Consider the following 124,596-nt stretch of genomic DNA (forward strand, 5'->3'; position numbering starts at 1 on the left):
TTCATTGAAATATCGAAAAAATGTCGATGTCGATGGATATTTCTACAAAAGTTATAGAAGTTAAAAAATGGTAAAAAAAATATTTAAATTAACAAATAAACATTTTCATATTTCTAAATAAGTTAAAAATAATAATTAATATTATATATATCGTGATATTTTGTTTATATTTTTCATAATTTGTTGATTTTTTTATACTATGATGAAAATGCTGATTTATCCCCATGTCGATGTCGAACCAATGAAAACATGGACGTGTCGACGGATAATTGGACTCAACTTGTTCCATCGTTTCAGAAGTTCCTCTCATTCTATAATAGCAAAAATAATCCTAGAAATGATGAACAAAAGAACCAAAATCATCAAGATTTCGAAGACCGTGTTAGACTTTTGAGACAGATATTCTCATGCCTTCAGGCAAAGAGAGTGGAAACGGGGCTTTGGAATTGGCAAGCAAAATTGAATGTTATTTAAACTCATTCATATGGTTTTAAAATTTCATTATAGTCTTTATGGTTTGATTAAATATTCTAAAATGATGTTATAGTTTTTTCCTTTTTTAGTACACGTGTGGGGCGGATGGGGAATCGAACTCACAATCTATTGGTTAAAGATATATGTCAATTATCGTTGAGCTATGCTCGCATTGACAAAATGACCTAACGAGATGTTAGCAATTTTCTTATCTGACAACTTATTTATGTTAATAGAGAAAAACGTAAGAAGAGTGATTTCCTCTTGATTGCTCTCCAATAGGAATTACAATTTCAGGTTGATTTTAAAAAAAAAAAAAAAGAAAAAAACTTTTATTTTCTCTCTCTCTCTTTTTCCCTCCTTTCAATATTAGATCAAATAAAGGGACCGTAGCACTAACCTCTTTTTTAATTGATTCAATACAATTAGAAGAAAAGATTGCGAAATTTCCTATCGAGACAAGAGAAAGTCTCAAAACGAACCTTCTTCGTAGTGGCATACTTCTTCTGTTTGTCTTTCTCATAGTGGGAACAGAACAATAAGGACCCATCCCTAGCTATTAAAAGTCAAGAGCAATATTTATTCAAGAGAGAATGGAAAATGAATCAAATTCGTTTTCTTCTTGATTTGGTTTGAGCTCCACCCCTGGTCGAAAGCTTTCAATTTTATTTAGATTTAATATAATTAGCAATGTAATTTAAACGCAAAATTTAACATGCACACCTCAAGAGAACCATATTTGAAAATTAATCTAAATAACAGAAGTAATCTGTTTTCTAAAAAACCTGACGTTTCCATCCATCCAATCAGCTAATTCATATATATATACATATATATATATATATATATAAACAATAGGTTTTCAAACATCTACCATCCTTACAACCGACGATCAATACCTAAGAATTACTTTTTTTTCAACAAAAATATTATTCTTTAAAATTTACAAAATCAAATTTATTCTAGTTGCAAAAGGATTAGACTAAATTTGTAGGATTTCTCATTAAAGAGAAAACCCTCCAAAAATGGGCGTATGCCGGTGAATGCAGAGAGCACACGGTATTCTTTAGTAAAAGGCGAAAGAATAGTTCGCTCTGTGCCCAATGCCCGGCTCCGTGATTTCGAAGTTACAAGAAAACGGGATTTTATACTCCAATTTGTGTCCCAATTTTGCTTCCTTCTCCGATGTGGGAACTTCAAGAATCTAATTTTGGCTTATGACCTCTCACTCTCACTTCCATTTATTTATTCATATTTTTTCCTTTTCTCCATTCTAATTCTCTCTCCCTTATCGTTTTGTCTCTAATTTCTATTCCTTCGACTCTCCCATTATTATTTCTTTCTTCTTATTTCTCTTCGTCTCTTCTATCTTCTTCTTTTCACTTATTTATTGAATAGCGGTATTTTTAGCCACGGATATCTATAAAACAAATCAACGGATCGAATTGGAAGACAATCAATCGATTTATACAAAAATAAAAAGAATATGTTTTTGGCTTATTGAAACCAAATGGCCGATGATTGGTGTCGGTTTTGTGCTAAAACTAACGTCAACCGACCGATGGGCACCCTAGCTCTCGTATATGGTTTATTTATAGTAAATATGAATGATTTCAATCTATTTTTTGGTCCTAGTTTATTTCAATTGGGATATTTTCTTTAATATTTTGCTACCAAACTTGATTTAAATTTTTTCTGCATTACAAATATAAAATCTAAGACAAAAGAGATGGTAGAACATAAAATAGTTGTTGAACATAGATTATTAAAGTATCTACTATCTACTTCTTTCCTTCAAGTTGCAGGTTCAACTCGTCACCCCACTTTTGTCCTAATTAAAAAAATCAAGAACGAGATTTGAACTAAATTAAGTCATTGAAATTAAAACGGTAATTTAAACATTTTTTACCCAAAATAATCAAGTTTTTAAAAGCTCATGAAAGGAGGGCAAGGAATCCTCATGCATCTTAACCAATAAAATAATCTACAACCTCTTTAAAATCATACAATAAAAAAGAAAAGGTGAAAGAACTTTTTTTTAGTAGTCTTTTGTTGTAACTTTCAATCTTAGGGTCACATGTCCCTTCCCTCTTTCCAAAGGGTGGCCTCTCAACTCTATCTATGGCCTTTCTTCCCTTTGTTCTTTTTCATTAGCTCTAATGGGTGGAACTACAACCTTTTTAGGGGACAGATTTTATGAATGTCAATCTATACTATTAATTTAAAAATATGATTAAAAACAACTCTATGTTTCTTTATGCCCATTTGTTTTTATTGTATATGTTTATCATGTCTTTAGATTTCAAGGTATCTACTTGTCGGATGATTCATTCTATAAACGAAATGTTACAAATCCCTGGTGGAGGTTGGCGCAGCAGCAAAGAGGATGAGAGATGAAAAAAAGAAAAAAAAAATTGTGTCGTGCAATGTGCTTGTTCAGGATTATTTCTTAAGAAAAAAATTAAATAAATATGCATGACTTCCATGTGGCCACTATGCTGCGAAGTAGTTATTTATCACCATCATAATAGTGTAAGAAACCTGTCATTTACAAGACATTTCATGCGATTTAAGCCAAAATCACTCTGTGATCCGCTAAAATTCGTCAATTTAATTTTGTAGTTTCAAAATGAGGCAGGGTGATATATGAAAATCAATTATCTATCTTCCAAAGTAGCTTCCATTTTTGGTAATGATTATACTCGAGATAAAATTTTGGAATTTGATTTATTTCATTTATTGAACAACCCACAAATGGCCAGATTTTTTCTTTTATTTTTATTTTTATATTTTTTCTAGAGCCAAGAAGTAACTTTTTGCCTTTATTTGATCTAAGATGTGTGAAGTTGTTTGCTGGGAATTCCATATTATCGTGAGTTTTAATAATAAATTTTACCAAATAATTCAAAAACTTCTTTATCTCACAGAGCATATATAATAATGTTTTTTCATAATTTTCTAATAGACAATAATACTTAGGCAGTGACAATTCTTACTCTGCTATCAAACTGTATCCTTCCCTATTATCCTTTTAAAAAATTAAACAATTAGACTAATTAATTTAGTAGGGGTGTAATGGGTTCAGCTTGGATTAGGTTTCAGGGAAAACCAACCCGAACTGAATTTGTTCCGGTCAAAATCGAACCGATCCGACTTGAATTCGGTTTTTTTTAAATCATCTTTCTTATCCTTCTAATCCTAGGATTTTCCCCTCTTTTTCATGAAACCAAAATCCATAAAAAGAGGGATGGTCGAATTGTTTTTCATTTTTCAAAAGAAACCGAAACAAAAAAAACCCCAATACCTCAAATTTTTTCTGGTCAAATAGTTTTTTTCCTCCTTGATTTTTGTTGGCCGAATTGTTTCTTATTTTTTCAAAGAGCTGAAATCGATTTTTTTGTTGAGAAATTTTATATGGGTATTGCTCAAAAACAAAGAGCTGAAATCGATTTTTTTGTTGAGAAATTTTATATGGATATTGCTCAAAAACCCCAAATCATGCGGTAGAGAAGGCGATAGAAAGGGTTGTCGCTGGACTGGAGGCGACACCTAGGTTAAAATTCATTCCCATTTAGTTTATAAACCAAATCCAACTCAATTCAATTTTTTTCAACCCTAGGATGAAGCTCGAACTTAATGAATTTTAAAAGAAGTGTACAAAAAGAAAGAGAGAAACAAAGAAAAAAATATTAAACTTAATTTGTAGGATTTCTCTTTAGAGAGAAACCCTTCCAAAAATGGGCGTATGCCGGTGAATGCAGAGAGTACACGGTATTCTTTAGTAAAAGGCGAAAGAATAGTTCGCTCTGCGCTCAATGCCCGGCTCCGTGCCTTCACCGTTGCAAGAAGTTATGCTTTTATACTTCCGATTGGTGTCCCACTTTCACGACTTGGCCGATGTGGGAACTTTGAATAATCTAATTTCGGGTTATGCTTTAATGGGCTATGGCCCAAAACCAATTCCACCTGTCTTTTTTCCCCCACCTTTTTACATCTAATTTCCACATGTCCATTCATTACCTAAGTATCTTTAAAAAATTTAGAGAGCACAAATGAAGACAACAAATCGATATTGCTTATTAAAAACTGGTCGACTTAAGTGTTGAACGAGTTGGCGTGTGCAAAATTGACTGGTCGATCGGTCGGTGGATCTAATATCGATTGACGTATCACTTAAAAAAAAAAAAAAAAAAAAAGTTAGATTGACACCCCCACGTGAATGCTCTCAATTTTTTAAAAAAAAATTACTTAATCTCTCTCCATCTCTCATTTAATTTCCATCTACTTCATAACTCTCTCTTTTGTTTTTCGACTCCTTTTGTTGGACAGCACAACCTTTCGCGTGATAAAAGAAAAGAGGTTATTGAGAGTCGAGGTATTTATATCTCTAGGCAGATGAATAATACTTCAAAACCTAGCTTAGTATGGAACCTTAATAAGTTGAGCTCACGTAAACCACGAAACCGCTCCTAACCACTCGTCCATCAATGCAGAATTACTGTTGGGAATATCGTGTTGAGTCATGGGTGAGTGGTGGGTTCACCGATTAACTCCTATGAATACAGAGATAGCCTTCATACGTAGATACGTGAATTTCGGGGTGGGCATCGGATTAGCAGGTATATAATTGTCGGGATGCCCCAAAACATTAGGAGCATAAAAAATCCAAATGGAAAAAAAGATAGCAAAAGCTACCCTAGGTTGAGCCCTTTCGAGATTCTTAGTCAAGCCTCAACGCCCTGCAATCTTTCTAACCCCCAGAAAACCCTCGATCTCCAAGCCCCTTGTATAGGTTGGGCAAGCTTGGATGCCCCTACTCCCAACTCAGACAAATACCTCAACCTATTACTAACTTGAGCATCATAGTATTTTTCTTGTTATGCATGTTCTTCTACATTCATCCTACCTCGTTCGTACTCTTGAGTGATCAAAATTCAGCATCAACACCCTCCCTCCATCTTTTCCTTCAACTCTCCGTCTCCCTTTTTTCTCATATTTCTTTTTTGCCCTCCTTACTTGTAATTTCTTTTGTTTCTCTTTCCTTCGATGCTTGTCACTATTATTTTTCTTCCTACCCTCCCCTTTTTGTTTTTTAGAAATGGGTATCAATCCGTGTTGACTTTACGAGATTCAATCAAATCATATATTTTAAAGGTTACATACACATGTGACGTGGATGGGTGAAGTGGACTAGTGATTTAGACATGTGCCATGGACGGGGTGACATGGACAATTGACCTAGACAAGTGACATGGATTAGTGACATGTACAATCACGTGGCAGGTGGAGTGTTCGACTACGACAAGGTGTCCTGCGACGTGTCAAGTGCCCTAAAGTTCGTAAAACCATTATTGACGTGGCAGTCAATATTAACCATACATTATTGATTTCGTTAAAAAAGGGGAAAAAACAAACTGTAAAATATATGAGTTTAATAATATTTGTATTGCGACTAGACTTCTAATCTCCTTTCCTCTTCTCCTCCCATTCTCCTTCTCCGGCATACCTCGCCACCACCGTTCAAGAGGGGCTCTGTGTTCCGATATAATTCTTAATTTTGTACTAGGTAATTATTGGAACACAAAAATAACATAGGAAAAAAGTAAGAATGAATCTGTGCTTAAAAAAACATGAAGGATGATAGCGAACCTCATTACTTAAAAAAGAACAGAAATACAAAAAGTTTGATGCATTTGTTTTCCAAGGAACGCAGAAATCCTAGTCTATATCATCGTTGGACAATGTCTCTTTCACTAGAAAAAAAGAACACACACACACACACACACACACAACGGACCGAAAACTCGACCTTTTTTATTGCAACATAAGAGACCATGTCATTTTGGAAGAGGCAGACCTCTTGGGAATGGTCTCTACAGCAATTCCCGCTCAAATTAAAACAATGAGAGATATTGGATTCGTTGGAATTACTACTAACCTGTTCTAACTAACTTGTTTAGCAGCCGCGATAACAGCCTCGACTGTGAGACCGAACTCTTTGTAGATTTTTCCTGCTGGAGCGCTTGCTCCAAATCGGTCAATGCCGATTGCCTTCCCTTTGCTTCCGACGATCTTCTCCCACCCGAATGTGGTTCCAGCCTCGATGCTTACTCGGGCTGAAACGGCAGCAGGCAAAACGCTTTCCTTGTAAGCATCTGATTGATCGTCGAAAAGCTCCCAGGAGACGAAGGAAACGAGGCGAACAGCCTTCCCTTCCTTTCTCAGTTCCTCTGCAGCTTTGGCTGCAATTTCGAGTTCAGAACCAGTTCCAATCAAGATAACGTCGGGCTTGTTGCCTGAGGAATTGTCTGAGACGATGTATCCACCCTTTTCGACTCTTTCAATGGAAGTTCCAGGAAGATTGGGCAACTTTTGGCGAGAAAGGGCCAGAATTGAAGGTCTCTTTCGGTTGAGTATTGCAACTTTGTATGCCCCAGCAGTCTCGTTACCGTCGGCTGGTCGGAGCATCAATATGTTCGGCATAGCCCTGAAGCTTGCCAGATGTTCAATGGGCTGATGGGTCGGTCCATCTTCACCAAGACCGATCGAATCGTGAGTCATGACATAGATCACACCAGCTTCACTCAGGGCAGAAATCCTTATGGCAGCTCTCATGTAATCTGTGAAAACGAAGAATGTAGCACAATAAGGAATGAGTCCAGGACTGTGAAGGACAATTCCGTTGCAGATGGCGCCCATTCCGTGCTCTCTAACACCAAACCGAAGGTTACGTTCTTCAGGAGTGTCCTTTTGGAAGTTTCCAAACGATTTAAGCAGGGTCATGTTTGATGAAGCAAGGTCAGCACTTCCACCGAGGAAACCAGGGAGAACTTTTGCAAGGGCATTAAGGTTTTGCTGAGAAAGATTTCTTGTGGCATCAGCTGGGCTCTCTGGGGTGTATGTCTGCATAATGCATCGACAATGCTCAGTCCATCGGTAAAATATAGTTTTTCATGAAAAATGTGAACTATAATCACATGTCGTAATATGTCGGTTTGACAAATTTCCAAATTAACATATTTGAATAGGCTTCCAAGCAAGAACAAGAAACAGTAATGTCTAGAATGGACCACTCACTGGTAATGCCTTTTCCCAACCAGCAGGTAGTTCACCACTAATAATAGACTTCAGTTCAGCAGCTTCCTCTGCATACTTCTTCTCGTATTCGGCAAACTTGGTGTTCCATTCAGCTTCAAGAGCAGCTCCTTCGGGGGTGTGGCGACTCCAGTGCCTACAGGATAACACAAAAGTTGATCAATAATGAATCACCCTTTAAACTTGGAAAAACTGAAAGTTTCTTTATCATCTGTATCCATACTTCTTAACATCCTCAGGCACATGGAAAGGCTCGTGCGGCCAGCCGAGGTTCTGTCTCGTGGCGTCAACTTCCTTTGCACCCAATGCACTACCATGTACACTGTACGAATTTGCCTTGTTTGGAGAACCATAACCAATGGTTGTGGTCACCTACAACATTTTAAGGTAAAATCAGCATAACCAACTTCATAGGAAACCATCTCGATACAAATAGATCATTTATTTGCATCCATTTACAAAACTGAAGACGCATTGAAAACGACTAAAAAAAACTCATTCTGACTCACTGTATCAAATCAAGCTTTCCTGGTAAGTACCATTGTGTTAGATTATGATTAAACAGCTTAAACTTTACTTTCACATAATTTGAAAGTGAAACTAAGAGAAATATTAGACAATGGAAACTACTATAAGCCTTTTTCCCCTCAAATTATGCAGGAAAACAAGAGCTATCTAGATCGAAAGTTCTGAAGAGATTCCATACCTTGATCAAAGTGGGTTTGTCTTTTACGGCTTTCGCTTCCCTAATGGCAGCGCGAATCTCATCATAGCCAGTGTTTCCATTTTTCACCCAGATAACATGCCACCCTAGACCCTCGAAACGTCTCTCAACACTCTCGGTGAATGCAATCTCCGTATCACCATCAATTGAGATGTGGTTATCATCATAGAAAGCAATCAGCTTCCCTAGTCCCCAGTGCCCGGCAAGCGAACAAGCTTCATTGGCAATCCCCTCCATTTGGCAACCATCTCCCACTATAGCATATCTAAAGATCAAATGAAACGAGTCAAAAAGGATACGTAGCACTACAAAATGTTCCTTCACTGAATCAAAGATAAGGTTCACTAATTTGGATCAGATATCATACGTGTAATGGTCGACAATTTCGTTATCTGGCTTGTTGAAACGAGCAGCTAAATGCTTCTCAGCAAGTGCCAAGCCAACAGCATTCGCAATACCCTGACCAAGAGGTCCTTCACAATACAAAAAAATTAACAAACAAACAAAATAAATAATATTGTCAAAATATATATATATATTATTCGAAACCTCTACTATAGTCATTCAAATTCTAGAGAGGAATCTAACCAGTCGTGACTTCAACTCCGGGTGTCTCGAAGTTCTCAGGGTGTCCAGGAGTTTTGCTTTCCCATTGACGGAAACTCTTCAAGTCCTCTTCCTAATTATTAACCAAACTTGAAGTCATCAATCACTAAGAACATAAGCAAACTTACAGGGGAAAATGGATTTGTTCATAGTTCACATCAAATGTGAAGAGGATAAAATTGTCAAGATATAGATAATCTTTTATATATATTCTTTAACATCCTATTACACGGGCTTGGATCTTGGTTTGATTCAAGAAGTCCAATACCTAAACACTGAACTATTAAAATGTCAATATGAGAGGAAATGATGTTATAAGATTCAAACAGGGAGGCCCTCATACTCTTATATCAAGTTACCCAAGAGGTGGAAGGTTCGAAGAATTCTCACTCCCACGTGTTGTTGAACTAAAAAACCGATGTTAGACGATATTAAACTACCACTGGACCCAAAAAGTTTGACCCAGGTTATGGTATATTCTTGGCAAAAAGTAGTCACAAAAGAGAAATATTAGTTGATATATTTGGCCATATAACTTCCATAGTTAACAAACTTCTAAAAAGAAGTTTAAAAGGTCCAAAGAGGCAAAAAAAAAAAAAAAAAAAAAAAAAGACAAGACAAGACGGACATTCCAAGACCATGATCAAAAGGGAAGCAAGTGATGAGTAATAAAAATCAGAACAGAGCTTAGAGACCCAATAGCAATTGAAAGTCAGATCAAACCCAAAACGAATCAGAAGAACGAAGGCAAAGCCCACCTTAACACTATCATAGCCAGCAAGGTGAAGCAAAGCATACTGCAGCATACAGCCATGGCCAGCCGACAAGACGAATCGATCCCTATTGAACCAGTAAGGGTTCTTGGGATTGTACCTCATCACCTCATCGTACAGAACATGCCCCATCGGAGCGCACCCCATCGGCAAGCCCGGGTGGCCGGAATTCGCCTTCTCCACAGCATCGATTGCGAGGAAACGGATCGTATTCACGGACTTCTCAATCAGCGACGTCTCCGTGGTCTTATCGACCGTCTCGGCGACCGAAGCTCGAACCACTCCCCGGCGGGCCCGCAACGGCCTGCTCCGGCGAGAAGGAGCGGCGATGGAGGCGGAGTTGGTGGATTTGAGGCCGGAGAAATCGAGGAGAGAGCGAGAGGAGACCGAAACGCGGTTGGCGGATGGATTTGAAGCTTGGCGAGAGACGGCACGAGGCAGTAAAGCTTGAGAAATGGCCATAGAAGAAGTGGAAGCCATGGCTGAAGAAGCTTGAAGATCGAGAGGTTTGGTAGCGGTTCTCAGAGATGGCTTATGGGTTTTGTAATTTCAATGGAGAATTTGAAGCTTTGAGCTTCTCGTCTACTTACCAGATGACGACAGGTGAACGAAGGTTGGATCTTAACCGTTGGATCGTTACGGAAAAAAACAATCACAACCGTTGGTTGTGGGTAGGAAATTCACTGCCTTCCAATTATAAATGGAAAGAAAAATGAAATATAATATGTAAGTTTCTTTGAATTAATTAAACCGATGTTTGATGTATCTGTTCGCTTCATTTTATAATAATACTTTATAAACAAAAGTATCTTTATTGTTTATAATTTTCCTCCAGTAAGATAAAACCAAATTTTGTTGTTTTTTTTATATATATATCCTGACTAATTATATTTGGTTGTAAAAAAATTATAAAATATTAAATCTTGAAAAGATGGCAATTTGGAGGAAGATTAAAATAATTATAAAAGATATGTTTATAAATAATGTAATTTTTATAAACAATTTTTTATCTCTTCAAACCACATAATTTTTTTTTAAGTACAAACCACAAAATTTCTTAGTTTTCTTGTATCTACTTTTTTTTAATTATTACAAAATGGGGCTTGCCTATATACAATATTAAAATCATACAAATTTTTAACAAATAAATGTTATGAGCCAAAATGTAAAAAGAATTAAAAAAATTGTTATGATCCAAATAATTAATTATCTTATAAAATTAGTTGAATTGGGTGTTAGCTCCCTAAATCCTCACCCAAATTAAAAATATGTTTACAAAAATGATGCAATGCACATGCAAATCTTATTTTATTTGTTGATTATCGTCTAATTAGCTAATTTTTTAAACTTATATTTAATTAGAGAATAATTACTTTAGCAGCCACTTAAATTTTTTATTTTTTTTCATTCAGTTAATATTTTTTGAAATTAAAATAAAGCATTTTATTTTTACTTTTTGGCTGCAATCATTGATTTCTCCGTTCGACATTTCAATTATAAAATATAAATTCGAATAAGGATAAAAGCTTATGCACATGACGATGGTGACACATTGCTGTGACACTGATTAATTTTTTCTTGTTTATTTATATCAATATATGCAATTAAACTTTTTAAATGGTTCTATTTTAGTGGTCGAATTTTAAAATATATATGTTTGAATTATTAAGATTATTTTATTTTCACCTTTAAACTTTTAAGATGTTTTCCAAAATAATATTTTTTTTAAATACATCATTAAAATAATTATGAAATTAAAAATAAGACAGCTAAATCACATATTGGGATGTGATTCTATAGAAATCATATGTACCATAAGTGATATTTAGTATAAATCTCGGATAATGCAAGCGATTTTAAGGAGAGTGACTCCAGTTGATTGATATTATTATATATAGCAATAACAACGTTAACAAAATGTTGGTTATTTTTTAAACTTAAAAAATTATATACTTGGAAAAAGAAAGAAGGAAAAAAACTTTAAAAACTCTAATATATATTATGTAAGATGGTCAGTCAATTTGGTTTTTGAAAGTCCATTACTAAATATACATTTTAAAAACTTGGAAACTCAAATATAATAAACCTAAAATATTTTGGGATAAAATAAGATTGAAACTTTTTGAAAAATTTTAATGTATTGTTTGTAATATTCATGTGTTTTTATTCGTTCGTGTGTATATATAAAATTTAAAAAATGACTTAAAAAAAGACACAGAATATAGCCATCTGTTGTTAGAAAATTAATTATTTTTGAAAAACACAACCTGTTTTCCTTTTTCAAGATAAGAGTCAAGCTGTCTAAAAAAGAGTCAAGCTTCCTTATTTGAATTGTACAGTAAACATATTAAAATTTTCATGTAGGAAACAATTCGACATTTACAGGAAGTAAAAACATTTTATTCACGACTTTATGTACTTTCAAAATATTTATTTTAATTATAGTATTTTTTTATTTTAGTTCATGATAGCTCAAATTCACTTATATTTAATCAAAAAGTTGTGAGTTCGAATCCCCACTCCCACGTGATGTACTTGAAAAAAAATTAAAAATTTGGTACATTCAAACCACTATTTTAATTTGATCCAAAACTTTGGTTTCTAATGGTCTCTATGGATAAAATTTCAACACAAATTTTATACACAGTTGAAATCTTTTAATACAAATTTAAAGTTATATTTTAAGAATGTTTGTGAGTAAAATGTGTCATTCTAGGTTTGAAATGGTTACTTTTTCAAAAATATAGAGATAAAAAACAAACTAAAAACAAATATTAATAGTACAGTAACAAAGATATAGATTTGAAAATACAAAAAATAGACTGAAGTAAAGCTATAAAAATTTAAGGACCAAAATAGTATTTATATCCTTAAATTTAATATATATTTTTAAAAATATCATAACTTTATTTTTTTTTTAAATATAGCATAAATTTGGGTTTGATTTGAATTATAATGTTTTTTTTTTCATCTGGCAAAATTCTAAAATTTATGCTATATTTAAAAATACTTATTTATTTTATATTATCTTCGTAAATTTTTCTATTTTATTATAATGTCCATAAAATTATTTAAAATATTGACATTAAGAATATAAGACTAATATTTATGATTAAGGGTTTAATTTATGATATTAATATTGTGATTTTTAAAAATATTCATGATATTTTTATCTACATTTTTCTAATATGGTGTTCTTCAATATTTAATAATTTAATGGGCAAGAGAGAGAATGAGCCAACTAATTTGACTCACCTACAAATTGCATAAATTTGAATATATATATATTTTATAATATGTTTTTGATTAAAATAAAGTCTCATGGTGGGTTGTTGGCAACAAATGTGACAAGTTTGGTGGGGGAATCACATATCAAATATGCTTTTTATAATATATTTTTTTTTCCTCTCTCTCCACCCCTCTCTCTCTAGATTTGCTTTAGGTTGAAGTTGAAGGTTTGATTTGAGAAATGTAAAATAATTGGAGGGAGGAGTTGGTAATGAAAAGGAAAAGAAAAAAAAGGAGGGAGCTGCCTTTTGACTATTTAAATCAAAATCCTTAGTCTTTTAACAGTTGGAACTTTCATTTCTCGAGCTAAATATATGTTTTAGACTCGTTTAATATTGGGTTTATTAAAATATCAAAATTAAATTAACTGACGAGACTTATCTCGAACTAAAATGACTTCTTCTTAATCTCATTCGTGGACCCTATACGCTTCTTTTCAATAATTACTTTACAACTTTTACTCTTTGTTTCATGAATCTCGTTATTTGTTAATGAACTGTTTTATAATTTTATGATTTATTTGTTTGTTTATATCACTAATACTTTGTTTTAATAAAAAGGTACAAAATTTATATTAGTGAATGTAATTTTATTATAAAAATATTATTAATTCGATTTTATTGGGTAATTGTTTAATTTACTTTATTATTATTATTTTATGTCGATAAAATTGTTAAAATATAATTTATTATTACTAGATATTATAATAATACAAATTTATTAATTTTCTACCGTAATGGTAATGGTTCTAACGAAAATTATATCAATCGTTTTTAGTTCTAGATGTTTTGATTGTTTTTTTTTTTTAATTCGGTCCCTGATTTTTTAAGTCTTATTTGATTTTGATGTTGACTTTTTGTTTTAAAAAATAAGTTAATAAACATCATTTTTATCGGATGTTTCTTTATTTTATTGCCCACTCCTCGAAAACAATTTCAAAATCTAAGCTAAATTTTAAAAACAAATACATTAGTTTTAAAAACTTGTTTTTGTTTTGTTTGTTAGTACAACAAAATGTTTGAATAGGTGATTGAATATCTGACCTGGAGGATGAGAAAAATGTTTGAACGGTTCAACTATACTCTTGTTAGCATTTATTTAAAATATAATTTAGATAATAATTCAAATATGTTTTTAAGAAATATAAAAAACATATAAAAATAGATTGTAAGGAAGAGAATATAATTGTTTGAGATAGAAAATTGAAAACAAAATCGTTATCAAACAGGATTTTAATCGTTTCAATTTTATCCTTAATGTTTTCTTTTTCGATTAAGTCTTTATCACAGACATTAAAATCAGCTGACAAAATGTTAATGTAATGTCAAAATATACTTCAATAAATGAATTTAAAGTACTTTATATTTTAAATGGATGAAATAAACATAGTACTACCTCATAAAATTAAAAAGTATTGCTATATAAAATTGACACTTAAAATGTTTGGTATATTAATGATGTTCAAAATTATAAAAATTATAATTTTTAAATTTACATAATCATCATTCTTTTAATATATTATAAATTGATAGACCACAATAGATAAATTAAAACATTTAAAATATCAATGACCAAATTAAAAAAATACTAAAATATTAAGGACTAAAACATAATTTAGCCTATATATATTATTGTTTTAAAATCGGTTATTATTTTTAAAAAGATGCCATATGAAATCTTTGTATTATTAAAAGTTTAAATGAGAAAATACGAAGAAAAAAAAGTAATTGTAAATGTAACTAGTAGATAAGATAACTATTACCATCTTAAAAGTCCACGATGTGATACCCTCCTAATAATGACAGCAGAAAAAATAAAAAATAAAAAGACCAAGAAAGTAAAATAATATATTAATAATATTTTGTTTTTGACATGGTACATTGCGTCAACTGTCATTTTATTTTTCATCTATTGTCGGTTGGAACGATGTGATATTGTTAGTTGTATGTCAATTTTTTTTGTACATTAAGTGAAGAAAATATTTTGATTGGTATAAGATAGTTAGGGTAGAAATCTGAAAGAAAAATCTAATAACTAAATGGGAATTTTATAAAATAAAATTTACAATTTAATGTTCATACTCTAGTTTATCATTATTATTATTGCCTCGGATGCTTTTGGATAGCAAATTAATTTGTCCTAATTCAAATTTAGTTTATCATTAATATCAATTTGAACGATGTGATATTGTTAGTTGTATATCAATTTGAATTAATTTGCATTTTTGTATAGCAAGTTGGGTTTGACAAAAGGAACAATATATACGCTCAATTCTTTTAATCACAGTACTCAATAATTCAGCGATAATTGATATATGTCTTTAATCAAGAGGTTGTAAGTTCATTTGTATTTAATTAACAGGTTGTAAGTTCGAATTTGTATTAGATGACACTTAGCAGACATTTCAGGTGAAGATTTGAAGTACGCCATTTTGATTTAAGATAGGCGTCTTGCCAATTGAGCTATGCTCAGTTTGGCAGATTCGATACTTGTTAACGTTTAGGTTTCTTGTTTTTCCGTTTCCAAATTTTATTAGAAACTTAAGCATTTCGTGACTAATTATGTTTATTGTTTCTCATTTGTTGGAAATATAGAAAAAATATATAGAAATGTTGGAAATAATCAAAACAAGTTTCTTGTTCCTGGTTTCCGTTTCCAATTTGTTACCATACATAAATATAAATATTGTTTCATCATCATTGAATTCATGGGTACTAGACTATACAATTCTATTTTTTTATTAAAAAAAAAAGAAACAGAAACAACAAACAAGAACGTTATCAAAAGAGCCTTAACGTTCTCGTTTCGTGTTTCTTGTTTTTGTTTTTTATTTTTTGAGAAACAAATATGTTTGGTAACCAATATCTTTTCTCGTTTCTAAATTTTGAGAAACGTTAAAAAAAGGTAAATTTTTGGAAACTACTAATAAATTATATTATTTGAGTATATGTTCTATATTTTTATATTATATCCACTAAATTTTATTTGAACTAAAAATAAAAATAAATCAACCTGAGTTTACGTATGTATTATCGATTAAGAAGTAAATGGTCGAATTCCACACCCACAAATTTTTTAACTAAAAATAGAAAAAAAACCAAAAAATAATTATCAAACATCTTTTTATTTTTATTTATTGTTTTTCAATAAATAATAAGAAACAGAAATTGTAATTAAATATATCATTATTTCTATTTCTAAAAAAAATAAAAACAAGAAACAAGAAATGGAAAATGAGAAATAGAAACCCATAATAACTAAATTAAAAAAATACTCATATTCTTCCCAACTTACTCTTATGCATCATTTATTCACGTGACAAAGACCCTTAAACATGATTTTCTTGATGCCCCTCCCTCTCTCCTATTTTCAATAAATTACTTTTTGTTTAACGGGTGCATTTACATTATTTCATTATAATTTAATTAATTAAAAATAGTCAATAAAACTACAATAAAATGTTGCTAATAATATGTTAAACTAAATTTTATATTTTAATATATTCATATATACACATTTTTTCTATATAAATATGTAATAAATTGACGCAATTAAATTTATGAACTATATTAGTTTTGATAAATATAGTTCACAAATTTTTTTTTTGATAAATATATTTATATTATGATAATGGTTAAGATTGATTTATAAATAAAATAAACCAATTAAATTTAGATATTTTATTTATAATAGATTCACTAATGAGTGAAGATTAAATTAAAATCAAATTGCTTAAAATTATTTTAATAATTTAACTTAATAAAAAAATATTTTGTACGATAAATTAGAGTGTCGATTTGAACTCATAAACTTTTGGTTGGAAATTGAGGTCATAACCAATTGAACTATGATAAATTAACAACTTAAAGAGATAAATTAACTAACAACAATTAATTATTTAAAATTAATTAAAGTAAATTAATTGTTGGAAATAATTTTTTATTAAATATAATTTATTTATTTATAAATATTTTGGTTAGGATAAAGATTCTATTGAATGTACAATATTATAGTATTAAACTCGTTTTATTTTTTATAAAATTAAATAACAATATTACAAATTATAAGATGTTATTATACTATAAGTTGTATACTATTATTAATTATTTAGTTAAATAAAATTTCACAATTTGAACAAAATTCTTAAATTTAGAATTTGTTTTGGAATTCATTTTTTCACCCTTAATTTTCCATTATTGCCGCTTGATATGAACAGCGAACAAGCCCCAAGCGGTGACCGTCTTCTTTGCAGCGTGGTCTTAAAAAAACTGGTGGCATTTCTTCGCGCGTATGGCGAAGTACGCTCTAGGCTCCGAACCAGTGGTGGGTTCGTTAACTCCATTGAAGAAGAGGGAATACAAGGTCACCAACCGGCTCCAAGAGGGCAAAAGGCCTCTTTATGCTGTGGTTTTCAACTTCATCGACTCCCGTTACTTCAACGTCTTTGCCACTGTGGGCGGCAATCGGGTGAGTTGTTTGTATCTACCAAATCCCTCGACAATCTCACGCCGGTGTTCTATCTTTCAAGCATTTGGGTTTCAATTTCCTTATTGGTGTTTTCAGTTTGTGGGTTTTAGGGATATGTTTGAATGCTGCGTCAATTTTGTTTGTGTTTTGATTTCTCGGATTTTCATTTTCAATTGCGATGCTTGCGACATCTGCAGCTTCTGTGCTTTGGTTTGGCCAACTCAACGGTCATGGGTTTAGGTTAAGGATTCCGATGTATGTAAATTGAGGCTTACTGGACGAGAAATGGTGCTTGTTACTTTTCCTAATTTCTAATTTTCTGTTATCCTTTCTCATGTTGGTTCCTTTGCGTGCTAATTTCTATGACTTAATCTCCTCCATCCAATTGATGAATTTCAGACTTTGGCGTTGTTTTAACGATGCTTAATATTTTTGCAGGTTACAGTTTACCAATGTCTGGAAGGAGGCGTAATAGCTGTGTTGCAGTCTTACGTTGATGAAGATGTGAGTGACTGTGTTTTAGTTGAACCCCGGATGTATTTATATTCTCAAGTTACATTGAATCCCCCGTGTACTTTGTAGATCAGAAGGATGAGTCTTTTTACACTGTAAGCTGGGCATACAATGTTGATGGCTCTCCATTTGTCGTTGCTGGTGGAATCAACGGTATAATCCGTGTTATTGATGCTGGCAGTGAAAAGATATATAAGGTATTGTCTTGATCAGACCTTGATAATTTCCTTTTGCAATGAAGAGTAGGAAAATAGTTTTGTTTACATTTCAATAATGTGTATGCATAAGCATATAATTGGATTGGATAGTGTTTTTGCAATCCTGTTGCCTGATGGTGCAGTTGTGGGAGATTTCTTATTTCGCCCTCCATTTTTTCATATTGCTAATAAATCTCTTATTCAAAAAGAAAGAAAGGAAAAGTTGCTCGAGTTTCAATGAGTCCAAAAAGAAAGAAAGAAAAAATTGAAGATGTGAGGGGATGGACAAGCAATCCTGAATCCACTCAGTGAGCATTGAGCAGCTAAAACCAACATATGCAGAAGGAAAATAATTGAGATGGACGAACTATCCACTCAATGAGCAGCAAACTGCCAGCCTATACAGATGGGAAAGGGATAATCCATCAAATTTCAGGCACCCTCCAATTGGTAGATAAGGGAAAGGGAGGAAGGCTCATAAACATAATATTTGCATATTGTAGTCAGCTACTTGAACTTGCCTTAGAGTTTAGCTTGCACTGCTTACTAGTATTATTAGAATTATTCTTTGTGGTATGGAAACTTTTTTAATCATATGATTTATTTTCAGATATTTAACTTATTTCGAATACTTTGATCTGCTCATTCTTTGCAGAGTTTTGTTGGTCATGGCGATTCAATAAATGAGATCAGGACTCAGGCACTGAAACCATCACTTGTGGTCTCTGCAAGCAAAGTATAGCGCAAAACTATATCCTTATGAATTTTTTTGGATAAAATATAACCTTAGATTTTCTCTTCAAATTGCCTTGATTGATGGTTAAAAGTATCCAGGACGAATCTGTTCGTTTATGGAATGTTCATACAGGTATATGCATTTTGGTATTTGCTGGTGCAGGTGGTCACCGCAATGAAGTCTTAAGTGTGGTAAGGATAGACTGTATTCGTTTCTTTCCTCAACTTTTTTTCAGGTTGGGTTTGTAACGAAGGATCTTATGTATAAATTGTACTGACGTTATATTTTCTCTAGGATTTCCATCCATCAGATATTTATCGCATTGCGAGTTGTGGTATGGACAACACTGTAAAAATTTGGTCAATGAAAGGTATGGCATTCTGTTTTAGTTTTATGTATGATTAATAATTCAATGTCCTGGACAAGTAACTACATGTTTATGAAATCTTTGTTGAATTTTGATTTTACCAAAAAAAAAAATTGAAATATTTTGGAATGGTAATCGGATCTTCTTGGGATATCTCTCCTCATGCCCCGTGGCTTCGTTCCATCTGAATTCAAGCTTCTTGGTCATGAAATCGTTCAATATTGTCCAAGTTCAGTTTCTGTTGACCTAGCACTTGGTGGTAATCTTTTGTTTTGCTCGTTAATGCTTGCTTCAGAGTTCTGGACATACGTGGAGAAATCTTTTACCTGGACAGATCTTCCATCAAAATTTCCCACAAAGTATGTCCAATTTCCAGTAAGTATCATAATTTTTTATGTTGCAGATTGACATTTATCCTTCGAATCTACATTTACTTTGTTAATTCAGGTGTTCATAGCGTCAGTCCATTCGAACTATGTCGACTGCAATAGGTGGCTTGGTGATTTTATTCTTTCAAAGGTCAACAATCTTCCCTTTCACTGATAGTACTGTGTTTACCAGTTGTTTTAAATATGATTTGCATTTTTTTAAAATTTATTTTTATTTATGCATTCCAGAGTGTCGACAACGAAATAGTGTTGTGGGAACCTAAAATGAAGGAACAGTCACCTGGAGAGGTCTTATCCTGAACCTTATTTTATTTTTGGAATATCATTTTGTTGTATATTGTTATTGTCTATTCATGCCGAATATATCAAATTCTAAAAGTCTGAAAATTTACCGATGTTTCTTGTTTAGGGTACTGTGGATATTCTTCAAAAGTACCCTGTTCCTGAATGTGATATTTGGTTCATCAAGTTTTCCTGTGATTTCCATTATAACGCAGCTGCTATTGGTAATTCCATGCCATGTTTCCAAATGTTATAAGCAAACTACTCATACCAATTGCCAGGGGATTGCATCATAATTCTTATAATTTTTTTGACGGCTCTCTCTGGTTATTCTTTTTGTCCATCAGGAAATAGGGAAGGAAAAATTTTTGTGTGGGAACTACAGTCGAGCCCCCCAGCTCTCATTGCAAGGTTTGTTAGACTTTGTTTGTATTTTGATGGCGTTGGTGTGTTACTTGACGACTCAAAGTTTTCGCATTCGTTTTCTTGTCTAGGCTGTCTCATGCCCAGTCCAAGTCTCCCATCAGACAAACAGCCATGTCCTTTGATGGAAGGTAATTTTCATGCCCCTTAATTTCAGTCGATATCGAAACATGGCTAAAAATAAAACTCCTCATCTCTTTGCATCAGTATAATTCTGAGTTGCTGTGAAGACGGGACAATTTGGCGCTGGGACGTTATGACAACCACTTCCACTTGAGCCATCTAGAACATGTACAGGGAACTTCACCAAAGCTCATTTTGCATCCAATTAGTAACTAGTTGATTATCTGTTCTGTTAGGATTATTTGGTGATTTCTGGAAGAAGGAAAACCAACTTACCTGCTTATGAACTGGAAATTTTCTATTAATACATTACATGTTGCTGAATTAGACTGTCATGACCTTTTTTTCTACCATATTACATGTTGATTTGTTTTCTAGATTTAGATATATTTGACATTATTCCCCTAATGCAACTTGTAGTTTATGCAATCATGTAGCTTTTGCAAGTCGAGGCACTTTCGAAATCAAAATAGAATAATTTTGAAGATTCAAGGACCAAAAAAAATGAGATTATAATATAAGAATGCTCCCAAATAACTGCTGGATGTAAATTTCTAAATTTGCATGTCCTCTAATAACAATTGATACAGATTCGAATTACTTTTATAGCTTCTCTATAAACATCCAATGGTATAAAACTATTGGTCACATTGACACATTAATATACATACTTGAGATCGTGGTTTTTTTTGTATAATATATAGGAGTGAAGATTTGAACTCACAATCTCTTGGCCGGAGATAAGTGCTTTAAAAAAGTTCTGTCTATGGAGCCTAAAGCTTCAACCATGGCATGACAGCAGTAAGTGGGCTTAGGTAGTCTTTGCCCAGTCTTCGCCTTCTTCAGTGGCCAAGTTGAAGAGTTCAACATTGGCCTACCACCTTTCTTTTTTACGGTTGAGCTTCTTTAGTTCAAAAAGGTAGTGTCTTTTCCTGGTTGACCATACTTGAAGGCATGTTATTAATTTGTTAAAATCAAAATAAGAGTAAAAGATCGAAATGATTATTTTTTTTAAAATTTAGAGGTTAAAATAGACATTTTGAAAGTTTAGAGATCAAAATGAAACAAATCTAAAAGTTCAATGACCTAAGTAAAATAATTTTCAAGATTTAAGGACCAAAGTCATAACAATATTCCTTGATAAGCATTGGATGCATATTTGAAAATCAACATGACCTCTAATAATCGCACCACACACCTCGATACCTAAGTTAAATAAATGGCTCGATTGAGGTAGGATGTACTCGACGCTTGTTTAAAGGGAATTTTCCAAAGTTGGTTCGAATGGACCTATTTGATTAGGTCTAATCCAGTCTAGTCGATCGACTTGATCCACGTCGCTTCCTTGGTTCGGAGAAAAAGTTTCTGTTGTCTCTACTCCATAGCCCCTCCCATTCTCTGGTTACTCTATAGGCTGTAGCCTCAATACAAACAGACATCCGCAGGCGCTGGGTCCATACGAGTCCCACATTCGCAATGTCCCCACGACACTTGTCCTTCCTCAACTCCCATGGAAGCTCGATTGCTTCCATTCAAAGCTTCTGCCATGCATGGCGGACCTTCAATTTCACTTTTTCTTTTTCCTTTCTATCCCTGTTCCGCCATAGACGAGCATTGGGACGGGTTTTATTGCGATGGAGTCGGAACCAGAGATCGATGGGGCCATTTCTTCGGGCGACGACGAGCTTCTTCAGGTAATCATATGCCCCTCGCTTTAATCATGCTCTTTGCTTTGGCTTTACTTCATATTTGCTTTTTCATGATTTTTTCATCCAGTGTCGCACTTAGGTCAATTCAGGCTATGATTGTCCTTTCCTTCTCTCTCTAAAAGTTGGTTTTTATCGCTGGCTCTCGACTGTTCGAGGAGGTGAATTAATAAGTAATGCCAATGGACTGGACTGTCTTTCGTTCTATTATAAGATACAGGTGAAATCATTTTTGGTCAACTTGTCCTTTTTTAAGTTCTTTTTTGGTCCAAAAAAGTTGCAGAGAGTTGGTCCATAGACGCATCGATATCGATTTAGTTACTATAGTTTAAAATTTGTAACAATTTAGTTCATGCTCGAAAAATTCCATTGAGATCACTGAGGGACCAAAAATTTTTTTTAATCTATAGGGACTAAATTATTGCATATTAAAGATTTTTACTTCATTTTCACGAGTAAATCCCACTAAGATGCAACAGAGGTTTCTTACCTATGCACATCGATAAATCACTTAGGATCAATTGTGTTTTTAAACAATAGGGGACTTCATGATTGCAGATCCTTACTCCGTATTGATGAGTAAATCCTATTAAGATGTAACCGAGGTTTCTGAACTTTGTAGATTGATAGATAACTATAAAGACTAAATGGTTGTATATTAAAGATTATTACATCTAACTATATGGACCAAACTATTACGTACTAAAATTTAAAGACTAAAATATTATAAATATTGATGACCACCTACCTTAGGAATTACTATGTGTTTCCTGAGATTAGTAAAGATGCGCGCAAGCTGACCTGGACACTCACGGATATATAAAAAAATGTTATAAACCTTAAACCGTAGAGACTAAATTGTTAACTACTTCAATGAAATAAAAGTACAAGTAGCATATGTGTTTTTAAACTTTGTTGTTTTCTTGGTTTCTTCTAATGTAGGTGGTCTGTTTTTTTAACACAATTTGTGAAGAATTATTTGAAATGTCTTTATAAACTCACCTGATCACAACTTTGTAGAACAGTTCCTAAAAAGCCATTTTGATAAAATCTCTTTCAAACAATACAAAACCAAGGTCATTTGTTTTTTCCCTTTTATTTTCTACCAAACCTGAAGGAAATGGGGAAGAAATAAGACCTAAAAATAAAAGAAAAAGAGAAAATATACATGTTCTAAGGTCATTGACTGTCATTATTAACCATCCTCATCTAAACTCAAGATTTTATCTTCATCAAAAGTCAAATTTGCTACAGGGACTTTTATCCATATATTTTAATCTATAATGCTACATCTTTGGTGGCTTTTGATATGTAATTTATTTAGCTTAACTTTGATATTGGGATGGGCTTTTTATAAAGCTAATAGTGCCTAAAATGTTGCAAAAGGTAGCAGATCTACATCAGTTGGAGAATGGCCAAGAAAGGTTTCAGAGTTCATATACAGAAGAAGCTGCCTTGGCTGATCAAAATGATAAAACAACACCAAAAGGAAGAAGAATTGGTGGGTGGAATTGTGGGATGCTGCTTCTAGGTAAACAAAACTCTTTTTTGGTGATCATATTATAAACTGAGAATCCCAACCAATTTTTGCATCTCAAGTCCACATTTTCATTCTCTAAGATATCGGTGGATAAGATTACCGTTTCCAGATTGTTTCTAACTTATGAGTAACATATGTTGATGATCTTATAACTTGAGAGAATTAAGCCAACATTTTGATTCTCCCAAGTGTTGTTTAGTAATGTTCCTATTTTTCATTTTCAAGTTTTGAGAAACACAAGTGTCAGACACTAACTTTACACGTTAACCAAACATGCTCTGAATTTCCGTTATACGTGCATGTGTGTGTGTATTTTGCAGTGAATCAAGGATTGGTGACACTGGCATATGCTGGAGTTGAAGTGAATTTGGTTCTGTTTTCAAAGTCAGTGCTGAGGCAAACCAATGCTGAGGCAGCAAATACATTCAGCAGATGGATGGGAACCACTTATTGCTTCTCTCTATTGGGCGCATTTCTCAGTGACTCGTACTTGGGAAGATATCTCACTTGTATCATTTTTCAGCTTATTTTCATTGTTGTAAGTGAGCTTCTTCTCCTGTTCTCAAAATTTTCCCGTCATCTTGGACGGTATCTCCAAACATCCCAAGTCCTTACCATCAAAACGCCTCGTTGGATAACTTGAAATTTTGAACTTTTTTCTCGAATGTAGGTTATGAACCAAAGAAATAGTTAACAAATTAGCTTAGAAAACTAATAACAAAATCTTTGTCAAATCAGATTAAGGTTACAAGATTTTTTAGCAAATGGTAGCGTTTGCTATATATACTAAATTTGTGCTCTCTTTCTGCAGGGTCTGATAGCACTTTCCTTATTAACTCACATATCTCTGCTCAAACCCAATGGTTGTGGCAAAATAGGCCAATTATGCGACCCTCATGGCTTAACCGAACTCTCGATATTTTACATATCGATCTATCTAATCGCCCTAGGAAACGGAGCCCCCGAGCCGGCACTAGCTACATTCGGTGCAGAGCAGTTCGACGACAAAGATCCCAAGGAAAACCGAGCCAAGGCCTCGTTCTACAGCTACTTCTATGTGTCTATAAACATGGGTTGTTTGTTTTCAGAGACAGTTTTGGTTTATATGGAGAACTTGGGGCATTGGAAGGTGGGGTTTTGGATATGTGGTGGGTCTGCATTGCTTGGATATATTTTGTTATTGAGTGGAAGTTCAAGGTATAGACAGTCAAAACCTTGTGGAAATCCTATATCAAGATTCTCTCAGGTTGTAATGGCTTCTATGAAGAAGATGAATCTTCCAATGCCTTCAAATGGAGAAGGCCTTTATGAAGGACTTGGGAAAGAGGCTACAAGAAGAATGCTACACACTGAAGGCTTCAAGTAAGTAGGATTTTTTTAATTTCACTTTTCATGTCATTAAAGTGTCGGTAATGTTCATGTTTCTGTTTCTTATTTTTTATTTTTGTCTCTGAGTCATTTCTTAAAATAAGAAATGTATTCGAAATTTGAATTTTGGAAATGACAAATTAAGAGGATAATCCTTCCGTTTTTAATTTTTAAAAATTAAGCTTAGAAGCATTATTTTTGTTTCTACTCCTGAAAACGTTTTTAAAATATAAGTCAAATTTTGAAAGCTAAAAAAAAAGTTTTTTTTATAACTTATTTTTGTTTTTGAAATTTGGCTAAAGAGTTCAATTTGAGTGATAAGCACAATTAAAAAAATGGAAAACAAATAAATATAATATAAAAATTTTAAATGTTTAATTTGGAATTAATTTTCATATAAAACTTTTATTTTTATTTTTTTATTAAAAATTTTAGAGAACCAATGTTTACGCTTCTTTTTTCATAATTAAAAAACAAAAAAACAAAAACAGCTGCCTAATGTTCTTCTATTTTTCTTATTTATAAAATGAAACAATAAACAAAGAAATGAAAAAGTAGAGATGTGAAAGTTATCAAAGACTTAAATTACAAGTTTGGTCGTTAGAGTTGTAGCTCCAATAATTTAAAAAGTTTCTAGTAACCCCAAAATTAAATAGGAAAAATTTCCTAAAAAAAAAAAAAAACTAAATAGGAAAATTTTTTTTGCACTTATTAATGATTACTTCTTCGAATTCTTCCTATGAGTGAAGACATAAGAGTCAAGTGCTAACTTGAAAATTTTTGATAGATGAACTTTTATTTTAGTTTTTGAAATAATGCAGATTTTTGGACAGAGCAGCCATTCTTACAGCAGAGGAGATGAACTTGATATGGAACCAAGGTCAAACTCCAAATCCCTGGCAAATTTGCTGTGTCTCTCAGGTTGAGGAAGTCAAATGCATTTTGAGGCTTCTTCCAGTCTGGTTCTGCACTATTTTCTCCTCTGTTGTGTTCATTCAAATGCTTTCCCTTTTTGTTGAACAAGGAGCTTCCATGGACACTGTCGTCTCGAACTTCCACATCCCTCCGGCCAGCATGACCGCATTTGACATCGTAAGCACGACGCTCTTCATCATGCTCTATGACAGACTCCTTGTTCCTATATACATCAGAATCGCGAAACGAAGGCCGAAACCACCAAATGAGCTGCAAAGGATTGGGATTGGCCTAGCCATTGCGATAGTAGCGCTTGTAATTGCAGGCTTCGTCGAGCAAAAACGGTTGAGGCATGCAAGCATCAGTGGCGAAGAAACAAGTTCTTTAAGTATCTTTTGGCAAACGCCACAATACGTACTCGTGGGGGTCTCCGAAGCATTTGTCTACGTAGCTCAGATGGATTTTTTTGCATCGCAAACACCGGATGGGTTGAAAAGCTTGGGAATGGGACTGTCAATGTCTTCAACAGCAATGGGGAGTTACCTTGCAAGCATGATTCTAACAATAGTAATGGCTGTCACAGAAACTAATGGCAAGCCGGGTTGGGTTCCTCCGAACCTGAACGACGGTCATTTGGACAGATTTTTCTTCCTATCGGCTGCTCTGACTGCTCTTAACTTGGCCTTTTACGTCATCTGTGCCAAACGGTACAAGGGTTCGACAACGGAGAAGCAAGACGGAGACCGGGAAGAGGAGCTTGATAGAGAGTTCAAGTGAGACGAACCCCTTTCTTGATAGTAGGAAACTTGCAGGGAACAATAGTGTTGAGAGACAGCATAAAATCTTATCAAAGATTTCTTTGCTTGCAGACAGGGAGTGGACAAACAGGTTTGACGAGAATATAAGCTGCAAGATCTTATTTGAAATATTACAAGTTCAAAAGACTTGAAAAAAAATGTCTACGAAGTTAACTTCTAATTTTCTACCTAATAAGCTTTTGAATTTTAAGGACCTACTGGTTTTTTGTCTTTTCGGAGTAGAGAAACCTTGCTCGTAGCTCCCTATTGATATAGAAAGGGATGAAGAATGAAATAAAAAATAATAAACAAGTCTCGAGGGAGTAAAGAACCATCGTTAAGTGGTTATGTGTCTAATTGTGACCGATGGTTCTTCTTCTATAGATTTGTCTACCATTCCATACTTAGTGGAGTTACCGTACAAACTTGAATATTTATAAAAACGAAGGGGGAAGAGTTTTGACTGAAGCCAAAAGGTATCTTAAAGGAATGGTAGCACCACAATCTACCTCGACGCGGCTATCATAAATGGTTCCGACAACAGTGGCGTATGCAGGTTTGGGATAATCTTCAATCTTTTTTTCTCTCTTTTTTTCTTAATTTTCCTCTCTCTATTTTCTTTATGAAACTCCCTCTCGAAAGGAGGAGTTTGAGTCGATTAAGTCTAACTCATCTTTGGTTCCTTGTAGACCAAATCAATTTTTATTTTCTATTTATCTTTTATCTCTTTCTCTCCCATTGAAAATTTCATCATCTTATTAGTTTGTTTTTTCAACTTTTGGTTCACTCAATGGTATGTGTGGAGGCTTGAAGTAACAATAGATCCAAAGTAATTTTCAAATTGCATTTATGAATAGTTTTTAAATAAGTATTATCTAAAAGTATTCACTTTGTAATAGAATAATTTGTCAAATAAAACATTAAAGTCTCGTTATAATTATTTCTGTTTTTTGTTTTGGTTTTTCTGTTTTTAGTTTTTGGTTTTTTGGAAACAAAAAACATATATTTTTTATAACCATTTTTTGTTTTTTGTTCTTAAAAATAGGAAACCAAACGTGTTTGGTAACAATTTTTAGTTTTTTATTTTTAAAGAGTTAGAAAATTAAAAATACATATTAGAGATAGAAAATGATGTGTAGAGTAGAAATGACAATAGTGTAAGTGTGAATGAGGATGCTCTCTCCTATTCTCGTGCTCGCAAAAATATTTAATCCTCGTCGACCCCTCGTTCTTTGGTGTTCTCGAGAAAAATTATCGATTTTATAATTAATTTTAATTATTTTTAGAATTAAAATAAAAAAGTGTAATAAATATATATTAGTTAGTTATAAAATGGAATCGGGAATGAAATCGAGACATGCATTTCCTATCTTCGAGCGAGACCCGACCCTGCAAAATTTTTTGTCATCCCTAATGTAGAAACATGAAAATACAAATTTAAAAAGATTGTAAATAAACTTTTGGAAGATAAATTTTACAGAGATAAAAAAAATGATTTAGAAAAAAATGAGTGAAAGGAAAGTTAAAAGAAAAAGAGAAAATTTTCAGAGAAAAAAGGTAAAGTTGAGGGGAAAAGATATGTTAAGTTGAGAGGAAAAGATATGTTAAAAAGAAAGAGAAAAATTATAGTGGAAAAAAATTTAGAAATAAAAAACAAGATTCAAAATATAATTTTTAGAGAAAATAAACACGAAGAGAAATAAAAGTTACCACCAAAGAAAATTGAACAAGAAAAGAAGATATAATTTTAAGAGGAAAAATAGATTAGAAGAGAGAAAAGTTATAATTAAAGAAATTTTAGGGAGAAAAAATTCAAAAAAATATTAAACTTTTAGAGAAGTATACAGCCGATCTATTAGAACAAAAATGAATAAATAAATAAAAATACATATAGATGAAAATTTTGGAAAGAGAGACATGATAACAAATATTCAAACTATGAAAATTTTAGAGAGAAATAAATTTTGTAGAAAGGAAAAAAATCAGAATAAGAAAGAAATGTTTTAGAGATAAATATGAGAAAGAAAATAAAAAGTTGAGTATTAGAAGAAAAAATTCAATTTTAAAAAACAGAAATCTATTTTTGAAAAAATATATATAAATATATATAGAATTTCATAATGGTTTTTGAGAAAAAAAAATTGAATTAATTATAAACAACATTTAAAAAAAAAACCAAAAACAGGAAACGAAAAGATTATCAAATAGACCCTAAAAAAATCGAAAATCAAATTTTAAATATTTTACCATATTTGCAAAATCCACAAACTATTGTTGTATTTACAAATATGACAAATATTTTAACCTTCCATTATTAATTCCCGAAAAAGCATCAAAATGTTCAAATCTCTAACGAAAAGGAAAACAAAAGTACGAAATTGTTAATTTAATTTTTTTCCACAACTATTCAAACATGGATGCTATTAAATAAGCTACTAATGTCTTCACCATCGGCATATTTTTTATACAGAAATCCTATGTTGAATGTTCCTAAGAAGTTTCAATATCCTACAGCATTTTACCAGAAAACCCAAAATTCACAAGTCAGAAGATCAAGCTAGTTGGACCCGAATGGATAGAACCCGAACACAAACACTAATTGTGCATTGAAAAATATATATAAAAGATATAAGAACTACAATATCTCCCGAGTAATTCGAAGTACTTGGACTCTTCCCTCTCTTGAGTATTCTTACTCAGGCCTGAACCGTATTAACCAATTGCCTACCTTCCTCCTTTTATAACTAAATCTCCTAACACAATTACCAATATACCCTTAATACCCTAACAATATCCCTAATCTATCCTAATAACAATCCTATCATTTTCTTGACAATGTGAATATCCAAAAGCTTTGTTAAGTTACTCACAGTTCTTAATAAAACCTTCAAACAGCCACCATGTTTTTCCCAGGGCTTCAGATCCATGAATGAGAGATATGCCATCATCATCTATCTGTACTCAAAACTTGGAACAATTGCAAACTCAAGTTAATGGAATTTGAAGATATACAGCCATGAATGTGCTAATAAAATATATGCAATACATTTTCTAAAAATAAAGGGAAGAAGTTATGTAACCCAAAAATATCATCCATTTCATATTTAAAAGAATCCAAGAAAAGACCCATGGAAAGCCCAGCCTTCCAGTAATTGAACATCGTTATTAGGCCCTTAATCTTGTTCAAGAGAGGAAGAGAAGCCCTATACATGAGGGCCCCAATCCCCTCCACAACAACCACAGCCAATGCAGCAGATAGAACATCCCAGTCACCTGTTTGACCAATAACAGTAGCAAATGCAGTTGCACTGTAAAACCCAACCAAGAAGAAGAATATCTTCAATGGAAGATTTTTTCTTAACTCGTTAATTTTGGCGTCCAACTTGGTTTGAATGGCTTGAATGATCCTTATCAGTCTCGTTCCACCGTTGGAGCTATTTGGAGGAGGATCGAATGGACTCCCTTCCACACTGCTCCTAATAGACAGAGCCATCTTCCTGAACCACGTAGATTTTTTTCAAATTACAAACATAGACTATAGTTTCATAATGCAATTTCTTTCCAACTATAACTGAGCATGGTTTACTAGTTAACTCCTATGAGGATACAAAGATTATTCGTAGGATGTCGTGCCTTCCATTCCCTTTGAGATGAATCTTTAAGCATACAATCATTATTTTCATGCCTTCAATAGTCAACTCCTATTAGGATAGGAGAATTTTCGTTATATGCTTCATGACAAACATATAGAGTACAATCTGGATAACACGGTGACTGAGATATGCAGAAAAGGCAGAAAACAGGAAGTTGTTTGACTAACTTTGTAATTTTCATTTCTTGAACAACTTGGAAGTTGAGCGGAATCATCGATACATCAAATTAAATAATTCAATGCTCAAAACACGATAAAGAATTGCATAACTGACCTAGAGCCTAGAAACTACAGCCACCTTAAGTAAACAATAGGACGTATAGAACATCCCCATTATGTGGTAACTCACTTGAAGTTCTTTAGTACTGAAGGCTTGGCCACAGAAAAGGAATAGCACTGATGGTGGTGTTTCCCACAAAACACATGAGTATCGTAAAAGCATTCTGCGAGCCCTGGGACAGACAGTCTTGATGTCACGCCCTTCGGAGATTGCAGCATAATAGTTCTTGGGTAGGTGGATAACCTCATTGGAGTTTCCATTACATTATCTTGAACTGCAAGCAGTATTCAAATAATTTTATTGATGGGCAGTTATTATGATGACAACCATGAGTGAAAATTCTTACAAGAATTCAAGTAGGGAATGCAATACACTAACAGTACTCATTTATGCATGATCTTAAAATCAACTAAGTTACCATATATTATAGTTCTACTGGCTTTGATTCTCCCTCGAAAGGAGGAAAAAATGAACACACGATTCAATAGTTTCATATGTTTTCAAGTGCTGTTTGGAGTTGCCAGTTTATTCATCCCATCACCCCTTCCTTCATCAGATGGAAATTGTCTCTATAAATTATCTAGAAACTCTATTTATTTAATTTGGATTTGCTCTGCTGTATAGCCTTGTGAGCATGAACCAAACAACTTAACTGTTAGTAACAGTAAGAAAATGGTTCAGCAGGGACAATAGAACTCAGTATCTATTCACACAATTCCGTCAGAATCTTTCCTGTCAGCAAACATTTTGATTGCCATAAATCTTCTAGCCATAAACCTTCCTACGTTTTTGTTGGTTAACTCACTCTACAACTACAAGTTTATTTTAAGTTGGTTTTCTAGGGAAGTTGAGATTAAGTTGCCTCTTTTGTGGAGCTAGTAGTTTCTTTCTATGTGAAATTAGTTGAGTCTATTTTTCGACCTAGAGTGTATATTTATATGGACAACTATGGAATGAATAACACCTTCCCATTTTCTCATTTCTCTCTCAATTCTCTCTCAATAATAAGAACTACAGTTTTCTAAAATAAACACTGAAATACAATGATTCAGTGTCAATATTCAATGCTTTAACCAAATTTCAACGAACCTAAGTACAATTATATCAATCAAACAACAGTTCGTAAATAGGGAGAAATTAGAGAAATCTTAATAGATAATGACTACAAAATCATGAAATAGGTTGAAGAACGTGCTTACCAATCAATGTCCGAGCCCTGTACCCCCTTCAATTTGAAGACCAAAAGAAGCCTCTCGAATTATCTCTCACTTTGCTTCCATGGATCTTTGGCTGCTGGAATTGTTTGTTCCTTCCTTGAATTTCATGGACGTATTTCCTTCAATCGGCCTTGGCACGCTCAAGCCATGGGGCAGATTTTGGCGCCGTACCTCAGACACCAGATAGACAATCATCGATCATCGATCATCTTCTGTTAATCTTTACTCAAAAAAGTTATGCTTCTTCACCTACTTCTGCTTGTAGGTATTCCCACCATTACTGTTAAACTCCACCGGGTTATCGTTATCCTATCCAATTGTACAATTATGACTTTAGTATTGAGTTTCTAATTGCTTCAAAGCGTATGTTTTACAGATGTGAAATAAAACTAAAAGACTGAAATACAGATGAGAAATTCGGGAGAGAGAAGATAAAAAAATGCCAGTGAGCGTGAAAAAAAGGAAAAGAGGAATAAACTACGGCGAGCTTGAAAGCTACTGAGTTTGAAAAGCCAAAGAAAGTCAGGTAAAGAACAAAAATTCTCCAGAGAATCATATATTTATTATTTTCCGATCGAGTTCGAGTACGAGTCGCTCCTCGCAGGCAAAAAACCAAAAATCCAAAAACAATGACTACATTTCCATTCTTCACAGCTCTAATTACAAACGTCCAGGGCAAATCAACTTCAACCTACACCAATTGGCAGCGAGTAAACTCAAAAATTTCCAGCTAAGAAAGAAATCTTAAACTCGAAAATGCCAAACGATCTTTTACTGATCCAAACGCAAAAGCTAGGGGAAAAGACGAACAGCAATCATTCACTCCATTTTCTTTCGCAATCCCTCCGAATTGAGACAGAATCATGAAATGGAAATAGAAGAAGCAGAGAGTGGACACCGGAAACTTACTGATGAAGCGGCGGCGGCGACACTGAGTGAGACCGAGTCGGAGCAGAGTTGGGAGCGAGTTGGTGGAGCTGAGAATTTGTGGGAGTGAATGAATGTTGGTAGCAGAGGGAGCCAATAACATACGGAGAAATTGAGCTAAATGATCCAAATTTGACGGTGTAAATGAGATATGCCTTTTTTTAAATGTAATTTTACTTTTTTGTTAGATGGTATTTTTTTCTCACGAACTCTTAATTAGAATTACATGATAATTACCGTCAATAATTTTACCCATTTCACTCCATATTATTTCTTCATTGTTTTTTACTTTTTTTTTTTCTCTTCGTTAATTTTGGTGGGCAACTCAAAATCTTCAAAATTTATAGCTATATTTGCTCAGTAAATTTTATTCCATTTTTATTTATTAGTTGTTTCTTTATTTTTTTCTGTAAATTTTATTATAGTTTAATTTTTTTCACCTTAATTTTTTTCTTTTTTCTTTGGTCTCAAAGTCAAAATCTTGCTTTAATTTTATTTTCCGACTTGAAATACTCACTTTTCGTTTCTCTCTCGCGTTTTTCTTGATTAGTTTTTTCCCTTCTCTTCGTACCTCTACCTTCTGTAGTCCCGCCTCGAGTTTAAAAAAATAAAAAAGAAAAATAAGAAATTCCATAGAATTGTATTAATTTCACCCTAATTTATTATTTTTTTTAAGTAAAGTGCATTCAAAACAATCAGTTTGCACACACAAGATGAAGTTCGGCTTCCACCACTTGGAGAAGCCATTCAGGGTAATCAGAGAGCCACAAAAATGGTGGTTGCCTAATCATAGAAGATCTAGCGAGGGCTAACCGGACCTTCACCCTAAACTTTTAATTTCATTATTGAATCTTAATCTTAAATCTAGAAATGTTTTGATAATTTTAACTTTATCTTAAATCTTAAATCTAGATATGTTTTTGATAATTGTATTAATGAATGAATGTTGCCGCATTTGCTGATTGAGGGGAATTTTTAGTCTGGAAATTGATGTTTAATTTGTCAAGTGGAGTGCATATTGGGTTGTGGGCTCGTTTAGTAACGTTCTTGGGAACGACTAAAACAAATTTTTCCTTCCTTGTTCTCATTTCCAATTTGTTCCAAAACATAAATAAAAAGATTATTTTATCATAGTTGAATTCTTGGAGGTTAGAACCATGCAATGCAATTTTCTTTATTAAAAATAAAGAAACAAAAACAAGAAACGGAAATATTACCAAACGAACCCTAAATGACCAATAGCTTTCAAGGTAAATATTTGATTCAAGTGTGGAGATTAGGAGTTCTGTTTACATTACAGGACTATATGTTTCCTTTCCTTAATGAAAAATAAATCATTCCTGATTTTTGGGGGCTTTGGAAATTTGGGTAATGTTGAGAATATTGGTATTTTATTTTCTTTCTGAGGTGTTTCCTCCGTAAGTTTGAAATTGATAATGAATGTTTCTTGATATCCTGAAACTGAGAATTATCTTCTTATACAGATGGACAAGTATGAAGAGCAGGATCAATTGGTAGAGCCCTATTTGGAGAGCATAGTCTCCCCCTTTGACGTCTCTGCTTTGTTCAAAAACAACTTGGCCTTTTACGTCGTATGTGCCAAATGGTAACGGTACAAAGGTTCGACAGTGGAGAAGCCAGACGGAGACTAGGAAGAGGAGCTTGATAGAGAATTCAAGTAAGAAGAATCCCTTTTAAGATAGGAAACTTTTTTTTTCCTTAACGACGAGGAGTTAAAGCTTTGCTCACCTATACACAGGGGTAACCGCACTCACCCAAGGTTCAGACCCATGTTGGTATTGAACTCACCAGAAAGTTCGAACTTGAGACTTCTAAGCCAACATGATCAAGAAACTCCAAATCCTTACCAACCGAGCTACATAATATCAAGACAGCCTAAGATGTTATCAAAGACTTCTTTTAATTACAGACAGAGTGTAGACAAACAGGTTTAACAATAATATAATAAGCTGCAAGATCTTATTTCAAATATTGTTCTTCCGTTCTGAAACTCTAACTCTAAATATGTCTTTAGGTTAAATTACAAGTTCAAAAATTGAAGGGGTATATCTGATAAGTCCTAAACTTTAAAAAAATGTCTATCGGATTCCTAAACTTCTAACTTTGTGTCTAATAAGCTTATGAATTTTTAAAATGGTCTAATACATCCAGACATGTATTTAACCATAAATGCTCGTTAGAATCTGAACCAATGAAATTAAAAGAAAAGAAGAGATCCTGAACTGACTGGGAAGAACTCAAGCAAAAGGATTTTCAATGTATTCCACATGTATTGCACAGAAGAAAAGCTTGAAATGACCAAAATTATAAATACTACTCTCAAGTTCTTCAATGATTCCATCAACTTTTGAATGCTAAACCTTCCTATATAAAGATTAGGCCCCTAAACGAAAGGTCAGCATGTTGCCTGGAGTACAAAGATAAGACCCTATAATGTTCATCACTCAGTAGTGCACTAGTTACTGGGTGACTGAAATTTCCCTCAACTCAACAGTAGCAAGAATCCTAATGGATGAACCAGATAAGCTTTTTCACTTTGCTATCTTAGCTGTGAGTTCTCTTACCAGCTTAGCAGCAACCATGGCTGTCATCCCGTCGACGGTGTCTCGTTGAGGGTTGAACTCTACGACATCCGCACCAACGATATCCCCTTTGAGATTGTGGATGATGTTGAGAACATCACGGAAAGACAAACCTCCTGGCTCAATATGAGACACTCCAGGAGCAAATGCAGGATCGAGAGAATCGACGTCTATTGAAACGTAAACACCCTTTACGCCCTCTCCGAGTTTCTGTGTATGATGATATGACATGACAGAGAGTTAGGAAAGCAAACAATTTCTTGGAAGAGATATGCAGAGGACATCATGTTTTGAAGTTGAAGGGCAACTGTTTAGAGAATGGTTCGTGAAATAAGAAACGTAACATGCTTTATTTTCATCAAAATTTGTATTTACGTATTGAGAGAGAGAGAGACCAAATTTTCCAAATACTCGCGATCTCGTGAAAAAGTTCGCATTTCATACAGCTCCACTCCAAATCTTTTGCACTGGTCTCTTCCTTCTTGTGATATTGATCTTATGCCAACCTGAAAAACAATTACTCAAGTTCAGTAGAACATCAGTTTATCAATCTATGAGTGGCAGCAAGATTCTGGTTCTGAAGAGAGAGAGAGAACATGAATACGGCTTTCCAATACTGAAAATCTGAAACTTTGTTGCCAGCAAGGTCTATAAATAATTTCCTTTCAATATTGGGGTTCCACTCCTTGCGTTATACCCATAGCCTACCTCACTAATCTAGAGTAGACTTCACCAGCCCCAAACCGGACTCCAAGAGACAAGAAGTATCTTAGATCATTAAGTTTTCTACTAGGGGCTTGAACCTTAAACCTCAAAGTCTGTCTCCAACAGCTCAAACTCTTACCAGTTACTACCAACTAGTTGAACCCAATGAGGTTTAAGTAATGTAAAAAGGCTCTAACTATGGAGAAGTCATTAACAAAAACTAAAAATAGCAATTTCAAATTATCTAAGATCTTTTTTTTTCCACATTCCGTTGGTGAAAAGGAAGGAATACACATCCATGTAAAAATATGCAAAATCATAAAACAGTAAACACCCAACCGAACCCCCTATTTTTTACATAAGTTCGCTGATTCAAAACTAGTACCAAAATAAAGTAGTGATCCAAATGAGAAACACAAATACACAAAATTCATATTAAAAGAACACTTTAAAAGGAAAGAAACTTACCTGCAAAAGTCGCCTGGCATAACCACCTTCCATGATTCGTGCAAAAGAAGAAGCGTGCGAAAAATAGTTTCCTTCATAAGCATTATAATTATCAGGATGGGCATCTAGATGAAGAATATCAACTTGACCCCCAAGCTTCTCAGAGACAGCTCTGACAACAGGGTAAGATATGGAGTGGTCGCCTCCCAAAACCAATGGGCGTAATGGATCCTGAAGGAGCAAGATTCTAAATATAACCCTCTCAACCAATATGTTGGACAATAACCAAAGCCAAGAAACTACACATGTACGTACATGCATCAATGGTTCAACAAAAAACATCAACAAATAAGAAACAAAAGGCTTATAAAATCATGGCACTTTTTTTTTCTGGAAAGGAGACATTTAGATAGCAAGAACTCTAATGATGAGTTATCAAATAAACTACGAACAGTGTAATTCATATCTTTCTGATTACATACAAGGTTAACAATATCCCACACAGACAAAATAGGAAAACAAGATCTTTTTCACAACCAGCTTGACAGGCCCGTTAAATTAGTCATTGCAAACCTGAAACAAGAAAAAACGAAGAAGAAGAAGGAGGAGGAGGAGGAGGAGGAGGAGGAGGAGGAGGAGGAGGAGGAGAAAAGAATAAGAAGCTCTAGAGGAACTCACCTCTTCCATTACCAGCTTGACAGATTCGCTCACAACATTCATCAATCTTTCATCTTCTACACCACAGTCCCTGATCTCTTGGACAGGGACGTCACCAACATCAGTCAGCACTCTGGGGTCGGTTAGTTCTTTCCCTGAATTACAAAAGCATTGTCTTTCACTTGGCATGTGCATTACCAATAGATTTCAAAATTTCAACTAACATTATCTATTAGGCAAAGGAGGGTAGACAAAGAACTTTGTAGTCTTAATAAGTAGCCCAAATTTCAAATAAATGAATGCCCAGATGAAACAATACATGTCGAGAATTCCCTAGATTTCATAATTGGTTTCTTCAACTTGCCTGCTTCTGAAATCAGAATGCAGAACTAATACCTCTTCTTGTGATTAATTCTCCACTAATTATGAAAACTTTGTTCATGTGATTATTGATAGCTAATTTCCAAATCCTAAATATAAGATTCTGAAAAAATTATGATTTACCATCTACAAGAATAGAAAAGATGATAAGATGTCAATTTCAAGCAAGAGGATTATGCTACTATTAGTCTATTGCTATTCTATATTAAAAATAAACCAAATTTATTGCTATTCCATATTAAGCAAATGCTAAGTTCATTTTATGAAACTTCGAAGAGGCCTCAGGAGAGAACACCTTCTTCTGTAGTTGGATTTGTGCTCCCGCACCAGATGGCCTCCCTAATCCGAGGAGGTGCAAATGCTGGACCTTGAAGAAATGATGAGTTATGTCCCAAAGGAACTCCAAGAAGAGAAGCTGATGCTACAGCACCTCCTAAAGCACGTACGAGCTCACCCTGGGGAAACAAGTTCAAAAGATTTAATGCTGTAATTGGCTGCCTTCAAGCTTAAACATCAAAACTTGTGTTTTAGGAATTTAGTCTTAGGAATGACTAAATGTAGGGGTTTTTTTTTTTTTCTAACCAGGGTAGGAGGGCCCCATCCCTTGCATTATGTTCATGACCCACCCTCGCTGGTCCGGAGGCTTCACCCACTTAAGACCAACTTTGAGGCACCACAAGAGTTTAAAATTATCAAGTTTCCACTGGAAGGCTTGAACCCAAAACCTTAGAGAGAATTTGCAAATATCCCAGGCTAAGGACCACCAAACTGTGGGGTCGGAGCCATATAAAATTACCAGATTTACTGAAGAAACGTTGAGCAGCTTAATAAATTGATGAAATTTTAATAACTAGATGATATACCAAAAATATCAATTAAAGTTCTAAATAAATATCTGTACTTATTTCAATAAATTCTATATGTTTAACCATACAATTTAACCAGTTTTAAGTTATCTGGCATGTATATAATAGGAACCAAATCACAAGGAATCAGATGAATAGAAACATCGGAAATAAGAGAGAATTATTCTTTAGATGAGCATACCTTGAGCTTCGCTCTCTCTCGAATGAGTGTGAGAGAAGCTTCAATAACACGATTTTGACCCTTCTCAATCAATGCATTGGGAATGTTTGCAGAGTTCAGTTTATGAAAATAATGAATTCCTCGCCGTCCCAAAACTGACATTTCTGCACATGAAAATGGTATATGAGTATTAAAATTGGGCAATCAACTTCTAATTCAAAAGATCAGGGAAGACCAGCTTGATGCACCTAATGAGCTGAGATCGGCTATAATCATCTTGAAAAGAAAAGTTTATTAAACCCAAATTTATAATTCAAAATTCTAAAGTATAATAAATAACTTCTTTGCTTCGTAGAAGAGTGTTAAAAAAAATGGCCCCCTACCACTTATGTGGTAATACTGATCTTTTCAGTTTTTAAGATTTTCCAAATCACTGAATAACCCCCATAGTTCATCTTTACTCAAAAAAGTTATCCTTCTTCACCTACTTCTGCTTGTAGGTAGTTACCATTACTTGTTCAACTCCACCGGATTATCCTATCCAATTGTACAATTATAACTTCTAGTATTGGTTTTCTAATTGTTTCAAAGCTTACGTTTTACAGATGATAAATAAAATTAGACGACTGAAATACAGATGAGATATTTGGGAGAGAGGGGATAAAAAAGGCCAGTGACTGGAAAAGAAAAAAAGGGTATAAACTACGGTGAGCTTGAAAGCGAATGAGTTTGAAAAACAAAATATAGATTTTGGTTTGGGCGTCAAAACAACGTGCTTCCATAACCAAGCCCAAAAATAAATAAATAAATAAATATATATATATATATACATAGGGAGTTGGAGATCTGAGCTTGCAAGAGGACGAGGGAGGCGGAAGTGAGATGGTGACCACAGACCAAGCTCAACTTCAAGGGCAAAAAAGTCATTGTGATCGAAAGCGAAAGAAAATCAGGTAAAGAACAACAATTCTCCAGAGATTCATATATTTATTATTTCCTCGCAGGCAAAAAACAAAAAAAAATCCAAAAAACAGTGACTAGATTTCCATGCTTCACAGTTCAGATTACAAACAACCAGAGTGAATCAACTTCAATCTACACCAATTGGCAGCGAATAAACTCAAAAACTTCCAGCTAAGAAAGAAACCACCGAGTCGGAGAGAGAGCGAGCATAGTAAAACTCGAAAATTCGAAACGATCTTTCACTGATCCAAACGCAAAAGCTAGGCGAAAAGATGAACAGCAACCATTTCCTCCATTTTCTTTCACATTCCCTCCGAATTGAGACAGAATCATGCAATGGAAATAGAAAAAGCGAAGAGTGGACACCGGAAACTTACTGATGAAGCGGCGGCGGCACTGAGTGAGACCGAGTCGGAGCCGAGTCGGGAGCGAGTTGGTGGAGAGCTGAGAATTTGTGGGAGTGAACGAATGAATGTTGGAAACAGAGGGAGCCAATAAAATAAGGCATTAAACAGAGCACGGTTTCCCACTGCCGCCCCGTGACAGTAAAAATTAAAAAGTGTCCAATAATAATTTTTTTTCTTCAATTCTGGAATTTTAAATATTATTGTTTTCCTCGAGGGGAAAATTAATAAAATTTTCATAATTTTTGTTAAATGTAATAAAATAATGTATTGTTAACTGAATAATCAATTTATATTTGGTGAAAAAAAAATCTTTTGCCGTTTTAATTTCACGAGTTCTTTTAATTTTCATCGTAAATTTTTTCTTTGATCGAATTAAACCTTTTTCTTTTTTTCTTTTTTGAAGAAGATCGAATTAAACTTTATCTAGATATGCGTTGTACTTTTTATCCAATATTTCATTCCTATTAATTCACTAACTAATTTTAAAAAATGGTAAAAACTAAAAAAAAATTGTAATTTAATGAGAATCAAACTTTATACAAAATTAAATTCGTTAATGCACAAATTGATCGTTAAATAATTTTGCCAAAATTTATAAATTAAAAAAAACTAGTTCTAGAATATTGCAACGTCAACCGAACATTATTTAATTCATTAAGACATATACACTATCGAAGTTGGAAATTCTACAAACACGTGTTACTAAAAATATGTCATCCTACTTTTATACATTTGACTGCCCAAAATAAAACCATTAAATGTAACTTTTAAATATTTGTTTACATATATACATTTATTAATTAGATAAATTAACAAATAAGTGTTACAATAAATTTCTCTTAAATAGACTCCAAGTTTAGTTCATTTATCCAATAATATCTATCTAGGTAGTACGTTCATGCATATAAATTTGTTAATAAAGGAATAATGAATGATTTATCAACTTTTTCTTAGTAATTTCACAATTTTTATTTTTTTAATAAAATTTCCGAATTTTATGGTTGATGGAGTAAAGTAACGGACTTTTTTTCAAATAATTATTTTTCTAAAATACATGACAAAATTAGTGTAGGTTTCAAAGTAACTACAAAATTAGGATAGATAAATAGTAGGGATGGACTGTGATTTTAACAAAGTCGCAGGCGTGGACTGCGGTTTCAACCAAAATCGCAACCATCACCCGCGACTCATGACGAAATCACGATCATCAACTACAATTTTAGCCAAGTGGTTACGACTTCTCCTTGAGCCAATGCTGACAAAAGTCGCAACCCATTCTGACGCGTACAATGTTGAAGTCTCGTACGATGTAAAAACTGAAATAAAAAAAAAGGTGGATAATGTACATGACTTCAACGGAAAAAAAAAAGGAAGGTCGTACTTCTCAAGAAAGTTGCAGACATTACTTTTACTTTGACCTAATCTATTTATGTCTTGAAAATTATATTACCTTTAAATTTATTTATTTAAATTAATTTTTATTTTGTTATTATTTTTGTAATTAGATTTTTTTAAACTTTTGTCTGTACTCAGTTAGAATGTTTAATACATTAAAGATAAGTATGAGGTTTATTGCAAAATGGAACTTTTGAGAAATTTAATGATAATAATGGAATCTGAAACTATTATTTAAAGAAAAAGGATCAGATGCTTCGCTTTTTGGTTCGATGACAGACCCATTCTGTCAGCGATGACGTGGACATGGCCTTGCAAAAAGACAAATGCCATCACGCGCCTCGAGGAGCAACTTTCTCGCGTGTGCAAAAACAACTTTCTTGAAATAAGCCAGGCTACAGCCATACAGTTACACGCAAGTTACGGTTTCAAACTTAAAGAGGTAAGCAGATTTGGGCCCAATGGGCCACATTGCAGGTCCAGCCCATTTGTACCTCCTACAAAATTTCAGGCTAAATATTTGTTTGTCTTGTGATATTTTGGTTTTTCTTTTTCTCTAATCCTTATTATTTAATAAATTTTAGTTTTGTCTCAAAAATTTAAATTAATATATCCTATCAAATTTTTGTGCTTTTCAAATATATTCTCATGGTTGGTGAGTGTTTCGACTAAAAAGTTCTCTAATCTATCCTCCAAATTTCTGAATAGTTAAAAAAATTTTGAATTCTCTTATTTTAATTTACTTAATTTCTCATCTAAAATTTTACTATACATTCAAGTTTATCATTTTCATAACACGAGAAAAAAAAATTGATACATACGAGGAGTCTGTTGATGCAATACCACTCCAAACAAAATTTGATAAACACACTCGAATAAAAGATGGTCTCAAGTCTTAATCTCGTTATAAAATATTATAAAAATAAAAAATACGTAGGAGTATGCTTGCATGGTAGTATTTATATTTTAGTCGATTTTTTCCTTTATTATTTTTTTTAGTTCAACAATTGTGAGATGGGAGATCAAACCATCAACCTTTAAGATTGTATTGAGGTGTCTTGTCTATTTGAGCTATGCTCGATTTGAGATATTAATTTGTTGTTTTAAATCAACTATATAGGTATATTATTTCGCAGTTCAAAACTTACAAATGAGTAACAATTGACGTGGTCTATAAACGTGGATAGTCTTGAGATCTTTTAACAAAGCATTGACCTATTAGGTCGTGGAAATTTGTAGAGAGCTTAGCATATGCGATGGAGATAGAGTTTCTTTTATCTTGCAATTGAATCTAATTTCAGTAGGTTTGAAGATATTTCAAGAAAGTACATTCAGTGTTGACGGAGAAACGAGGACTCTGTGCCTGATACTGATATTTATCAAAGATTATTTGCATTGTGCTAAAAGAAAAAGGTTGTGGAACCTTGTCGAGCATTTTTATCAATTAAGAGTATATTTGAGGGTGACAGTAGAATTGATGATTTTGAAAAGAAAAAAAGACGGATAAAACTTCCCTAGCCCATCCTTTAGAAATTTCGTGGGAATCAGGGCAGAAATTTCATGTGGGAATTTTTTCTCTATTTATTTTTTTAAAATTATTTTTTCCAATAAAATATTTTTCATAAATATTTTTAACTAATTGCTTAATTTCTGATGATAAACATCATGTACATACTCTAATCCTCATATATATATACTGGACGAGTCTGTGGAGAAGAATATGATTTATTTAGTATATATATACACAAAAAAAGATTGTTTAAATATGTGTGTATATATAGAGTCAAAGAGAATATAGCTCAGCGGTAATCGACATATATCTTTAACCAAAAGATTGTGAGTTCGATTCCCCACCCTCACATGTTATACTAACAAAAACGCGTGTTATATATATATATATATATATATATATATATATATATATATATGGGAACGTATTTCTCCATCCCGCCCCCATTTACGTGGTGGAAAAAAAATTCATTTATCACTGCCTCGTAGGAAAAATATACATCTTGCATGCTAAATCCAAAGGTAAAAATTAATTTATTTCCATCTATTCTGAGTAGATATTTTATTTTTATTTAGATACAGAACATCGCATCAACAGCTCCGTTGTAGTCTAGTTGGTTAGGATACTCGGCTCTCACCCGAGAGACCCGGGTTCAAATCCCGGCAACGGAATTTTTATTTTTAACTTTTTAACAATTGTTTTAATTTTCTTTTCCTTTTTGGTGCGACTAGATTTTCAAGTTACATTTTCTGAGAGCTCAGTGAAGCGGGCGGGAACTCGAGCTTCTGCTTCTGTGGCCATGGCGGCAACAATCGGAGCAGCCCCAACGAAGGAGTTTGACGGAACAAAAACATACGACGACGATGACGAGCGCGAGTCCAAGGAGAGAGTTATCCACAAGTACTTCCTTCAAGAATGGAAGCTCGTCGACTCTATTCTCCACGATATTCTTTCCAATGGATGCGTCTCCGATATCTCATCCGTCCACAAGATCCGATCCATTGTAATCTCTCGCCTACTCTTTTCCATTGTGTGTACGGATCGCGTGCCGCATTTGCGGATTGAAAAGTTTCGTTTGGGGAATTTTGAGCGACTTGGTGGTTGTTTAGCGTTTGTCTGGAAATTGATGTTTAATTTGCAAGTGGAGTGCGTATGGATTGAGGTGTAACTAATCCGGTTTTTTTTTTTTTTTTTGTGGGAATTAAAGGACCAATTGCCTTTAAGTTCATGACTTGATCCAAGTGTGGAGATTATGAGATCTGTTTAAATTACAAGAATATATGTTTCCGGAATGGAAAATAAATCATTGGTTAAAATTTGGATGATGTTGATTGAGAACCAGCTGCGACCTTGTCATAGTGAGGTGGGTAGGATTTCTAGTAGAGATGTATACTGGGATCTTTTTGTGGACAAGTAAGCTGTTGAAAATATGCGTGTTTTCTTTCTGAAGTGTTTCCTTCGTACGTTTGAAATTGAATAGAGTCTCAATTTTTGTGCAATGAATGTTTCTAGTTTGTTCTTGAAAGTTACCTTCTTATACAGATGGACAAGTATCAAGAGCAGGGTCAATTGGTAGAGCCCTATTTGGAGAGCATAGTCTCCCCTTTGATGTCTCTAGTTTGTTCAAAAACAATGGAACTTGGTGTAGCTTCCGACAGATTAATTGAAGTAATAAAGCCGATATGCATTGTTATCTATACGTTGGTTACGGTCTGTGGATACAAAGCTGTCATCAGGTTCTTCCCACATCAGGTCTCTGATTTGGAACTTGCTGTGTCTCTCTTGGAGAGGTGTCAAAATACAAACTCGGTGACCACATTGCGACAGGAAAGTACTGGAGAGATGGAGGCTCAGTGTGTGATCCTTCTGTGGCTTTCAATACTTGTGTTGGTTCCTTTTGATATTTCCACTGTGGATTCGAGCTTGTCCAACACCAATAGTTTAGGTAAATTTGAACCGTCTCCATTGGTGTTGAGAATAATAAGCTTCTGTAAGGATTACCTTTCAAGTGCCGGGCCTATGCGAACAATGGCTGGATTGTTGCTTGCGAGGCTTTTAACACGTCCAGATATGCCAAAGGCCTTTATCAGGTTTAACAAATTTCTGAAATTATGGAATTTAATTTTGATGTTGAATCAGGTTATCCAGTTTGAATATCTTCATTACAGATGGATAGTACCACATTCTATATGGAATTTGCCTTTTACATTTTGATTATATCGTCGGATCAAACAAAATTCATGGGTTCTCTTCATAAGTTGTCGTACTGCTTATACTACAACTTGTTTATGCATTTCTTAATCCAAGATGACCTGAAAATTGGGTGCAAGTTTCATTTTGATTTTTATCTATTTATTGATTTCTTGTTATTTCAGATATAAATTATGAGGAGTTCTACCAAGGTTAAGATTTTAGTGTCTGGAAATTCTGATCTTGTATAAGGCTACGCTTAGTTACATAATCTACGAGTGTATATGCAAAAGTGGCTCCCTTTTATTTAGTTCAGACTGAAACTATAGTGTGCTTACTAGGCTTATCTGCTGATGACAGCTTTATTGAATGGACACACGAGGCCTTATCTGCTACAACAAATGATATCATGGACCACTTTCGGTTGCTTGGTGCTGCAGGAGCGCTAGCTTCCATTTTCAAGGTTTTCATTTCTTTTGTTTCAAGTCCATATTACTTAGGATATACATTTTAATAACAGAAAATGATCAGTAATCAAGAAGATAAGTTGTGTTTTTGTTTCTTGAAAATCTAAAAATACAAGACTGAACTTAACCAATCTAGTGAAAGTATATAATAATTAGTCCATCTAGATGGTAATGTTTGTCCTTCCCCAAGTAGATTTTGTAATCTTTGCACTCAGGGTGCTTGTTATGTTGTTGGAATTTATTTTTTTTTATCATTTTCTTTGTATTTTTCATTATAAAGAAAATAATTGATCCTCCTAATTCCATCATTCATTTATGTTGTTTTTATCCCTGTTGATGGATTGGCTTTGTATGGGGGATGGAAAAGGGCTCAAGAATTCATGAGATAGCTTTAACAATCATATGAAGAGACTTATGATTATTCTAGCTTTGTTCCAATTATCACACTTTGATTGGAAGCAAGTTATAGATCTTGTACTCTACATTGTTTTGGATTTTCAAATTTCATAATCGTTTCAAATCATCTATCTAGGGATTTAGCTCTCTTATGTTTTATTTATCAAATACAGGTGGGTGATAGAAAACTTTTGATTGATGTGGTACCTCAAGTTTGGAATGACACCTCAACGTTAATCAAGTCCAACACTGCTGTTCGGAGTCCATTACTTCGTAAATATTTGTTGAAATTAACTCAGCGCATCGGGCTTACTTGCCTGCCTCATCGGGCAGCTTCTTGGCATTATGTGGTCAGTAATGGAATTCTGTTACTCCAATTTCTCACTTTGTATGACAATGTAAAGACCTTAAATATCTTTTATGAATTGGTGTGTGTTAATCCAATTAGTGTTTCTTATTTTCATTAGAGTTTACAACTAACCAGGTGTAGTTTCATTTTATGTTATTTAAGAAATCAAATACTTCATACTATTTTATTGGAAGATATGTTATAACTTATCAGCTTCATGTTTTTTGTTTTTTTGTTTTTTTTTTTTGGGGGGGGGGGGGGGGGAATGGATGGACATGGCCAAAATATCATTCTGTGGGGAAGATAAAGATGATAAAATGGATGGCAATGTTTCCCTTACGGTTTGAGAATTATTTTTCTCATTTGAGCAAGGTTCTTCGTCTCTTTTAGTTGGTCTTGTTAAAAAGTTAGTAGGGCTACAAACCTAGATGTTGGGGTCAATTGTTGTGAGGTTGCCAGGTTAAGCTTTATGTATTTAGGTTTATTTTTGGGAGATAACTCTTGATCTTGGTATTTTTAGGAGAGATTATAGAAGCTCTCGGCAACACCAGCCTCCTAAATTCCAATATCTTCCAATGAGTAAAAAAGGAAAGACAAACGATGTCCCTTAACCTTGGGTAAAACTTGACCGTTGCATACCTATTCCTGCAGTCCTGATAAATGCTCCTACTGACGAGTGTTATGCAGGATTATTTTGGTTTGGATTATGTTAAGGCAATTGCATGTTTTTGTGTATTAAGTTTTCCAGTTTGATTTTTTAACTTCTTTTTAGTCTAGTCATATGGCTTTCTTCTTTTGGAGGTTCTTAAATTGGTTGTTAGCTTGTAGTATCTATAATTTTAAGTACTTTAACGAATTCCTTATGTTATGTTATATGACCCAGAGTAGAACCAGCTCCCTTGGTGACAGTATTTCTGCTACTGTGTCCGTAGGAACACATAAATGCAGTCCTGTTCATGCTGTTGAGCTGTCTCATGTCTGTCAAACCTCCACCAGCTTGGAAGATGAAGATATGGATGTTCCTGAAATTATAGAAGAGATTATTGAGATGTTGCTCTCTGGATTGAAAGATACGGTATGTCTGTTTTCTATAGATAACTTAACGTGATTTAAGTATACTACACATCATAGGCCTTGTTGTCTCTTTCATCTCTGGAAATATAATTAGATTAGCTTTAGATTTCTCCAGCTTTTTCTCTAAGCGTGCATAAATTATCTTGGGAGTTAATTGATGCAAAGAATTTCTGATGCAACTCATACAGGTGATGAAAACTTGGATTGTTTGATAGGCCTTCTTGCTTCTCTTTTCTATTGATACTTTAACCTGATTTAAGTTCAACTTACCACATACCTCGGGCCTCGTTGTCTATTTCGTCTTTGGGAATATTATTATTTCTCCATTCTCCTTTTTCCATCTTGGGAGTTAATTGATGCAAATCATTTCCAATGCAACTTAAAAGGAAAAAAAAATCCATGAAAGAATCATTTGTCGGGGCTCTCACAGTTGATGGATAATTCATATATGCTACTGTAAGCTCATTGTTTTATTAGTGCTTTGCATTTGGCTTCTTTTTATTGCCGAGTTAGACTGTGTTATATATATGAATGGGCCCCTAAACTTAGAGGTTTGATGATGGTAATAGTTATCATTTTTAGCCTGTTTTGCTGTTGTTTATATCAATTTTTGCCTCCATCTTTAAATTTTCGAATTCTAGTAACTAGGACTAGGAGGCATAAAACTCCAGATCATGGATAAGACATGAGGAATGAGCATGATGTATTCAACACAAGTGCTATTCTATTGAGATATGACCCTCAACTTATTTTTGGAGGCTTCAAGGACTAGCCATTTAGGCCCTCATCATGTCAATGATGGATAATTCATATTCATAGAATTTATTGCTCTTTTCTGCTAGTCTGCATCATGGTTTAACTTACTAGTTTTACTTTTTACCATTGATGTTATTGATGTTGCATGCTACCCCAGGACACTGTTGTTCGATGGTCAGCTGCAAAAGGTTTAGGTCGTGTAACTTCTCGTCTTACGTCTGCACTTTCAGAAGAGGTTTTGTCATCCGTTTTGGAACTATTTTCCCCAGGGGAGGTATGCTGCATATGCATCATTTCTTGTAATGCCCTCCCCCACTTCCACTCCCACCCCCACCCCGATATGCAAAGAAACAAAATCATAGTGTGGTTATGTTAGAATTTTTGGAGCTGTTTGTGTTGGTTATGATCTGACTGATTTACAGATATTGAGGTGCATACTTGTGTGATGCTGTAATTTCTCAGGGTGATGGTTCATGGCATGGAGGTTGCTTGGCGCTGGCTGAGTTGGCTCGCAGAGGATTGCTCTTACCTTATAGTCTTCCTCAAGTTGTACCTATCGTTGTGAAGGTTGTATTTTATCCATCCATCAATTACAGTTTCTCTATCATTTTCCTTTGGGATAAGAAACAAAGACCTTTCATAAAGAGGGAGAAAGCGTACAAACTACAAGGAGACAAGGCATCCACTCTGAACTAAGGAGAATACAAAAATGGTTCTCCAATTGATAAGAAATAAAGAAAGAGAATAATTACAAAAACCTTTGATAAGAGATTCAGATTAGAAAATATGATTACAGCATCCCAAGAGTGACCAAAGTCCTTTCCTTATTTTGAAATAGTCGTCAATTCCTTTTCAACCACAGCTCCCATAGATTAGAAAGAATGGGTTGATTCAGAGGATTCAGCTTTGCCCTTGAGAATAGGAGCCAAAAGGATGGTGAACGGGAACTCTTTTATTGTGTAGGGATACTGTAGGTAGAGTTGGTAGGAATTCAGCAACAGATTCCAGAATCTGTGTGTATTCACAGTCGGTGAAAAGGTGATTGCTATTTTCTTCATTTTTTTTACCTCGAAGGTTAGAGGAAGCTCAAAGAGTTCCTCTTCCGTATCTTTTCTGAAGTGTTTAAACCACCCAAGAAGAGAGTTCATGTAAAAACTTTGATCTTCGTAGGGCTTTTGGAATTTCAAGTAGTCTCACCAAGGCTCTAGGACTAGCTTCTTCTGATGTTAAAAGGCCAGGGAACAACGATTTTACTTTCCATCAGCCACCTCCTCTAGTCCTTTTCATTATGGCCAGGGAACAAAGATGACCCAGCAGCTGCTTATGGTCAAATGTTTATCATCAAGCAGGTCATTCAATATAGGGAAAAGTTAGCAAAGAGAGGTTGGGTCAATACCAAGAAATTTAAGGTTAGCATAATATTGCACATTTTTCACCATAGAACCCTTAGAATTAATCACCACATATAAATGCTTAAAAGCTTTTGACAAGGTTGCTATTCTTTTTTTGCTTTATTACCCACTTTTTATTTATATGCTCGGTCATAATGCTTGTATTGATTATATGATATCCAGACTGCCCAATCTTGATACTATTTTGATTTATGTGCTTCCTCTTATAAAAAAAATCTTATATGCTTATCTTCTGTTTCAAGAATCAAGAGCCTGGGAGATGAAGCAACTTTATGAAACATTTTCTTGCTAGTTTATTACTGATGAAGGTTTAAACTTCTTGACAGGCATTACATTATGATGTTCGAAGAGGTCCACATAGTGTTGGTTCTCATGTACGTGATGCTGCAGCTTATGTTTGTTGGGCTTTTGGCCGTGCCTATCATCACACAGACATGAGAGAGATTTTGAAACAACTTGCTCCTCATCTTCTAACGGTTGCCTGTTATGATCGTGAGGTGTTAAACTGTAGATTTTTTATTACTGCCTACCTGTGTAATTGTTTGTTTCAATTTTATTTTTTAATTGCCAAAGTTTTTAAATTGTGATGCTTAGGTCAATTGTAGAAGAGCAGCTGCAGCAGCTTTTCAGGAAAATGTTGGGAGACAAGGGAGTTATCCACATGGCATTGATATAGTGAATACTGCCGACTATTTTTCACTTGCGTCTCGAGTAACTTCATACCTGAAAGTTGCTGTGTCTATAGCTCAATACGAGGGGTATCTTCTTCCATTTATTGATGAACTGCTGTGCAACAAAATATGTCATTGGGTATTCCTTAATTTTTCCAGCATACCTTTTTTCTCTTTTTTTTGTTTTTATTCTTTTATGAAATTTCAGTTTCTCATCCATGGAAAAGAACGAGCAGACCTTTTTGTAAATTTTATTTTGAAGTGGATTCTTTTGCATCTCTCGTTTTACTGTGAATCTGCCATCATATTCTGGATGCTTCTCTTTGATTATGATTTTTTGTACGGGTCATGTGCTTCATTGAGATTATGTTTCCTTGGACTTTAGGTGCATTGCGATGATCTGATTTCTGAATATGCATTTTCAGCTTTGGCACACGACAATATATAAAAATTCTGACTTTCTATTCTGTTGTGGGTGGTTAGAATCTGGTAGAACCGTAAAAGAACATAGATGCATAATAGTTCGAAAATGTTTAATTTCTTTAACTGCTATTGTTCAAGAGTTGCACTAGACATTACATGATTAGCGTTGATTACAATATCATGCGCCTGTGCACATTTTGAAGACATTCATCTTTTGGCTGTGGAGATTTGAATCAAGATAACAAGTACAAGTAGTTGGAAGTGGATGGACTGAGAAGAGAGAAAATATTTGAAAGAAGTTTAATCACATTTGGCTGCTCTTTTCCTAGTTATAGTACTTTAGCTTATTCTTAATTTCATTGATTTGTTAACCAGAAGATCTTTCACTTTTTTACAGTCAATGGTCTGAAGTTGGGACCACACTTGTCTCTACAACATATAATTTTCAGGCAACTGATGATATATTTAAACTTTCAGGTTTTTGGCACTTATTAGTTTTGGAATTGAGGGATTTTTACCACTCTGTCCAAACCTCGCGATTGATAAGCATCGAACACAAAATTTAATTTTGTCTAAAATATTTTTGCACTTGTTACTCATAAAATGACAAGTTCAATTTCTCTTAAGCATCATGTCTTGTGATGTGTTTTCCCTGTTTTTTTTGGTGGGTTATTTTAATGGCTTATTACTCATGGTTTACATGTTTCAGGATAAAGGCTTGAGAGAACTTGCTGCAGATGCCCTTTCTGCCCTTGTAAAATATGATCCAGAATGTTTTGCAAGCTATGTTGTAGAGAAGTTAATTCCTTGTACTCTCTCATCTGATTTGTGCACGCGCCATGGTGCAACATTGGCAGTCGGTGAAGTTGTTTTATCATTACATCAATGTGGACATATTCTTTCCTCTGGTTGGTATAATTTGTTTCCCTCTCTTGCTAAACCAACTCTTTCATGCTAAAGCATCATACTTTGACTCAAATGCATAATTTTATGTTTTCATGATACACATGGACAAGGCGACTCTATGCACCCTCCCCTCTAAAATTTGATATTTCCAATCACGACAACAGTATCTCTAAATTAATTTATCCAACTGTATCTTCCATTCTCCTGTTCATTTCAAGTTTTCCAAGTCATAGCTATTAGTGATAATTTCCAATTGGTCGAAATTTGCCTTACTGGGGTGTTGGAGGGTGTAGAGAGGGATCTTTGGAGGAGTTTTAAGTTTTGTGCACTTTAATGCTTCCCTTGCGTTCAAAATACCAGTTATAATGTGGCTTTTTATTTTTTATTTTTTTCACAAACAATTGAAGATCTTTCTTGTAATTTGTTTTTGGTGGCTCCTATATTTGATCTCCGACAATGTTTTCTTAGGGATCTCTTTTGTTTGTACTTTCCTTTCTCTTAATGAAAGCGATTTTACATTGACCGATAGATCATGTCAACTGCTTTTTTACAGATATACAGAAACGTGTGGCTAGCATTGTTCCTGCTATTGAAAAAGCACGACTATATCGTGGAAAAGGAGGAGAGATAATGCGTGCAGCTGTCTCTCGTTTCATCGAGTGTATTTCCTCATCTCATTTGCCATTGCTGGAAAAGACGAAGCGAGCATTGCTTGATACTCTTAATGAGAATTTGAGACATCCAAATTCTCAGATTCAGGTGATTTGTTTATAATCTGCGAAATGCTTGCTTGTTGATTTTTGTAATTTATCTTTATTCGATTATGTTGAGAAGAAGTTATTTGATAATGGTCTGCAGAATGCTGCTGTTAAATCTCTGAAACCATTTGTGCCAGCATATCTAGCTGCTGCAGATGCAGGCAAGTCTGGGAATATAACTGCAAAATACTTGGAACAGTTGAGTGATCCCAACGTGGCCGTAAGAAGAGGATCTGCTCTAGCATTAAGCATTTTGCCTTATGAATTTTTGGCCAACAGGTGGAAAGATGTGCTTCTGAAACTTTGTTGCTCATGTGCAATTGAGGTGCTGTGAAAAGCTACATTCTCATCTAAAAAATGGGAAAGAGAAATCTTCGCCTTTTTTTTTTTTTGGCAAAAATGTAGTTTCCCTCTGTCAATGTTTTGCGTGGCTTTGCAGGATAACCCTGATGACAGAGATGCTGAAGCACGAGTGAATGCTGTCAGAGGACTTGTTTCAGTATGTGAGACTTTAGTTCAGGGAAGAGAATGCTCGAATGAGGATGACATACCATTGTTACAACTAATCAAGGATGAAGTGATGGCAAGTTTATTTAAAGCTCTTGATGACTACTCTGTTGATAACAGAGGTGATGTTGGTTCTTGGGTGCGAGAGGCTGCTATGAATGGTCTTGAGAGGTGTACATATATTCTTTGTGCGAGGGATTCTAATGGCTTCACTAAAAGATTAAATGGAGTTGGTTCTGAACCAGAGTCACCTCATTGGGAGATGGCTGAGAAAGACCAAACGAATTCCTTCTTTGATTCGACAATGGCTACCAGTTTAGTGGGAGGAATTTGCAAACAAGCTGTAGAGAAGCTGGATAAGTTAAGAGAAGCAGCAGCGACTGTTCTCCGACAGATATTATACAACAAGAGTATCCATGTTCCACACATACCTTTCCGGGAAATTTTGGAAGAAATTGTTCCTGAAGATCCAGATATGAAATGGGGGGTGAGTTCCGATCAATTGTTCCTGAAGATCCATTTGTTTTTTATTCCTTGCTTTCTGACATTGTGCATGATCAACTTTCTTGTAGGTACCTGCAGTTACATATCCACGTTTCGTACAGCTGCTGCGATTTGGTTGTTATAGTAAAACTGTAATGTCTGGGTTAGTCATCTCTATTGGTGGTATGCAAGATTCATTGAGCAAGGTATCAATGTCAGCTTTGATGGAGTATCTTGAAGGAGATGCAATTGGAGACCAGGATAAAAGTTCCAGGAAGGCTATGTTATTTACAGATCTTCTTTGGATCCTTCAAAGTTACAAGAGACGCGACAGAGTCATTATACCAACTTTCAAGGTAATTTACGTCAACAATCCTGCTAAAGAACTTTAATATATTACTGATTTGCCAACATGGAGGATATTTGGTTCTGTAGTTCATTGAAGCGCATTATTTTTTTGTTCTCAAAGAATTGAAACTCTGTGATAGGAAATTGATATTACAAAGGTAATGGAAGGAGGATAAGTCAAAATATCAAACCCAAATACAAAAAAATTTATACAATTACTCAACGCTAGATATGAGATCTAAAAAAAGTTTACCTTTTCATTATTATCATATTATTATTTTGATAAAGAAACATTATATTAATAGAAATGGAAGTTAAAAAAAAGGATGCCGAAGATTAGGTATCCTCTGAACCTAAGGGCCAAGGGAGGTTGCAAAAAAAAAAAAAAAAGACGTCCTTAGAGATTGCGAGATAGCATAATAAAAAATTTCTTTTTCCCCCTTCTCTTAAACGTTCTATAAACAAGGTCCCATAACAAGAGGTGACCACCAAAAGAATCCTGAATGGAAAGCAACAAAAAATGCAGTAATAATAAAATAACGCCTTCACTTTGTACTCCAGAGCTATGCATCTATAAGGGGAAAAAGCATCAAGAGATCTGTCTTCCACCGGTATCTGCTTTCTCTTCTATGAAAAATACATGAAGTAATGAACCGGATTTTTTTTTTATAGAAAAGTTAGAACTTGTAGGAACAAAAGTAACATTATTGACACCTTTATTTCTCTAATTTTGGAAAAAGAACAAGCCACTTGTGTCAAGGAATTTTGGCGATTAGTATGGTTCCATTCTTCAAAATTTTTGCCCAACGTGGAGTGGCGATGAGTTGAGAATATTACATCGTATGAAGGAATCTGGAAGTATGGAAGTATGGAAGTATTGATTTTCCTTTCTGTATTCTTGTTTTATTTATATCCTCTTGTTGCATTTGCTTAATTCAGATTATGCTATTGCCTTTTCATTGTATTTATATGCATTCCTGGCTTCTGCCTCGCTCGACCACTCTTCATTCAAGATATCCATCAAAGTTTGATTTGTTTTCCTTGCTATTAGAGTTCCTAATTTTTTATGTTCTGTTCTCTATCTCAGACCATTGAGATTCTTTTCAGCAGAAGGATATTATTGAACATTGAGGTCCGTTATTTTCATCTTTCTAATCTTCATTGCCTTCTCATCTTCATGCTCGTGTGAAAATCTTTTCTTCTTTATTTTTGGAGATCATAATGTCTGCATTAGTGTACTGTCATCACCATTATCTTAATTGACTTAACTGGTATTTGTTGCCACATTCTGGTGGGTACAAAAGCATTTCTTGTTTAACATGTTATTAGAACATCCTTGGGCCCCAAAAAGTGGAAAGTAATGGCTTATTTGCTTTGTAAATATAATTGATCAAATTTATCTACAACCAGCTGCTAGAAGGCAGATATCCATATTTTCTTAATTATTAAGGGCGGGTTTGGTAACATTTTTATTTCTTGTTTCTTGTTTCTTCTTTTTAAATTAAATGAAAACAGAAATACATTTGGTAACTGTTTCTTATATTATTATTATTATTTTATTGAAAAAAGAAATAGAAGCATGTGTTGTAACCATTTTTTGTTTCTCGTTGTCTAAAGTTTTAAATTTAAAAATTTAATTTTTTAAATTAAATATTCAAAATTTTTATGTTATATTTATTACAAAGTCAAATAATGATAAAATAATGTTTTTATTTATGTTTTGGAAACAACTAAAAATGGGAATAAGAAACAAAAAACAAGATACTTGAATTCGTTGCTTTTAAAATCTGTAGACAATTTTGAAAACGTTTCTTAAAAAATAGAAACGAGAAACAATAATAGTTACCAAATACTTGTGTTTTTCAAAAATTGGAGATGAGAAATAAGAAATAGAAACGTTACTAAATGGATGATAAATTTAGCGTTCTCAGTGGATTGTTAAATTCTTGTCTTGAAAGTGGATTGGAGTTTATTGATTATAAACATTCCTCCTTCCAAGTTTTGCACAATAAATTTTTGAAAATATCATACTTGCTTCTCTCAGTGCAGTATGCATGCGTTCCATTGTGAAGATAACATTCTCCATACGTTCCATTGTGAAGATAACATTTACACGGCCATTTGCCTTTTAGACTAATAAATAATTTCTCTGTCTCCTCAACTGTTGCTAATTGACCAACGGGATCTAATTTCTAGGTTCACACATCAAGCTTTTGTTATGGCGTTTTGGATTCCTTGGAGATTGAGTTGAAGGGGTCAAAAGATTTCTCCAAGTTATATGCTGGAATTGCTATACTTGGTTATATTGCTTCACTTTCAGAATCTGTTAATGCTCGAGCTTTCTGTCAGCTTCTCGCTTTCCTTAGTCATCGATACCCTAAGGTCTGAATCCCATTTATTTATGGTAGCAGTGCAGCATAAACATGTCTTTGTATTGTTATCCTCTTTCCTTTTCTAGAATAGCATGTATTATTATTTTGGTTAAATGACAAGGTTAGCCCCTAAGCCTTAATGTTTGTTTCTAATAGGTTCTTAAACTTTAAAAGGTGTCTAATAAGTAATTTTGTATCGAGTCCGTGAACTTTCAATTTTGTGTTTAACTGGTGTCTGGACTTTAAAGTGTCTAATAAGTTTCTAAACTTTCAATTTTGGATATGATAGATCCTTGACTTATCAGACATTTTAAAAAATTCATGGATCTATTAAACGCAAAATTGAAAGATCGGGTTCCTATTAGACACAAAATGGAAAGTTCATAAATCCATTAGACACTTTCTAAAATTCAATGTCTTATTGACTAAACTTGTAATTTAACCTTTTAGAGCATAGCTTCAAACCTTTACTTATAAGGAAGGTCAGTACAGCCTCGATTGTTGAGCTATGCTAGGTTGGCTCTTAGAGCAGTATATAGGGTGTACTTTACTTCGGTGATTCTTTAGGGTGATCTGCTGTTCCTAGAAATGGGGCGATAGGATTATACTTGATTTAAACGTTTTCTATCAACAGCTGATTTCGATGTGATTCTTTTGAACTCAGATCCGAAAAGCTTCAGCGGAACAAGTTTACCTTGTCCTCCTACAAAATGGGGATCTTGTGCCTGAAAATAAGATCGAGCAAGCACTTGAAATAGTGTCCAACACTTGCTGGGAAGGAGACATTGAAAATGCAAAACTCCAAAGGCAAGAACTCTCTGACATTGCTGGTATAGAAACTGATCTACATCCCAAAACTCACACAGTGCAGCCAGAGAAGGAAGTCAAGAATCTATCTACAGCTACGGATGAAAACGCTTCCTATTCATCGTTAGTCGAGTCAACGGGATTCTGATAGCTCGACAAGACCCGGCAACTGCTGACATTCTTCCTCAATCTTCCTCCTTTCCTGGTATGCCCTGACCAGAAATGAACTCAGTGAGTGTTAAGTTTTGCTTAGGAGAAAAAGTATGTATTTTATGAGATGTGTTTAAAGTATATTTGGATTTTGTTGGGTTAATGTTATGGTATTTTTGTGTGTAATTTTTCTAAATTATCCTTTTTTATATAATTCAAGAAAATTAATTATAAAGTTAATTGTACCCAACTTGTTACAATTGTAACTTTACTTTATTTAAAGTTTTTGTTTTAATTGCTCACCAATTTTGAAACGTTCGGTTGATGAAAATGCAATTTAAAAAATGATATCAAGTTGACTCTAAGTTGAGATTAAAATATTGTAAGATTGGAGGAGACAGAGAACCAAAATCAATTTATTTTTTTTTGTTAAAATATGCTACTAGTCATTCGATTTTAGTTTTTTTCTCTCTTTTTCTTTTTCCTTTTTTTCGTTTTCTTTTTTGACCAATTTGATAATGTTATTGTTTTTTGTTTTCAATTTTATTAAGAAATCTAAGTTTTTAACAAGTAAATATGTTTCTTGTTTTTTCCTTCTTTTTAGAAATATTTTGGAAACAACAAAAATCAAGTTTCTTGTTTTTATTAGATTGAATACTGAAATCGTCTAGATGTGATCCAAGCGGGTTTTGACTTATAGTGATTATTTATCAAAGAATGACTCTGGTTATCAATTTGTTTCAAAATATAAATAAAAATATTATTTTTATCATTCTTAAATTCATGAGTATTGGGAGTTGTACTATTCCATTTTTAATTTCTCTATTAAAAAGGAGGAAACAAAAATAAGAAATTGAAACATTATTTAACAGAGTGTTTTGTTTATATATATATATATATATTTTTTTTTAATTTACAAAGATTTAATATTTATATTTTTAAAATGTAAGGATTAAGTTTTTAAGTTAAAATTTTCATAAAACTTTTTTATTAAAAAAACTTGCACATGGAATCAAAGTGGACTATTTTATTTTTTGTTTCTTCTTCTTTGCAAGTGAAAAAAATAACTACATTCGGTAATTATTTCTCCCTCTCCGAAATTTTAAATTATATATTTTTATATGAAATTTAATTTTTTTAATTAAATATTCAAACTTTTTAAAATATTTTTAGGCATTTTACAAGTCAAAAATATAAAACAATTTTTATTTATATTTTTGAAAAAGAAACGTTTATTAAAAATGAGAAACAAGATCACGAACAGTTAACGAACTAGTTTTAATGTCCAAAATTAAAGATAGTATAATTATTTGCCTATTTGAAATGCATTGGTGATAAATTAAATTTCTAACGTTAAAGACTTAAATTGTTGCATTATTCTAAAGTAAAATAGTTAGGTAATTCAAATTATTATAAAACAACATTATATATTATATATAATTTAAAATAAGCAAAAAGCGCCTGTAGCTCAGTGGATAGAGCGTCTGTTTCCTAAGCAGAAAGTCGTAGGTTCGACCCCTACCTGGCGCGTTTGTTGTAGTTATTTTCCCTTTTTCCATTTTTTTCCTACAAATTTCATTTAAGAAAATTTGAATTACCATTTGTTTGACGTTAAATTAAGAAATCTTAAGTTCTCAAAATAATAAAATAATAAATCTTAATTTGAATTTTGAAAATTCTATTATTAATTATTTTTTTTATTAGTAGATTACCATTCGGATTTTTTTCCCCTTCCTTTTTCTATTTTACATGCTTACAGCTTTATCTACAAATTTCATTTAGAAAGTTTGATCTTTTTTTTTTTTGAGTACAGAAAATTTGAATTACCATTTGTTTCACGTTAAATTAATAAATCTTACATCTAAATAATAATAATAATAAAACTTAATGTGAGTTTTAAAAATTTTATTGCTATATATATTTTTTAATTAGTAGATTGCCATTCGGAATTTTGTTAGTATGTATCGTTGTTATTCAGCTTCCTACTTTGTCAGTGTCACATTAGCCTTCGAACTCTTGAAAAAAGCTTCGCTTCTATTGGAGTCCCTCTTTAATTAGGAAATACATCGTTGGTATTGTCAAATGATTCTATTCGTAGGAAAGTCTCGAAACGCTAGGACAACCCTTGTTCCATAATATATTTAGAATAGTATTTTCGCTTTTGCTTTTGAAATTTTGGGTTTTTTTCTTTAATCTCTAGATTATACTATGAATGCGTTTGAGAGTGATGGTAGAATGAGTGATTTTGAAAAAGAGAGATTTAAATATAATTGATTTTTCAAAATCAGCATAGAAGTGATAACTTAAAAATTATTTAAAGTGAGGTTGTAAACTTCCTAGAATCAATTTTTCAATTGATCAAACGTGAATTTTAAAAACTTAATGTGAATTTTAAAAATTATATTATTATATATAATTTTTAATTAATAGATTGCCATTCGTATTTTTGTTAGTATGTACCGATGTTATTCAGCTTCCTAATTTGTCACATCACATTAACCTTCGAACATCTGAAGAATCTCTTAATGTCACATAGGATCTCCACCCTTTCATCTTTTCTAAAACGTAGTCTTCTTATTGAGGCTCTGGCTTGGCTCTCTTGGAAAATATCCCGCTTCCATTGGGGTCCCTCTCTGATAAGAAAATACATCTTTGGTATCGTCAAATGATTCTATTCGTAGGAAAGTCTCAAAACGGTTTGACCCTTATCCTGTAATATATTTAGAATAATATTTCATTTTTTACTTCTGTTTTTGGGGTTTTTCGCATACAATTTCTAATGAATTAAAATATACTACAAGTGTGTTTGAGAGTGATGGTAGAATTCATGATTTTGAAAAAAAAGAGATTTAATATAATTGATTTTTCAAAATCAGCATACAAATGATACCTTGAAAATCAATTTAAAGTGATTTTAGACTTCCTAAAATCAAATTTATTTTCAATTTATCAAACATGATCAATAGAAATGAAATAGAAATGAGAGTGATGTTGTCTGAAACACAACTCTAAGTAATATTAAAATATTATTGTACATGACCTATTTATATTTGTCTTAATTTAAAAAGAAAATATTACAAATATAGTCTCTCTATATCATGTTTGTTTTAATTAGGAGAAATATTTTGTTTTCATCTATCTTATATATATCCAAATAAATCCAATTATGACTTTTCTAGAAACAACATTTCCCATGTTTGAACATCTGAGTTTCTCAAAAGACAAGATCAAACAACGTAGGATGGGTAGAATAATACAAACTAGACTCCATTAGGATCATTTTAATTTTGAATTTTTAATGTTATTAGTGTCTATAAAAAAATTAAATTTACCAGACGAACCCACCAACTTAAGCTTTTAAGTTGATTGATGATATCCGAGCAGAAGTGGTATCTCAGTGTAGAAGATCCTATGTTTGAACATCGAAATATCATTTTTTTCCCTCTCCATTTGGTAACGATTAGTACTTACTGGGGCCTGTACAAAATTTCAAACCCACAAGTAAGGGAGAGAAGTATTTAAGATATCTAATATCATAACTATTAGCTTAAGCTTTTGAGTTAATCGATGATTTTACATGATTTTTATTTAAATATTTTTCTAAAATTAGGACGAATTATACGTACAAACCAACCCCAAGATAAAATACTAAACATCTTGCAAGTTTTCGCGACAAATATTATACATCATGCGATTGTTTTGTAAGATTAATCGGTGCGAGTGAGTGTCTAAATTGACCCAAAAAAAACATTTACATATATATAAAAAAAACAAATAAACAAAGGGGTTGGTAGGGTTTTTGTTAAGGGAATCAGAAGTTCTTTCCAAGACTTTTTTTTTTTTTTTTTTTTTGTTGTGACAGTGCCCTTTTCAAGTTTGATGGTATTTAGAGAGTGCTACTTGCTTTTTTCTTTCAACTAATAATATAATATAATATATATTTAAAAATTGAGAAAAAAAAAACAATCCCAAAAGGGTTGAGGATAAGAGTGTCATCACAAGAATATTTCAACAAAACATTTTGTGGGAAACTTTCATTTCTCTCTCTTCATTATATTCTCCATTAAAGCAAAAGATCACAATTCTCTCTCCCTCTCTCTCTCTCTTCCTCTTAGCTTGCTGCATTTCACAAACAACCATAACTTATAAAACTATAATAAATTAGAGAAAAGAAAGCTAAATATATGTTTCCACCAATGTTAATTGAGTGTTTTTTTTCTTTTAATTTAGTTTATGTTGTTTAAGAAGTTCCAATTCCGTCATTTACGTACGTCTTAACATTTTTCAGTTATATCATTTTCGTTGGTGAAGGTTAAAATTGACTGTTGATGAGTTTACATGGTAAGAAGTAATTAGTGAGTTAATACATAAAATTAGAGGAGAAATTAGACTATCTCTAAGAGAAGAAACTTAGAAGAAAGTTTCTGATTCCTCAGAAATTTCGACCTTTTTTTCTCTCAAAGGTAGCTTAATTCCTCTCCTGTATATTTATGTCAATCTCACTATCGTAATGATGTTATAAGCTTTTATCAGTCAATCTTAATATTCACAACGAATATGATACAATTGAAAAATGTTGACAATATGTAAGAGACGGAATTGAAACTTTTTAAACAATAGAGATCACTAGATTGAAAAAACACTCGACCACTGGGGACTAAAACATATATTTAGTCTAAAAAACCTATTTGCGACCTGGCATGAGCTCGAGAGAGTATTGATTTTACGTACCCATTGCTCTTCTGCAGACTGAGAGGAGAACGACAAGGATGGCTAGAGCGGCGACGACACCGATGATGATCGCGACGGTCTTCCCGGCTTGGTCGTCGCTCGGAGAATCTAAATGCCCAAACAAACCAAAAGAAAATGGAATGAGAATTTATGCTTTTTGTGAAGTGAAATTGTAATTTTAAGTTGAGAGGTAGAGATCAGAGTGCATCTGAATGTATACAAAGCAAATGTGGTCCTTTTTTAAAAACTTTGTGGCTTAGAATTGGTGTGCAAAAAGGAAAAGTTCCCCCACTAAAAGAACACTACTTTGAGGTATATATGGTTGGAAAACGCTAACGTTCGTGGTTTGAGCAACATGTGCGAGTTCGGTAATTGTTCATTATTTTTTCGTGTTTAAAAACGTTCTCAAATTACAAGTATAGAAAATAAAAAGAGAATTCGCCATTTCCGTTACTTTTCTCTATTAAAAAACAAGAAACGAAAACGTTATCAAATGTGGATCCAGATCTTTCACTTAATGGAATATTGAGAGGATGGTTCCTAAATCCCAACTTTGCCTTTTTGCTTGGTTTGTGACACCTTTTTGTTGTAAGTGGGAGCTTTTTGGAGCCAAAATATGGAGGAGATATCATTAGAATGGAAATTGGCTAAATGATTAAGTAATTAACCATTGCTAAAGTGGCATATTATTGACCTAATGATTTATAAATCCAATAGTGCAAAAGGCACTTTTTTTTTAATCAACCCAATAGTTTTATCAAGATTTGGAATTAAGAGAGAACATAGAAAAAATAAACTTTTTAAAATAGTGTTTTAGTAGTGAAAAAGTAACATATAAAGAAGAAAAAAAAAGTAGAGGTTAGTAGGAATAAGTAGGGGAACAGCAGCAATGGAAAATGCCTAAAAAGAAAGCAAATTAAAGTGGGAAATACCCTAAATGCTTTACTTTATTAAAAGAATTACCTTGTTGTCCCTTAACTTGTAAACTTTGAACTCTTTTTAACCCCTCTAGAACATTATTGTCATCTTTATAGACATGACCACTTTGAAATGAAAGGTATAAATGTTGTTTGAACCCAAAAAGAAAAACTTAACGAACCCTAATTTTGTTTTTAGTTTTTGGTTTTTCAAACTCATCTAGATTTGTGTCATCTACGTTCGGGATTTTATGAAGAATTAGGTAATTGTGTGTTTGCTGATTTATAAGTTTTTGATTTTAAAAATTAGTACGAGTTTCATAAACACATTTAACATATAGGTTTATCTAGCTCAAAAGACCAACAAATCTATAATTAATCTGAAATAACCGAACTTACAAACATAGATAAATTACTCAACTTCTTAACACTAATCTAACCCACGAGCCAAACCCTCTCCAAAAAAATACTTACCATTAAGTTGACGACAAAATAAAACTAAAAAGACAAGCCTAATTTGTAATATTAGGATAATAAGTTATTTGATTAACCCGTACCAAAAGACAGACTTTACTACTTTTCGACTCGGGTTAAACAAATCTAACTCGTGAGCCAAACACCCCAAAAAAAGACCTCTCTCCATCCCCCATTAGTCTTATGACAACGAAAAAAAGATCACTAATAATATAGCAGTAATTTGCTCATGCGAGTAGAGAACTAGGGTTTTGGAAAGCAAGAAAAAAAGACAGAGAGAGAAAAGAGAAATTAGGGTACTTTGGTTATAGTTTTTTGCTTACCAGAAGAATTAGGGTAAAACCCAGAAGCCCAATAGCGAGCATAGCACTGTCCCAAGAAGGCATCAGCAGCACCAGCAGATCCACACAAACTCTTCAACTTCCCAACAGCATCACCAAGGCAAGAGCCACAATCCTGTGCACTCAAATCCCCTAAACACTGAGCAAACCCCTGAACCAGCCCTGAACTACTAACCCGAAAGCCCGCCCCGGCCCCGGCCCCGGCCTGCATATCGGCGAGCACGTCGTCCCGGCGCCGAAAGAACTCGACGTCGTTGCTCGAGCTCGGGCTGCACTTCCTGAACCTCACACTGGTGTCCAACTTGCCCAAGAAATCAAAGTGCTCATACCTCAGAAAGCAGCCCTCCAATTGAAGGGATGCCCCATAGGAAGAAGGGCAGGCCAAGTGGATTTGGGTGGCAGCAATTTTGATGCACTTTGAGCAGTCAGCTGTGGCTAAGTCCCCTCTGCATTGGTAGAGCCCAAAAATGGCAGCCTCAGGAGGAGGGGAGATTGTGGAGGAGTCATTTCCAATGGCAAAGGAGTTGTAGGTCATTTGGGAAGATGAGGAAACAAGGGAGGAGAGGAGAGAATTGTAATTTGACTCAAAGGGGGAATTGGGTTGGAATTTTTCATTGGAACAGCCTGCATAGATGAAGACATGGGCTTTGATGGGGAAGCCATGGGAGAAGATGGAGGAGGAGGAGGAGGAGGAATTGTTGCTCAAAAAGAGGAGGAAAAAGAGGGAGGAGGAGAGGAGGGTTTTGTAATTTGAGGAGTGAAATTGAAGATTTGAACTTCTTCTCATGATCATATGATGATCAATTTTTTCTGTTTTTTTTTTTTTTGGTTCTTTTGGGGAACTTGAGGGTCTCACACACCCTTCTCTCTTTGTTTCTTTTGGGTTTTGTGTTTTGGGGGCCTTTGATTTGTGCTTGTTTTTTTAGTCCTATAGCCTTTTCTTCTCTCTCTCTCTCTCTTGCTTTTTTCTTTTCTTTTATTTTATTTTATTTTGGTGGTACCCTTTGAATTCCCCATTTTGGAGCCTTTACTATTAAGAAAAAGAGCCCATTCACTCATTCACTTTTTGAGAGAGAGACCATGAGTAGCATGATGTTGAGGTTCAGAATTCAAAGTGAAAATTTTGATTTTCTAGAATGGATCCGTATACTCAAAATAAATAAAAAATTTAATTAAATATATGTATATAGGAGTAATTCATTTGAGATTAAATATTTGACAACTAAAAAACAAACTTAAAAACATCAACTTCTTTAAAAAATAAATAAATAGTGAGTTGTGAGGACAAAGATTGTTAAGCAGCCAGTATTTTACCTTTTTTTTTTACCCAATCTTCAAAGCATATGTGACTCATGATTGATTCAAAATTGAAGAGGGAGGGTTTAATTTGGATTAAAAAATTGAACCTTTTTTTTTTTTTTGGGTTAATGGGTTGAGAATCTGATGTAGGCTCTTTTATGATATGGTCATTGGGCAGAAGAAGAAAGTGAGAAAAAGAGATAAAAGAGAAAAAAAAAAAAAAAGAAGGGATTATATAGGGGAAGGAATCTCTTTAAACACTGCCCAAGACTCAAAATAATAAAGGCATTGACAATCTTTAAAATATGGTTAATCATTTTTAAAATGTTTTAGATTACAAAGTTAAAACCTATATGTTAATTATAACAACAATCTCAATTACTAATACTGTTGTTATGTATCGCATTTTCCTTCGCTATTAGGAGAATATGGCTACTTCCATTAGTGCTAAGCCTTGAATCGATTTGATGTGTGTTATGTGCAACGTCCATAAAAAATGATTCATTGATGACCATTGATTTGGACTCGTTCTATTTTCCTAACTAGGATTAAAATCGAAAGGAGGCCGAACCAAGTACAGAACAACAACGGATCAGATTCACACCCTCCAATATTAATTCTCCTAAATGAAGTTTGCTCTCAAGATTTTAAGAGTCCGAAGCAAGTAGTCAAAGTCTTTTCTTGCTGTTCTGTTACGAGAAAGATGCGATTGGCTAGGATTACAATCTGAAAAATGGCTAATTGATATTTGATAATGAAAAATGTCAATTCGTATTAGGTTTGATTTTGACATTTCTACCCTTTTTATTTGATTATTATTTTTAAAATTAAATATCATAACTTCCATATCTTTCCTAGATTCTATCCCACATTGATTCTAGTTTTTTTTTTTTAACCATTATTCTTTAATATATACGTGGGACAAAATTCACTGGAGACATCGAAAATCATGATGAGAGACTATCAAAGTCGGGGAGAGGGGAGTAAGGGAGACAATAGAAATTCAACAAGGAAGAAAGAAGACCTTATTAGTCGAGGGAACAACGGTGGGGCAACGGGGTGAGTGATAGAGCTTGTTGCAAGTGGAGCGGTGGGTAGCGGAGGAGAAAGAAGCCTATATGTTGAGTTTCTACAGATTGCGTAGGTAGAGTACTTTTTATATTTTTTTTCGTATTTGTTATTTGATCATCTGTTCGTCGTATTTGTTATTTGTTCTCTGTTCGTCGTATTTGTTATTTGTTCTCTGTTCGCCGTATTTGTTATTTGTCGTCCCTCTGTTCGCTGTATTTGTTATTTGTTCATCTGTTCGTCCTGTATTTGTTATTTGTTCCTCTGTTCGCCATATTTGTTATTTGTTCCTCTGTTCGCCGTATTTGTTATTTGTTCCTGTTCGCCGTATTTGTTATTTGTTCCTGTTCGCCGTATTTGTTATTTGTTCCTGTTCGCCGTATTTGTTATTTGTTCCTCTGTTCCATGTTCATCTATTTGTTTTGGGTTTCAGTATTTCTGTTTCTAACTATATTTGTGTTTCTAATTACATTTTGTTTTTATTGACGTTTATTATATATTCTTTAAGATTTTTAGTATCATTTTCGATAATTATTTTATTGTTTAATGAATTATACTTTTTTATAGATTCGTTAGTATAATTATTTGAAAATTGATTGGGAAAATATTTGAGTTAGGTAATATTTTGAAAATATTTGAATTATCCTACAATTTATACTAAAAAATTAATAGAGATTTTTCTATTTTTACGTTGGTCATTATTCAAAATTTAGAGTTGTTTGACCATCTTTTGAAATGGACTATTTTAAATGGTCCGTTGTTATCCCAAATAAAAAGCCTCTTTAGTTAGATTAAATGGGGCCGAGTTCATTACCAAGGCCCGGTAACCAGTGGTTACAGGCCCATTTATGTTAACATGTCTTTACGAGCTGGGCACATTTAAATTAGTAAGTTTTTGTTGAATGTTCACTAGAATTTGATATTTAATGATAATATATTAAAAATTAAAGTATTTATCTCACTTGAAAATTGAAAGATATTAGTCAAAGTTATTTTATTTTATAGATGTAAAAAACACATGAGGATGAAGATTTAAACTTCTAATCTTTTGATTGAACCAGTTGAAACCATGCTAAAGTTAGAAATTTTAATTTCTAGATTTAGGTTTTAATCGTAGTCGATGAACTTTATATACTTACTTAATTATACTATCAATTTTCTTACCTTCTTTTTACATTTATGGTAAAATGAACAGACTTATCACATTTAGCTCAATTTTCTTTGATTCCCATCTTGTCAGTTTTTATGGCTACTAGTTTTTGTATTAGGTCATTCCGTTCAAAGAGTCATTCAAGCACCTGCTTCCAATGCTTACTAGTGAACTGTAGTTGTATCTTTGAGATCGTTTCTTCAACTTTTTTGGGTGCTTTTTAGTAATAGGATACGTTGTGAAGACTTGATTTAACGAGAGGAATCAAAACTTCCTTCCCTCGGGTCACTTCATTAATTTGAGAACTACAAGAACAACAATGTCTCATTTGTTTCCAAACACGACATTTAACTGATGTGTTCCTCAAATACCAGTCCTATAGTAGATATTCTTTCTTTTTTTCTCATATATATATATTTAAAATTTGAGTCAACAAATTCAGATTTAAATGTCAACATGGTGTGTTTGGTCCACCTATAGCAATTATCATTAGTATTATTATTTATAATGTATATATGTATATATTTCTATATATATAAGGTTAAACAATTATTAATTATGGTTGCACAAATGTTGCATCCTAGTGGACATGTTGCATCCTAATGGGTTAAAGATGCATTCTCTCTCTCATCTGCCCACCTAGAACATTATTATCATATATAGTTCACTTTTAACATTTTTAATAATAATTTTTTAAAATTGTGTTTGTGATAAGTATGAAAAACTATAATCAGTCCCAATATATATAGTTTACTTGATAAGACGCTCATTATTCCATGATTTTGAATGAGGTGACGTGTTGGTATCAAATCCAAGTTGAAGGTCGGGTTAGTTGAAACTTAATTTAGTACTTGATGTGAGATGATGTCAGACTGAACTTAGTAACAATTACGCTGGATCTTGCATTTTATAGAGAATTTTGGAAAATATTATCCTGATTTTATGCCTATAGAATCTATATGCTTACGGTCTATGCAAAATTGGGATTTTGTCGAGTCAATCGAGGGTAAATCATGTTTGGTCTTTCTAGGCAATAAGGATTTTGTCGAGTCAATCGAGGGTAAATCATGTTTGGTCTTTCTAGGCAATAAGGTCATGTGATAGGTTGATTCCATCGTCCATAATACCTTCCTTAATATTAAAAGTTGAACTAAAGAAAAACTAAGTAAGATTTCAAAGGTATTCTAAATTAGTGATAAATTCAATTTACCTTTTTAAAATAAAACTGTAACGATGGATTTAAATAGCGTGGATCTCAATTTTATGGAAAGATCGATAGAAATATCAATAAAATATAAATGTTCATGGATATTTCTGATAAATTAAAAAAAATGATAATTTCATAAATAGTTATATGAATTAGTAAATAACGTTTTACCTTTGTCAACATTTTCTATATTTTTTCAATTATTTTTTTACAATTTAATAGAGATATTGATTAATCACGCTATCACGTCGAACCCTCCCTGATAGGCAATAAATACTTAATAAGATTGAGACATTTGCATTTACTTTTAAAATTATTGAGTCATCTTGACAAGGTCATTCATATTAGTCCATTTTTCATGAATAAACATACGTATGATAAGTGTATTCACATCTTCACACCTAACCTAGCTAGATATTTGTCATCGTGTAAAATTTCCAATTTTATTGATCATTTTCACACCTAAGAATATTTATTTTTAAGTAAAAAAAAGAAAATCCCTGTTAAAGGAAAAGTTTTGTTTTTCTTTTTTAGGAAACCTGTTAAAGGAAAAGTTCAACAGTGGAGAATGTGAAATATAATTTGTGAATTGTGATTTATGTAGAAAAGGTGGTTTTTAAAATTTGATTTTGATTTTTCTCAAAAAAAAATAATAATAATAATAAATTTTGATTTTGATTAATGCAATTATTTAATTAACTTGATTCTTGGCTCTAATTTGTGTTGTTGAAAAGACAATAATACCCTCACCAAACTTTCTCTTTAGCATTCTTTTATTATCCAAAAATTCTCTCTTTCCTGTTTTTTTTTTTCCCTAAAATTTTTAACCTGTGGGGTCATGTTTGCAAATAACTTATTTCTGGGAAATTAAAAATATTGTTTGAATCTATTCTAGCACATGAAAATTAAATATATATTATTTTGATCTCTTGCTTGGCTCTATTTGAGTTTTTAAATATTTTCTTAAAAAAGAATAATCTTCTTGGTTCTTAAATTTAAATTTATAAAATGTCTATATTAATTCTTGAACTTAAGAAAAAATAGTTTTTAGTATTGTATTATCTTGTCATCTCCCATTGTAAAATGAAAATCAAATAAACCACGTGACTCTAAAATAAAATAGTCCTAAATTTATACTTAAAAGTTAATAGTAAAATAATTAGTTCAATCTTTATTTTTCAACCAATAGTCTCATTGTATTTTCATCTCTATTTTAAATTTTAATGAACGAAGCTAATTGGATTATTTTGAAATAATTCCAACGTTTTGAAATGTAAAGGACATATTTAAAACCTACTATAAAATTGAGGGTACCACATATGGCATGTGTACCACTATTTTACAGGTAATTGCCACGTCACTTTTTCGTCCTTATTTTAATAGAAAAGTTGACTGAATGTTAATTTTGAAACAAATTTAAAATTTAAAGGTAAAAATAAAAGTTTGAAAGTTTGGGGTCAAGAGGTATTTTATATAATTCAACCTTAATTTATTAATTTGTCAACTTGAATATAGCTGTGACTTGTTTGGTAATGTTCTATTTCTTGTTTCTGTTTCCTCATTTTTAATTAAGAAAAATAGAATTGCATGACCAAACATTCCTCGATGTGATAGAACCATATTTTTATTTATGTTTTGACACAAATTAGAAACGAGAATAAGAAATCAGAAACTTATTTTGGTTGTTTCCAAAATTTTTATATAAACTTGGAAATGTTCATTAAAAAAATGAAAGACAAGAAATATATATAGTTTGAAATTATAAAGGAGGATAAAATGGGGGTTTTCCTTTAAATTTACGTAATTGATGAAAATGAAGAAGAATTAAATATTTTTGAAATTAGCAATTAAAGAGTTAAGATTTTATGAAATTATAATTTATGGAAAGATTACAAAAATAAACCAGGTAGTTTACAATCATACCCTTAATATTTTAATACAATCGGTCTTCTATTAAAAAACAATCCGATCAATCACCCTTTTAAACTCATCAAAATATTGTAATTAAACTTTTAAAAATTGTATATTAATTTTTTTTAATATGGTAAAATGCATAAATCAACTATAAATATTATATCAATCAAACCTCGAATTATAAAAATTTGTTACAATAAAATAATTTTTTTATTTAGGAGATATCCACTTACCATCCATCTAAAAAGGCAATTGACCACTTAAAGGGTCCCAAAGATTACATTTCTTAAATAATATTATTAGGTTTGTTGAATATTCATCAATAGAATTATAATGTTTAAAAAAATAAAAGATATTATATAATCTTCCCATACCTACTCATCTTTTTACTTTACTCTCCTATTTTAATTATTTAATTAATTTTAATGTTTAGTGTAATTACATATTTATTAAAATCAACATTTGAAAAGTATAAACAAAATTATGTAAATATAATTTTTTGACATTCAACTTTTTGGTACTAGTGCATAGGAGCGCAAGACGCTATCGATAAAATCGACCAAATTGAATTGGTCTGGTTAGTTCGATATTTTGAATCGTGGAGTTGAAATTTGCTAGTTCAATTTGATCAATTTTTGCATAGCATTTCTTCTTCAAACCAATGTGTTAGGAATTTTGACCAAAAACCAAACCACTTGCATGATTTGGGAAGTTGGAAGTTGGGTGTAGCTTGCCCTAATTTTTGGTTACCTCCCATCCAAGATTGTAGGCCCCTAGATTTGACAAAGCTTGTCATTAAAGAGAGAAAATGAAAGTGATAGGGAAAAGGGGAGGAAGTTGAGATCTAATATTCATCCAAAATAATTTGAGGGGAAGTTGCTTTGCATCGCGTCAAGGTCATGCTATTAAACTTCTATCTGACATGTTGATATTTGTATGTTTATGAGTTCAACATCAGTATGATAGGTGACATTTTTATAGGATTACAAAAAAAAATTGACAAGATATGAAAAATAGCAACAAAATATTACTGATATAGACATAATATTAATATTAACTTTTTAATTTGAAATGTTTATCTATTAGCTTAAATATTTTTTACGATTTTTTTTAAATATTTTTACAATATTTCCAAAAAATCTATTGATATCGACGTATTATCGATATTTCCATCGACATTTCCATGAAGTTGAAATATTGATATTTCTATCAACACTGACATTTTAAATGTTGATTAAGACTAATGTTTATGCTTGTGCTACTACTTAGCAGGACATGGTTCCTTTAAGATCCTAACCAATCATGGGATCTGTTTGGAATTTACTTTTTGTAAATGGATTATTATAATTGTTTTCTCGTTTAGATGTATGTTGTGTTTCTTATACAATTTGTCTTCGTCTTCTTTAGTTATGCTGTTTTTTTTGTCTGTGTTCTGCAATATTATTTTAATTTTTTTTTCCCTTTTGTGTCTTCATCTCAAACTGTGATTATTATTTTTTGTGTTTTTCAATATACCTAATTTTTGCGGAAGGAAGAAAAAATGGGAAAAAAAAAGAAAAAAGGAAAAAGGGTATTAATTGAGAACTCTTTTGATGGATGGTGGGACTCCAATAACATCAATTCGTGGGTGTCGATTATTAGAGGAGCAGCCAATTGAGGCCACCATGTTCTTATTTCCTAACAACTTCCATTTAATTTCATTTCCCTTTTTAATCAATTTCAACTTTCAAAAAATAAGTAGATTAATATATATATATATATGGGAATTGTGGATGGATATTTCTGGAAATATTATAAAAATAAAAAATTTATAAAAAAATATTTAAATTAACAAATCGTATTTTATAAAAATTATTAGTATTAATAGTATGTCTATATTAATAATATTTTGTTGATATTTTTCATATTTTGTCAATTTTTTTTCGCAGTACTATATAATTGTCGATTTAGTCCCCATATTGATGTTGAACTCATGGATATATGAAAATGTCGATAGAAATGTCGACATGTCAACAAATATTTAATATGGTTTAAATTAAGTTTATATTTACTTTTTTTGCTTGCTTTTCAAGTTTAATCAATTTTCTTCGGTTACATTACAAATTTAGTCCCTGTGATTCTAAAAAATTGCAATTTAGTTCATATGGTTTGGGTTTAGTTTCAATTTAGTTCATATAGTTTGAGTTTTGTTTCAATTTAGTTCTTATAGCTTTAAAAGTTTCAATTTGATTCTTATGGTTTGATCAAATCTTCACAAATCGTCCTTGCCTCGACCAAAATTGACAAAATTTATCACATGGAAATAAGTCTGACATTTTATATTTGGTTAATTGCGTTCGTAAATTGCATAAGGATTTAGGGTCGAGTAAAACATAAAATGAAATAGATGACTTTTCGGCTAAAACACAATTTAGTGATGACTCATGAGATTTAACCGAATCATGGACACAAAATTAGAACTAAGCCCAAATCGTATGAATGAAATTATTTGAACTTTCAAAACCATCGAAACTAAATTGAGTCTATACCCAAACTAAAACTAATTTGTAATTTTAACCGTTTTATTAAATTGATGTAACATATTAATAATTTAACGTTAATTTTTTGAGATGTGTTTTATCGACTACTTGTTTATAATAGCTTCTTTTGAGTAAATTAAATAAATAAAAAAATACGTCAGACTAATAAAACATATATTTTCAACTAAAAGGTTGGGGTTCAAACTCCTACGTACCTTACATGGTTGAACTTGTTTGATAATGTTTGTAATTTTTGTTATCCAATATCAAAAGTCAAGTTCATGTATCGATTTTTTCAATTTTCAAATTCTACATTCAAAAAATATTTAAGACGCGTTGACAAGTACCGTGTGCCTCATCTAATTCTTTCTTTCTTTTGGTCCCATCCAACATCTTTCCTTCCATTTACATCGTGTTTTTGCCATACGTCTCTAGTTTCGGTTACAATAATATGGATGAATTTATTTTTGAATTCTGAGTCAAATTTTGAAAATTAAAAAGCTTATCTTATGACCTCCATTTTTAGTTTTGGGCTGCTTTTGTCTCTCTTTCTTCCTAATTTTATTCCACATGGCTTAAAAATACTATTAAATTCCTAACAATTTTTTTAAAATTGTGTTTATTTATTCCATTCATTTTGATCATTTTCAAATCTACTTTCCAAAATATTGGAGAATAGAAAGTACATGAACAGTATTATTCATTATTTCTTTCCCTCTTAGTCATCAATTTTTATTTATTTTTATTTTATTATTATTTTTTTGAAATGTAAAGTATTTTCGTTCATCAATGCTATGTTCTTGTTGTATGTCCCTACTTTTGGTAAACTAGAACATCACTCCAAGTCCTAATCAAATTTTAAAAATTAAAAACCTCGTACGACGATAATTTCTCAGGCATAATTTTATGTTTTTAAGAACTTTGTTCTTTTATTGTTTTTATTCCACCTATTATAAAAATATTTATAAATTATTTGTTATTTTATTAAACATGATCTCAAACTTTTTTTTTTAGTTTTTAGTTTTTAAAATTTTGCTTGGATTTTAAATTTGCTTGAATTTTAAAAACATCTTTTAATAAACTATAGAACGAAAAGATTCATTTGAACCATGAACAAGGTGAATCAATTTTTACTCTAATTAGACTTTTAATTTAATCAAATTGCACCTTAAAACTTAAATAAGTACCACAATTTTCACCGTAAATTTTTAAAAGTACTGCAGTATTTTTAACCTTCCAATTGGTTTTCAATTGGAAAATTATTGAAAAAAAAGATTTACATAAATCAATTATAAAACATAAATTTGATATGAAATTAGATTCAAACAAAAACGACAGTAGAGCTGTTTTTTTTTTTTTCTCTTTTTGATTGAAATTTGTAAGTTTTTGACAAAATGATTTAATAGTTGATTTTGTACAGTAATCTAACTTTACTTTGTGCCAAGTTTTATTTTCATTAAATTAGTGAATTTTTTAATTTATATTTTTTTTTGTTAAAATTAGTGGGTGGATTATAAAAATTGAATAGATTATACAAATTACAATACTTATTTAAATTTATGATTTAATTTGATTAAATTAAAAATTTAGGGTGAAAATGAAACAACTTACCAAATTTAGAGGTAAAAAAATAATTCCCTCAATAAATAACTTATGAGCAAATAAACTTAATTTTTAGAATATAATGATTATTATAAAATGAGAAATGAGGTTAAAAAAACACGTAAATCAGTCACGCCATGTCAAGTGACCTCTAAAAAGTTAAAAAAAAAACGTCTATAATCTTTTTAAAATTATAGCCAAATCTTCAAAAGTTATTTATAAAAGACACAAAAAAAAATTATATATATAAAGAAAAAGCTAAATTATCTTCCATTTTAAATGAACCTTTTTTTGGTTTAAATACTATTTCACTCCTGAACTTTTGATTCTAGCTGAACTTTTGATTCTAGCTGATTTTAGTTTATGTATTTTTAAAACGTTAATTTTAGTTTCCATACTTTCAAAGTTAATTAATTTTAGTCATTATACTTTCAAAATATCTGTTTCGATCTCTATACTTTTAAAAAGTGACCAATTTGATCCTTATTTATAAAATTCTAATACATATTTTATATACAATACGCTACATTTTTTAAAAAATTAATGAGTAAAATATCATGGTAAAATTATGATTAAAAATGAGATAAAAGTAAAAATAAAATGAAGATTTTAAAAGTATGATGTAGGACAAAATCCGAACAAGAGACACGTCACCATTTGGGGAGTTATCCCTGCACCCCTATGAGCTATTAGTCGAGGGCGCCAAACAAGTGAACACTCCAATTCTCATATGAAAACTACTCAACTGCACCACTAACTACTCTACGAGTCCATTGGAGATCTTGCAATATGGTTGTCAACGCAATCCCCAAGCGATTCTAACCACCTTTTCTTACTTATAAAACAAGTAACAATAGAGAGGTACGTGCGAGTTCAATTACAAATTCGAATTCGAGAATTTGGACTGATTACTAACAAAAGCATTAGAGCGTTAATTCGTTGTTTTTTAGTATTTCTAATGATTTAGACTACTTTCCAAATGAATCAAATTTAAAAGTATATAGATAAAAATAATATACAGACAAAATTAATCAAATTTAAAAGTATATAAACAAAATAGTATTATTATTATTATTATTATTTTAAGTCTTTGTCTCGAGTCTTCTCAAAGAAGTAAAAAACAAATCTCTTGTCTCATGTCATTGGTGCGTTTTCCGGTGGAATATTTAAAAGTCGACTTTTATAATTTTATAATTTTTTTTAATTTTTATAAGATATTTATCATCGGAATCGACGGCGGATTGGTTCGCGAGTCGCGACAACGTGGGGCTGGAGATGGACCACGACAACTTTTTTTCAAACATGCTTTGATGGTAGCTGTAACTGAAAACACGTTTTAAGCAAATTACTCCAAATATTTTTATTTTCTGTGAGTAATCACTACATTATTTATTTCTTTATTGCCATTGGAAATTATTTTTATTTCTTCAATAAAATATCTTCTTCAATGTTCATCAAATCTCTTCGATGGATACTCTACAAAATAATTTTGTATTTCTTTTATTTTATCTACAAGTTAACTGACTTTGAATAGGTTTTGGAATTGTGATTTGAGTTCATATGTACTCCAACTTGATATGATTTTTTTCTCCAAAAAAAAAAAAAAATTGATATGCTTTTGAAAAATTCTATTCCACACTCCACACCCTATAATTTTGATTAAATTTTATTAGACTTTTTCGAGTTTGAATGAGAATTGCACTTAAAATTTTTAACTAAGTCTTGAATTTTAAATTTTGTATCCAATTTCTGTTGTTAACTTCACCTGTTAGGGAGCTGAAAATTCTCTACTACGTGTCACTCGTTGAAGTTGACACGCGATTCGATTTGTGAAGTCCAAACACAAATAGACGAATCCCATCCAGAGCGATTTTAGGAGTTCTAAGATATTTGTCGATAGGATTTTTAGCTACCTGCTCGCCACTACTTCACTTAAGGCTCCTCAATTTCCAAATAGGATATCGTGGGTAGTTATAATCTTGTGGTAAGCTGTCTATAAATACTTAGGGTAAATTGATTTTTAGGTAAGCGCTAACCTCTATATTAATTTGAGAGTGAATCAGTTCGAATCTCTACTAATTTATATTTTTCTTTTACAAGTCAATTTCATTTTGGATTCGTAACGAGTTTGAGTGAAGTTTTGTGCTCAAACATCACAGGCACTTTTAAGCTAAATATGTCAAATGATCCTTAATATTTTAGGTAATTTTCAATTTGCTCTTTGATTTTTTTTTTTTGAATTCTCAGTTTTATCCCAAATATAATAAAGATTCTTAATTATGTCATTCCACAAAAATTTTATTAAATTTTGTCAAAAAAAAAAAAACAAAAAAACTAAAATGTCGTTAAATTATTGTTTTACTGACATATTCATACATGCCACCTGGAAGAAATTAATTTTGTTGATAAGCTAGTCAGGTTTACTTATAGATATGTTGTGTTTCATGTGTCAAGTAGCATTTGAGTTGATAACATCTTTTTTTGTTCGAATATGTTGTAACATTTTCTTATCAAACTTTTGGCATTATGATTTAGTACAAATTTTTTCAATACATCAAAATTAAATTTAAAATTTTTAAAAGACTAAGAACAAGATTGAGTCAACATGAGCTTAATTCAGCGATAATTGACACTTGTATGTGACTAAGAGATCATGAGTTCGAATCCCATCTCCAGTTATTGTACTAAAAAAATAACAAGATTGAGAATTACCTAAAATATTAAGGATCGTTTAGTATATATTTACTCAAACATTTACATATTTATTTTTTAGTATAACAAATGTTGAGATGAGAGACTGTCTCAATAGTTATTGAGCTATACTTTAATTAAACAATTTTTTATTTCTTTTTTTTTATCTACAAGTTAGATGACTTTGAATAGGTTTAAGAAATTTGAGTTCATATGTTACCTTAATTTGATTAATTTGGTTGGTATTTGGTAGGTATGATGGGGAAGATTTTAAAAAAATTTATAAAGTTATCTTTTTCTCATGGAAGGTTGCATTTGATGTGTCAAGTAGCATTCGAGTGGGCAACATGTATTCGTGTTCAAATATGTTCAATTTTTTGCCGGAATGTATAAATACAATTTTTTTAATTCATAAAAAGTCAATTTTAAAATGTTAAAATAATAAAAACAAAATTGAGAATTATCTAAAAGACTAGGACAATTTGATATATTTATTCAATCATTTATTTATTGTTATTGGTGTGTGACTAAGTCCTACAATAGTTAGATAAGAGAATGATTATAGGTATATAAGTAAGGGACAACCTCTCCATCCGTAAAATGCTTTTTAGATGAAATCAGAAGTAAAATTATAAAACCATCGTGAATATATTATTGGATAGAGCTAAAAAGTTTGTCCTTCCTCTAATAAAATATCTATTTTATGAAATCTATTATACGGAAACTCCGTTAAATAATTTTGTATTTCTTTTATTTTATGGGCAAGTTAAATGAGTTGGTTAAGAATTATAATTTTTTTTGTACATTAAGAATTATAATTTGAGTTCACATGTTATCTTAGTTTCAATAATTTGATTGGTATTTGGTAGGTACATGGGAACCTTTTTTTTTTACTATAAAAAAAAATGCTAATTACTTGAATATAATAATTTACAAACTATTTTTTTTAAATGTTGTTTTAATTACTCTGTCTATAGATCGTATCTTGCAACACACACTAGGACGTTGACGTAGAACTGGACCATGTTTTATGGATCTCTTTGAGCTTGAAACTACATGTGTATGTTCTTCCTCCTCGATCTATCATGCTGCTTGTCCTGCAACTGAGAACCAAAATCTAACTCTCATTTATAAAATTTTGCATATAATCTCAAGAAAGATAAAACTCATTCGACTCTAGACGAGGATAGTGGTTTGAAGCCATATCTACAATTACAATTAAAAGAAAAACAATATGTTAATTTGTTAACTCGAATTTAACTCAATTGATTAAGATACATATCTCTTACTATAATCTAAGAGGTTGTGAATTCGAATATTCACCTTATCTGTTATATTAAAAGAAAAAGAAAACATACCTTAAAAATTTATCAATACGAGTATAATTCAAGTACTCTTTCTTTGGACTAAGAAAATTTAGAACTTTTTTAGTCGTATATTTTTTGTACCAAATAAAATCATTACAGCATCTCTGATGAGGTGGCAAGCGCGTACAAAGCTTGCTCAAAATCTCAACCAATATAAGAATTAATGAGATAAATAATTATAATAATTATGAGATGAACTCCGGCCTGCATTAATATAATATAATATATATATCTATATATAATATGCACAAGAATTTGTAACGACAGCGCAAAGTTTCAGACAAGAGAGAAACGCGGGGGTTTATTTTTTCTCTTTGGTTTTTGATAATCCGCCGAGTTCAGTGAAGACTGAAATCGGAGAGCAGAGATGGCCGGCGGCGGAGAAGGGACGACGCTGGAGTTCACGCCGACGTGGGTGGTCGCCGCCGTCTGCACCGTCATCGTCGCCATTTCTCTGGCCTTGGAGCGCCTCCTCCACTTCCTCGGCAAATACCTCAAGAAGAAGAATCAGAAGCCGCTCAATGAAGCTCTACAGAAAGTTAAAGAAGGTTCGAATTGAATCCGAATCCAATTTCATTTTCTCACTTTAATTTCCCCTTTCTCCTGTTCCTTTTCTTTGTATTCTCTTTTTGAATTTTACTCTCTGCCTTTGTTCCGATTGTTGTTGATTGTTTCCCTTTTTGGTGTCTTGGTGCTGCAGAATTGATGCTCTTGGGGTTTATTTCGCTTCTGCTCACTGTATTTCAGGGCGCCATTTCCAAACTGTGCGTTCCTGAGAGTTTGACTAAGCATTTACTTCCATGTGATCTGAAAGATAAACCTAAAGAAGGACACAATTCGTCCTCTGGTGAAACTGGTTCGTCAACGACAGAGCATTTTCAGACGTTCTTCGTTTCGACTATTTCTGGTACGGCTAGGCGCCTTCTTTCGGAGGGATCGGCTTCACAGGCTGGTTATTGTGCCCAAAAGGTGAAGACTAACCTAACCATCTCAATTATGCCCGCCATTGATGATGCCCATTAATTCTTGGATGGTGTTTTAGGTTGATTTGTCAAATTTAGAACTGGACTGGTGTTCATTGCTTCCTGTTCTGTGCATTTGATTGTGTTTTTTTTTTAATTCATTGAGCTTGGTGGAAAATTCAGGAGAATAAATCTGTTGTTTACTTGGAACAGCATAGAGATTTGGAATAGGAAATGATTTGAAAATATTCTTTTTATTTCTTGGTTTTTTAATTAAAAATATATATTTTTTATCTTGTACTTCAAGGTTTTAGTGATGGAAAGTAGAATGGGCTATAATTGAAGGGCTGGGTGAGAATAATTATGATATCACTGTAGCTCACACTAGGTAGACTTGCCAATCTGAAGAGAGTAAACTTTCAGGCTGTGTTTACTTGTCAATTAAGGAATGAGAATCATTCTACCTCATTCCATATGATTCTTGACTTTTCTTATTCTTTTTCTTATCTTTGTTTTTTTTTTTTGAGAAAATATGATTCTTGATTTGTGTGTCTTTTCCAATGATTCCTAACTTGTGTGCCCCACCAAATTAGAAATCAGATTCATGTTTTTGGGATGAGATTTTCTTATTAAGGTAAGTAATCCTGTTCTGTTCTGATTTCTAATTCATTTGCTCTATATTGTCTTCAAAAAAAAAAAAAAAAGAAGATTCTATTACTTTTTTTTAATCTTTATTTTTGTGATGGATCTCATATTTAATTTAAATTGATTTATATTTCAAGAGTTTAGGAAGCAAAATTGATCCTAATATACCTCTTTTTTAATTCCAATTTTAAAATAGTTTTAATAAACACAACATCAGATTCCTTACTTAATCCTATACTGTTCACAAATTTCTGGATTCATTTTTAAAATTTTTTGAATATATATATTTCAAATTTTATCTTTACCTTTCAATCAGTCTTATATTTAATTTATAGTGATTTCTATATAAAGTATTAGCAAATACAATCAATCGTAATACATATATTTTTTATTCTAAGTCCAACACAGTTCTATCAAACACAATATTAGAAACTTTATTATTATACTTCACTTTGTACTTTAATTTTCTATTTCGATTGCTTTTCATTTCTATTCTATCTCATATTAAATTTTGATTATATAATTGTGACCTCAACAGTTAAAAGTGTCACTTTCATACAGTGGGAGGGGAGCCATCGGTTCAAATTGATTCAGTTAAAAATTATTTTTTTTCCTTTGTTATTTTTCATAACTAACTTTTAAAAAGAATGAAGTTCTCATCTTTGCTACGAGAAAAAGGAAATAAATGTTCAAATTTCAAAATAGTTATCCAACTTATTTGATTTTTTGGTACAAAAAAAAAAAAGAAGCACCGAATAAAAAGGGTTATCAAACAAGTCTTGAAGTGCTTTCTTCGGTTCAAATAATAATTTTTATTTTAAGATATGTTTATTGCCTTTGTCGTGGATATTCAGGTTTTATTCACAATTCAGATGTATATCCTGCTGTTCTCTTACATTGTCTTGGTCTGATTCACTCTGCCTTTGCATACATCTTAAGGTTCATAATATATATATTTTTTTAATTTGACCTCTCTCATTTCCATATGTTTATCCTTTGCAGAATAAGGTGCCATTACTATCACTTGAAGCGTTGCATCATCTACATATTTTTATCTTCATCCTAGCTATCGTCCATGTGACATTTTGTGTTCTCACTGTAGTTTTCGGAGGACTGAAGGTAAGCAACTTGTAGGTTTATTTTCTAATAACTTCCACTACGTGATAATTGGTTTGTTTGAACTCAGTTTTAGTTCTTTGTTTACTGAATATAGATTCGCCAATGGAAGCATTGGGAGGACTCTATTGCTAAAGAGAATTATGATGCTGATCAGGGTAACCATTTAAGAGTTTTAACTTTTATTTTATCATCATTAAATGCCATAAAAAATGAAATGATTCGAAATTGGAACAGTTGTATGAATAAATTATACAAACGCTAAGTGGATTTTTGCATTCAAAAAGTTCTCTGCTTGATCACCTGATATGTTTATGTGGTTACAGTTTTGTTCAGTTCTAATCCTAATACTTTTGCAGTTTTAAGACCAAAAGTCACCGATGTCCATCAACATGCTTTTATCAAAGATCACTTTTTGGGCATTGGTAAAGATTCAGCTCTTCTTGGTTGGTTGGTAAGTCAAATCATTTCCCCCCTAAATATATCACTCTGCCTTCGATCCTGTTTTTCTTGATGTTGAATGCCACTTTGACTTCCCTTATCTTATTCTTCTCATCCTGGCTCCTCAAAGTTTACGTCACAACTATTCTTAGAGACCTTTTAAAAGACCTGTCCTGCACAGAAATTGAAATCTTGGCTAAAAGAAATAATGGGCATATGATATATGGACAAAACTGAACATGTTCCTACTTTCTATATCTGACTGCATGAGAAAATTTTGAAAAATGATTGAGATGACAAACAAGAACATGATAGAAACAACTCTTATTGATATTGAGAGGTACAAGTTAGGGGAAGATACCAGAGCTCCCCTCTCTCCTAGAAAACCATCTAAGGTTATACTAGTCAAAATGATGCCTCTCTCATACCCCTATACTCATACGTCATATATACCCTACATTATGTAAAATCTCAGCCCACTCTATAACTAACTTATGGGCCCACACTTACACTGCTTCCTCTCAGTCCCGCATTGTTCCCCCTATCCCCTCATCTTCCCACAGTTAACATTATTAACTGGTCAGAACACTGATGTGTATCAATCAAAGTAGAAGAATATACATGTAGGATCTCTTGGCAAAATGAATAAAATGGACCTTGTTTATCCACTGCACTTAATGCAAGGCTTGTGAAGGATGCAGCAAATAAAAATGGAGTTCTGTAACTTTTTGTTGGAAAGATGTATACATGTCATGCTTTATTTAGGCTCCATATTTTGAAGTTTGGAAGTGTCTTTTGGAATCAAAACATTTGATGCTGTTAAGTGTAATTGGTTGTGGTTTTAACTTCCTCTTTCTTGGGTTTTTCTTCAGCATGCCTTCCTTAAGCAATTTTATGCTTCTGTTACGAAATCAGATTATGCAACGTTACGGCTTGGTTTCATTATGGTAAGCCATCTAAGATTCACTGTGAATGTATATTTGACTTTCATTCTCTGACCTCTTAATAATCGTTTCACTGCTGTAGACACACTGCAGGGGGAACCCCAAGTTTAATTTTCACAAATACATGATACGAGCCCTGGAAGACGATTTCAAGCATGTTGTTGGTATCAGGTAAGTAGTGTTCAGAAGTTCTCTTTTATACTTAGCTGCAGGGGCTTGCTCGACTGTAGTTGTGCTAATTGTGATACACTTCTAGCTGTCATTTTTTCCCCAGCTCTTCTTCTCTCATTTTTATAATCTTTTGTTGCAGTTGGTATCTTTGGATCTTCGTGGTTGTCTTCTTGTTCCTTAATGTTAGTGGTATGGTACTTCTTTGATTAGTTAATATGTGTCATTTCTTTATATTTAATACCAAACAATGACTACAAGTTGTTAGTGTCTTCAAATATGTTATCATTGGATCCATTGTATTAATTTTCGAGGCATCAAAGTTCTCGCTCCTTGAATTATGCTCATATCCCACCCAGTGATGTTTGAGGAGGCTTCACCCACCTCAAGGCCAAGCCAACTCTGAAGGGCATGGGTTTGAAATTGTCAAGTTAACTATTTGGAGGTTTGAACCTAGAATTGGAGGGTATCTCCAAACGTCCTAAGCTCTTACCACCATTAAACCCAAAATCTCGGACCATATCTCAAAATATTCTGACGCCCTTGCCGCTACCATGAGAGCCACCCCTTATCACTATTCTATTCTATTCAGATAAAACCCTTTTCAAATAATTGCTACATGGAAGTTCTGTACTTGCTCTTTATATATTAGGATGAAGTTCCATCTTATTATCCACAATAAAGATATTAACTTTAATCATTATTTCCTATTTACACGTGCAGGTTGGCATACATATTTCTGGATAGCATTCATTCCTTTCGTTGTAAGTAATCTTTTTAACATCCCTCACCAATTTTCTGCTTGAAAGCATGTTTGAGTCCAAATATTTGGACGCTCTTACCAGTATCTAAGCTGCCACCATGAGCCACCCCTTATCACTATCCTATCCCATGGTGGTCCTACCTAGTATTTAAAATTCTTTCCGTTTCCTTGTCAACCAAATGTACTAGGATCATGTAATTGTCTTTTGAAGTCATAGTGTTCGTAAATTCTCCAAAAACACTTAGAAATATAAAAAGAAAAAAGAAGAAACTTTGTATCAAGGAGGTTTGTAGATGACAATGGTAAGATTAAGTGGTGGTTTTTCTAGAGTAATGTCTCTGGAATTGAAAATAGAGATCATATTGATGACTTCCACAGTCAGAAAATGTAAGAAATACCTTTTACTTACAATGACCGGTATGCCTTTAGTATCCTAATAATATCTTTGCAACTTCCTTGGTAGTATTCTTAACAATCTCCTAGGAGTCTATCTTGTGTTGAAGCAAGTCGACTTTAAATAGAACCTCCCAACAGCTTTTTAAAAGAAGAACAATGTTAAGAATGTCGTTGGGGTAAACGCTTGAAATATTATTGGGATATTAAGGGCATATTAGTTAAGTTTGGAGAGAAGCGATTATAGATAGAGTGGATTGGAGGGGTTTAAAGGAGATGAAAACTTTGGATAGTTTTGTGGGTGGGAGAGAGCCATCTCAAAAGGCTATCACCCGTGTGTTTTTTCTCTTTGATATTGTTATTCTATTTCAATCCTGTTTTCTCACGTTCCAATCTCAAGATCGGTCCCTATCAAACAATTGATAATAAATTTTATTTTGTTCAGCTTCTGCTTGCTGTGGGAACGAAGCTGGAACATGTGATAACCCAACTGGCTCATGAGGTTGCAGAGAAGCATGTAGCAATTGAAGGTGATCTAGTAGTCCAACCATCCGATGATCACTTTTGGTTTCAGAGACCCCGTTTTGTTCTCTTCTTGATCCACTTTATACTTTTCCAAAACGCTTTCGAGATCGGTTTTTTCTTCTGGATATGGGTAAGCAGCAAGCTGACTTTATTTGTTGGTGATCATTTTTTGTTTATTTGAGGCTCAAATTCATGATGCTTGCTTGATATGTTTCCAGGTTCAATATGGCTTCGACTCCTGCATCATGGGACAAGTCCGCTATATCGTTCCGAGGCTTATTATTGGGTAAAGCAGAAACTCCAGATTTTGCTTTTTCTCCTAATAATTACTTCATTTTGATCACTAATTTCCCATTAAATATATTGTCTGGATCAGGGTGTTTGTTCAGGTTCTTTGCAGTTACAGCACCCTACCACTCTATGCCATTGTCACACAGGTTAGTCATGATGGGTTATTATAAGATTGTGATAGTAAAAAATTTTAAGGTCGTGTTTGGGTGAGGGTTTGGATTTAGGTGGTTTGACTTAGGATGCCGAACTCATGTTTCTCCCGTGAGTTTGTTAAGTCTGGTGTCTATTAACAAAACCAGAGGTTTCGACCGTACTATAAATCTACTCTCCTCAAAGTCACCTGCTCGCAGTTTTTCTAAGTCTAGGCTTGCACCTAAACACAAATTTCTTAAATCCTGGTTGAGATGCCGAACACCCACCTCCCAAATGCCTCCTAGTAAAATCACGACGCAACAATGTAACGAATGAAAATCAACCGATTGTTTTTAGTTCTATCCCAAACAGCAATACGGGAGCAGTCCAGTTGGCAAGGGTTTGGTTTTCTTTGTCATACTAGCTTTTAGTTTCAAGTTCGAACCTTTTAATGATCTTAAAATTAAAAACCCCTGATGTCTCAAGTTCGGGGGGGGGGGGGGGGGCAGGTGTCCCTAAGTACAGGGGAGGAAAGCCAACTCCCAGTTATCAAAAAAAAGAAAAAACGGCAAAATGGGTCGGTATATCAATAAATTTGATTTCTCACTCTCTCATCAACCTCACTAATTTATGTTTGAATGAAAATGTAGATGGGAAGTTCTTTCAAGAAGGCAATCTTTGATGAACATGTACAAGTAGGGCTGGTTGGGTGGGCCCAGAAGGTGAAGAAAAGGAAGGGACTGAGAGCAGCTGCTGATAACTCCAGCCAAGGAACCAAAGAAGGAGGTTCCACTGTGGGGATTCAGCTGGGAAATGTTATGCGCAAGGCTTCTGCACCAGAAGAAATTAAGCCTGATGATGCCTCCAAATGATCTGCCTTATCGGAGATTTTAAGCTAATGTAGCTCATTTGTACTTTGTAGAGTTGTATTATACGGTAACCGCTACACTTACCCGTTCGGTAGGAGAATGAGTGATATAGCTGAAAAACATCGAGACGTTTCGATATACTGTAAAATTTAACGGTGGAGCAATCCCATCTCTGAGTTCTATCACGTCTCACTTTGATAATTTATATAGGCTTTTGTATTTGTGATGTGTGTTGAGTATCAAACATGTATCATATTAGAAGTTGTGTACTCTTGGTCCATAAGCTTGATGTGATGTTTGCTCATTGACGTGCTCAATTCTCATTGGTTTGTTATTTGAATTTTGAAGTGGTTTTTTACGACACTACAAAATTACTAAAATAATAAAGTAGAAATTTAAGACTCAATTACGAAATTACTAAAATAATAAAATTGAAAGTTTTAGGCATTAGAGATGTGGGAATGAAGGATAAAAACTCCAACCTCTCAGTAAAACACAAAATGCCTTTAACTATTAAACTAAGTTAGGCTCGTGTTTGCTTTAGTATTCAACTGAAGTTGTCTTGTTCTAATAAAATATCTAGCTCATCAAATCTCTTCGAATAATTTTTTTTCCAATTGTTCATTTTTCATTAAAGGAAAAGGAAGAAGCAAATAAAGCTGTGGAGACGGCAGACTCGCCAATTAGGCACACCGTGAGGTTGACTACAGCAGATCGAGAGCGAGAGGGACTGCTACGAAAGCTGGTCAGCCTAAGCAATAAGTAAAGGAAAGGCCTTGTTCCAGGGCACATAGGATTAAACGTAAAGCTGCGCTTTCTTGACGGATTTTTATACTTGACGACCATCCAAGGTTTCATGAGTGCTCCTATTCTGTTAGTTATGACTCGGAGACTCTGTTAAACAAATTAAATGAGATTGAATAGGTTCGAAGAATTATAATTTGAGTTCATATGTTAACTTAGTTTCAATCATGGTTTTAAATATCTAGACACGTCGACATTTCCATCGAGATATCCATGTTTTCATGAGTTCGACGACATTAGGGGTAAATCAACATTTCCATCATTGTACAAGAAAATCGACAAAATAAAAAATATCAACAAAATGTCAATTATATATATATATATATATTAATTATTTTTAACTAATTTAGAAATAGGAAAATGTTTATTTGTTAATTTAAATATTTTATACTATTCTTTTAATTTTTCTAATTTATACAGAAATACAAAACACCATCAACATTTTATCGATATTTACATCGATGAGGCCTCGAAAGTTGCAGCCACACCGATATTTAAAACCTAGGTTTCAATCATTTGATTGGTATTTAATAGGCTGGTTCAATCTACTGGAATTTGATTTTGGTTTTGATTTTTTTGTTGCTGTTGTTGCTTTAATTACTGAGTCTACTGGTCCAATCTTCCAACAAATCAGGAGATTGACCTGGAACTGGACCATATTTTATGGATCTCTTTGAGCTTGGAATTTGATCGATGGAGCGGTAGTCGTAAGGATTTATGTTGCCCGTCTGTCCGTTGTTCATGCAACTGAGAACCATAATCAATTCATAGAAATAATCTCAAGAACTTGTTCGTTCGACTTTAGATGACGGTGGTTCGGAGTCATATCTGCAATTGCAATCAACAAAGCAATAGGTAAATTACCCATATCTATATATATACACACACAATATGCACAAGAATTTGTAATGACAGCACAATGTGTTTCAGACGAGAGAGAATCGCTGGTGTCTTCTCTTCTTCTTCATCTTCTTCTTCTTCTTTGATTTCTGATAATCCGCCGAGTGAAGTGAAGACTGAAATCGGAGAGCAGAGATGGCCGGCGGTGGCGGAGAAGGGACGTCGCTGGAGTACACGCCGACGTGGGTGGTCGCCGCCGTCTGCTCCGTCATCGTTGCCATTTCTCTGGCCATGGAGCGCCTCCTCCACTTCCTCGGCAATTACCTCAAGAGGAAGAATCAGAAGCCGCTCAATGAAGCTCTACAGAAAGTAAAAGAAGGTTCGACTTGAATTCGAATCCGAAATCCGAATCCAATTTCTTTTCGGTTCCGAATGTTGATTGTTTCCCTTTTTCGGAATCTTGCAGAATTGATGCTTTTAGGGTTTATTTCGCTTATGCTCACTGTATTTCAAGACGTCATTTCTAAACTGTGCGTTCCTGAGAGTTTGACTCAGAATTTTCTCCCATGTGATCTGAAAGATAAACCAGCTAAAGGACATGATTCATCCTCTGATGAAACTGGTTCGTCAACGACAGAGCATTTTCAGACCTTCGTCGTTTCGAGTATTTCTGGAATGGCTAGGCGGCTTCTTGCGGAGGACGAGGAACCGGCTACACAGGCTGGTTACTGTGCCCACAAGGTGAAGACTAATCCTAACCATCTCAATTATGCCGCCATTGATGATGCTCTTTAATGCTTCGTTGGTGTTTGATTCTGCTCATTGCTTCCTGTTCTCTGCATTTTGAATGTCCAGTTCTCTTATCTTTTCAATGTGGATTCCCACGCCTCTCTCTCGAAATGGTGATTCGTTTAGATTCTCGGCTGAATTTCATTTTTAGATTGGAGGTTTGTTTGAATTTGTTGGGCTTTGATACTATATCAATAATCACGATACTCTCGCTTGAAACCAAGGAATTACTCTCGTGACTTTACTCTTGGTTTCGTCTAAAAGACCTCGAACTAGTGGAAGATTGAGAAATATTAGAAATATGGGCTATGGGCTACTCTTTTCACGGTCAGTTAATTTTGAGGTCGGATTCCATGAATATTGATAGATAATAGAATATAAGTGTCTTTGGATATAGCGGAGTAAAATTCCGATTCCGCAGAGATTTGAAATAGGAAATGAAATTGATAATATTCTTTTTATTTCTCGGTAAACTTGTCTCATTCTCATATGATTCTTGACTTTGTCTTTTCCATATGATTCCTAACTTGTGTGCCCCACCAAATTAGAAATGAGATTCATGTGTTTGGGATGATATTAATTTTCTTATTAAGGTAACGAATCCTATTCTTATTTCTAAATTCATAGGCTTTATACTTTTTCAAAAAAAAAAAAAAAAAAATCCATTGCTTCTTTTTTTTTTTATTCTTTATTTTTGTGATGGATCTCATATTTAATTTAGATTGATTTCTAGTTCAAGCATTTAGGAAACAAAATTGATCCTAATATACCTCTTTTTAAATTCCAATTCTAAAATATACCTCTCTCTTACTTATTTGGATCATATTTAATTTAGAGTGATTTCTACCTAAAATATTAGTAAATAAAATCAATACTATTTGGTTTGAATCCCTCGACCTCTGCATATATCTCACGCCATATTTAGTTTAGGGGATGAGAATCAATGAATGAGAATGACTTTTGTAGGAATGGAATCAAATTGTGAGATCCATCTCATTGGGCCATCCCATTTTTCTCTTACAATCTAATCAATCCTATTCTCATTTCTTATTCTATGAGTCCCACGCATTTATCAGCCTTATTTTACTATTTTTACCTTTTATCTCTCTTTATTGATGAGACCAATAATTTTATTAACTAATTCTTTTTTTTATTTCTACTCCTAATGTTTTTTTTCCATTGATTGGTATGATTTTATTATAAAATATTATAAATTTATATTTATTTTTTTACTTTGTTATTATTAATAAATATTAATAGATTTTTTAAAAATATAATTTATTCTTATTGAATATTAGAATAATAAAATTTTATATTAAATTTTAATTTAAAAAAAGTATTTTAATTGGTGTAATTTTATTTTAATTATTCATTATTATTAATATTAGATAAATTGTTATAATAAAAAAATATTTACTATAAATCACATCGTAACAAAATAAATTAAAATTTATTATTATTATAATTGAAAAAAGATTAGCACACTAATGTATTTATAATTAACTAGAAAGAAGAAATGGGTATACTGAGTAATTGTTATATATTCGATTCCGATTACAAACAGTTTTGGTAAACAAAATCAAAGGAATAACATTCTCATTGATTTTATTTCGATTCATCCCCATTCCGATGCCTGACAAGTAAACATAGGGATGCTTGTCAAGTAAACATGGTCTTAAGGTTCATAATATATATATATATATATATTTTTTTTTTTTCTTTAAATTTTAATTTGACCTCTCTCCTATCCATATGTTTTTCTTCTGCAGAATAAGGTGCCATTACTATCACTCGAAGCGTTGCATCATCTACATATTTTTATCTTCATCCTAGCCATTGTCCACGTGACATTTTGCGTTCTCACAATAGTAGCTGGAGGATTGAGGGTAAGAATCTATTTGGTATGCAATCCAGATTCTGTTTATTGTTTTTGGATTCACTTAATCAAATGTATTAAGTAAATACTTTGTTTTTGAAAATTGTTTTCAAATTCTTTTAAGTAACACATCTGAAAACATTGAAAAGAATCCTATTTTAATTGAATCTCTTCTTTTTAGATTTCTACTTTCAAATCATCAACTAAACAACCCTAAGCAATTATTTTCTGATCACTTCCACTATGTGATAACTAATTTGTTTGATCTCAGTTTTAGTTATTTTGTATAATGATATAGATTCGCCAATGGAAGCATTGGGAGGATTCTATTGCGGAAGAGAATTATGATGCTGAAAAGGGTAACCATTTAACAGTTTTATTTTATGGTCAATTTTGATTTTATCATCCTTTTTTTTATAATAATGGAGAGTCGGAGTACTCTCCTATATTAGGGTATAGGATACCTGCGCTCGCCGAAGGTTCGAACTTGAGATCTCTAAGTCAATATGACCAAAAAAACCTCAAGTCCTTGCCGATTGGGCTCTCTCTTAGACGATTTGATTTTATCATCATTAAATGCCATAAAAAATGAATGATTCGAAATGGGAAGAGTTGTATGAATCAACTATAAACAAACTCTAAGTTGATTTTTGATTCAAAAAGCTCTCTGCTTGATCACCGATACGTTTACGTAGTTATGGTTTTGTCCGGTTCTAATACTTTTGCAGCTTCACCAAAATTCACCCATGTCCATCAACATGCCTTTATCAAAGGTCGCTTTTTGGGCATTGGTAAAGATTCAGCTCTTCTTGGTTGGTCGGTAAGTCAAATAATTTTGCCCTCCAAGTATATCATTCTTGCCTTCACTCCTGTTTTTCTTGATGTTGAATGACACTTCCTTTAGCTTATTCTTCTCATCCTGGTTCCTCGAAGTTTACGTCACAACTATTCTTGATATAAAAAGAATTGTCCGATTAATTACTATCTAGAGAACTTTTAAAAGAACTGTCCTGTATAGATATTGAAATCTTGGCTAAAAAAACAATGGGAATATGATATATGGACAAAACTGAACATGTTACTACTTTCTGAATCTGACTGCATGATAAAACTTTGAAAAATTATTGAGATTACAAACGAGGACATGATAGAAACAACTATTATTGATATTGGGAGGTACAAGTTTGAGGAAGATTCGAGAGCTCCTCTTTCTCCAAGAGAACCTTCTAAGGTTATACTAGCCAAAATGATGCCTCTCTCCTACCCGCTATGCTCATATATGCCCTTCATTACGTAAACTCTCAGCCCACGTTATAACTAACTCATGGGTCCACACTAACACTGCTTCCTTAGTCCGGCTTGTTCCTCCTCCCTTCATCTTCTTCCTACAGGCTACAGTAAACATTAATAACTTAAGCTCTGTGTGGTGGTGCCTATCCACGAGTTTCCTTGACAACTAAATATATTAGAGTCAGGCTGTTGTCTCGTGATTAGTCAAGATGTACGCAAGCTGACTTAGACACATGGATATAAAAAAGATAATTAGGGTGGGGTCTGTGCCTATCAGAACGTTGATGTGTATGAATCAAAGTAGGAGAATATGCATGTAGAATCTCTTGGCAAATGAATAAAATGGGCCTCATTTATCCACTGCACTTAACTCAAGGCTTGTGAAGGATGCAGAAAATAAAAATGGAGTTCTCTAACTTTTGGTTGGAAAGATGTATACATGTCATGCTTTATGTAGGCTCCATATTCTGAAGTTTGGAAGTGTCTTTTTGAATCAAAACATTTGATGCTGTTAAGTGTAACTGGTTGTGGTTTTAACTTCCTCTTTCTTGGGTTTTCCTTCAGCATGCCTTCCTTAAGCAATTTTATGCTTCTATAACGAAATCAGACTATACGACATTACGCCTCGGTTTCATTATGGTAAGCCATCTATGATTCAGCGTGAATGTATATTTGACTTTCATTCTCCAACCTCTTAATAAAAGTTTTACTGCTGTAGACACACTGCAGGGGGAACCCCAAGTTTAATTTTCACAAATACATGATACGTGCGCTGGAAGACGATTTCAAGCATGTTGTCGGTATCAGGCAAGTAGCGTTCAGAAGTACTCTTTTATACTTAGCTGCAGAGGCTTGCTCGACTGTAGTTGTGCTAATTATGATACCTTTCTTTTTTCCTTGATAGGAAACAGACTTAATACATTGACAAAAAGGAATAGGCTAAGGGCCGGGGATGAGAAAGCCCGTACCACTCATAAAACTAATGAAGTACAGCTTTCCAATCACATCTAATCATCGTTAGACTGTAGTTACAAAAAAAAAAAGGAAAAAAACCTTGTGATTTAGATACCAAGTAGAAGCAGTAATTTGTACACAATTACAAAAAGAAATAAAAAAATGAAGTCTATTGTTGAAGACCCAACCATTCCTTTCTTTCCAAAGACTCTAGAAAATGACCTTCACTGCACAACCCCATAGGATTGACTTTTCCTTTAAAAATACACATCCCTGAAGAACCTCAAGGAGCCAATATTCCACTGCCTTAGGCATGCAGCAAGCAAAATCAAATTCTCTCAACAGAAGGACCACGCATAAGAGGCTGTAGGGCAACGTAAAAACATATGATAAATGATACATTTGCAGCTGTCATTTTTTTCCCCAGCTCTTCTTCTCTCATTTTTGTAATCATTTGTTGCAGTTGGTATCTTTGGATCTTCGTGGTTGTCTTCTTGTTCCTTAACGTTAATGGTATGGTACTTCTTTGATTAGTTAATATGTGGCATTTCCTTATATTTAGTACCAATCAATGACTACAAGTTGATAGTGTCTTCAAATATGTTATCATGTGAGCCATTGTATTAACTTCCGGAGTATCACAGGTCTCGCTCCTTGCATTATGTTTATAGCCCACCCACTAATCTTTTAGGAGGCTTCGCCCACCTCAAGGCCAACTCTGAAGGACATCAATTTTAAATTATCAAGTTAACTATTTGGATTCTAATCTAGAATTGGAGGGCATCTCCAGATGTCCTAAGCTCGTTACATCATTAAACTCAAAATCTCAGACCATATATTCAGACATTATATCCTAAGCCCTTGCCACTGTCTAAGCCCTTATTATGGGAGCCACCTCTTATCACTATTCAATACTTGCTCTTTATATATTAGGATGATTCCATGTAATCCATAATAAAGATATTAACTTTAATCATTATTTCCTATTTACACATGCAGGTTGGCATGCATATTTCTGGCTAGCATTCATTCCTTTCCTTGTAAGTAATCTTCAATTTTCTGCTTGAAAAGCGTGTTGAGTTTGCCACTGTGTAGGCTTATATACTCTACAGGAATTTACAATTCTTTATGATACGATCATGATCACCTACTGTTAGGATCCCAAATACAAGAACCTAACTAGGAAAGTATATTGCAAATCTAAAGAGAAATTATAATATCGATAGCCTTTCGAGAGGGCTATCTCTCTCCCAAGAACTCTCTCCAAGTTCCCCACAGTACTATTCTCCAAGATGTCTTCCTTCCCTCCCTACTACTTCTATTTATAACAAACTCACTCCTAACTAATTACTCTAATGCCCCTAAATATAATACTAATTTTTATTCCCAATCTAACCCTAATAGGACCCTCACACCTACCTAGTATCTAAAATTTTTTCAATTCCTTTTGCAACTAAAGGTACTTCTTACTAGGATTAGATAGTTGTCCGGTGAGGTTAGTCGCTTGCAAATTGGACCAAAATCTCATAGATATTGAAGGGAAAAAAAGGAAAAAAATTAACTTTTTTACAGTATCAAGGAGGTTTGTATAGCCCATGGTAAGTTTAAGGGAGGGGTTGAATTGAAAATAGAGATTATATTGATGACTTGCAGAGTAAGAAATGATAGGAAAATGCCTTTTACTTACCGTTTGTAACAATCTCTTGGGGCCTATCTTGTGTTCAAGCCAAGTTGACTTTAAATAGAACCTCCCAACAGCTTTTTAAAGTATAACAATGTTAAGAATGTCGTTAAGGTAATCCCTTGAAATATTATTAGGATATTAGGGACATATTAGTTAAGTTTGTTGATGAGCGGTTATAAATAGAGCGGATTGGAGGGGTTAAAAAGAGATGAAAACTTGGGATTGTTTTCTCTTTGATGTTGTTATTCCATTTCAATCCTATTTTCTTACGTTCCAATCTCAAGATCGGTTCCTATCAAACAATTGAAAATAAATTTTATTTTGTTCAGCTTCTGCTTGCTTTGGGAACGAAGCTGGAACATGTGATAACCCAACTGGCTCATGAGGTTGCAGAGAAGCATGTAGCAATTGAAGGTGATCTAGTAGTCCAACCATCCGACCATCACTTTTGGTTTCAGGAACCCCGTTTCGCTCTCTTCTTGATCCACTTTATACTTTTCCAAAACGCTTTCGAGATCGGTTTTTTCTTCTGGATATGGGTAAGCAGCAAGCTGACTTTATTGCTGGTGATGAGTTTTTGTTTACTTGAGACTCAAATTCATGCTTGTTTTGATATGTTTCCAGGTCCAATATGGCTTCGACTCGTGCATCATGGGACACGTCCGCTATATCATTCCGAGGCTTGTTATTGGGTAAAGCAGAAACCCCAGATTTTGCTTTCCCTCATTACAATTACTTCATTTTGATCACCAATTTCCATGTAAATATGTTGTCTGGATCAGGGTGTTTGTTCAGGTTGTTTGCAGCTACAGCACCCTACCACTCTATGCCATTGTCACACAGGTAACTCATGATGGGTTATTATGAGATTATTAAGGTGGGGTGAGGGTTTGGATTTAGGTGGTTTGGCTTAAACAATATTTTTTTCCCTCATCTTTTCTGATAAGAAACAAAAGCTATATTACTAACATAGAAATGAAACAACCGAGGAGGCCTCCTTAAGAGCTACCGCATTACAGCTTGTCAATCTTGCTGAAATAAGACTATACTGTAATTACAAAAGAATTTTTTATGAGTAAGAGGCACCCAGAGGTTGTGGTAACTTGTACGTTCTCACAAAAATTTTCAAAGGGTAGAATGGAATGGTTAAAGACTCCTTGGTTTCTTTCCTTCCAAAGACTTCAAAGAGGTGCACGGGCTGCACAACTCCACAAAAGTTTCCCTTTTTGAGTCACTTCTAGAAGCCAATCCTCAATTAAACGGGGAAGGCAACCAGAAATGCCGCACTTTCTCATGATGAAGGTCCACCCTTGGTAGGCGAAGGAGCAATGTATGAAGAGATGATCAATGTCTTCAGCATTTTTAAGGCATAAATGGTATACCGAAGGGGACAACACCCAATTTAGGAGCTTCTTCTGCAGTTTCTCATGGATATTAAGGCTTCTATAGGCAATGCTCCACGGAAACACTTTCACCTTCTTAGGACAACAAGTTTCAACAATACTATAAACCTACTCTTCTCTGGGCGCACTTTAAAGACAAATTTCCTAAACGCCTCGTAGGAAACCTCCCTTATTATGCAACAATGTAACTCGAACAGTGAAATGGCCGGTCGGAATATCAATTCATTTGATTTCTCACTCTCTCATCAACCTCACTAATCTATGTTCCAATTCTGGCAGATGGGAACTTCTTTCAAGAAGGCAATCTTTGATGAAGATATACAAGCAGGCCTGGTTGGGTGGGCTCAGAAGGTGAAGAAAAAGAAGGGATTGAAGGCAGCTGCTGATGACTCCAGCCCAGGAACAACCAAAGGAGGTTCCACTGTGGGGATTCAGCTGGGAGATGTTATGAGCAAGCCTTCTGCACCAGAAGAATTTGAGCCTGATGATGCCTCCAAATGATCTGCCTTGCTAGAGATTTTAAGATAATGTAGCTCATTTGTAGAGTTGTGTTATACCGTGACCGCTACACTTACCCCGTCCGGTAGGAGAATGAGCGATGTAATAGGTAAAAATCGTCGAGACGTTTTGATAAACTGGAAAATTTAATAGGGGAGCGATCCCAATCTATGAGTTGTATCACGTCTTATATTGGTAATCTATGTAGACTTTTGTTTTTGTGGTGCATAGTTGATGTTGTCTACTTTTAGTACATAAGTTTGATGTGATGTTTGCTCATTGACGTGCTCGATTTTCATTGGTTCGTTATTTGAATAGGTCATTCAACTATTTCGTTCAAATCACGACTTTTTGACTGAAGATATCTGTGTTAGTTAATTAAACTAGACTCAATTACAGAATTACAAAACTAATAAAATCGAAATTTATTCTAGATACCAATAAATCAAGGGATATCACTAATTGACATTGAGATATATTAGTCAATTATTGCCCTTCAAATTCTAAATTAAGGTTATATTTATATATATATTTTTACGGTTTCTACTAAGTATAGTTTAAAAATACATTTGGTTAGTGAAGTTTTAAAAGTATCAGTTGGTTATGACCTTTTTTTCCTTTGTTTTCTATTGAGTTTGGTCTTAGCTATACTATTCTTGTAAAATTTTAAATTTTTTTCTTGAAATATATACTTCTACATTTCAGATAAATGTCTCCATTTTTTCACCAATTTTTAGGTTTCAAATATTATTTTGGATTTTAGTTTTGAATTTTCTAATACTTTTAAAATATTCATCTTATTCACGTACTTTCAACCTCCACTAATATATATCAAAGTGAACATAGTTCAACAAAAAATTAATATATATCTCAAACCACCACCTAGTTTTGTTCGTATATTTTTAGAAGTGATCATTTTTTTCTCTTTTCTCTTGACATCTTACGTGAAGTGATCATTTTTTTGTTCGTATATTTACATCTCAACTAATCTTACATGACATCTTACGTGACAACCAACCGACTCAACTCTCCTACATTTAGTTGCCAAGAATACACATAATAAATTTTTTGATCATTCATTTTCATTTCTATCTAATTTCTTCTGTCATAATTTTTAACATGAAATTTTAATTACTAAATTTCTAGAAACATAGTTATAAATTTATATTAAATATTTCTAGGTATAAATTACCGTTTTAAAATTATAAATACCAAATCGAATAAAAAGTTGAAATATTTAAACTTTCTTTCATTAGTTTTACATTTTTAACGATGGAAGGAAAATAAATAAAATAAAATATTTTCCATAGAGAGGAAGCGGATAAGAAAACGAGCCACTCGTCTCATTCCCACAGTTCTTCTTCTTCTTCTTCTTCTTCACATGAATCTCTGAACTCAGAGCGGCAACAATGGCGGTCGTATCATTTTCATCACCTTCAACCTCAACAAGCCATCCCATCTTCAGCAACAATCCTTCTTCTTCTTCATCTCCGAGACTCAGAACTTCTTTCCTCGCACTTCCTCCTCCCAAATCCCACCGCAACAACTTCTCGCTTCGTCTGCAATTTCCTAGGCCAAGCACCGCTACACGCACCAACCATGGCCTGTCAATTTGTATGAGCATGGAGGCCGGCATTGGAGTAATGGCCACCAAGCTTGGAATGATGAGCTTCTTCGAGCCGGACGGCAAGGTCGTCCCTGTCACCGTCGTCGGTTTCAAGGAAGGCAACATTGTCACGCAGGTTAAGACGGAGGCCACGGACGGATACAGTGCCGTTCAGGTGGGATATCGTAGGGTTAGGGATCGGAAACTCACCAAACCCGAATTAGGGCACCTCCAGAAAGCGGGAGTGATTCCTATGCGCCATCTGCAGGAGTTTCGCCTGCAGTCTGTTGATGGATTCGAGCCCAATCAGCGCATGGATTTCAATGAACTCTTCAAGGAGGGTGATCTGGTTGATGTCTCCGGCATTACAATTGGAAAGGGATTTCAAGGTTTTGTTCCTTTCTTATTCTGTTTAAACTCTGTTAGCTCCAATATTGCCTTGGTTTTCGTTTTTCCTCTGAGTTTCAAGATTCTGTTCTCTGCTTGGAGTTGAATTTAGGCATGCTGAGAAATTTTCATAGATGTTTTTGCTGTTTGAATACATGATTGCATTCTGATTGTTTGGAGTTTGTTTGGGGTGAAAAAGAGAAGCCTCTCCATTTCATCCAGAGCCGAAGTTTGAAATTTCTAAATCCCCTCTCTTGTATTCAAAATTATTTAGGGTAAGTCATTAAATTTCTCAGTTCTTATGTCCCATGCTCTGAAACATAGTCTGATAAGAATTGAGACTTCTAAATCTTTTCAAAAGTTGTGTGTGGATGAGGATAAGACTTTTATCAGAACACATTATATTGCCATCTAGTGATGGACCTTGCCACAGTAGATTCCTTAATAATTGGGAGTCGGAGCTTTGCTCCTCTATACTCAGAGGCACTCACGCCCATTCCAAGCCCGACTCGAAAGACATCAAGGTTATTTTGGTATTAAGCTTACCAGAAGGTTTGAATTTGAGACCTCTAAGCCAGTATGACCAAGAGACTTCAAGTCTTTGCCGACTTGACTGTTACTTGTAGGGTCGGTAGATTCCGTAATATTTTGCTTATATCTTGATATTCATTTTAAATCTTTAAATAAGCCATTAGTTAATATTGTGCATACATCTTGATATTCATGTTAAATCTTCAAAGAAGCCATTAGATTAACGTAAGTTTTAACTACTTAGATTGATATACTCAGCAACACTCTCCTCTCATGTATAGGTTTTGATTCATATTACCCGAAAGATATTATGAAGATGTGAACTCAAATTACCCTCCAAAGTCCGACCTAAGTTGATCGACTACGATAAACTTTAACCATTTATCATATTTGCAACACACGAGCAAAACTCGATTATTAATTTGACTTATGAAACCCCCTTGTATTTATTTTTTAGGTGGAATCAAGAGGCATAACTTCAAAAGGGGTCCAATGAGCCACGGTTCGAAGAGCCACAGAGCACTCGGATCAATCGGTGCAGGAACTACACCCGGACGCGTGTACAAGGGGAAGAAGATGCCCGGAAGGATGGGAGGAACCAAGACAAAGATCAGAAAACTCAAGATTGTGAAGATTGATGATGACCTTAATGTTGTGATGATCAAAGGAGCTGTCCCTGGTAAGCCTGGAAACCTTCTTCGAATAGCCCCTGCAAAGATTGTAGGAAAGAACATTCCTAAGAATTAGCTTTTGCTCTCATCTGTCGGAATTGTGTTCTTCAATTCTTTTTGTATTTTTGAGTTGTTGCATCTCTTCAACTGGCTATTGTATTATGATAAGTTTACAGTTATATTCTCCAGAAAATGTTTGATTCATTTCCAGTTGCTCATCAGTTGGGGATTAGACTTCTTAGAGGTGATGTGTTGGAGAATGGAGATTTCTAAATTTGGTTAAGAAATGCATTTGGTCTTGTCTTTTCATTAAAGTAACTATTAGTCCATAAACTGTAACGATTTAGTTCTTCCACTTAATATATAAAATTTTAAACTTTTTAAACTTTAATATGTAACAATATGACAAAGTCCATGTAGTTTAAAGTTTGAAACGATTTAGTGTCCCTGTCATGAAAAATATTGTTAAGGGTTGATTGAATCTCTTAAATGGGTAGATTGATAAATTGACGAGGGGATAAATGTATTTATAAATTACAAACACTAAATCGTTATGTAATAAGAGTCGTCACTTATTTTTTGAGGTTTTTCATAGTAGTGATTAAATTGTTTCAATTTTTTAACTATAGAGACTAAATTGTAACGTTAGAGATTAAATCATTACTTTAACGAGTGCTCGAGGAACATAAGTGTTTTTTGACTTGTGTACGAGGATTGTTTTTTAACTTTTAAATATTTATAGTTCTTTTAGACGGGATTTCCTCTATTGAACCCTTAGGCCGCTTTTGTGGCTTTGCTTTTATGACAATTGGATGATGCAATTTAAGTATAAATGGTTTGTACACCAAATTTGATTGAATTCACTTCCTGTACTTCCTGTTCTTAAACCATGACCAACCATGTATGCTGTTTACTGGAAGGCTTCTCTCATGTTACGATCCTCTTCCAGCCAAGCTCTCTTTCTCCTCGATTCAAATGCTCTATCAACCAAAGTTAACAATGACTTAGAAATAATCCTACAAAATCTAAAAACATAATTAAAATCTTTTGGAGTCTGGATGTCTAAAATTAAACCCCTTCTTTTAGTGGTTTTCCGTCTCTTTAGTCTTTTCATCAAAGCTCCACAGCAAAGAGAGAAGTAAACCAAACCAGAAAAGTAATCTAAGAGATGGGTCACAAAAGTGGGAAAGAAGGCATGAGAATCAATGGGAATGACATAAACCTGTTGCTTCATCCATAGATGATTTCATAGAGCAAGTTCCTGGCATCTAGGGTCGACTCGACTTCAGAAATGATAACAAACGCTGATAGGACAGACTTCAGACCATCCTCTGTTAGATGATTTCATAGAGTAAGTTCAAACCACAACGGTTGGGTTAAGAGGAAGACGAGAAATAAAAAACGGTTGTACACGATGCAACATTTGAGATCGAAAAATGCCACTCTACCATGAAGCGAGCATTTCCTCTCCAGTCACACGGTTTTGCACAAGTAAAAAAAAATAATAGATTCTTATAGCCGTGTAAACGACATTAACAACATTACCATCAAAAGAGAGGAGCGATTCTTATTCTCCATTCTTGTTTGAGGGCAACATTGCTTATAAACAGCTTTTCACGCTTTCTTCGGGCAAAACTTCGACATGTCTTCGTCCATGAATGCACCAAAAGGAATGAAATACACCTCAAGAAAACTTAACTACCGCGTCGTTTGAACTTCCAGAAAAACACAAAATCATATATACACACACGCACGCAATCCACACAACCATTGCATTGACCCCCTAGGACCCACCAAAAAGTAGAATCAATCCTATCCATTGCACTTGAGAAACAAAAGAAAATACGGTTAAACATGTGCATCGACTGCAAGGAGATCAACATGGAACGGTAATATGTACAAAACCTTTGTAACGTCGATGCAGCTACATATAAAACGTTAATTTCATCATTACCAGAAAATTTGTAAGACTTCTAATTTCTAATCTCTGTTCTGTTCTGCACAGCAAGAGGTAGATCGGAGATATACGGTTATGAACTAAAATTTTGCAGACCTTGCTTAACCATCTTCTTACCACTCGATCTCGTGCACTAAGAGGCAGTACAGCACTAAAATGTAAATCACTAACAAAACGGAGATTCCGATAAGTCATACCGTCATCCATAGCTATGCAATTCATGATCTGGGAGTATAGCGGAGATGTTGCTCGTAAAAGTTGATCAACTGATATTAGTTAACACCGCGGTTAGAATCAGAGGGAAAACAATTGAGCATTTGTTTAAGGCAGTTCAAAAGCATATATATAACACTGAAGAATAGGATAACCAATTACCAGCAGTGGATTGTTAGCCTTGAGGAACTTGTTATCGACCATCACTTCCGTTCCATCGGACCTATAACCGAGGAAACCAAAAAAATAAAGTCATTCAAGAATATGAAAGCTAACACAACCGATTCAGGCACAGAGATAATATTTAAACCCCAATGGGAAAAGAAACAAATTTTAAAGGATCAATGAGAAAGGAGTTTCAAGTTTGAACATGATTTTGAATAAATAACCCACAACCGATTCACCCATTGATCGAAATGGCAAGTTAAAAAGCTCAATGGAATATCCTTTCAATATTTAAATCCCATGAGTTTCTACCACCAAAGGTCGTACGTTTAGTAGTTTGTCTTATGAGACTAGTCAAGGTGAGTATGGGTTATCCGAACACTCACAATTCCTCAAAAAATAAAAAGTAAAAAATAAGATCAAACTTTTTTTTTTGATATCCGTGCATCTGGGCCAATTTGTGGATACCTTGACTAATCATGGGCCAGCCACTTGAACCTACTACATTTGGTTGACAAGAAAATTCATAGGATATTAAATCCTAGGTAGGTGGTCATCATGGTTTGAAAAGATCAAACTTGAAAATTGTGAAAAATGTGAAAATGTTTAATTTCCCCGATTAAAATGAAAGGATAAGAGCTTTCAATCAAATAATCACACACCATATATAAAAAACAAGAAAATACATTTTTTTTTTCTATAAGAAACAGAACATATTAAACCAAAAGAAGAGAACAGCCTACGGCAACGACCGAGGAGACCCTCCCCTAGAGAGCTACCACATTACAGCTTGCCTCTCGCTGGAAAAATGTATCTTATGGTTAAAGAAGTAATTCATAGCTTTAGAAACAAGTCCAAAAAAGAAATACATAACATGCAGAACATAAAAAACCTAAAATGATGAAATGAGAAATAGGAATTAGGGGAAAAGGAAAAATAAGAGAGAGCTACATCTGATTATAGATCGGTGAAATTGAAAATCTAGAACCTGAGGCTCCATTTGATAATGATTTCTTAGCAAGTTCAAAAACAACCAAACAAGATTTTAATGACTAACTTTAGTTTTAAAAAATTTAGCTTAGATTTTGAAAATGTTTTTAAAATATGGATAACAAAACAAAGAAATTAATGGGTGAAACCCATCGTTTTTAAAAAACAAAATAATTATAAACTTCAGACAACTGTACTATGGATGTTTTTAAACTTAATTTCAAACTGTTCCCAGAAAATCGGTTAAAATACCGGTTTCAACATCGGTTTCATTGGTTCAGCATCAACGTTTGATTTTTCTTAAACCGATATGTTGACCTCAACCAAAAACTGACCTGGACTAACCTGCTTACACCCCTATCCTTTGCTTTGGAAGAACAGATAGTCTAAAAATATGGTTGAGAAGTATATTTACCATTAAACTAAAAGAAGGACAAAGCACATACCTCATAGCCACAAAAGTGACCAAAACATCCTGAATGTTGTTCGACACAGATGCCGAATAGCCTAACGGTTTGATAATCTTGATGATACTCGGCTCGTTCCTCGCTTCATCGGTCTTGTTATTGCGACTTAAACTCTCCCCGTGATATCCAGAATTCTCAACCCCCATTGGTTCCACTCCAACACCAGAGTCTACTACAGCCAATGTCAATTCTGCATTTTGAGCCATAGGCAGTTCAGATATAGTTGACTCTTGTCTAAACCTTTTAACCGAACCGGACTTCCTTCTCTTAGCTCCGGTGCACCGATTTTCGGAAATGGGTTCCACAGCGACACTTTTAGAAAGACCAGCTGCAGGACTGTTATTCTCTGATGTCCTGCCTTCTTGAAAATTTATCGCAAGTTTATCGGTAATGGCTATGTTGGTTAATACTGTTGCCTTGAGCTCACTGAGCTTGGGATCATACTCACGTTCGTCTTTCTTTCGGTCAAATCGTAGAGGTAGATTCCTGCCTACATTATCAATATCGGTTTGCTTGGCTCTCTCGATAGCAGTCACAGCTCCATTCTTTTCTCCTTCGTGATTACAAACTACAGATTGAGAATGAACATAAGGATGAGTAAAGCTAGACATGTTTATAGGAGCAGAGGGCAGACGCTGATCAACAACGCTGATTTCGACATCGGTGACATTGTAAGTAGAAAAGTTGTCTCGATGCTGCCTCTTCTTGGTCTGAGTATGAACAACCCCATGTTTTCGCTTCCGCTTCCGCTTCCCCATCGTTAACCTTCAAAAGACACAAGTTCAACAACATTAGATCATATATACTTGACAAGAAACCATCACAACAATCAGCATAACATGCCAAAGAATGCTTCTTCCAGCTACCAACAAAAAAGAGAGAATACCATACCTATGCTCGAATGCCTCGATGAACTCAGAGCACGACTGGAGATTCTCCAAGGGCTCCCAGGTATTAGCTGTCTCCGGCCAGCCACGCCTTCAGTAAATTTCAGTTTGGTTAGTAATCCGAATTTATATCACAGTCAAGCTCTGAGAAACCAAAGTAAACAAACAATGGAGGGGAACACTCACCATTTGATCAAGTACTGAAGCTGGCCCTGTTTTTGTTGGAATCAAGAACACCCAATATCAGTAAATGAACAAAGATTCAGAAACCCATCATTCTCTCAATCCAAAAGGGGCAAAAAGTTTAGGGAAACTTCAGGTAAATCGAAAATGAGAGCATACCTTGCGAACCCTTTTTCGGCGGATGGCTTCAATTTCAAAGAAGCCCTCATCGAGATTGGTTCTCTCAGAAGCAGGAGCAGAAAAATCATGCTCGTCTCCCTCCTGTTCATCTTCTTCGTCTCCTTCGGCATCGTCTTCGGCCTCTTCTAGGTTTTGCTCTTGGTGGGTGTCCGATAAATGGGAAGTCGAAGGAGCGGCGGATGATGAAGCGCCATTAATGGGGTTGCTGCTGCTGTTCACATTAGCGCAATACGAGTCGCCTCCATGGAGATGAAGTTCACCGCCATCCATGGCGTCGTGAATTGAACCCACGACCACAACCTCCGTCGAACCGCTCGCTCTTTTCTTCCTCCCTCCCCCTTTGATTTTCATCATAAAACCCAAATTCCCCTCTTCGGAAACTCAGAAAACGAGAAGAATTGAGAGAGAAAACGGACACATGGCCTTCAATTTCAAGGGGGTTTTGTGGGTTATTGGAATTGATGGGAATGCTTGAATTTCCCCTGCAAATACAGCTACATTCTAGAGAGAAAGCAAGAGAGAGCGAAAGAGAGAGAGGATTGGAGAAGAAGCTGTGAAAAAATTTCCAAAAACGAAGCCAAATGTCACTACCAACTGCACAGACTGAGCTGCAACACTTAATTGAACTTTGCCTTTATGGTTGTATATGAAAAATGAATGGTGTTTTGATTTTTTAGATGCTTTTGCTTGGTTCTAATGTGGGTTTCGTTGCTTCTTTCTGTTTCGCGTTCTACCTCCAAAGTCCAAAGCTTTCAACGGGCTGGCTGGCGTGATATTGACTCTATGCCATTTATGCTCTGCTTAGAGGCTACACCGAAATGTAGATGATATTAAATTGGAAAAAGGGGAAATCAATTGGTATCTTTTTTTTTTTTCCTTCTCCTATTTTGAAGTGATTCTTCTTTTCGGATTATCCGATGTTCTTGTTGTTGGATGTGATTTGTGCTATTGGGCTTTGATATCTATTTCGTTTTAGGCCAATGTAAGCATAATTCATTTGAGTTCTTATATAAAGTTCGTTTAGGGGAGGTGAGTCAAGGTCTAAATTAAGTCAAAAGACATAGTCAATGGATAACAGGTGAATATTTTTGTACTACTCTTCTTGTCCTGAGAGAGGGAGGAAGCTAGATTAGTCAGAAGATAATTATTGATTCAAGGATGCAAGGTGTCTCTACTTTTTCAAGGTAAGAAGAGGTAGAGAAGATAACTTGAGCCAATGTTCGAGTATTAGGCACTACGACGTTGAAGTATCTCATGTCATACTCCTAAGAAAAGTTCAAACGACCTTCTACAAAAAGGTACCCGTACCTGAAATCAACATAGGTGGTTAGGTAGAGAATACTAGGGGCATGAGACAACTCTCTCGTCGGAACTCGTCAAAATAGCCTTGTAACTTCAAGAGAAGGGGTGTCTATCTTCTTTTTGGTATATTCTCCACCTTTCATTAAATACGGACTTGAATTCTTAGTTAGTAGATAAAAAAAAAAAGACATGGTTAAAGAAGTTTTTAAATCCTAATTTTTAAAAATAGAAAAAAAAACGAAATAGTTATTAAACCGGCCATAATTATAATATTAAGTTTTGTACTTAAACTTTCAATGTCACATTATCATAAATTTCTAAACTTTAAAAAATTTGTAATAAGTTTATGAATTCTTAAAATAGGTCTATCTAGTCCCGACATTTTAAAAGATTCTTAATAGATACCGACACTTTCGATTGTGTTTAATAAGTATTTGCTATTGATTCCACAATTTAAAAGTTACACCACAACATAAATCTATTAGAAACTTTTAATGCAAGGGATTTAACATATATGCAACGTTAAAATTTTATGATGCATAGGTTTTACCTTTTAGTAAACATGATCTTGAAAATTCATGGAGCAAACTTGTAATTTAACCTTGAAATAAAAAAGAAAAATTTGCTACGCTTTTTAGTAAGATATATACAACGTTTTACTTTTTAGTAAACACTATTTTTTTCCCTCTAGATTTATGAAAAAATATATATCCTACTGACCTTAGGTTTTTCTCTCTATAAATAAAAGAAAATTAATCATAATGAAGATAAGCTACAAAACTTTATTTTTTGCTACGCTTCACATAAAACTCTAATTCTTACTTAGGCATTGAAGCGTGTGTGGCTAGCACCACACCGGTGTGTAATCCCTTTTATTTTGCAGGTTTCGTCGATCTATTAATTGGTATAAATTTGGTAATTTTGGTAGGTCAAATTTTTGCATCAACATATACGATCCAGAGTAACTTGTATATCATAGTTACAACAAATAATCATCTCTTATATACCTGATTATATTTGTCTCTCCATTTTTTAGTAAATTACAAGTAATAGGAGTTAGATGCACACAAATTTAGGAGACAATTACCGCCATGTGTCGAGTCATTTTTTAATTCGTCTAATTGGTTTTTATCGAAGTCAATATTTTCTTGATACCTTTACGAACATTTCTATAAAATTGAGATCTAATTTTTATTACATTTAAGGATCAATCCTTATATATATATATATATATATATATATATAATTACGTTAAAAAATTGATTTTATCATAAAAACAAGTGAGGTGGGAGACTCGAACTCATGATCTCTTAATCTAAGACATGTGCTAATTACCGCTAAATTAAACTCATGTGGATATATTAATCGTATTTAGTGGTGAATAAAAAAAAATTTATTAGTTTATCTTTATTTATCTATTGCGCATTTATAACAAAATACTATTGGTTTTAATGTTTAATTATGATCTCAATAAATAAATAAATAAAATTTAACATACTATTTTGGTATTTATATTTTTAGTTTTTGTGCATTTTGGTCCTAACTTTCAAAATATTTATTTTGGTTCATGTATTTTAACTTTTGTCTATTTTAGTCCATGTTAGTAATTTCGAGACGTTTATTTTGGTTATTGTACTTTTAAAAAGTTTTATTTTGCATCTCTTTTTTTTATCACAATTTCAATACAACATTATACTCAATATATTTATTTAAATGTAGCCATAGTTTTATATTAAAATATTTTGTATAGAATTTGTGTTAAAATTTTGTCAACATGGATCAAAATTATAACTTCTTAAAAGTATAGGAATAAAAAGGAACATTTTTAAAGTATAGTGACTAAAATGAATCAAAATTGAAATTACAAAATGAAAAAAGATACTTCGAAGGAAGGAAGGTAGAGTATTTTAACCTAAAAAAAATTGTATCTTTCATGTTTGATTTAATGAAAAGTTGTTGGAATTAAGATTATTAGTTGAAAATTATAAATTCGATGCAAACAATTGACATTTAATAATAATTAGTTGAAAATAATTAAATTCATTCAAATATTTAACTTTTTTTTTTAAGTTTTAAGAGAAAACAATAAAGTAATGTAAAGATTGAACAATTCAAATAATAGAAAGTGAAGTATGCTAAACAAATTTGTGGAATGGTGATTTTGCATTTCATTTTGCCTTGAGAGATAATTTCATTATCTAAAATTGAAATATCAATTAAACTTTTATCAATAATAGATTGAAAAACTTAGGTTAAATTATAAATTTTGTTACTTTGGTTATCATATCTAATTAAAAAAGAGGAAATGAGAAACGATGACATTATCAAACAGGTCATAAGTATATGTTTTAGTCCCTAATGTTTGAATGATTTCAATTTAGTCTCTCTATTGTTTAAAAATTTTCAAATTAGTCTCTTACGTTTTAGCATTTTTCAATAATGCCCCTCGTGAATGTTAAAATTAGTTGATGATATTTGGTGAGTTGACAAATGTTCTAAGAGAAATTAGGCAACCTAAGAGAAAATGTTTTAATTCTTCGTCTAAACTTTCTAAGAAGTTGACATAAGTTTTGACTTTTCTTTATTTAGGTGACCAAATTTATTCTATCAATTCACTAAGTATCACATCTCGTAAATTTAATATTCATCAACAAAAATGGTATATTTAAAAAGTATTAAAATATAATCGACTAAATTCAAAATTATTAAATAATAGACTTTTTTTTTTGAAAAAATAACTAAATTTTTTAAAACAAACTTATACATAAGACTTCATTTTCTTCTCCTTAATCTTTATTTATTGTTCAGCTCTTTCAAGCTCTAAGTTCCGATTTGAAATTTGAATTTCCAAATTTGAATTTCACTTTTCATGGGAAGCAAAACTTAATCTTAAGATTAGGCAATAAATATTTTTTCCAAGAAGATAATTTTAATTGGCCATTTTATTTCTTAACCGTTTTAGTTTTAGTTTCAAATCGTGGTTTAGATTTAAAAAAACGTTTTTAAAAAGTAGATAGAAAAACAAACACATGGGTGAAAATTTTATTTACAAACTTAATTTTCAAAACAAAAAACAAAAAACAACCTAAAGTTTCAGATCTTGAGACTCAGAATTTGGCAACAGAATCTAGAAATTTTAACACAGCCCTAAAACACATAGACAATGACCCACAAGCCACAGTCATGAATCAAGAGAAATGACTTGATTTAAAATTGAATATGTATGAACAGAAAGTACCTATTATTCTGTCAACAATCAGATACTACTCTATCCTGAAATGAGAAAAAAAGATGCATAATAATATATGTTACAGAAGAAAAAAAAGAAAAAAGAGAGAAAGAACAAGCCTTCTTTAAGCCTCATATCAGAAAATAGATACTTTTGGAGGAATCTAACTCTTGAATTTGATGGAGACTCATCATCATGACATCAGATACTGCTGCAAATGTTTAGTTCTCTTCTTGTTTTTGAGTTTTCTGAATGCACATGACTCAATTTGCCTAATTCTTTCCCTACTTACACCCATTATTTCTCCTATTTCTTGCAGTGTTTTCATCCTGCCATCTTCCATCCCAAACCTCCATCTAATTACCTGTCTCTCTCTCGGGTTAAGGGAGTCGAGTACCTTTTCGAGATCCTGCTTCATGAACTGTTTTATCAGCAGATCTTCTGAAGTTTCTGCTTCGGGGTCGGAAATGACTTCCTGTAAAAGAGCATGAGAATCAAACAGGTAAAAGATGGTGGATATTGCAATGAGAATCAAAGAAAATCTGGGTAGGAATAAGACGGACCGAAGGTTTGAGATTTTGGTTGATCCCGATCTTTTGCTCCAAGGATCGAGGTGCTTTCGGAGTCATCAGTACTGCAGCGAGCCTCTTCATCGACAGTCCGGCTGCTTCTGCGATTTCTTCATCATCAGGATGTCTTCCATTTTCACTGTATAATTGCTTTCTAGCCTCCTTCACCCTATAAGTTGCTTCCACCATGTGAAACTGCCCATTCATCTCTTCAATTAGTAAACTCATTGGGACTTTCATTGGTTATAAAATTTTCTCCTTTGTATTGTTACATAATGTAATTCATTCCTGTTTACTCAAAATCAATTACAGTGAAAAAGAAACATACTGGCAAGCGAATAGTCCTTGACTGATCAGAAAGAGACTTTCGGACCGCCTGCTTTATCCACCAATGAGCATAGGTTGAGAACTTGAAGCCCTTAGAAGCATCAAATTTTTCGGCACCTCGTACAAGGCCTCGACACCCTTCCTGCATGTCCACACAAGCATAATTCAAAACTGAAACAAGGCATTCATATTTCAGTCTCCATTGATAAGTATTTTGGGCTAGCATGCAACAATGAAAAGTACCTGAACTAGATCTTGGAGATTCATCCCAGCTCCCTGATAGTTTTTTGCAATCGATATGACAAGACGAATGTTGCTTTTTATCATTTTATCTTTACAAAAAGTACCATAGTTTAGACGCTTCCTCAGTGTCCTCTGATTGACTCCAGCAGCAGCAGCCCATTGTGCAAAGGTCGGCTCTTTCCCATACCGTTCCCTAAGCTCTTCTTGGAGCCTTTCCAGTTTTAATAAGTCCTGGATTAAGAAATAATTGAAACAAATTTCGGGAATCAAACGTGACACATCAGAATAACAAATAAATCAGGATGTTAACCCATAAACACCATAAAAATAGCCAAGGTGTTGACAATAGCTTTCTTATATGCATTCCAATAGAGAACCAGATACAAGGAAACTACAACTAGATTCTTAACTTCAAGCTGGATCAGACTGCTTATGGAAGGTTTTAATGAAGATAACAAATGCTATCAGTAATTTAAGACTAACAGTGCTACAGGCGCTTTCACGCAAAATTATCAGTTTGTCGAAATTGAAGAGTACTGTTAAGTCTCAAAGCTAATCGAACTAAGCTAAATTCATGTTCTTTGGTTTGAGTATATCCATTTCATTCCCTTTTCCTTTTATATTCCCAACGAACATTGAAAATTTTCTCCACATTGAGATGAATTCCCCTGTTTTTTGGAGAGAGGAAAAATGGCAACTAAAGCACGTTTCATAACAATTTCATTTCTAGTTTTCTGTTTCACCATTATTACAAACACATTAGATTCTATGTCAAATTAATTTTAAAAAATTGGGAAGGAAAAGTTGCAAACAAAACAAGTGTTGAACTACTGTTTTTAGTCTTTAAAAAGAAGATATAAAAGCAAAAGTGGAAGTAATGTTTAAAAGCTAAAATTTAAAAAACAAAATAATTATCAAACGACATTCACATGCTGTTTGTTTGGTAAGGAACAAACAGAGCCAGGTTTAGTAATGACTGTAAAGTTGAATTCTGACAACTTAATTCAATGAAGGCATGGCTGAGTTGATTTAATCCTATTTTCACTTGGGAGATCAATGTTCTCTTTCCCATGTGCAATGTGGTCTTTGATCCAGTAGAAAGACATAATTTTAGGAAACAGTTAGATGACTAAAAATCAAACCTGAATTCCTTCTGACAATTCAAGTTCTTCAGTTGCAGTAAGAAGTCTAGAATTGCTTGTAGTCGCTCTTAAGTAACGCAATGGATCGGAGTAGTCCACTTCCTGGACAGAATTACGCTTCTTCCGGCTGCTAGAACCAGACTTCACTGACACTACACTAGTAGCAATCTTCTCTGCTGCTCGTGTTCTTTTAGCCCTCCGTTCTGTCTGACGCCTTGACCTTACAGCTATATTAGAGAGTTCGTCCTGTAAAAGTTCAAGTTCTTCAGTTGTTGGATCTGTGTAATCAGATTCTGCCGTGTCGTGTTGCAGAGCATCACCTTCCGCAGGGCGATTATTAACCCCAACTGGTACTCCTATTATATCAGCCCTTTCGGATTCCATAAATTGATCCCATTTGAAATGTAAAGCATCAGATTTGGAAGAAGATTGAGATTTTTTTCCAGTTTTGGAAGAGTTGCTATTATTAACCAGAAGAGCTGCATCCTTAGCAACCTTGACAGCTGCTTTCGCAAGAGTAACGGCTTCAGCTGCAGCAGCTGCTATTGTAGCCTCCTCACTGGTAAGAAGTGTCGAGGCAAAACTTGATTCGACTGCACTTAAATATGATCTTAGTCTTTCTGCAGAGATCGAGTCGGTGTTAGCATCTAAAGGAGGCAGTTTAAGTCGTTCCACATTGAATGTTGTGGCTGTTCCAGTTGATGTTGATGGTGATGCAGCAGACAAGATACATTGTGTCCGTAAACTATGAGGATCTCTAACTTTAGCTGCATAATTCAAACAAATATTATAAGAAAACTTTCAATAAAATTAATTGACGCTATTCGCACTAACATTCAACTCAATGAACTTCTTGGTTATAGATTTAGTAAAGATGGATCAGCAATATAATTCCATCTATGAAAACAAAACTTCAAACGTATAGATGAAATCCTTAATGGGAAATCAGCTGTTTTGGAAGTATGTTTCACATAAAGGCATAAATTGACACAGAAAGTCTTGCTTCTTGCTCTATCACCATCTGGTGCAAGAGGAGTACCAAAGTTCGTATGCTTGGGACTTCACTTCTCCATTCTACTTAAATAATAGGGAATCAATTACCCCTGTAGATAGGAATTGCCAACTCAATAATGATGTGGAAAAAGGTTACTGATTATTTAAAGAGAGGAAAAGAGGCCTTTGATTGGTCTTCTCGAGCTCCAAAGTCATTTTGAATCCCTTTAATATCGATAATTGGATGCTTCGTGCTCCAAGGCAGAGCCAAAATTTTTAATAGGAAGAGGCAAAGTTAAACCTTCTAATTTTTTATATATATATAATCTTTTGATTTTGAAAGTTCAGAGAGGGCAAATTAAGGAGAAAAAAAGCGTTAAAATCTTAACTGCTTTGTATAATCTTTTTAATCTAAGACGAACTAAGTAAGAGTAACCTTCCTTCCTTGTTCCACTCCTGGTGGCACTGAGACTATATTTTCCAATCACTTATTTGATCACCATATGGCCAAAATGGCCAAGCAGAGATAAACCATATATCTATGGCAGATGGAGCACACAACACAGTATTTCAATAGCATGAGGAACAGTCTACCTAAAACTTGCACAATATATTTGAAAAAGAAAATATGTCTCGAAATCCTCATCAGATACTATAACAATGTCAAAACTATCAAGCATCATTTGGGAGATGTTTCAAGGCAAATCAGTACTTAGATGCTACACAACCACATTTGAAAATCCTTCCACCATTTAAAGCAATCCAACTCAAAAAACTTGAAGCCATGGCTGGACTAATCAACTAGCAGCAACCCATTTGGGCTCAGATTGAAAATCAAGCAACACACAAACAAGACATCAAAAACAGCAAAAACCCATTTGAGCACCACAAGATAAAAACTGGGAAACGACAGAACGACAGAGTAAGAGACTCACTGCAACTGGAATTGGCGGTGGGAAGAAAGTTATGATGGTGAGAGTAATTAGCCGTGGTTGTAACCGTTATGGCCGTCGTCTTGAATTGGATTGAGAATGTTTCGGGGTGGCACTTGAATTGGGGAAGTAAACACGACATCGCCTTCTTCTTCTTCTTCTTCGTCTTCGTCCTCCAAGTGGGTTATGGATTCTGCTACTCTGTGATTGTAGCTATGGCGGACATGAGGAAATGCAGTGAAAATTGCGCTCAGTCGGCCACCCAGAAGCGGAAGAGGGGGGAATGTGAAGGAAATGAAAAGGGTTTCATTGGGAAGTGGGAGAGAAGGTTTGGAGGGTGGGATTGGAGATGGAAAATTGTGCTGATTGGAGAAGGAGAAGAAGGAAGCTATGGAGGAGAGGAAAACATTTGGAGCATTTGTTGATAAAACAACGGATAAGAGACTGCCAATTTGCCTCTCCCCAACTTGATTTTTAGAGAGAGAGAGAGAGAGAGAGAGAGAGAGAGAGATTTTCTCTCTCAACAAAATGGAATTTTACACAATCTTTGCAAAAAGTAATGAAAGAGAATTTTCTCACTATGTTTAATTCTAATCTTTTTTTTTTACAAAGTTTAATTCCAATCGTTGTAATTAAGAATTAAGAATCAAGAGGTTGTTATTTTTAATTCTTTACATACATGCCCATTGTAAGGTTGAAACAACTCGAGCATAGTTCAAATATCTATTTTTTACCATAAGATCGTGAATTCAAATTTTCATCTTTATAATATTGTATTAAAGAAAATGGTAGTTAATGGATAAATAGATAGAGGAGAGGGGCGAAGAGAGTAAAATATAAAGTTTTATTCTTTGTCAAATGGGAAAAATGACAAGTAAAAGAAATTTTATTCTATGTGCAATCTATAGTGTGACGAAAGAACAAAGGATATAAGTGATTTCATTAAAAATATATATATACGATGACTACTCTTTATCCCTATGAATGTGTATAATACTAAATCCAATAATTGATATAAAGCTATGATTCTAAAACTTATCAAGCTATAATACTAAAAACTTAGCTGTTTTCTCATTTTGAATATGACTTTTTCTAAAGTAGTTCCACTAGCATGCAGATCGACAATAGAGAGATTAGTCCCTTTGAGGTTCATCGATCACGTCTGAAATTCATCTTGAGTGATTTTTTCTCTTTCTTCGATGGCGAACATGGTAGGATCCTTAAAAAATAAATATTTTTGTTATTAACTATTTTGAGTCCTAATTTTTCCATAAATGTATTATAACCTCAACCAAGAGATCATGTGATCGAGACCTCCATCTCACATATTGTTGAGCTAAATAAACAATATCAAATTTGAATTTAGGCCAGATAATCATGGTCCCAATTAAATTTTAACCCGTCACAACTTTTTAATAAAATAATTAATCACAGATATGAGAGCAAGGATTTGAACATCTGATTCAAGTGCATCAATCAATAGGCTACACTCTAGTTGGTCACTAATAACATAACTAAACATTAGTTTGATCCTATACTTTCAACTTTGGTTCATTTTAGTTTTTTTACTTTCAAAATGTTAACTTTAATCCCTATACTTTCAAAATGCTAATTTTGATAATTTACTTTCAAATGTCTTGTACTTTTAAAAAGTGACCATTTTGGACCATTTATTTTATTTTAATTCTAATTTTTTTCTATCATAATTTCATCACAACACTACCCCTATATTTCTTGAAATATAACCATAATTTTATATTAAATGATTTTCGTTAAGTGTAGAATTTATGTTAAAATTTTGAAAAATGGACCAAACTAATCACTTTTTAAAAGTATAGAGACTAAAACAAACATTGAGAAAGTCCAAAAATTAAAATGAACCAAATTTGAAAATGTATGGATCAAAATAAACATTTCGAAAATAAATAGACCAATCCTTACTTTTAACTGGTTTGTAATTTATAAAAGTTGGTTATTTTTGAAATCCAACTATTTAAAATTATAGATTAAACTTTAGAAAACAAAAAAAGTTGGGCTAGGTCTAGTGGCCCATAAATTCATCACATTGGGCCAAAACCAACGTTGGCCCATTTATATTGGGTTCCCAATTCCTTCAGGCTTCAGTCTCATAAGCTCCATTCCCATTTCTCCCAAATCTCAGTCAGAGCAAAAGCGGCAAAATCTCTGCGTCGTCTTCCTCGGAGCAAAATGGCGTCGGGTCTTAGCAATGGCACCAGGTTATTCAGAGCTTGCGGAACCCTATTGGATTCGCTCAAATCCGCCACCGGAGCTTCCTATTCTTCCGCCGCTTCGACCTCTCACAAGTCGGCGGCCTCGAAGCCGAAGGCGAAGCTGAAAGCTTCCGCCGCTACTTCCACAGAATCCGGAGCAAAGAAAGAGGTCAATCGTTCGTCGGGGATCTTCAAGCCGGTCCAAGTGTCTCCGGCTCTCGGTAGCTTCCTCGGTATGTCCGAGACTTCGCGTTCTGAAGCTGTCAAGCAAATATGGTCCTACATCAAGCTGAATAATCTCCAGGTTACTTCCCTTTCTCTCTTGTTTTTCCTGATATGACCTAATTTTTCTGTATCGTTGTGCTAGTTCCTTATTTCCTGCGCTCTGTTCCTCTGCCTCGTTAAGGTCGCCTTAGTTTCGTTGAGAATACCTTGGAATTCAAATTTACGTTAGCTTAGAGCTTAAAGTTTGAGGTGGAGTGTTGATTTAATGGAGTATCCGATGAGAGCCCTCTTCGCGCAGATTCTGTATTCAGCATACGTGCATTACAAAAATTTAGAAATATGAAGCCTAGATCGAAGAAGGTTTCCGAAATGGAAAGTCTGAATCTGAAAATTAGGTTAAATTATAAGTTAAAAGTCCCAAATTGCGGTTGCAGATTATGTGTATTTATTTTTTAAAACTTAGAAGAGTTTCATCGACCCATGGTTGATGAACCAAAAAAAATTATATTTCTATTTTATTTCCTACCATAAATAAATAATTTATGTGTATTTATTTTTCTATTTTCACCTGTTCCTAAGTTTAATTTGGATTGAATAATCATAACCAACCTGGTCTTTTTGTAGCCACAATGGCATTTATTCAGTAAGGAGGTTTAAGGATTAATTTGGGTTTATGCTCAGCTCCAAAAAGCTAGCTGCTTAGAGCGGGGAGCACTTGTCAATTTCTTGTCCATTTCATTTGATTTGAGGGAAAACACCTCTAATGTTTTCCTATTATAGGTTTGGTGTAACTGTAATACCAGGATCTGCTCTCTCTTATAAAATGAAATGGATGTCATCCGTGAGTTTCTGTAGTGTGTATCTGTAGTGTGTATGACTTATGCACGGTTTATATAGCAAACGAATTATCATAGTTTGGTCTAGTGGTCAATAAGGACCAATGTAAATAGTAAAGAACTTAAAGGGAATGAGTCCAAACTATGGTAGCCACCTACTTAAAGATTAAATATCCTACAAGTTACCTTGACAATCAAATATAGTAGGGTAAGATAGAGAATAGTTGAGTTGCGCGCAAGCGGACCTGGACACTTACGCATATCAAAATATATATATATATATATCGCAAAAGAAACACCTCAACTTTTTGTATTGAAGCACCCTAGAAAGTGATCTTGTTCAGCCTGAAGTTTATTATCAACTTACGTCATGGTTCTTTGTGGATGAAAATATTGAAAAAAATATGAGGAAAATGTGGATGTTGATGGATATTCCAAAAAGGCCATGAAAAACACATAATCAGCTATATTATGCTAGTATTTTGTTAATGGTGTTAATGGTATTTTAACCTATTGTTACCCTTTTTTTTTCTGAGTTTGGAAGATTTTGGTGATGTATATATATATGTGTATATTTTTTTATTTTGTGGTATGCAGAACCCTGGTGATAAGAGAGTGATCCATTGTGATGAGAAGCTGAAGGCAATATTTGATGGCAGAGATAAAGTGGGGTTCTTAGAGATTGGAAAATTGCTATCCCCTCATTTTGTGAAGTCTAGTTAACTACTTTCCAGTGCCATGATCCATTAACTTACTTGTTCTAACACTTCTCTCTCATCATCCTGTCTTCCAAAATTCTTGATGATGATGGTGGTGTTGTGTTTGCTTAATCTAATCCCATGACTTCAGTGTACTCTTTTTTGGTTCGACTCTGATCTCAGAAAAAAGAGGTATTTCTTCTTTCTCAGACATTGGACTTACCGGAAAGGAAAAATACTTGCCTACACATCAGTCCTATAACCTTATGTGCCGTGTTCTTATTGGTCTATTTCTGTTGCATTTAATAGATATATGAATCTATGGAATTCTTTTGACCCAATAAAATATGTCACATTAGGAGGTCAGATCAATATGGAGGCAAGTATTTTACCATACTTACTTGGACATGGATATATGCATGATAGATGCAACCGTTGGGAAGGTAAGTTAGGTAAGTTATACTTTGACTAATTGAACTAGATTATATATTTGTTTTATAAAGTTGTTTTAAAATACTATAAAAAATTTTTATACAATTATACATCTGTTTTTATAAGGTATGTTGTTACCATATAGACAATTATTTTTAAAAATGAAAAATAGAATACAAGGGTTTGGTAGTAGTTTGCACCGTTCATTTGTTCTTTTTAGATTAAATTACCAGTTTAGTTTAACTTTTAAATTTGTGTTTAATACACATACATAGTAATTATTAATTCCTAAGGTCGGTAAATGTCAATATTGCTACACATTCAAGTCATTTATTCATAAACTTGCGAAATTTAAAAGGAAAAATGATTATATTTATTTTTTAAAAAACCAATCAAGTCAAAAAAAATAAAAATACACTAATAGTAATAGAAAATGATCGAGGAGGGAAAGGAATTTAATTTTATAAACTTGAGAGTCATGAATTGGGGAGGGGAAGGCAATATGATTTAATTGAGAAGATGATGAACCCATTTATCAAGAATAACAGGGGAGCCATACCAGGGCCTCAATTCATCATCTGAACCAACAGGGGAGTGATAGACTCCATCAAAGCTAATATTTGTTGCTCCCTCCAAATGAGCAGACACTTCTGGTACCACGCCATCTCCCCATACCTCCGTCTCCCCGCATACCTGATACAGTCAGTCAATTCGAGCATAGTTCAGAGTTTGATCCTTCACCAAAGAGAACTCAAAATGAAATAAGCAAAATTGAATCTACTATCAACTGTCCAACGTTCCAATTCGATTACCTGCTTATAACCTTGCCCGATGAAGCGAGCGCGGAATGTGGGCGAGTTTGTTGAATTAGTTGTGTCATTTGCTATGGCTAACTCCGAATTTAGTTGGTTGTTGGTGATGGAAGCAGCTGCAGGAGTAATGTTTGCATCTGAATTACCAAACAAGCGAGCCCCTTGGATGAACCTGCATTTTGTAGTGCCCGATTGTTTATTGATGTCAGCACATTTTGTTAGGAAATTCAAGAGAAAAAGTCTGTGAAGTTTTATGTTTACTATTTTCTTGGAGTAGCCAAGTAAACGATATTTCTAAAATTTGCTCTCTATTATCTTCCAAATTTATCTCTAAGTGTATCTTTTGGACTCTTTTTTTTTCTCTCTAAAATTTTGCTCACTCAATAGCAAAAAATTTAGATAAGAGAGATAACGAAGTGTAAATTACTCAGAAGGAAAGAAAGATATATAATTTCTTATTTTCCAACTTCTCTTTCTCTATCTAACAGATTTCAGATCAAACTGTATATAATTGTGTCCCTAAAATGTATAGTTTTTCTCTCTTGGGATTGTTTCTAAGTCAAAACTTTTTCTATAAATTGGAAGAATAAGGTCCTACTCTCGTTAAAAGATGAAATATATTGAATTCTTCACTAAGGAAAATATAAAATAAGATCTCAATTTTGCCCATTTACCTTCCTGCAATACATACATATTTCAATTCAGGATTGTAACCAGCTTTTGAGCAATATTTGTCCACATAATTCAGAAGCCCCCTCGTCTGATCAATCACTCCAGGCAAACCTTTCGGGGGTGGCCTAATAAAAAGTTGCAGAATTTATTTTGCTTCTACTTTTACATGAAAACTAAATAAACTCAGGACGACAGCAAACATATATAATTCAATCAAACAAGTGATCGATCATTCAATGGAAAAAGTTGATGTATATGATCAAAGATAAGTTTAAATTTCATTTCGGTCCTTAAACTTTTGAAGGGCCAATTTTTAGCCATTGAATTTTAAAACACAATAATTTTGATCATTGTTGCTTTGCCATTCAATATCAGCCTAATCCAATACCTCAATTAGCCTACATAACTTTAACATGTGCTTATATCAGCACGTTAATACATATATTTGAAGTCATGTCATTCGCCTATTAAACAATTGAAAGTTATGGCATGGATTAATGAGCAGGAAGCATGATGAGAGAAGTATTAACTTACTGGTGAGGGGTTCCAAGAGTCAACAGCATGGAAATATGAGATATACCAAATTCTTCCATGTAGACTCGTGCAAGCCATCCACCCGCTGAGTGCCCGATTAAGGACAAAGACCCGCCTAAAGATTGAGATAATTCGACTCTTTAGGAACTATGGTACACCAAGAATGTAAATAATTTGTAGATGAAAACAGAAACACATGAAATACAGAAAAGGGTGGGGTGGCGAAAGGATAAAATCAATTTTAATTAGAGTTTTAAGTTATTAAGTTCTCAATTTAGAAGCTTGAAACAGAAACAGTATTTATAAATATTTCAAGCCTTTAAAACACTAAGAAATCACTTGGGTTGTCGAAGATTTTTGCAGCATAAGAATGCACATTGGTATTTCCAACTCAATTGGTGTTAAAAAAATGTTCGACAATACTAAATTTCGAATCCCACAACTTGTTTGAACTAAAAACATTCAAAATCTCTCTTAAAGACCAGTAAAGAAAAAAGTATAACAAGTAAAACTAATGAAAATATAGTGGCTTAGCAAAAATGAGGGCAAACCTTGCGCGAGCTCCTTGGCTTCTTGGACTGCCTCATCTGTTTTCTTCAGATACCTGCTCACCGGCTTAAGCAATCAAGCAGTTAATTCACAGATTGGGAACCAAATTTCTAACGCATCCCCCACTACTTCTCAAACAATTTTAAAGAAACCGACAGTGGAAGTAAGTACCAATCGAGAACAGGGCGGGGACGGAGAGTGCCGCGCCAGTAACTGGGATCCAGCAACCCAGCCGCATTCCTCAGCCAGTCAAGTCTCGAGACCTTAACAACCACGGCGGGGACGCCGTGCCGCTCTTTCAAAAGAAGCGTCAATTTATCATAGTCCCCGGAGTTGTTCCCCAACCCCTAAATCAAAACCGAAGATCGATTTAACTCACTCATGGTAATCGGAATCCGAAATTGAGAGAGAGAGAGAGAGAGAGAGAGAAATTGATCTTACAGGAAGAATAACGGCGGGGCGGACGGCGGAGGACGGCGACGAGAATCGGGCACGAGAAGAAGAGCAGAGACAGGGCTTCAAGTTCAAATGCTGAGGTGAAAATGAAACCGCCATTGCAATGCTGCTATATTCCGTGGCGCTGTTACTCCATTGAAGAGAGAGATTGAAGTTCCTCCGCAGAATTGAAATTGGTGGTTCCTTCTCTGTAACGATGGCGCGAGAGCGAGGTGTCAAGATGTGGAGCGTGTTCGCCCCCAAATCCACTCCCTTCGATTAACGGTTTAAATATTATTTTAGCCCGGTTTATTTATTTTATTTTGGTCTTTATACTCTGGTGGAGATTGCAGGATTGGGTTGGATTGAATCGGATCAAGAGGGGGTTGAATTTTAAAGGTTGACCATATAGTTAGAATGGGAAGGTCAACTCAACCCAATATTTTCGGGTTGAATTGTTGGTTTGTGTTTTCATTTTTTTATTTTTAATTATCGACAGTGGGGAGTTGAGATTAAAACTTAATGTACGACTGAGATTAAGATACAAAATGGAAGAAGATAATATAAAAACTTTGAATGAAATACTAGAATTAACACTAAATGGACGGTTGACATTGAAGATAAAGATATATATACATGCATAAATTCGGGTTAGGTTGGGTTGACCCGATTTTGTAAAGGTCAGGTTGGAACAGTCACAACCCAACCCAACCCAAGGCTTCATCTAATCCAACCCAAACCTGGGTCGAGTTTTTTGAACACCTCTACTTTATACTCTACCTACAAAATGTCTATTTTGATTTATATCTTTTTAATTTTTGTTTATTAAAAAAATTGTTTATGTTAGTTATGTGTTTTTAAATTATTTATTTTTGTGTCAAAACGAACATAGTTCAGCGATAATTGACATATATCTCTAATCAATAAGTGGTGAGTTCAATCTTTCATCCCTACATTTTTATAGAATTTAGAAGAGCGACGATGTTGCTGGAGGAGTACTCGAGGAGGAGGGAAGATAGAGGAAGAGAAGATGGAAAGAAAAAAATATGTCACCTAAATTAAAAATAATATAAAATTAATAAATATACAACTCACTAATATGATGTCAAGATTCAATAATGATCTTTTATAACAACTTACTAAAGGTTAGGATGTGAATGTGAAGTGTCAGATTTTTTATCTTAGAAACTAAATAGAAATATATCTTCAAATTTATGGACCAAAAGAATATTTTATCCACTAAATTATTACATATTAAAATTCAATAATGAAATGGTTACTTCAATTAAAATACATGAACCAGATGTGCTTTTTCAGCCATTTAAATTTCATTTTGATCCTGCAGTTTTAAAATATCTATTTTAATAATACGTGTCTCTTAGGTCTATTTTATTTTCACCTATGATCTTTTAATAGGCCTATTTTAGTACTCAACCTTAATTTTATTTTGCTTTTAGTAAATTGATAATGTAACTTTAGTGATGTGTATTAACATGTTCACCTCTAAACCTATTAGAGCCACATAGGTTGGCCAAGATGTTTATTGCATGGAAAATAATAGAAATGACTAAAATGCTTATTTTTTAAATTTTAGATACTAAAATAAACATTACAAAAGTTGAAATACGGAAAATGATTTTTTATTTTTTTAAAAGGAACTAAAATAGACATTTTCAAAGTTTAGACTAAAAAAATATATATGATTAAAATCATTTTTACCTTTTATATTTAGACCGAAATAAAAAGTATATATTTATTTTAGCAAAAATATACTAAAAGATACAATTTTGCAACTGAAGGCTCAAACTTGCAACCGGAAGAATTTTTAATTAAATTATAAGAAATATATTATGTAGAATTTTTATTATAAATATATACTAAAAAATGTATACGCGTAGAAAATGAAGGTTCAAAACGTGACATATGTCAATTACCGTTAAGCTATGCTTACTTTGTCGCATGTTTATATATATATATATATATATATATATATATATACACTAAAAATATCATATTTAAGTATAAAGGGTAAGTTTAACGTACCTAATTACCTATTCGTTTGGTTACATTTTCTCCAAAGTAATTTTAATCTCAGGTTGATTTGCTTGAACTACATCTAAAAGTAATTTGACAAATTTCAAATTACAAGTGATTTTCTTATTTGTTAGAAAAAAGAGAAAAAGAAAACCTATTGGGCCTTCAGTTTGGGCTAACTTTGTTTTGTTGGGCTTTATTCTCATGGCCCATAGAAAATTTGGAAATCCAGAGTAATGGCCTTTATGTTTAATTTTAGGAATTTTTTCTAATTATGATGACTTCTACATCAAATTGGCATAAGAGTTTGATATATCTTTGACAAGGTCATTAGTTCTGAAAATAATAATTGTGGAGCTTCCCAAGTTTGACCATAGTCGTTGTTTCGAATGTTATTCTAATTTTGAAAAAATCCTAGACACCTTTTACATTGACATACATCGATTTATCGTTTATTTATCACAATCATAAGCTTAAAATTTCTAACTACACGTGAGAAATAAAAAATCTGATCTACCCACTCGAACGAATTTTTTAGTATAACAGTTCAGGAGGAGATTCAAACTCATGGTTTGAGGTATATGTTAATTATCGCTGAACTATGCTCGCTTTGGCTGATAACGATATTGAATAGTAGGATTTACAAGATGTTCACTCTGAGATAATTTTAACATTGAAACTAGCGAGAGTACCCAATTAAGGTAGTCTTAATTTGCCTAACTATTAAAATATAACTAGTTATTTATTTATTTTTAAAGATGAATACTTCTATGAGAACGTAGAAGTACCAAAGCATAATACACAGTTTACTCGACTGTGACTATGACTCATATAGGTCTTGACAGCAATCTGCATGTACATTTATATTTATGTACGTTTATGTAGTTTGTCTGATCTCGTTAGAGTAGGCATTTACTGAGTATTTACAATACTTCTTAACTTTCTTTTCGTGTCGTAGGAAAAATTAAGTGACGAACATGACGCCTTAACCATGGTTTACATAGCAAGTAATCGAGTATTATTATTGTATTATTGTGCCTTCATGTCTCTCTTTTTATATCAATAAATCTTTGATCATATATATTTAAGAATGTCATATTGTTTATTCTCCTTAGATGACTTCTTAATAATTAGCGTATCTCAGATAAGATGCCACATAAATATCGTGTCAAACTGAATTATTTTCAATCTATTCTCTCAAACAAAATTTATTGTGTCGATACGACCATCCTAATAGTTAGATAGAATTGGATACGACCATCCTAATAGTTAGATAGAATTGGTTTAGGTATTAAAGTTGAAACATTTCCCACCATGAAAAGGAGAGAACCAATATGGTCATCAATGTATCCCCACTATTGTCAAAGAAGCCATACATTCAATTGGACTAAAACTTCACCCTCTAGATCATCCCCACCACAAAGTCCAAATCCTCTCATTGGTTTTTGCCTATTATATAACTTTGATTAATTTATTTTTATAATGGTATATATATAAGTAAATATGAGATGTAGTTTCGAAATTAATATTTTAACTATAGTTTTATTTACCTAGTTACAAAATTCAAATATGAGATGTAAATTCAAATCTACGAGCATTAAGAAGTTATTTATATATATTTTTCTATTAAAAAGATTGAATAGGAAAGACTTGAGAGTCAAAGTTGGGTTGTTGGAGATTCGTTGAGGCAATTCAAGAAGCATTGCCACAAATGCAGACATTGATGAATCAAGGAAAGGTGGAAGTACCCTCCCCTAAAAAGTTGAGCCAATCGGATGTCTTCATTCAAGAGACTCAAGAGAAGAAGAAGAAAGAAACGAAGTGAGAGGCTGGGAGGCACCAAAAGGGCTCAAGTGATTCTCCGAAACAACAAGATCTTGAAAAAACAAATTTTTTCAAGTGTTAGTAGCGAGAATTGGAGAAGGTTTTTGGTGACAATACTTGTATTCATTGTATTAATCCCACTTATTATGATCTCGACTCATGATTCAATTTCAATTAATTCATAGTCAAGATGTCAAATTGGACTAAAAAAAGATAGAAATTAATTATGTTTGTTTCTACTTTTTTACGGTTTTTTTTTTTTAATAATTTCATCACATATAATATTGTTTACATGTTTCCAATTTTCTAAACATGGGTTCAAAGGTCAAATCCTTGATTGCCCAAAATTAAATAGTCAAAAGATTACCTTTATTTCATGCTATTTTATTGCATCATGAATAAATAAAATAAGCATTTTGATGTTTAAAAAATAAAAACAAAGAAAAAAGAATGTATTGGTTGTCCACATCAATACCCATTGGTTTAGTTTTTGGATGAGTTTTGACCAAATGTGAATATGAGTTGCATCCCACAGCTTTAATTTAATTGAAGATATTTTCAAAAGTCATTTTTTAACCATCAAGCATTTAATAAATTATGCAAAATTTTTAATAGAATTAATCAAATGAGAATAAGAATTAAATTTTTGGT

The 124,596-nt window shown here is 33.4% G+C and overlaps 14 protein-coding genes and 4 non-coding genes across 33 annotated transcripts; 9 read left to right on the top strand and 9 right to left on the bottom strand.

Annotated features, from left to right (window-relative positions):
- Positions 1 to 1,469: 1,469 nt before the first annotated feature.
- Positions 1,470 to 1,587, bottom strand: LOC148210466 (U5 spliceosomal RNA). Its single transcript, XR_015792464.1, has one exon. It is a non-coding gene; the product is annotated as a U5 spliceosomal RNA (small nuclear RNA).
- Positions 1,588 to 4,181: 2,594 nt separating this feature from the next.
- On the bottom strand, positions 4,182 to 4,299 carry LOC148210467 (U5 spliceosomal RNA). Its single transcript, XR_015792465.1, has one exon. It is a non-coding gene; the product is annotated as a U5 spliceosomal RNA (small nuclear RNA).
- A 1,813-nt stretch (positions 4,300 to 6,112) lies between these two features.
- Positions 6,113 to 10,223, bottom strand: LOC111022787 (transketolase, chloroplastic). The gene is made up of 7 exons (XM_022300047.2): positions 9,658 to 10,223; positions 8,882 to 8,972; positions 8,661 to 8,766; positions 8,276 to 8,558; positions 7,793 to 7,941; positions 7,552 to 7,705; positions 6,113 to 7,377 (listed from the first exon to the last, which is right to left on the bottom strand). Exons 1-7 carry the CDS (start codon positions 10,150 to 10,152, stop codon positions 6,418 to 6,420), a joined length of 2,238 nt encoding a protein of 745 aa, XP_022155739.1. The 5' UTR covers positions 10,153 to 10,223; the 3' UTR covers positions 6,113 to 6,417.
- Positions 10,224 to 17,170: 6,947 nt separating this feature from the next.
- Positions 17,171 to 20,781, top strand: FIE (Transducin/WD40 repeat-like superfamily protein). The gene is made up of 13 exons (XM_022300099.2): positions 17,171 to 17,427; positions 17,866 to 17,931; positions 18,015 to 18,137; positions 18,793 to 18,873; positions 18,972 to 19,064; positions 19,168 to 19,243; positions 19,536 to 19,615; positions 19,688 to 19,759; positions 19,858 to 19,917; positions 20,039 to 20,135; positions 20,259 to 20,322; positions 20,406 to 20,465; positions 20,542 to 20,781. The coding sequence occupies exons 1-13, from the start codon at positions 17,251 to 17,253 to the stop codon at positions 20,609 to 20,611; spliced, it is 1,119 nt and encodes a 372-aa protein (XP_022155791.1). The 5' UTR covers positions 17,171 to 17,250; the 3' UTR covers positions 20,612 to 20,781.
- Positions 20,782 to 21,578: 797 nt separating this feature from the next.
- LOC111022811 (protein NRT1/ PTR FAMILY 7.3) lies at positions 21,579 to 27,186 on the top strand. Of its 7 annotated transcripts, XM_022300078.2 has the most exons (7): positions 21,579 to 22,151; positions 22,289 to 22,383; positions 23,550 to 23,694; positions 24,024 to 24,241; positions 24,515 to 25,065; positions 25,893 to 25,951; positions 26,096 to 27,186. In XM_022300078.2, the coding sequence occupies exons 1-7, from the start codon at positions 21,968 to 21,970 to the stop codon at positions 26,761 to 26,763; spliced, it is 1,920 nt and encodes a 639-aa protein (XP_022155770.1). In that variant the 5' UTR covers positions 21,579 to 21,967; the 3' UTR covers positions 26,764 to 27,186. The 7 variants fall into 7 exon arrangements, with proteins under 7 accessions (XP_022155770.1, XP_087982942.1, XP_022155766.1 ...); XM_088126816.1 differs by having other exon boundaries at positions 25,905 to 27,186; XM_022300074.2 differs by having other exon boundaries at positions 21,586 to 22,151; positions 25,893 to 27,186.
- Positions 27,187 to 29,361: 2,175 nt separating this feature from the next.
- LOC111022766 (YCF20-like protein (DUF565)) lies at positions 29,362 to 33,001 on the bottom strand. 2 transcript variants are annotated; one of them, XM_022300011.2, is made up of 4 exons: positions 32,842 to 33,001; positions 31,915 to 32,241; positions 30,785 to 30,989; positions 29,362 to 30,276 (listed from the first exon to the last, which is right to left on the bottom strand). In XM_022300011.2, the coding sequence occupies exons 3-4, from the start codon at positions 30,875 to 30,877 to the stop codon at positions 29,809 to 29,811; spliced, it is 561 nt and encodes a 186-aa protein (XP_022155703.1). In that variant the 5' UTR covers positions 30,878 to 30,989; positions 31,915 to 32,241; positions 32,842 to 33,001; the 3' UTR covers positions 29,362 to 29,808. The 2 variants fall into 2 exon arrangements, with proteins under 2 accessions (XP_022155703.1, XP_022155702.1); XM_022300010.2 differs by having other exon boundaries at positions 29,362 to 30,280.
- A 2,076-nt stretch (positions 33,002 to 35,077) lies between these two features.
- Positions 35,078 to 40,178, bottom strand: ARGAH1 (arginase). The gene is made up of 7 exons (XM_022300071.2): positions 40,019 to 40,178; positions 38,700 to 38,842; positions 37,948 to 38,107; positions 37,293 to 37,426; positions 36,636 to 36,845; positions 35,858 to 35,968; positions 35,078 to 35,672 (listed from the first exon to the last, which is right to left on the bottom strand). The coding sequence occupies exons 2-7, from the start codon at positions 38,838 to 38,840 to the stop codon at positions 35,412 to 35,414; spliced, it is 1,017 nt and encodes a 338-aa protein (XP_022155763.1). The 5' UTR covers positions 38,841 to 38,842; positions 40,019 to 40,178; the 3' UTR covers positions 35,078 to 35,411.
- Positions 40,179 to 43,551: 3,373 nt separating this feature from the next.
- TRNAE-CUC (transfer RNA glutamic acid (anticodon CUC)) lies at positions 43,552 to 43,624 on the top strand. Its single transcript has one exon. It is a non-coding gene; the product is annotated as a tRNA-Glu (tRNA).
- A 55-nt stretch (positions 43,625 to 43,679) lies between these two features.
- TTN1 (ARM repeat superfamily protein) lies at positions 43,680 to 57,267 on the top strand. Its single transcript, XM_022300037.2, has 17 exons — positions 43,680 to 43,956; positions 44,496 to 45,043; positions 45,504 to 45,606; positions 46,180 to 46,356; positions 47,239 to 47,430; positions 48,343 to 48,459; positions 48,648 to 48,752; positions 49,924 to 50,094; positions 50,192 to 50,407; positions 51,401 to 51,599; positions 52,151 to 52,356; positions 52,456 to 52,680; positions 52,795 to 53,349; positions 53,435 to 53,701; positions 54,781 to 54,825; positions 55,890 to 56,075; positions 56,730 to 57,267. The coding sequence occupies exons 1-17, from the start codon at positions 43,753 to 43,755 to the stop codon at positions 57,018 to 57,020; spliced, it is 3,807 nt and encodes a 1,268-aa protein (XP_022155729.1). The 5' UTR covers positions 43,680 to 43,752; the 3' UTR covers positions 57,021 to 57,267.
- A 1,212-nt stretch (positions 57,268 to 58,479) lies between these two features.
- On the top strand, positions 58,480 to 58,552 carry TRNAR-CCU (transfer RNA arginine (anticodon CCU)). Its single transcript has one exon. It is a non-coding gene; the product is annotated as a tRNA-Arg (tRNA).
- Positions 58,553 to 59,487: 935 nt separating this feature from the next.
- PDLP8 (plasmodesmata-located protein 8) lies at positions 59,488 to 64,416 on the bottom strand. Of its 4 annotated transcripts, XR_002603019.2 has the most exons (4): positions 63,468 to 64,416; positions 61,754 to 61,861; positions 60,355 to 60,499; positions 59,488 to 59,655 (listed from the first exon to the last, which is right to left on the bottom strand). XR_002603019.2 is itself a non-coding variant. In XM_022300019.2 (3 exons), the coding sequence occupies exons 1-3, from the start codon at positions 64,276 to 64,278 to the stop codon at positions 60,483 to 60,485; spliced, it is 936 nt and encodes a 311-aa protein (XP_022155711.1). In that variant the 5' UTR covers positions 64,279 to 64,416; the 3' UTR covers positions 60,163 to 60,482. The 4 variants fall into 4 exon arrangements, 3 of the variants coding, with proteins under 3 accessions (XP_022155711.1, XP_022155713.1, XP_087982344.1); XM_022300019.2 differs by lacking the exon at positions 59,488 to 59,655 and having other exon boundaries at positions 60,163 to 60,499; XM_022300021.2 differs by lacking the exons at positions 59,488 to 59,655; positions 60,355 to 60,499 and adding an exon at positions 60,949 to 61,141 and having other exon boundaries at positions 63,468 to 64,415.
- A 14,143-nt stretch (positions 64,417 to 78,559) lies between these two features.
- LOC111022822 (MLO-like protein 1) lies at positions 78,560 to 85,736 on the top strand. Its single transcript, XM_022300091.2, has 13 exons — positions 78,560 to 78,850; positions 79,003 to 79,271; positions 80,912 to 81,028; positions 81,123 to 81,183; positions 81,385 to 81,479; positions 82,339 to 82,413; positions 82,493 to 82,581; positions 82,721 to 82,770; positions 83,302 to 83,342; positions 84,180 to 84,389; positions 84,478 to 84,545; positions 84,636 to 84,696; positions 85,333 to 85,736. The coding sequence occupies exons 1-13, from the start codon at positions 78,670 to 78,672 to the stop codon at positions 85,552 to 85,554; spliced, it is 1,539 nt and encodes a 512-aa protein (XP_022155783.1). The 5' UTR covers positions 78,560 to 78,669; the 3' UTR covers positions 85,555 to 85,736.
- A 1,654-nt stretch (positions 85,737 to 87,390) lies between these two features.
- On the top strand, positions 87,391 to 95,906 carry LOC111022823 (MLO-like protein 1). Of its 3 annotated transcripts, none has more exons than XM_022300093.2 (13): positions 87,391 to 87,574; positions 87,662 to 87,936; positions 89,754 to 89,870; positions 90,159 to 90,219; positions 90,589 to 90,680; positions 91,715 to 91,789; positions 91,869 to 91,957; positions 92,568 to 92,617; positions 93,104 to 93,144; positions 94,118 to 94,327; positions 94,413 to 94,480; positions 94,571 to 94,631; positions 95,471 to 95,906. In XM_022300093.2, exons 1-13 carry the CDS (start codon positions 87,391 to 87,393, stop codon positions 95,690 to 95,692), a joined length of 1,545 nt encoding a protein of 514 aa, XP_022155785.1. In that variant the 3' UTR covers positions 95,693 to 95,906. The 3 variants fall into 3 exon arrangements, with proteins under 3 accessions (XP_022155785.1, XP_022155786.1, XP_022155787.1); XM_022300094.2 differs by having other exon boundaries at positions 87,776 to 87,936; XM_022300095.2 differs by lacking the exon at positions 94,571 to 94,631 and having other exon boundaries at positions 95,471 to 95,693.
- Positions 95,907 to 96,990: 1,084 nt separating this feature from the next.
- LOC111022824 (Ribosomal protein L3 family protein) lies at positions 96,991 to 99,088 on the top strand. Its single transcript, XM_022300096.2, has 2 exons — positions 96,991 to 97,684; positions 98,671 to 99,088. The coding sequence occupies exons 1-2, from the start codon at positions 97,099 to 97,101 to the stop codon at positions 98,958 to 98,960; spliced, it is 876 nt and encodes a 291-aa protein (XP_022155788.1). The 5' UTR covers positions 96,991 to 97,098; the 3' UTR covers positions 98,961 to 99,088.
- Positions 99,089 to 100,683: 1,595 nt separating this feature from the next.
- LOC111022803 (chromo domain-containing protein LHP1) lies at positions 100,684 to 104,685 on the bottom strand. Its single transcript, XM_022300067.2, has 6 exons — positions 103,906 to 104,685; positions 103,750 to 103,775; positions 103,568 to 103,654; positions 102,656 to 103,441; positions 101,217 to 101,277; positions 100,684 to 101,107 (listed from the first exon to the last, which is right to left on the bottom strand). The coding sequence occupies exons 1-6, from the start codon at positions 104,278 to 104,280 to the stop codon at positions 101,060 to 101,062; spliced, it is 1,383 nt and encodes a 460-aa protein (XP_022155759.1). The 5' UTR covers positions 104,281 to 104,685; the 3' UTR covers positions 100,684 to 101,059.
- Positions 104,686 to 108,412: 3,727 nt separating this feature from the next.
- On the bottom strand, positions 108,413 to 113,164 carry SIG2 (RNApolymerase sigma subunit 2). The gene is made up of 6 exons (XM_022300089.2): positions 112,667 to 113,164; positions 110,739 to 111,505; positions 109,597 to 109,827; positions 109,355 to 109,495; positions 109,021 to 109,221; positions 108,413 to 108,932 (listed from the first exon to the last, which is right to left on the bottom strand). The coding sequence occupies exons 1-6, from the start codon at positions 112,803 to 112,805 to the stop codon at positions 108,651 to 108,653; spliced, it is 1,761 nt and encodes a 586-aa protein (XP_022155781.1). The 5' UTR covers positions 112,806 to 113,164; the 3' UTR covers positions 108,413 to 108,650.
- A 1,436-nt stretch (positions 113,165 to 114,600) lies between these two features.
- Positions 114,601 to 120,367, bottom strand: LOC111022802 (alpha/beta-Hydrolases superfamily protein). Of its 4 annotated transcripts, none has more exons than XM_022300066.2 (8): positions 120,094 to 120,367; positions 119,824 to 119,999; positions 119,655 to 119,707; positions 119,104 to 119,218; positions 118,572 to 118,694; positions 117,898 to 118,069; positions 117,645 to 117,778; positions 114,601 to 115,325 (listed from the first exon to the last, which is right to left on the bottom strand). In XM_022300066.2, exons 1-8 carry the CDS (start codon positions 120,205 to 120,207, stop codon positions 115,307 to 115,309), a joined length of 906 nt encoding a protein of 301 aa, XP_022155758.1. In that variant the 5' UTR covers positions 120,208 to 120,367; the 3' UTR covers positions 114,601 to 115,306. The 4 variants fall into 4 exon arrangements, with proteins under 4 accessions (XP_022155758.1, XP_087982779.1, XP_087982777.1 ...); XM_088126653.1 differs by having other exon boundaries at positions 114,601 to 115,420; XM_088126651.1 differs by lacking the exon at positions 114,601 to 115,325 and adding an exon at positions 115,958 to 116,200.
- On the top strand, positions 114,872 to 116,941 carry LOC148210468 (upstream activation factor subunit UAF30-like). Its single transcript, XM_088126654.1, has 2 exons — positions 114,872 to 115,198; positions 116,553 to 116,941. Exons 1-2 carry the CDS (start codon positions 114,872 to 114,874, stop codon positions 116,676 to 116,678), a joined length of 453 nt encoding a protein of 150 aa, XP_087982780.1. The 3' UTR covers positions 116,679 to 116,941.
- Positions 120,368 to 124,596: the final 4,229 nt, after the last annotated feature.

The sequence above is a fragment of the Momordica charantia genome (assembly GCF_013281855.1).
Source record: "Momordica charantia cultivar OHB3-1 chromosome 7 unlocalized genomic scaffold, Mcharantia_2.0 BLBB01000007.1, whole genome shotgun sequence".
Classification (NCBI taxonomy): Eukaryota; Viridiplantae; Streptophyta; class Magnoliopsida; order Cucurbitales; family Cucurbitaceae; genus Momordica; species Momordica charantia.

Excerpts from the sequence above, each read along its gene's own strand:
- LOC111022802 (XM_088126651.1), bottom strand. The coding sequence starts at position 120,207 with ATGGCGGTTTCATTTTCACCTCAGCATTTGAACTTGAAGCCCTGTCTC. Across the intron at positions 119,219-119,654 it reads AGCCAAGGAGCTCGCGCAAG|GCGGGTCTTTGTCCTTAATC; the intron begins GTTTGCCCTCAT and ends CTCAATCTTTAG. Across the intron at positions 116,201-117,644 it reads GATGATGAATTGAGGCCCTG|GTCCGCTTGCGCGCAACTCA; the intron begins GTATGGCTCCCC and ends GTAAGTGTCCAG.
- LOC111022811 (XM_022300074.2), top strand. The coding sequence starts at position 21,968 with ATGGAAGCTCGATTGCTTCCATTCAAAGCTTCTGCCATGCATGGCGGA. Across the intron at positions 22,152-22,288 it reads GCGACGACGAGCTTCTTCAG|TTGGTTTTTATCGCTGGCTC; the intron begins GTAATCATATGC and ends TCTCTCTAAAAG. Across the intron at positions 24,242-24,514 it reads TTCAGCTTATTTTCATTGTT|GGTCTGATAGCACTTTCCTT; the intron begins GTAAGTGAGCTT and ends CTCTTTCTGCAG.
- FIE (XM_022300099.2), top strand. The coding sequence starts at position 17,251 with ATGGCGAAGTACGCTCTAGGCTCCGAACCAGTGGTGGGTTCGTTAACT. Across the intron at positions 19,760-19,857 it reads GTGATTTTATTCTTTCAAAG|AGTGTCGACAACGAAATAGT; the intron begins GTCAACAATCTT and ends TATGCATTCCAG. Across the intron at positions 20,323-20,405 it reads CCCCCAGCTCTCATTGCAAG|GCTGTCTCATGCCCAGTCCA; the intron begins GTTTGTTAGACT and ends TTTCTTGTCTAG.
- LOC111022766 (XM_022300010.2), bottom strand. The coding sequence starts at position 30,975 with ATGGAAACTCCAATGAGGTTATCCACCTACCCAAGAACTATTATGCTG. Across the intron at positions 30,281-30,784 it reads TCAGTACTAAAGAACTTCAA|GAAGATGGCTCTGTCTATTA; the intron begins GTGAGTTACCAC and ends TACGTGGTTCAG.
- ARGAH1 (XM_022300071.2), bottom strand. The coding sequence starts at position 38,840 with ATGTCAGTTTTGGGACGGCGAGGAATTCATTATTTTCATAAACTGAAC. Across the intron at positions 36,846-37,292 it reads TCAAGCTGGTAATGGAAGAG|GATCCATTACGCCCATTGGT; the intron begins GTGAGTTCCTCT and ends TTGCTCCTTCAG. Across the intron at positions 35,673-35,857 it reads GCGAGTATTTGGAAAATTTG|AAACTCGGAGAGGGCGTAAA; the intron begins GTCTCTCTCTCT and ends CATCATACACAG.
- PDLP8 (XM_022300019.2), bottom strand. The coding sequence starts at position 64,278 with ATGATCATGAGAAGAAGTTCAAATCTTCAATTTCACTCCTCAAATTAC. Across the intron at positions 61,862-63,467 it reads GTTTTACCCTAATTCTTCTG|ATTCTCCGAGCGACGACCAA; the intron begins GTAAGCAAAAAA and ends TTGGGCATTTAG.
- TTN1 (XM_022300037.2), top strand. The coding sequence starts at position 43,753 with ATGGCGGCAACAATCGGAGCAGCCCCAACGAAGGAGTTTGACGGAACA. Across the intron at positions 52,357-52,455 it reads ATCCAAATTCTCAGATTCAG|AATGCTGCTGTTAAATCTCT; the intron begins GTGATTTGTTTA and ends AATGGTCTGCAG. Across the intron at positions 52,681-52,794 it reads GTTGCTCATGTGCAATTGAG|GATAACCCTGATGACAGAGA; the intron begins GTGCTGTGAAAA and ends GTGGCTTTGCAG.
- LOC111022824 (XM_022300096.2), top strand. The coding sequence starts at position 97,099 with ATGGCGGTCGTATCATTTTCATCACCTTCAACCTCAACAAGCCATCCC. Across the intron at positions 97,685-98,670 it reads AATTGGAAAGGGATTTCAAG|GTGGAATCAAGAGGCATAAC; the intron begins GTTTTGTTCCTT and ends TTTATTTTTTAG.
- LOC111022803 (XM_022300067.2), bottom strand. The coding sequence starts at position 104,280 with ATGATGAAAATCAAAGGGGGAGGGAGGAAGAAAAGAGCGAGCGGTTCG. Across the intron at positions 101,278-102,655 it reads GTCACTTTTGTGGCTATGAG|GTCCGATGGAACGGAAGTGA; the intron begins GTATGTGCTTTG and ends CCTCGGTTATAG. Across the intron at positions 101,108-101,216 it reads AGGCTAACAATCCACTGCTG|TTGATCAACTTTTACGAGCA; the intron begins GTAATTGGTTAT and ends AACTAATATCAG.
- LOC148210468 (XM_088126654.1), top strand. The coding sequence starts at position 114,872 with ATGGCGTCGGGTCTTAGCAATGGCACCAGGTTATTCAGAGCTTGCGGA. Across the intron at positions 115,199-116,552 it reads TCAAGCTGAATAATCTCCAG|AACCCTGGTGATAAGAGAGT; the intron begins GTTACTTCCCTT and ends TGTGGTATGCAG.
- SIG2 (XM_022300089.2), bottom strand. The coding sequence starts at position 112,805 with ATGTCGTGTTTACTTCCCCAATTCAAGTGCCACCCCGAAACATTCTCA. Across the intron at positions 111,506-112,666 it reads CACCGCCAATTCCAGTTGCA|CTAAAGTTAGAGATCCTCAT; the intron begins GTGAGTCTCTTA and ends TGAATTATGCAG. Across the intron at positions 109,496-109,596 it reads ATCTCCAAGATCTAGTTCAG|GAAGGGTGTCGAGGCCTTGT; the intron begins GTACTTTTCATT and ends GTGGACATGCAG.
- LOC111022787 (XM_022300047.2), bottom strand. The coding sequence starts at position 10,152 with ATGGCTTCCACTTCTTCTATGGCCATTTCTCAAGCTTTACTGCCTCGT. Across the intron at positions 8,767-8,881 it reads CGGAGTTGAAGTCACGACTG|GACCTCTTGGTCAGGGTATT; the intron begins GTTAGATTCCTC and ends TGTATTGTGAAG. Across the intron at positions 7,706-7,792 it reads GTGCCTGAGGATGTTAAGAA|GCACTGGAGTCGCCACACCC; the intron begins GTATGGATACAG and ends GTTATCCTGTAG.
- LOC111022823 (XM_022300093.2), top strand. The coding sequence starts at position 87,391 with ATGGCCGGCGGTGGCGGAGAAGGGACGTCGCTGGAGTACACGCCGACG. Across the intron at positions 91,790-91,868 it reads TACGCCTCGGTTTCATTATG|ACACACTGCAGGGGGAACCC; the intron begins GTAAGCCATCTA and ends TTACTGCTGTAG. Across the intron at positions 94,632-95,470 it reads TCTATGCCATTGTCACACAG|ATGGGAACTTCTTTCAAGAA; the intron begins GTAACTCATGAT and ends CAATTCTGGCAG.
- LOC111022822 (XM_022300091.2), top strand. The coding sequence starts at position 78,670 with ATGGCCGGCGGCGGAGAAGGGACGACGCTGGAGTTCACGCCGACGTGG. Across the intron at positions 78,851-79,002 it reads TCTACAGAAAGTTAAAGAAG|AATTGATGCTCTTGGGGTTT; the intron begins GTTCGAATTGAA and ends TTGGTGCTGCAG. Across the intron at positions 83,343-84,179 it reads TAGCATTCATTCCTTTCGTT|CTTCTGCTTGCTGTGGGAAC; the intron begins GTAAGTAATCTT and ends TATTTTGTTCAG.